Source organism: Scyliorhinus canicula, unplaced genomic scaffold, assembly GCF_902713615.1.
Source record: "Scyliorhinus canicula unplaced genomic scaffold, sScyCan1.1, whole genome shotgun sequence".
NCBI lineage: Eukaryota > Metazoa > Chordata > Chondrichthyes > Carcharhiniformes > Scyliorhinidae > Scyliorhinus > Scyliorhinus canicula.
The window spans coordinates 640,526-784,704 of NW_024056013.1; the positions used below are offsets into that span (position 1 = coordinate 640,526).

A 144,179-nucleotide genomic window follows, 5' to 3' on the forward strand; every position below is an offset into this window, starting at 1 on the left:
TCATTCTTTGATGGCCCGAGTTCGAATCCCGACATGGCAGATTAACGTGACCATGAAACCATTGTCAATTGTCGTAAAAACCTGTCTGATTCTCAAATGTCTTTTATGGGCGAAATCTGGTGTCCTTGCCTCGTCTGGCCTCCGTATGCCTCCAGACCCACAACAATGTCTTAAATGCCTCTTAAATGCCCTCAGGGGTGGGCAATTATTGCTGGCGCAGCCACTGGCTGCCACATCCCAAGAACGAATCAAAATAAACACTGGTTTAATTTTCACCATCCATTCTGTAAAGCGGACTTGTACCCCCTCAAATGCACTGGATTTCTGTCATCACTGGCAGACAGAGCGCCACCCCGCCGTTTCACTCTGCCATTGGGGACATCAGGAAGTGAGATTAGAGCAGCTGGAGGTAGGACAGCCTATAATTGGGGGCGGGGTTTTGGATAGAAGGCTTTAAACATCCAAATTCATTTTTACGGAGCTGACAGCGACAATGCGGCTACTCAGCATCTGGGTTGTGTGCGGAGCGCTTCTAACAGGTAATTGTGGACCAAACACATTTCATATTTTCTCTAATTTTTTACATATGGCTTAAAATGGATTTTTAACAGTCCTGTGTCCGATCTTTTCTTCGATTTGAACCTGTTTTATTTTTCAGATCTGAGTCATGGAGATTCTGTCACCCAGCCGCTGTCCTCAGATGTTAAGACAGAAGGGGAAGAGTTGACTCTTACCTGTAGATATGATACCACAGAGAACTATTACTCTTTATACTGGTACCGGCAGCGTGCAGACTCCCAACCTGAGTTTATATTGTGGAAATACTCGGAGGGTAATGAAGATAAAGCAGATTTTGCTAAAAGTCGTTTCTCTGCCGAGCTCCAGACATCGAATAAATTCACCAGTTTAACCATCTCGGCTCTGCAGCTGGCTGACGCTGCCGTTTATTACTGCGCTCTCACACTCACAGTGATGGGAAACAGGCTCTGCCCTGTACAAAAACTATCTTTCATTGCAGATAGCAGCTCCTTTCTGACGCGGTTGTTAGGCTGACGCAGCCACAAGGTTAAGCGAGAGGAAACCAAACTAACCGCCAATGAAACTGTTCCCAGGAGCGGCTGAAAACCCAAACTGCAGAATTGACGATGACAGACAGATCATCACACAATCACATTGGAAGGCACTCTGGCTTTAATCATATGCTGCCACGCATCCAGATTCTCCCGCCTTTCTTTCCCGTGTCTCTCTGGCTCTGTGGGGCCAGTTGATGGCGATCTGGGCAATGGATTGAAAAGAAAACTGCCGCAGCGCCGCTACAGTCAGTATCCTGATAATCCTGGTCTGTAAATTATCACCAGGAAACTCTGGATTGTTAGTGACAGCTGAAATCACCCCAGCGCTAAGGAACATTCTGAAGCTCAATGGTCACTGGGTACACACGACTTGGGATTTGTGTCAAAGATCACAGTCACTATCTTGTGGCTTCTGCTTATTTTGTGTACCTTGTCTCTGGCCCAGCATAACTCTCCGTTTAAATAAAAGCTGTGAACAGGCTGCGGTCAAAGGCTACAGGAGTGTTCGTGGCCTTTTCTTGTTGAGTGATGCATTTTGTTGAAAACATCGCTGTGACTTTTATTGACAGGCAGAGGTTTTCCTTCGTTTTAGGCGCGTGACCGGCTGTCTGGGACTTCCAATGTGCGGATTCCACTATCTGGATCTCTTTGTATCGGTCCAGATTTCTGCACATTCGGTAAATCAATCTGTCTTTCTGGTAAACATCCTTGCGTTGAAAAATGCATGGAAATAAAAACAAATTATTCAGCGAGTGACTGCAGATTTGGACAAGTTCAAATAACAAATTCGCTGAATGGAGCTGTGCTCGCTCTAACCCACCTCACCTGTTTTAATGGAGAGATTGTTGCCGTTTTGACTGCATGGCATTTGTTGTATCAGAAGTTCAATGGAGAGACGATCTATATTTCTCACCCGATAGAGCATGTCGCTGGATGGCAGAGTTCACAGAAAAATACAGTGCGGAAAAGACCATTCGGCCCATCGAGTCTGCACCGCCTCATGAAAGGCACTTCATCTACCAATCCTAATCCCATTTACCAGCACTTGGCCTATAGCCTTGAATGTTAAGACGTGTCAAGTGCTCATCCTGGTAGTTTTTAAAGGATGTCAGTCAACCCGCCTCTACCACCCCCCCCCCTCCCCATAGTGAGTTCCAGACGTCACCACCCTCTGGGAAAAAGGTATTCCTCAAATCCCTTCTGAACCTCTCACCCCTCACCTTGAACACGTGTCCCCTCGAACCGACCCTTCAACTAAGGGAAACAGCTTTTCTCTATCTACCCGCTCCGTGCACGTCATAATCTAGTACACCTCGATAAGGTCACCCCTCAGCCTTCTCTGCTCCAGCGAAAACAACCCAAGCCTAATCAACCTCTCTTCATAACTTAAATGTTCCATCCCAGGCATTCCATCCTGGTGAAACGCCTCTGCACCCGCCCCAGTGCTATCACAGCAAAGAACAAAAAACAAAGAACAATACAGCACTGGAACAGGCACTTCGGCCCTCCAAGCCTGTGCCGCTCATGATACCACCATTGGCCAAAACCCTCAGGACTTCCTGTGCCGTATCCGTCTATACCCATCCTATCCATGTATTTGTCAAGATGACTTTTGAACGGCGTTAACATATCTGATTCTACAACCTCCCCTGGCAACGCATTCCAGGCACTCACCACCCACTGCATAGAAATCCTGCCTCGCACATCTCCTCAAAACCTTGCCCCACGGACCTTAAACCTATGCCCCCTGGTGGCTGACCCATCCACCCTGGGAAAGAGTGCCTGCCCATCCACTCTATCCGTGCCCCTCAGGTCACCACTCGACCTCCGTCTTTCTAATGTAAACAGTCCGAGTCTATTCAGCCTCTCCGCATGGCTAACACCCTCCAGACCAGGCACCATCCTGGTAAACATCCTTTGCACCCTCCGGTACTTAAAGCGAGTGATTCCAAATAAACCTGTTCGACTTTAACCTGGCGTTGTAAGACTTCTTCACATAACATACATTATTGATAGCAAAATGCTAGTCATATTGATGTATCTGTAAACATTGGGGTTGTACATGTCAGATGGAGCCATTAAGATTCAGTGAAGCAGTCGGTAGCAGAATTGATGGTTCAGGACTCAAGTAATGTGAACATCAGCTGCACCAAGAAAACAACAGATTCCAGTCCTTACGTGTTCATCTACAGTCAGGGTATGAACATTGTCCACAGCATGTGTTCTATCTCTAGTGAGGTACAGCAAAGTCGGGAACCCCGACTTTACAGTGCGATTATTTCCCATGTTCGGTAATGCGAATAAACTACCGAGTAAATGATGAACACAATATCGATATCAGACTCCAGTGCCTATCTCTGTGCGATGGAGTCCCTCTATGCTGCAGGAATATAGCAGAGCCTGGACAAAAGTTCACAGAAAGAGTTCCAGTAAGTCTCACAAATAGATACTCCCAAACTAATAAAACAAAATCAGTAATTCTCCCACCACTGTGAGGTTCACAGTGATTATTTTTTAACTGATGAAACACAATATTCAACAAGATCAGAAGAGGTCCACTCTATAAATTAAACTTAGTTAATATATCTCAGTTAGAAAAATATAAACATTACCAACGCACCTCTGGGACTATAATTAAATTCTGCCTGTCCATATATTTTCCATGTCTGTTCCATCTCATCGCTTGTCTCCATTTTATAAACTCATCATCTTTTAACATTCCGTGTAATCTGTAAATTAGCGATGTCTTCTCCAAATATCAAGTCAGGGATGTTTAATCTGAACAGCCAATAACGAGCAACTGTCACACCTGATCATTGATGTACATATGACTCCAGAGATGCAGAAATCTCGTTGCCTCCCTGCTTCCCTCTGCAATAATCGAGCAAGCCATTCAGGTAAAGGGCTAATTAGAGATGGACAGGATGCTGGATTTCGGGGCGGACTACCTGCATTTGGACGTGATGGGCGGACATTTTGTGCCAAATATCAGCTTTGGTCATCCTGTGGTAGAATGTCTTCGTAAGGAACTTGGAAAAGAACTGTCCTTGCCATCAATTTCCAAATGAAGAATAAAAATTAAGCCATTTTAGTTCACAAAAAATTATATCTGATTTACAGGAGTTAAGAAGACAATATATATTTATAATTGGATGGGAATTCCTGACAAAGAATTATAAAGACATGGAAACATCAAAAATAGGGGCAGGAGGAGTATATTCTACACTTCCACCCTGCTCCTCCAATCATTATGATCATGGCTCATTGCCCAATTCAGTAACCTGTTCCCCCCAATATCGTTTGATCCCTTTCGCCCCAGTGCCATATCTAACTGCTTCTTGAAAACATGTTTTGACCTCAGCTCCTTTATGTGGTGAATAATTCCACAGGCTGACCACGCTCTGTGTGAAAAAAATTCCCATCATTTATGTCCTAAATGTTCTACCCCGTATCTGCAGACTGTGGCCCCTGGTTCTGGACTCCATCGAAAACATCCTTCTTGCATCTACCCTGTCTAGTCTTGTTCGGATTTTCTAGGCTTCTGTGATCCCCCACATTCTTCTGACTTCCTAAGAATACAGTCCGAGCCAACTCAATCCTTCCTCCTACATCAGACCCATCATCCCATGAATCAGTCTAGTACACGTTCTCTGCACTCCCTCTAGAGCAAGAACATCCTTTCTCAGAAAAATAAACCACAATTACATACAATATTGCAGGTGTGGCCTCACCAAGACCCTGTATAATTGCAAAAAGACATCCCTGCTCCAGCATTCCAATCTTCTCGCTATGAAGGTCGACGTACTATTTGCCTTCTTTACCGCATGATACACCTGCATGCTTACCTTCAGCGACTGGTGCACGAGGCCACCCAGGTCTCATTCCACATCCGCCTCTCCTAATTTAAGTCCATTCAGGTAATAATCTACTGTACCGTATTTGCTACCAAAGTGGTTAACCTCGCATTTATCCACATTATACTGCTTCTGTCATTTATTTGCCAACTCACTCAACTTGTCCAAATCGCACTAAAGTATCTCTACATCCTCCTGACAGTTCACCCTTCTACCCAGAATGTGCCATCTACAAATATGGAAATATCAAATTTCGTTCCCTTATCCAAATGATTAATATATATTGTGAATAGCTGAGATCCCTGCATCGACCCCTGCGGTACATATCTGCTAACCAGGTATCTATCCATATCAAAACACTACCTCTAATCCCTTTTGTTTGATAATGATATCATGATTTAAAGAGGTGAACTATGATCCGGCTTCATTCTCCATTAGGTGTTTGCTTTTCAGTTTAACGAATCCTCTACACGAGCAGGAATACAGATACCTGGTGAATATCTACAGTAACTCACCAAGGTTCCTTCGTTGGCACTTTCCAAACCCAGCCACTGCCACCTAGAAGTACAAGAACAGCAGATACCTGGGAATACCACGATCTGGATGTTCACCCCACCAAGTGGGGGCAGCATGGTAGCATTGTGGATAGCACAATCGCTTCACAGCTCCAGGGTCCCAAGTTTGATTCCGGCTTGGGTCACTGTCTGTGCGGAGTCTGCATATCCTCCACATATGTGCGTGGGTTTCCTCCGGGTGCTCCGGTTTCCTCCGACAGTCCAAAGATATGCAGGTAAGGTGGATTGGCCATGATAAATTGCCCTTAGTGTCCAAAAGTGCCCTTAGTGTTGGGTGGGGATACTGGGTTATGGGGATAGGGTGGAGTTGTTGACCTTGGGTAGGGTGCTCTTTCCAAGAGCCGGTGCAGACTCGATGGGCTGAATGGCCTCCTTCTGCACTGTAAATTCTATGATAACTAAGTCACCCATCAGACTGATTTGGAAATATATCAGATGTTCCTTCACTGTCGTTGGCTCAAAATACTGGACATGCCACGCCCCCTATCAGCATTTGGGGTGTAGAAACACCTCAGGGACTGCAGGAGTTCAAGAAGACAGTCCAGCACCACCTTCTTAAAATGGCCTCTTTGTACGGCCACATCTGGAGTATTGTGAACAGTTTTGGTCTCCTTTTCTGAGGAAGGATGCTCTTGCTTTGTAGGGAGTGGCGCGACGGTTTACCAGACTGATTCCTGAGATGGTGGATCTGTCATATGCGGAGAGACGAAATCAGTCAAGATTATATTCATTGTAGTTTAGAAAAGTGAGTAGATCTCATAGAAAGTTACACATTTCTAACAGGATTAGACAGGGTCGATTCAGAAAGAACTTTCCCGATGGTGGTGGACTCCAGAACTCGGGGTCATCGTTTTGGGATATGAGGCAAACCTTTTAGGACTAATCTTGGTGAATCTGTGGAATTCGGTACCACAGAAAGTAGTTGGCAAAATATAGGTTAATTTCAAGAAGGAATTAGATATAGCTCTTAGAGATAATGGGGTCAAGGGTATTGGGGGAAGGCGGGATCAGGGTATTGAACCTGATGATCAGCCATGATCATAATGAATGGCGGCACAGGCTCGTAAGGCCGAATGGTCTCTTGCTGTTTCTCTTATCTATGTATGCTTCTGTGGAACAGTATCTGCTTCATCACACATCGGCATAAAATCAATTCTCAGTAAATGGAACGTCTCAGTTACATGGAAAATGATCACAGTTAAGTTTTTTGCACAGCAGTCACTGCACTCCCTAGTTCCTCACTCTGATACTGTGTCTTATGATCGTCAGTATCTCTGATCCAAGCGCCTATCTAATGGCAGTTGCAGAGCGAAACACCGCAGTGACATTCTCCGCGGTCACCCTGCCCGCAGGTTCCGTTAGCTGTTCTCTATTGAACCTCCCGGCCTGTTCTGTGCTATTGGAGAGATTGCTGCAGCTATTCCGGAACAGTAACAAGCAGCGAGGTTTTTGTACAGTGAATGCCGGGATTTGTCTCAGTGTGCGGCTGAATCGCACAGTAATAAACAGCGCCATCAGCGTTCTCCGTGTTTTTAATGAGCAATTGTCCTCGTTTGTCGTCACTGTAAAGATTCAGTTTAAAACGACCGCTTCGGCCGTCGCTGGTCGATGTTTTCCTTATAATCCATTCCAGTCCCTGACCGGGTTTCTGTTTGTACCAATGCATGGCGTAAAAGCTCGATACCTCATAGCTACAGTCTAGCAGCACGGAATACCCTCTCTGGACACTTTTCCAAGCAGGAGATTGAAGCACCCGGTCCGAGAAACATCCACCTGCGAAAAAAATAAGAACAAAACACTGGAACAACAGTAAAATAAAATAAACAAACGACATGGGTAAGGTGGTGCAACTCCTGTACCTACAGGTTAGCATCGTCAGAATAAAGGATAATATATTTAATTGTACAATGCTGTACATCACTTCAATTAAAATGTCAAATCTCGGTGAGAAAGCGGGACACAGATCAGATTTGAAGAGAATGAATGGAGTGGGGGAAGTGTTGCAATGCCGGCTAATTGATGTCAGTGACGCGCACTTATTGTCTCAGTCACGTGCTTTCGCTGCGCTTGCGTTGCTTTGAACCGGATATTGACCTGATGGAGGAGGTGATTTATTGCTGTCCGCTGCTCTTTCACCGGGCGTTTCACATGTGAACATATCAGTTGTCTAAAGACCAGGATGTTCTTCTCCCTGTGGAGTGAAGAGAGGCGAACCGCATCCCTTTCTCAGCATCACTGAGTGAGGGAGAAATCTGATCGCCCGGAGCCGAACTCAGTCAAGCCCTTTCCAGACAGAGTGAATGAATGCTGGGGGAAAAGACAATAATTGACACGAGGACAGCTCGATGAGCCATTCCCTTACTGCATGTATGGAACCTGCGGTATATGCTTCACAAAGCAGTCAGCAAATAGAGTAAAATCTGATTGACCCCTTTCTCACAGGATGGATGAAAGCTGTGAAAAGCTCCTCTGTAAAAACGTCAACATATTCAAGAAAGAAGAGCAGCTATGTCCTGATTGGTTGTGTGGGATCTGCAGCAGTCACTGTATTGGTCCGGTCAGTTATTGTCTCACCCTATCTCACTGCTTATCAAACGCTTCAATGTCTGATGCATAGGTGTTCTCAATACTGTCATAACGTCCTCTTCGGTCAACAGGTTGTGAACGACCGGTCACTGTTGTTATGCTAACATGATAAACTTAGGGCCCCCTTTTTGTTTAGTTGACTGTACGTGTGCACGCATTCGGTACCGATGGTGTTTGCAATGTGGGATATCTCAATTGGGATAATTCTGATTGTAACTGTTTCTGTCACGTTTGAGTGTAATTTTATCTCATATTTCCCCAGAGTCAGGTCACATTGCAATGCTGATTGTCTATTGAGACTGACACGCAATCCCGTGTCGCTATTTCTCAACTCACGACTCAATACAGTTATGTTTTCTGAAAATGTGCACTAAATTGTAATGTTCTGCGTAAGATTCATATTATTCAACACTCTCGCACCCGGAGTCAGTTTCGCCTCAGGGAAGTGTGAAGATGGCCTCCTGTCGCGAATGGCAGCGGGGTAGCACAGTGGTTAGCACAGTTGCTTCGCAGCGCCATATCCCAGGTTGGATTCCCGGCTTGGGTCACTGTCTGTGCGGAGTCTACACGTTCTCCCCATGTCTGAGTGGGTTTCCTCCGGGTGCTCCGGTTTCCTCCCACAGTCCAAAGATCTGTAGGTTAGCTGGATTGGCCATGATATATTGCCCTTAGTCTCTAAAAAGGTTATGGTGGAGTAACGGGTATAGGGTGGTTTGGGGCTTAAGTGGGGTGCTCTTTCCAAAGGTCGGTGCAGACTCGATGGTCCGAATGGCCTCCTTCTGCACTGTAAATTCTATGTCCTAAATTCGACATTAGGGTAGCGAATGGATTTTTATCCTGTGGGATTTGCATTGAAATCCAGACGATTGTGAAGGATTAATGTTCTTCGCAAACTGAGCAAGCTGCATTTTCCTCAGAAGGGGAAGGTCCGGAAATTCAGGTTCGGGCGGGGGGATGCGGAGTGCCGTTATATTGATTTCTCTCATATTGTAAGTCGCCATAGTTCCAGATGACCAGAGGCGGTATTCCTCTTTTTGGGGGAGAGTTGACTGCTGCTGATTTTACCTGAGAAAAGCGGGGCATTCCTGATAAACCTCAGCCACAACGGGAATTGAACCCAAGCTGCTGCCCTTATCCTGAATCACCAACCAACTCTCCAGCAAACTGAGCTAAACTGGGCCTTACATTGTACAGTATTTACCATCAGCTAAATATGGAGAATCTCCAGTGGTTGACAAGGAAACACCAAAACCTCAATACGTCAGAGCACCAGCTGATTGCCATGGAGTATATATTGTTCTTTTAGTTTCATAGAATATCTGCTGCACAAGGATGCCATTCGGCAGACAGAGCCTGCACCACCGTCGGAAAGAGAACCTTACCGAGTCCCACTCCACCACCCTCTCCAATATAGGGCAATTTAGCACGTTCAATCCACCAAACCTGCACATCTTTCTGACTGTGGGAAGAAACAAAAACAGTCGGAGGAAACCTACATATAGAACATAGAACAGTACAGCACAGGCCCTTCGGCCCTCAATGTTGTGCCGAGCCATGATCACCCTACTCAAACCCACATATTAACCCTATACCCGTAACCCAACAACTCCCCCCTTTACCTTACTTTTTTTTTAGGACACTACGGGCAATTTAGCATGGCCAATCCACCTAACCCGCACATCTTTGGACTGTGGGAGGAAACCGGAGCACCCGGAGGAAACCCACGAACACAGGGGGAGGGCGTGCAGACTCCGCACAGACAGTGACCCAGCCGGGAATCGAACCTGGGACCCTGGAGCTGTGAAGCATTTATGCTAACCACCATGCTACCCTGCTGCCCCATATATACAGGGAGAACATGAAAACTACACACAGTCACCCAAGGGAGGAATTGAACCAGGTTCTCTGGTACATCCCAAAGCAAGGACTACGTGCTGAGGGATGCATTAAATATTGAGGCACACGTCCGAGAAATGCAAACAGGGAGGTCGCTGCGTCAGGTCTCTCAGCTTTAATGGACCGACCCAAGTACACACTGCTTGGGCTATAGGAATTACATTGAATGAATACGGTGAATATTAGACGTATTGCAATTGTACAATTATTTATTTAGTGATAGCCAAGTACCTAAACCAAACAGCTCATTTTGATCTTGCTATGTCGAGTGCGCATAGACCTACATTGAGTCTGTACATTGGACGTTCTTCTATCAAAGGCTCCAATATTGCATAGATTTGAAGCAACTCAGAGTTGAACCTGCTCTATTACACAATGAAATGCAATTGCACTTTTTGTAATGACCATTTTGAAATGACTGTAATGTTCGTTTGAATGTACAGAAGTACCTGAGAGTGCAACAACGAGCAGACTCCGCACAGACAGTGACCAAGTCGGGAATTGCATCCGAATGCCTGGAGTTGTGAAGCAATTGTGCTAACCAATGTGCTACCGTGCCGCCCATAATACACACACAAACTTTAAATACCAGGCACTAGCGTCTCGTCGGGATATCAATTGGAATGTAGTTTTTCAATGGATGCATCCTCCGAAAAACGTACAGGCACTCCAACCATAACCATCAGAATATTCTTCGGTTGTAATCGTGCCTCATTCTTTCGAAAGAAAAGGCACTGGCAAAAAAAACGCATTTTCTGTGTGAAGAATGTTCAGGAAAAACAGTTTTGGTGTTAGGAACTAACAACAATTGTTAAAAGTCACTAACTTAATAAAATGGGAATTGGACATTAAAGTAGAGAAAATGCAATAGATTGTCGAAGATATAACAGAAGTAATAAAGAAATGGACATGCTGAATTAATAAACTATCTAATTATACTTACTCGGTAACATCCTTGTAGATACCACAGATCACATCTGGATTGAAGACTATGGAGATGATAACAGCAACATCTGGACAACTGCTTCCACATTCATCACCCTGTTCTTCTTCAGCATGTCCGACAGCGCTGCGATCACTTTGATGAAGGTGAGATGATTCAATCCACTTATAGTTAAGTCCAACAGAAGTTGTTCAAAAATATCCCAATGTTTCATTCATTCCAAACGCTAAAATTAATTTCGCAGATCACAGACGTCTGTTTCATTATTTTATCCTCTTTTACAGATCAAGTGATGCACTGAATTGCGAATTGCAGACGCCGTAGATTTTCTTGACTTGTTTATTATGATTTCCGCATTCCGAACTATAAATTTGCACTCTTGATCATTCAAAAATTGAAATCTTTCAGTTTAATATTCCAAACTATAACTAGGCCATCATGGACAGCATTCCCGTTTTTCGATTTGTAATGTGAAGACGTTCATACTTAATGTGTACCAGGCAGCAAACAGAATACAGAAGCTCAATATAAATTGAAGGGAACAATATTGAATAATAAATTAGAAAAATTACTTATTTTTACTTTGATTGCAATCTACTGGAAAATTCGAAGCTATAATTACATTGCCGGCACACTGTTGAGTGTGTTAATGTCTCTGCTTCTGGCAGCTCAGCACGCATAAACTCTGTTTTCATTGTGGCGCTCAATCATTATATTCACGATTGTTAACTTTAAAATAAGCGTTTCTGCAAACTGTGCACTCAAATTATTAATTAATCTTAAATGAAAATGAACTATGACTTTGATCAATTGCTTTTTCGAAGATCCATTAACCACGTTGCGTTTTATCCATTAAAAATCCACGTCACCCAGGGATCGTCTCTCCCTGCTCCATTCCCTCTGATACCATTGCCCTGAACTCACTGAACCCCAGGGATCCTCGCTCCTTGCTCGATTTCCTCTGATACCATCCCCCTGAACTCACTAAACATCACCCCAGGGTTCCTCTCTCCCGGCTCCATTCCCTCTGATACCATTGCCCTGAACTCACTGAACACCACCCCAGGGATCCTCCCTCCTTGCTTGATTTCCTCTGATACCATCCCCCTGAACTCACTGAACATCACCCCAGGGATCCTCTCTCCTTGCTCGATTTCCTCTGATACCATCCCCCTGAACTCACTGAACATCACCCCAGGGAACCTCTCTCCCTGCTCCGTTTCCTCTGATACCATCCCCCTTAACTCATTGAACATCACTCCACGGACCCTCTCTCCCTGCTCCATTCCCTCTGATAACATCCCCTTTAACTTACTGAACATCACCCCAGGGATCCTCGCTTCCTGCTCCATTTCCTCTGATACCATAGAACATAGAACATAGAACAGTACAGCACAGAACAGGCCCTTTGGTCCTCGATGTTGTGCCGAGCAATGATCACCCTACTCAAACCCACGTATCCACCCTATACCCGTAACCGAACAACCCCCCCCCCCTTTAACCTTACTTTTTAGGACACTACGGGCAATTTAGCATGGCCAATACACCTAACCCGCACATCTTTGGACTGTGAGAGGAAACCGGAGCACCCGGAGGAAACCCACGCACACACGGGGAGGACGTGCAGACTCCGCACAGACAGTGACCCAGCCGGGAATCAAACCTGGGACCCTGGAGCTGTGACACATTTATGCTAACCACCATGCTACCGTGCTGCCCAGAAACCATCTCCCTTAACTCACTGAATATCACCCCAGGGATCCTCTCTCCCTGCTCCATTCCCTCTGATACCTTCCCCCTTAACTCACTGAACATCACCCCAGGGATCCTCTCTCCTTGCTCGATTTCCTCTGATACCATCCCCCTGAACTCACTGAACATCACCTCAGGGATCATCTCTCCCTGCTCCATTCCCTCTGATACCACCCCCCTTAACTCACTGAACATCGCACCAAGGATCCTCGCTTCCTGCTCCATTTCCTCTGATGACATCCCCTTTAACTCATTGAACATCACTCCAGGCATCCTCTCTCCCTGCTCCATTCCCTCTGATACCATTGTCCTTAACTCACTGAACATCACCCCAGGGATCCTCTCTCGTTGCTCCATTCCCTCTGTTACCATCGCCCTGAACTCAATGAACATCGCCCCAGGGATCCTTTCTCCCTGCTCCTTTCCCTTTGATATCATCCCCCTGAACTCACTAAACATTAATCCCAGGGATTACCTGTCCCTGCTCCATTCCCCCTTATTTCCGTACCTTTACTGGCCTTTAAGAAATTGGCCCTGATATTTGGGACAAAAACTGAGCCTATTTGATGACATATTTGCTTTCTGGGTGTTTGTCTCTCCTTGGGCTCTATGGCTCTCAAATATTATGTCTTATGTGTCTGCCAAGGCGATTAGATCCCAATTTATCTCAAATAAAATTTAATTCAAATCAGTTTTGTAGTTTCATATTCAAATCGTAGAAAGGATAAAGGTATAATTGATGTGCATAAACATTTCTTGCTTCATTTGTTTTTTAATACAGATTGATCACCAACGTGACATCCACATGGTGCAAAGTGAAGTGTGATATACATTTTCAGAAAGCAATGTTTATACAGACACCGAGTCGTCGTGCTTAAATTCTTAGCGTAATGGGACATCGAGAGAAATAATTTATAAATACTCCAAATTGAAACCCGCAGACATTAAAACTGTTTCTTCTGAGGCTGTATGTAACAGGAACAGTGAAATACAGGTTCAATCGCAAATGTACATGGATGGATAGTTTATCTGGTTAGCTCATGAATTTTAAACTCACCACTATTCTTAGAAATCCCTATGGAGGCTCCACTGGGTAGCAACCATCGGTTCATCCCGGGGAACAAGGATGGGGGATTTAGGGGGTGGCAAAGGCGGGCATCAGCAAATTGAGGGACATGTTTATTGGCGGGAGGTTTGCGGGCCTGGGGGAACTGGAAGATAAATTTGGCCTTTCCCAAGGGAACATGTTCAGATACTTGCAGGTAAAGGCGTTTGCTAGGCGACAGGTAGAGGGATTCCCTTTGCTGCCCTCGCAGGGGACGATGGACAGAGTGCTTTCGTGGGTGTGGGTCGGATAGGGGAAGGTGTCTGACATCTATATGGTAATGCAGGAGGTGGAGGAGTCGTCAGTGGAGGAGCTGAAGGCTAAATGGGAGGAGGAACTCGGGGAGCAGATAGAGGACGGGACTTGGGCGGATGCCTTGGAGGGAGTCAACTCTTCCTCCTCATGTGCGAGGCTTAGCCTCATCCAATTTAAGGTGCTGCACCGGGCCCACATGTCTGGGACTAGGATGAGTAGGTTCTTTGGGGGTGAGGATAGGTGCACCAGGTGTTCGGGGAGTCCAGCGAACCACGCCCATATGTTCTGGGCATGCCCAGCACTGGAAGAATTCTGGAAGGGGGTGGCGGGGACGGTGTCGAGGGTGGTTGGATCTAGGGTCAAACCAGGGTGGGGACTCGCGATTCTTGGAGTTGCGGTAGAGCCGGGAGTGCAGGAGGCGAAAGAGGCCGGTGTCCTGGCCTTTGCATCCCTAGTAGCCCGTCGAAGGATTCTGCTACAGTGGAAGGATGCAAGGCCCCCAAGTGTGGAGACCTGGATCAGTGACATGGCGGGATTTATAAAACTGGAAAGGGTCAAATTTGCCCTGAGAGGATCAATACAAGCGTTCTATAAACGATGGCAGCCTTTTCTGGACTTCCTGGGTCAAAGATAGATATCTTGGTCAATAGCAGCAGCAACGGGGGGGGGGGGGGGGGGGGGGGGGAGGGGTGTTCCTTATTGTAATGTCTATTCTGTAACTTTATATTGTGTTAATTTGCGTTGTTGTTAAAATGCTGTGTTGTTCATGGAGGTGGGGCCAATATTTATGATTGTTAATATTATTGTTATTTTTGGTATTTTACTAAGGTGCTTTATTGTTGTCTAAATTCAAAATTTTTCAATAAAAATTATTTTAAAAAAAGAAACATGTCTGGCTGAATCTCACTGAGTGGATGGGAATGGGATGAGGCAGAGATTGAGAAGCAGAGAGGGAATCCGGGCTCTGTTCAACTCATTGTTCCACCCACACACTGCTGGGGGGACAGACCCCTTGTGACCTCAGCAGTCAATGACGAACTGAGACTGTTCTTCGCTTATCAATCAGTTCAGCGAGATTCTTAATTGTAGTGGTAACGATTTTAAGACGTTTAATGAAACGGATCAGATGTAATTGTTTCAATCTGCAGAACATTCGATAATCCATGTACGCCAGGTTATGAGAGAGAAAAGCAGGGAAATATCACATTCACTTATTACACTGCCATGTGTTCAAATCTGGACATAATATTCAATAGCAACGTTCAAAATGAAATTATATGTATCTTGAACAAAAAAAATCAGGTATATATGCAAAATGCGTGAATGAAAAATGGTTTGGTTAATTATTCCAATTGTCTCAGTCGGTGCTCCAAGATTCAATGATTCTCGCTGCTTTATGTCCTTCCTGCTCTAGTTCTTCTCAGTCTCTTGAACATTGAGCAGGTGCAGGATGGTCACAGTCTTCTGCATATTCTCTATTTCCGCTCCGAGTACAGCTGAGAGTCACCGAGTGTGCGGTATCCCGTCCACAGCTTCCGGTTGCTGCTGTCGCTCTGACCCAATTGTGTTAATGGAGAAATTGTTGGCTCTGCCATTGGTCGATCAGCAGCGCAGTGTGACGGGGATCCGTATTTCTGTCTCTGACAGAGGATTCCTCTCACTGCAGAGTTCCAGACTCAGGAAGGATGATGGGAAACCGACTCGCTCAGATGCTCACCATTATCTCACTTCTCAGTAAGTATTTCCTTCCCAGTAAAATTCCATTCTCCTCCTGGCTGCTGTAACCCTGACGTAATTGTTGGTAAACATAATAGTGGTGGTGAAAATTAAGTTGATCTACTTGGGGCTCATATTGATTGTTGTTCTTAATATATTATTATGTCAGATTGGAGCCACCAGGACACAGTGGAGCAGCTGGATGCTGAAATAAAGATCGAAGAGGAAAGCAATGTCACACCAACCTGCAACTTGAAGGCAAGCGCTTCGAACCCGTACGTGTACTGGTACAGTCAGAGTCCCGGGAAGGCTCCACAATACATTCTTCATGTTCTGGGAAAGAACATTTACAGACACCCTGACATCACCGATCGCGATTCAGCTACCTTAAATCAAACTGCCAAGATTAGCGAGCTAATGATGGGCAACACACTGATGTCTGACAGTGCACTGTATCTTTGTGCCTTGCAGCCCACACTGCTACAGATATAGCGGGTCCCGTACAAAAGCCTAACAGTCAGGGTTCCAGTTAATGCTCAGCAAAGAAACAATAATCCGGCCTCCACGGTGACAGTCACAGTAGGAGACCATTAGAAAATTGCAAAAAATCGCGCCCTACTGCACAATATTCTAGATGTGATCCCATCCATACCCTGTATAACTGAAGCATAACCTCCATGTTTTTGTGATGAATTCACCTCACAATAAACAACAATATTCTCATTATTTGCTACACCTGTACACTGGAGTTTGTGATTCAAGCACTAGGAAACCCAGACAGAAAGAGGTGTCACTCTAACCTGCACCAATACCGACAATGCTTTATACTTATTCTGGTACCGTCAGTACCCAGACAAACAGTCCGCGTTTGCAGTCCGGAAGGACACGGACGGCCGTTCTGAATTGAAGGCGCATTTCGCTCAGGACCGGTTTTCAGATACAGTTCAGCAGTCAAACAAGTTGTACCGATTGACCATCTCGGAGATGCGGCTGTCTGACACCGCGGTCTATTATTGCGCACAGACTCTCACAGTGATGGGAACGAGGGAAAGCCTCGTCCAAAAGCTGCCGGAGGTTTGTGGATCACAGCTGCAGTCTGGTGCGAGCTGGTTTTCACAGCGGCTCAGACACTGAAACGTGAATGGTTTCCTGTGAGCACAGACCCCAGAGCACAATCCACATATACACCATCTAAAATGATTCACATCGAAGACAGATTCAGTCCCATTATCGCATTTACTGGGAGCAGAATTAGTTGATGCTGATGTGAGGAGATTTGTGAACTCGTCGCAACCATTGAGAAAACAAACTGTGAAGGTGGTCGAGAACTATTTATATCACTGACCGCGGTTCAGGAAATCTCTGAAGGACCAGTAATTTTGGGTTTGAAATATGAGTCTGTAGTGCAAACCAATGCCCACCGGGTGAGGAAAATCTTAATAATAATAATAACCCGATTTCTCAATGTTAATGTCACTGACATATATTAAAACTGAGAATGCTTAATATGGCTGAAAAAATACATTTTGAAATGAAAAATGCTTACTGTTACGAGTAGGCTTCAATGAAGTTACTGTGAAAAGCCCCTAGTCGCCATATTCCGGCGCCTGTCCGGGGAGGCTGGTTCGGGAATCGAACCGTGCTGTTGGCCTGCTTTAAAAGCCATCGATTTAGCTGAGTGAGCTAAATCAGCCCCTTTTCGATTGTTTCCCCTGACATTGCTGTTCTTACCATTGTCCTGACGAGTACAGGACGATAAACGTCGATATTTATTTTCAGCAATGCTCAGGTCTGTGCTCACAAACAATCAATCCTTAATTTAGAAAATGTACAGGAGTTATTTTCCGGACATGATTAGAAGTTGATGAATAATGCTAAATAAGTAAATTATCCTTAAGGTCAGATTTCGCGCGTTCTAGACACCTCGACTAATGGTAACTTCAAAAGTCAAATGGAAAAGAACATCAGAAAGCGCCAGGAGCGCGGTAGCGAATCTGAACACACCGGACAAGACTTTATGCACAAAGTTTTTGTACTTTTGTCCTGAGCTCCCCTCAGTGTTATATGCCTGCTACTGCATTTACGCCGTTTGTGTCACTGCTTTAAAGACTGGAATACAATATCAAATATTTTCATAGCATTTTTGTCGCAATATATTTAATTTGGAAACTGGAACAAATGCTCTAAAAACATATCATAACGTTATGCTCAGAATGTATTCGATGTAAAATGGAGCAGAGGAAACCTCCTCAGTGTGCCCGGACAGGCGCCAGAGTGTGACGACTAGGGGATTTTCACAGTAACTTCATTGCAGTGTTAATGAAAGCCTACTTGTGACAATAAAGATTATTATTATCTATTGCTTGTCAATCATTTGGATTTATTTCAAATCAGAAAAATCTGCTGATTGGTTCGCAAAGTCCAGCTTTTCGCCCTTAGCCCTCTGTTCTCTTTGTCACACTGCGGCAGTGTTTTTGTACGAGGCTCTCTCTAGTTGTTGTCACTGTGTCTCTCAGTCCGCAGAAATACACCGCGCTATCAGACAGCCGCAGCTCCCGGATGGTGAAATTCCCCTCACTTTTCGAAGTGTTTATTGATGCAGAAAATCGAGACTCCACACCCACTGCTCTGGGAACGTCTCCGTAGTTATAGATGTAGATCAATAATGTGGGGGCTTTGTTCCTGTCCTGACGATACAGCTGTAAATAATATGAAGCAGCTGTGATCAAATACCTGTAATTAATGGTCACCGAATCTCCTTCAAATTGTGTCACTGCAAGCGGCTCCTGAGAGACCGAATCTTCACTTCTGACCGCTGAAAACATTTAGAAATAGAAGACTTTATTTTTTAATTGTCACGATTGTTTCAAGTTAAGGCAATAGATTGCAAACGGAGGAGAGATGCATTTAAACGATGATTTATATGTCGATATCACGAGCAAAGTGAAAATGGTGCAACTTCGGAACTTACCAGTTAAGAGAACTGCGGCTGCGAGAAATGTGTAAAAGATAACAGCCAACATGTTCACAGAGCTGGTGGTGGATTTAAACAGAGTGAGTTGAAGCTGAATTGTTTCAGATAAGACTTGACAAGATGTTGAGTCATATCCCACCTCACGACTGATTGGTTCGTTCCTGACAGAGTCTAAAGACGGCACCCAATCATCCCTGAGCTCCTGTGCCCTAAATTTCATCCAATCAACTCAAAGTTTCTTTGTTCTCAACTCCATGACGTCAGAACAAGGGTCCTGGAACCACATGAAACTGTTCTCAGAACAATGAACTGAACTGAATAGCTTCAGAGAATAAGAAACAGGGGCTGCAGGGGACCATTTGCTCCTTCACTTGGGCCTGGTCTGTCATTCAATAAGATCATGGCTGTTCTACCTCACATCTACCCTCCTGCACTATCCACAACTGTCTATTTGCCTTAATATCCGCAGATCTTTGGAACCATCCTTGAAGAAACTCAGCGACTGAACAACTACGTTCTCTGTGCTACAGACTAATAATAAAACGAGCAGTAAAACAAATGTTGGTTCTTTATCGGGGTTAACATTCGAGATGGTGCACAGATTGTAACAGTTCATGTTGTTCTGATAACAGAATCAGAGCCTCCCATTTACAGAGCCGCTCGGAGTCCAGTAAATCGGAATGACAAACATTCAGCACCACAGAAAAAGATCATTCGGGCAAGCTGTCATTTATAATAATATTGTTTTATTAATATTAGCAGTTCACAATTCTACTGACAGATCTGATTCCGTGAAGAGGAGGTGAGAGTGCATTGCAGGTTTTTGTACGGGTTGACTGTGCCTCTGTAACAGTGTGGGGCTCAGAGCACAGAGATACACGGCAGAGTCAGAGACACGGACCCCGGTGATATTTAAAGGAACTGTTTTCCTATCCTGGTCCAAATCAGCAGAAAACCGGTCAGAGAACTCTGGTGACTTATCACCCTGTCCCTTGCTGAACATTTTCAGTAAATATCTCGGAGCTTTCCCCGGGTACTGGATATACCAGAAGAGAGTTGGCGAGGAGAATTGTGCTTTGTAACTGCAGTTCAACATTGCTGTCTGTTCTTCCTGAACCATTAATTCAGGCGGCTCCTGGGAAACTGAATCTTGGCCACTCGTTCCTGTAACAACATATAGAATGTGTCAGAAATCTGGGAGTAAATATAACCCATGAAACACAGACTGAGGATTTGAGTTCCGACTCACCGGGCAGCAAGACCATTATTATCAGTAAAGCACACAGCGAGCACATGGTTCCTGGTTGTAAAATGAACAGCAACACTGTTTCAAATATGTTGGTGCTTCTAGTCTCATATCACAGAGTAAACTCAGATCAGAGGCAGATTTCACTTACTGGGAATTTGAGGGGCGTTCCTCCGTGCTACGATTGGCTTGTCTCGCAGCTTTTATGTCAGCTGTGGACCAGCCTGTTAGTTGAGGACTAAACACAACTAATTCTGTCCAATCAGATTCCACCCCTGGTTGTGTTTTTCAGTTTGTTCCCTTTTCTCTGTCTCATATTATCCGTCATTTAGTCTTTTTCTGGGTGTAACTCGCTTTTCTTCGAAATTAATATTGATCTATTTGTTTCGGTAGATCTTTATCTCTAATCAAGCTGGAAGGTGAAAGAAATCATTTTAGATCAGCCTAGTGCACAATAATTAACGATTGATGCAACCCAGTGCATGAGCATTATTAATAGTTACTGTTTTGAGGAGACCAGGGATAAATAGTGAACCAACTTCACACCGAGATGCGGTAACACTCGGGTTACCTTTGTAAAGTACTGATTTCCGTCATTATTTTTACGACAGGATCTTTACAATATGATAACTCTGACTGTGCCATTAGCTCACATTTCGAAGATGCCAACTGACAAATAGGCACCAGACCCAGAACTTTTGCAAGTACAGCTTTGTGACGTTGTGCGCCAATTCACGTACCCTGAACATCTTTGGTTTATGGGAATGAGACCCACGCAAACATGGAGAGAATGTGCAAACTCCACACAGCCAGTAACCCGGGGCCGGATTGAACCCAGGTCTTCAATGCCATGCGACAGCAGTGCTAACCACTGCGCTACCCGGTGTTTATACCGAGTTGATACTATTTGCTATTATCTGCGAGTTTATGTGGAATCTCCCATCTAGACACTACATAGATATTACCGATCGTTAATTATATTTTGGCCCATGACTCCTAATAGTTAGTCCGGTTTGATGAGCATTACTCAATGTGCCACAGCGCCGCCAGTATTGCCAGAAACATTTCCAACTTAATCCCTCTCAGTGAATTAGACTGGACTCAGTCAAAGATTGGGCAGGAGAAAGCGAACCAGGGCTCTATTCAGCTCAGTGCAGTGCGCGAGTTGTGGAGGGGAAGTCTATTGTGATCTCATTCGCCTCCCATCCCACCGGAGTTTGTGAGTTTGTGAAGCCCGTGCATGAATTTGGCGCCCTCTGCTGCTGGATTCTGTTAACTCTGCGTCAGAATTCGGCTACTGAGTGGATTCAGAGTTTACTGCAATACACACCAGGGCGGGAAACCGAGCCAGAAATCTACATTTTAAGCTGTTTAGACACTGTTGTTGTTACTGTGGGTGTTTTAAATCAGACAATGATGCTTAATTTGTGCAAATGACCGTTGGAGTTCTCTGTTTAGCCCTGGGAGGACGAAGTCAAAAGAATGCCAAGAATTTGGAGGACAGGCGGAGGTTATAAATCAGAATGATAACAGGGCTGAACAGACTAGTTTTGTTCATTTTGATCATAACGAAGCTACAAAAGCGAGTAAACGGATGCTCTCAGAATTTTGTTTTTATCAGAGACTCGATTGTACAGAATTGTTTAATTAGCTGAAAGCACAACGTCCTAAAAAGAAGATAGGAAGGGGTGAATGACAGTTCATGTTTGTGGGCGATAATGAAGCATGACAGATAATTTTCAATGTATCAGTACAAAGTGTTGACGGGGTTAACGCAGCCGCACCGAGGCACAGGCAAGACTTAAACCCGCGACTTTTGGTTTACAAAACCAACGTTTTCCTTCTTGGCCACCGCACCATGCACAAGTGAACAGCATTTATTGTACTGTGATTTGATACAATTTGGCGTCTGGCGCCGAAATTGAAGAGGGAAGAAGAACCAATAGAACATGTCAACAGGTAGGAACTTGAGAACGGAAAACATCACGGGGTTGAAATGCAGGGTAAAAAGGGCAGTAGAAAAAGCTCTTTCAAATAGGCATATGTAGTATCAGTTGAATCTGGCCCCTTACGGCCCCTCCGACACAATATTGTTCTCAGTGAGTTGAGCCGTGAGCAGATGCAGGATGGTCAAAGGCGGTTGGATACTCAATTGTCGCTATTTCCGCTCCATCACTTGTGACTGCAGCTGATCATCGCCGCACACATTTTGAACTTTGAGTCTGCGGTGTCCCTGGTCACAGTTTCCGTTTGCTGGTCGCACTCCAACATCATTGTGATACTCGCTACTCTTGTGTCTGGTTGGATCAGCAGTGCAGTGGGACCTGAATCTCAGCTCTGACAGATAATTGCCTGCCCTGAAGAGCGATTGGATCAGGAACTATCGCGGGGAACAGCTTCGCCGCTCTCCTCGTTATGATCTCGCTACTCAGTGTTTTCTTCACGGCAAAACCCCCATTCTCCACTCACTGTGGAACCAGGTATTATTGTTCATTAAATTGTAATGATGCTGCTGCAGGTGAACGTGATGTTGGTCGACATGAGGCTGATTGTGAATTTTGCAAGTATTTTAATTTTCTGTTCGTTTCTATCAGACTGGAGCCACCAAGACCCAGTGGAGCAGTTGGATACTGAAATGTGAGTTGAAGAGGATATTAACGCCACACATCAAGTTTTGGTCTCCTTACTTGAGAAAGGACATACTGGCACTGGAGGGTGTGCAGAGGAGATTCACTAGGTTAATCCCAGAGTTGAAGGGGTTGGATTCTGAGGAGAGGTTGAGTAGACTGGGACTGTACTCGTTGGAATTTAGAAGGATGCGGGGGGGGGGGGGGGGGGATCTTATAGAAACATTTAAAATTATGAAGGGAATAGATAGGATAGATGCGGGCAGGTTGTTTCCACTGGCGGGTGAAAGCAGAACTAGGGGACATAGCCTCAAAATAAGGGGAAGTAGATTTAGGACTGAGTTTAGGAGGAACTTCTTCACCCAAAGGGTTGTGAATCTATGGAATTCCTTGTCCAGTGAAGCAGTTGAGGCTCCTTCTTTAAATGTTTTTAAGGTAAAGATAGATAGTTTTTTGAAGAATAAAGGGATTAAGGGTTATGGTGTTCGGGCCGGAAACTGGAACTGAGTCCAGAGAACATCATCCATGATCTCATTGAATGGCGGAGCAGGCTCGAGGGGCCAGATGGCCTACTCCTGCTCCTAGTTCTTATGTTCTTATGTAATCGATCCTGATCCTGATACAAAGTCAACATCCGGGCAGCCTGCACGGTTCATGTTCCATCTGATTGTAGAGAATCTGTGTCGCAGCAAATGCAGAAGTGATCTCTGACACACTGCCTACCTTTGTTCTGCCATTAACACATTCTGACCGCTTGATGCGCCATCAGCACCTTTCATCGCCTTGATTAGCCTCATTTACATTCCCTTTTTCTTTCTGCCCGAGACATTTTCGTCATTTCCCACCTATTGCTAGCCCTCTATCGAGGCCCAATACAGCACTCCACGACCCCCACCCCCCACCTACTGAATTGAACATTGAGGCCCAAGCACTGAATTTTCGGCAGGCAATGAGAGGTGAAGAATTTTCATACATTGGCACAGCTCGGATATTAGCAGCTAGTTCATCCACAACAGAACTTCAGCGATTTCCAAATGAACATATTTAATCACCATCTCAAACATGTCTAAATGTGTGACAAATGCAACTTACTGCGGATGCTTCAAACGGAAACAAAAACAGACAATACTGGACAATCTCAGCAGGTCTGACAGCCTCTGGGGAGCGAAATGGCAGCTGTCGTTTCCAGTCAAGTGGACTCTTTGTCAAAGCTGGAGAACTGGAATTGGAGATTCAGACGATTGTGGGTGGGGGGGGGGGGGGGGGGGGGTGGAGTGCTGTATTGGGCCTCGATAGAGGGCGAGCAATAGGTGGGAAAAGACGAAAATGTCTCGGGCAGAAAGAAAAAGGATAAGTTGATGGAAAAAAACATGTGGTGGAGGGGGAAGTGAGAGTTCACAGTCTGAAGTTGTTGAACTGATAAAATGAAAGGGACAGAGAGCTGTCTGAGACAACCAGAATTAGTCAATAGAAAAGTGAATGCCCACACACAGACAAACTTCTCGGGAACGTATTGGTTCCATGCAGTTTGAGCTCAGCTTCTCAAAGCAAACCCAATGTGAATGAAACCCGCCGTCTGCGCCGCAAAGAAATGAAGAAAACATGCGGTTTGACCAACGGAAAACCTCATCGAAGGGCTCGTCCGAGATTTGAACCCGGGACCTCTCGCAAATTCCGACAGCGGCATACCCAAAGCGAGAATCATACCCCTAGACCAACGAGCCCCGCAAAAAGAGTCAAAGCATACTGTCATTGCCATCGAAAATCAATCTAACATCTGCGGAGAACGCCAAAAGTACTGCAACATCTCAGGTAGTCAGACGGCATTTGTCGACAGGACAACAAAGTTCGTCTTTCACCATCACCTTTCATTAAAACCGGGACAGGTTAGAAACGTCTTAACCAAGTGAATTACCGCAGGAAGGAAACAGAACAACAGGAAAGGGCTCTAATGGGGGGCAAGTCAGGAGAGATTAAATGAAAAGAGTCCTTGGGACCCTGGCCACAGAGTTAGGTTAGCATCAAATCAGAGAATAATGACACCACAGTATGAGGCCATTCCGGCCGCCGTGTCTGTGCCAGCTCTCTGTTAGCGCAATGGAAGAAACAAAGAAACAAAAGATATGTCTGGAGGAGCTATCGATGGCAGATTGATCAACAACTACCGCCCGGACACAAAGAACAAGTGGAAACAAGATTGAAATCCAAATCTGCGATGGAAGGACACACAAAATGGGTGCAGCATTTACAGTGTGAAACTACTGAACACACTGAGTGTGAAAGCTGTATTGAGCCCAGTGGAAAGATGCGCTGCTGTTCCTCGAGTGGCTGTTGAGCTTCTTTGGAAAATTTCTCGACGCCGAGGTCCGGGAGGTCAGCGTTAAGATCCAGCTCTCCAGTCAGTTCAATTCTCCACTTTGGCTCTGTGGATTAGATGGGTCACGTCTCTGTGGTCAACACAGATCTGGAGCATCAATTTTATCCAAACGCACTCCAGCTCAGACACTGTCTCTCTCTCTCTCGAGCATCATCTGTGGGGAGAGAAACGACGTAAACATTCCGAGTCCTGAGAAATCCTTTTCAGAGTGGGCCAATGTAAATCAACCCCGCCGTCAGCATCGCAAACAATTCATAATCCCTGACCTGGAGTAAAGAGCCTGTCCTGGATTTAAACCCACGACCACTCCCATAGGCATTGATTGAAAATCCTTAAACGAGAACCAGACCTCGAGAACAAAGGGCACAAATTTAAGACCGACATTAAGCAAAATATAACTTATGTTAATTTCGATATAATTTCTACAGCTCACGGCTTTATATGTTCAGACATCTGTTAATTTAAGAAACAGCTGTCGCTTGCAACAAGGGACCTGGCCTCTCAAACAGACCATCAGAATCTGCAGCAACACAGTGAGGTTGTATATTCCGCACGTCCATTGATTGCCTGCGGTTTCTGTAGTGTAGTGGTTATCACATTCGCCTCACACGCGAAAAGTCCCCGGTTCGAAACCGGGCAGCAAACATTTAGCATTTCGTGTGAGAAAAGTTTGCACAATTATTGGGCACAAAATAATTCTTTTTCCTGAATGTTGCCGGAATCTCGTGTGTTCCAGGACAATGAGCCACTACACTGAATTGAACATTAAGGCCCAAGCACTGAATTTTCGGCAGGCAATGAGAGGTGAAGAACTTTCATATCTTGGCACACCTCGGATATTAGCAACTCGTTCATCCACAACATAGTTTCAGCGATTTACAAATGAACATATTTAATCACCATCTCAAACATGTCTAAATGTATGACAAATGCAATTTACTGCGGATGCTTCAAACGGAAACAAAAACAGAAAATACTGGATAATCTCGGCAGGTCTGACAGCCTCTGGGGAGCGAAATGGCAGCTGTCGTTTCCAGTCAAGTGGACTCTTTGTCAAAGCTGGAGAACTGGAACTGGATATTCAGACGATTGTGGGTGGAGGAAAGCAAACCCAATGTGAATGAATCCCGCAGTCGACGCCGCAAAGAAATCATGCTGCTTGACCAATGGAAAACCTTCTCGAAGGGCTCGTCCGGGATTTGAACCCGGGACCTCTCGCAAATTCCGGCAGCGATACACCCAAAGCGAGAATCATACCCTAGACCAACGAGTCGCGCGAAAAGAGTCAAAGCATACTGTCATTGCCATCGAAAATTAATCTAACATCTGCAGAGAACGCCAAAAGTACTGCACCATCTCAGGTAGTCAGGCGGCATTTGTCGACAGGACAACAAAGTTCGTCTTTCACCATCACCTTTCATAAAAACCGGGACAGGTTAGATATCAGAAGGGGGTTCAGTGCAGTTAGATTGCGAATATACAGACCGGACCATGTACCACATGCTATGGTATCAGCAAAAGCCGGCACAGCCGCCGAGATTGGTCATCATTAACATATTGACGATGAAGAAAGAGGAGATCTCAGGACGATATCTGGCGGCTGCCAACAAGTCTAAAAAGAATGGTTATCTCAATATAAACGCGCTCAGTGTGGAGGATGGGGCGGTCTATTACTGTGCAATGAGCACAGTGTCACAAAACAGCTGCAACCACGTACGAAAGCCTCAGAGAGTATTTTCAATTCCAGTAAATTTGCGTTCCTGCCCTTATACCGGAGGATGGTTTGATCTGGATTCAGAAAAATACTCAGGTCTATTTCTCCACAATTGCATTGCCGTCTCTGTCCTTGTATAGGTCAATAGAGGAGCCGTTTCGGATTCGTGAGATTAATCAGCATGTCGCGATGCACAGTAAATTTAAGCTTGGAATATCCACTTCCGAGCAGCAGTAATGAAAGTTCTCAGATGTGGGGATAATAAAATCTTCCAGGACCGTTAACTTAGGTCGACCTTATGCCAACGAGTCTGAGCCCCTAGTAGTCTTCAGCGGAACATCGACTTTCTGATCGAAAATACATCAAATCTATGTTGACACTTCCTGCTTTCTGTTATGGAGGTTCCCGGAAAAGGGGCGTGTTTCAAAGAAAGTGTGGTGCTGTCCAAGTGAGTTCTGTAAAATCCACGGGCCTGTGATGATTCCACGTCTCACAAATGTCCATGCCCGCGGGACCATGTGTACGGTCCTTCCAGATATTTTCCGCACTGCCTCAGGGGACCAATATTACCAGCATTCTCATTCGGTCCCTGGCAATCAGAGGATTGGCCGTCACTGTTGAAATGCACAGAGTTGTGATCCTGTTGTCGTCTCCGTGGCGCAATCGGTTAGCGCGTTCGGCTGTTAACCGAAAGGTTGGTGGTTCGATCCCACCCAGAGCCGAATTGTTGTTCCACTCCTGGATGATATGTTTTTAGGGGCTGTTTAGGACAGGGCTAAATCGCTGGCTTTGAAAGCAGACCAAGCAGGCCAGCAGCACGGTTCGATTCCCGTAACAGCCTCCCCGAACAGGTGCCGGAAGGTGACGACTCGGGGATTTTCACAGTAACTTAATTTGAAGCCGACTCGTGACAAGAAGCGATTTTCCTGTTCTGATGACACGTACCGTGCTCCGGCTGCGGCATGGAATTACCTCTGTCGCTGTAATATCCTTCATAGCGCCGAGCTGGGGAATAGCTCAACGATGCTGTGTCTCCCTCGATAACAAACACCAACTCAGGAGATTGTGACACCTCCTCACGGACCTGCTAACAGACGAATGTTGAGCAGGAGTTGGTTATTCATCCCCTTGAGCCTTCTCCAACATTCAATAAGTTCGTGACAGATGCGAACGTGACCTCAGATTCACATTTCACCGACCCCGGATAACCTTTGATTACCTTTTCAGTTGAGAATCCAACCACATCTGTCTTAAAATCTTCAACGGGCCTATCTCAGCGGTCTCTGGAGAAGAATCCCTCAGAAAAAAAGCCCAAAGATCTACATAACCGGGCCGGGTCGAGCAGTATCTCTGGCCATGATGTGGAGATGCCGGCGTTGGAATGGGGTGAGCACAGTAAGAAGTCTTACAACACCAGGTTAAATTATTCTGTTTTGTGATTCACCTGAGGAAGGAGCTGCGCTCCGAAAGCTCGTGTTTGAAACAAACCTGTTGTACTTTAACCTGATGTTGTAAGACTTCTTACTGTATCTCTGGCAGCAGCGCATCCCTTCCCGATGAACTTAATGCATTCTATGCTCGGTTTGAGCAGGTAACCAACAATCCGCTGTCAAGTGCCCCAGCAGCCCTTAATTCACCCATACCCACCATCACAGTTTCCGAAGTCAGATCGGCCTTCCGGAAAGTGAACCCACGGAAGGCGACTGGCCCGGACGGGATCCCTGGTCGTGCACTCAGAGCCTGCGCGGGCCAGCTGGCAGAGGCATTCACAGACATCTTTAACCTATCCCTACTCCACTCCGAGGTCCCCACCTGCTTCAAGAAGTCCACCATCATACCGGTACCAAAGAAGAACGAGGCAACATTCCTCAATGACTACCCTCCGGCGGCCCTGACATCAGTTGTAATGAAGTGCTTCGAGAGGCTGATCATGAAGCGCATCACCTCCATACTCCCGGAACGCCTTGACCTACTTCAATTCGCATACCGTCGCAACTGGTCCACATCAGACGGCATTTTCCTGGCCCTACACTCATCCCTAGAGCATCTCGAAAACAAGGACTCCTACATCAGACTCCTATTTATTGACTACAGCTCCGCCTTCAACACCATAATCCCAGCCAAGCTCATATCAAAGCTCCAAGACCTAGGACTTGGCTCTCCACTCTGCAACTGGATCCTTGACTTTCTGACCAACAGACCACAATCAGTAAGAATGAACACCAAAACCTCCTCCACAATAGTCCTCAACACCGGTGCCCCGCAAGGCTGCATACTTAGCCCCCTACTCTACTCCCTGTACACACACAACTGCGTGGCAAAACTTGGTTCCAACTCCATCTCCAAGTTGGCTGACGATACGACCATAGTGGGCCGGATCTCGAATAACTACGAGTCCGAATACAGGAGGGAGATAGAGAACCTAGTGGAGTGGTGTAACGACAACAATCTCTCCCTCAATGGCAGCAAAAGTAAAGAGCTGGTCATCGACTTCAGGAAGCAAAGTACTGTACACACCCCTGTCAGCATCAACGTGGACGAGGTGGAGATGGTTAGCAGTTTCAAATTCCTAGGGGTGCACATCACCAAAAATCTGTCCTGGTCCACTCACTTCGATGCTATCACCAAGAAAGCACAACAGCGCCTATACTTCCTCAGGAAACTAAGGAAATTCGGCATGTCCACATTAACCCGTACCAACTTTTACAGATGCACTATAGAGAGCATCCTATCAGGCTGCATCACAGCCTGGTATGGCAACTGCTCGGCCCAGGACCGCAGGGAACTTCAGAGAGTCGTGAATAGTGCCCAGTCCATCACACGAACCTGCCTCCCATCCATGGACTCCATCTACACCTCCCGCTGCCGGGGGAAAGCGGGCAGCATAATCAAGGATCCCTCCCACCCGCCTTACTCACTTTTCCAACTTCTTCCATCAGGCAGGAGATTCAGAAGTCTGAGAACAAGCACGAACAGACTCAAAAACAGCTTCTTCCCCACTGTCACCAGACTCCGAAATGACTCTCTTATTGACTGACCTCATTAACACTACACCCTGTATGCTTCAACCGATGCCAATGCATATGTAGTTACATTGTATATCTTGTGTTGCCCTATTATGTAGTCACATGTATTTTCTTGTATATTCTTGAAATTTGTTTAATTCCCTTTTCTTCCATGTACTGAGTGATCTGTTGAGCTGCTTGCAGAAAAATACTTTTCACTGTACCTCGGTAATAAACAAATCCAATCCAACAACCCGTCTTGCTCCATTTTCACATAATAATAAATGGCGATGGTCTTTCTGACCGCCCTCTCGCATCCACCTTGAGAGATGAATATCCCCCCCCCCCCCCACCACACACACACACACATATACCCCTACACCTCTTGGTGTCGGTTTGTTTCTGGGACCCACTGCCTTTCTGCTAGAATGTGTTTGACGGCACAGACACATATGGGGATCTCTATATTTGTGTGCTGGTATTTCTCTATATATGTGTCATATTGCGATCACTTCTACATTTGCTGCTACGCAGATTCTCTCCAATCAGACGGAATATGAACCGTGCAGGCTGTCCGGATGCTGACTGTGTATCAGGATCGTCAGTATCGATTGTACTGCTGTGTGGCGTCAGTATCCTCTTCAACCCTCATTTCAGCGTCCAGATGTTCCACTGGGTCTTCGTGGCTCCAGTCTGATAGAAACGAACAGAAAACAATAATAATCTCAAAATTCAGAATCAGCCTCATATTGACCAACGTAACGGTCACCTGCACCATACTCATTATTATTTAATTAACAATAATATCTGGTTACTCAGTCAGGGGAGAATGGGGGTTTTGCAGTGAAGGAAATACTGAGTAGCGAGATCGTAACGAAGAGGGTGACGAGGCAGTTCCCCGCGATCGTTCCTGAATCAATCGCTCTTTAGCGCAGGCAATTATCTGTCAGAGCAGCAATCCAGATTCAGGTCCCACTGCATTGCTGATCCAACCAATGACAGGAATCGAGCAGCGGCAGCAATGTCTAGAATATCCCAATGGTGTTGGAGCGAGGCCATCAAACGGAAACTGTGACCGGGTCACCGCAGACTCAAAGCTGAAAATTGTGGGGCGGTTATCAGCTGCAGTCACAAGTGATGGAGCGGAAATAGCGACAGTTGAGCATCCAGCAGCCCGTGACCATCCTGCACCTGCTCAACTCACTGAGAACAATATAGTGTCGGAGGGGTGGGGGCAGATTGAACTGACGCTACCTGCGCCTATTTGAAATAACTTTTTCTATTGCCCTTTTTACCCTGCATTTAAATCCCGCGGGGTTTTCCGTTCTCAAGTTCTGACAATGCTTTTTGAAATTTTCTATTGATTCTTCTTCTCTCATCAATTGTTGCGCCAGACTCCAAATGATAACAACTCACAGTGCAATCAACCTCACTTGCTTGCATAAGGTGCTGTGGCCAAGAGGAAAGGCGTTGGTTTCGTAAACCAAAAATCGCGGGTTCAAATCCCGCCCGTGCCTCGGTGCTGATCCATTCAAAGACGTTTCATTGTCTCGCAAACGCTTGCAGCATGAAATATCATTCACCTATCTTCTTTATAGGACATTTAACCTAATGAAAGTCAATCTGGTCTCTGAAAAAAGCGATATTCAGAGCAGTTCCCCTTTTGTACCTTCTTCGTCAGAACCAAAATAAACTGCTATTATTCTGAGTTCTAACCTCCGCATGTCCACCAAAATCTTGGCATTCTTTCGACTTCATCGCATCCATGGTGTGAACCGAGAACTACAGATTAAGCATCATTTTTTGATTAGAAATACCTATAGTGACAAAGATAGTGTATTAACAGCTGAAATTTAGATTTCTGTCCAGGTTTCTCGCCCTGATATGCATTGCAGTCAACAATGAATCCACTCAACAGCCGAATTCTAACACGGAGTAAACCGAATCCGGCAGCAGAGGGCGCCAAATTCAAGCACGGGCGTCAGAAACTCACCTGATGGTGTCGGCCAAACCGATAGGATGGGAGGCGAGTGATGTCACAATAGACCCTCTTCCTGCACTGCACTAAGTTCCCTCTCTCCTCCAATCCAGTTCAGTTCACTGGGAGAGATTCAGTCAGACATGTTAGTGATAATACTGGCGGCGCTTTGGCACAGTAAGTAGTTACAGTGTTAATTAAACCAGATTAGCACATTAATACACATAGGCTATGTGTAATTAACGATCGGGAATGTCTATGAAGTGCCTGCATCAGAGGTCCCAAAAAATGCCGCAGATAGAAGTAGATTTATATCAACTCTGTTTAAACTCAGGGCGGCACGGTGGTGCAATGGTTGGCACTGTGGACACGGGTTCGATCCCGGTCCCAGATCACTGCCCGTGTGGCGTTTGAACATTCTCACTCCCACAACCTAGATGTACAGGCTAAGTGGACTAGCCACGCTAAAAAGCACCTCTTAATTGAAAACAACTCTAACTTTATAAAGGAACAACAATCTGTTCATTTCATTCCTTCACTTTCGCAGGCCGGCTATATGTAATCCAGTAGCCCAGTCAGCAGTGACAATAACTGTCCCAGAAGTGGGTTCGGTGAAGTTAAATTGCCAATATAAAGGCCCCAACATGTACAAAATGCAATGATATCAGGAGAAACCGGCACAGCCACCGAGATTGATTATCACCAACACCTTAGTAATGAAGAAAGATGTTGGTTCAGGACGATATCTGGCGGTTGCTGACAAATCTAAACAGAACAGTTACATCAGTATAAGCGCATTCGATGCGCTTATACTGAGGACGGGGTGGTCTATTACTGCTCACTGAGGAACAGCGTTAGAGAAAACCTAAAGCCCCGTACACAACGCTGAGTGAGTGTTTACAGCATCACTGAGGTTCCTTTCCGAGAAGGAATTGATCCCAGGCTCAGGCAAGCAATCATGTCTATTTACCGGACATGTCTCTGTCCTTGCGTAGATCGACAGAGGAATAGTTTGGGAAATCCTGAGAGCTTTGGCTGAAAATATCAGCCATGATTGAATGGCGAAGCACACTCGATGGGCCAAGTGGCCTAATTCTGCTCCTGTGTCTAATGGCCTTATCATCTTATTATTGTCTATTATACTGCACATTTTATTGTAACTTTAAAACCGGGGGATCTAACTACCAGCAGAGGGAGGCACTCAAATGAGGAGTTGAGATGGACGAAAATCATGGCCTGCTCTCGCAGATGAGTCCAAGGACAAAGACGCCTCGTTACCCGTTCCTGTAACGAAATGCAGAATGGATCAATATCTGCTGCGGTACTAAATGTACAAGGTACTTAATGGGCGGCACTGTGGCTCAGTGGTTTGCATTGCTGCCTCACAGCTCCAGGAACCGGGGTTCGATTCCCAGCTTGAGTCACTGTCTGTGTGGAGTCTGCACATTCTCCTAGTGTCTGCATGGGTTTCCTCAGGGTGTTCCGGTTTCCTCCCACAATTCCCGAAAATACATGCTGTTAGGTAATTTGGACATTCTGAATTCTCCCTCTGTGTACTCGAACAGGCGTCGGAATGTGGTGACTAGGGGATTTTCAACGTAACTTCATTGCAGTCTTAATGTTAAGCCTAATTGTGACACTAATAAAGATTATTATTATGTACAATAACCGCTGAACAACATGAGAATTACTATCAGTCTGGGACATGGGAAGCACATGGTGCCAGGTTTAGACCTTAATAGATATCAAGTTGTCGATCGAAAATACCTGAAGTTTCTGTTGACACGACATGTTTTATGTTGGATTCCCACGCAGATCAGGGACAGACTTCGTCCAATTGAGACGAAGGGGCGCTAAAGGGCAATTTAGCAAGGCCAATCCAGATTTCCTCCACATCTTTGAACTGTGGGAGGAAATCGCTTCTCGGACTTTTTGCTAAGATGACCGTGAGGTCAGGTGGAATGCGTGGATCTGGTATGTCTCTCTTCTGGGGGCCATGAATTGGATTCAATTTGAATTGGTTTTTGGAGCAGGCATGGAGCTGCATTACGGATTTGCCCCTGTCCACACTCTGAGCTCTAGCTTTGTAACTCTGATAAGGTCTTAAAAAAAACTTGAGCAGCCGGAGGAAACCCTCGCAGACATGGGGAGAAAGTGCAAACTGCACACTCACGGCCGGAAGTGAACCCGGGTCCCTGGCGCTGTGAGGCAGCAGTGCCAACCACTGTACCACTCCTGTTCCACCGCACCATCCCTACTTGCAGGACAATAGAGGCATGGATTCTAAAAGCAGGGAGATCATGTTGGAGTTGTACAGAACTGTCGTGAGGCCACAGCTGGAGTACTGTGTGCAATTCTGGGCGCCACATTATAAGAGGATGTGATTGCACTGGAGGGGTTGCAGAAGAGATTCACCATTATGTTGCCTGGGATGGAACATTTATGTTATGAAGAGAAGTTGCATAGTGTTGTGTGTACAAGATTACGAGGGTCATGGCAGGGTGGATAGGGAGGCGCAGTTCCTCTTAGTTGAAGGGTCAGTTGCGAGGGGACACAAGTTCAAGGTGAGGGGCAGGAGGTTATGGGGATTTGAGGAAAATCTTATTTATTCAGAGGATAAAATCTATAGTAAATCCAGATTTACTATCTGGAGTAAACTACGTGGGAGGGTGGTAGAGGCTGTGTGCTTCACATCCATTAAATAGTACCTGGATGAGCACATTACACGTCTTCACATTCAAGGCTATGGAACACGTGCTGACAAATGAGGTCCTGTAGTTAGTCCTGTATTTTTCACGTGTTGGTGCAGACTCGACTGACCGGAAGGCCTCATCTCAACTGGTGGTTCTATGTATCTGTGATTCTGAGTGCTATAACATTCCTGGCACTATAATAATTCCGCGAGTGACAAACTTCCAGGATTTCCGCGTACATATTTATGTCCAGGTATTGGCTGCCCAATTTTATTGGCCTTGTCTTTCACTGGCGTGTCACTGGCAATCAGAGGAATGCATTTCTCTGCTGCAATAAAGCAAGATGTGATAATGTTAGAATAACCAGTACCGTGAGCCGGCTGCGGCATTGGGATCGCCACACCATTGAAGGATACGGCCTGCTGGTGTGGGGGCTCAGCTCAACGATTCTGTCTCGCTCAGTAACAAACACTGACTCGGGAAAATGCAGGGCCTTTTCATTGCCATATGAGCATCCGACTTGGGAGCAGGGAGTTGGTCAATCGGCCACTCGGGTCTACTCCACAATTCAATGAGATCAGGACTAAGGTGACCATGGCCTCAGCTCCACATTCCGTGTAACCCAAGGACGCTGGTAGAGGTATAATCAGTAAGTTCGCAGATTCCGAGAACATTGTTGATGTGGTTACTAATGAAGAGGAAAACCTTAGAATAGTGGCAAATGGCCTCTGAAAATTTGCGAGGTGATGCAATTTGGGAGAACTAGAAAGGCAAGGGAATATATAATGAACAGTAGGACGCTCGGAATTACAGTAACCAGAAGGACCTGGGATGCGTATCCATAGAGCCCTGAAAGCACCAGGACAGGTAAATACGGTGGTTAAGAAAGGCTTATGAAATATTTGCGTTTATTTTCCGTTGAACATAAGAGCAGGGAGGTTATGATGAAGCTGCAGAAACGCTGGTTAGGCAACGGCTGGATCCCTGTGTGCAGTTCTGGTCGCCGTAGTACAGGAAGGATTTGATTGCAGTAGAGCGGGTGCAGTGGAGATTCCCCAGGATGTTGCCGGGGATGGAGTGTTTCGGCTATGAAGACAGGCTGATTGGCTTAGGATGGTTTTCCTCAGAGCAGAGAACGCTGAAGGGGGGCCTGATTCAGGTTTATTAAATCTATCTAATCCACCTATTCTGCATATTTTTGGATTGTGGGAGGAAACCGCTGCACACGGAGGAAACCATCACAGTCCTGGGGACAACGTGCAAAGGCCACGGGCTCGTCCAAGGCCAGAGTAGAATCCGGGTTCCTGGCGCTGTGAGGCTGCAGTGCTAGCCATTGTATCGCCCCAAATAACCGAACTCTTTGAGCAGGTTTTTGACCATTTGACCTAAATGCTCCACTGAAACTCCTTTGGACATGTAATGATGTGAAAAGCTCAACATTAATTTAAATTGTTGCATTTGCTATTGTCCAGTGAGACCTGATAGTTTACTGAATGAGTGAGTCTGTACACCAAGATATGAACAAGAAGCAGGAGTTTTGGAATCACAGATCGATTCGTCAATCTTACATCTGTTATGAATGCAAGTTGCAATCGTAAACTGGTTTAACTGTGCAGGTGGACTTCACCTCTTGCTATTTTTGAGATGTTTTGTTACAATGTTTGTCACTCACTCTGTAAATTGAACTGCCCATGAGGACGCGCCCCCTGCTGAGCAGCAGCTGGAACTGCCAGTCTGGGGTTTTTGTACGGGATCCCCCATATCTCTGTAGCAGTGTGGGCTGCATGGCACAGAAATACACGGCTCTGTCGGAGATCATTGTGTTACTGATCGTTAGCTCGGTAGTCTTGTCTTTTTTATCAAACGTAGAAGAAAACCGATTATTGAGGTCGGTGTTCCTTTGCACCGTCTGTCCAATAAGAAGAAACATATACTTTGGAGCTTTCCCGGGCTGCTGACTGTACCAGTACACATAAGGGTTAGCAGCACCTGTTTTCAAGGTGCAGGTTAACGTGACTTCACTTTCCTCTGTAACCGTTATTTCAGATTCCTTTTGTTCCACGGTGTCCTGGTGGCTCCATTCTAACAGAAGTAACAACAATAATGACAATCAGAGTTAGCATCGCATTCAGCAATACGATCATCAGCAAAATAATCTCTGTCATTTTACCAACAATAAAATCAGGGTTACTGCATTCAGGAAGAGAATGGAGTGTTACTGGGAAGGAAATACTGACTGAGAAGTGAGATAATGACGAGCAGCGAAGCGAGATGGTTCCTCATGATCCTTCCTGAGTTTGTGATTCTGCAATGAGAGACATCCTCTGTCAGAGACAGAAATACAGATCCCCGTCACACTGCACTGCTGAACCGGCCAATGAGAGGAATGAACCAGCAGCAGCAATCTCTCCACAATTGGGTCAGAGTGAGAGCAGCAACCGGAAGCAGTGGGCGGGGGTACCGCAGTCTGAATATTGAGTGACGTGTGCGGTGACTCTCAGCTGTACTCGGAACTCATGGAGCGGAAATAGCGACGGTTGAATCTTCACTGCACCGTGACCATCCTGCACCTGCTCACTGTTCAAGGCACTGAGAAGAAATATATTGGAAAGGACATGACGGACTAGAATCTAGAATCTTCGAGTCAGGGATGAGGCTACACGATCTATATTGCCCGAGACACGTTGAAATGGTTACCTTATTCTTCTTTCAAAAATAGTCTTTTCTACATAGCCATGTAATTGCCTTTACATTTCCTTCTTAAAGTTATTGTTGAATTTTCTTCCTTTTTTAGACACCTCTTCTGTAGTTCAGCAAATCGCAGTGTAGATAATGAATGGAACTTTCCTGGGCTCTATTTCTCCCCGATCTTTGTACTATCCAAGGATCTGCTTGAAACAGCTCCGTTTCATCTTCATTGACAGATCCACTCACATTTCAGCAACTGAGTACAGTCTCTCCTTTACTTTCTTTGACCTAAGGAGAGGTGGCCTTGTGGCGTCATCGGCAGCTTCTGTGCCTCTAGCTCCTTAGTCGTAGAGCTTTACGGCAAAGAAGAGGCCCTTTGACACATCATGTTTGCCTTGGCCATTAAGTACCGATCTAGTCTAAACCAATTTCTGACACTTGACCCGGAGCCTTGCATGCAATGGCGTTTCAAATCATCATCTAAACGCTTCTTTATTGATGTGAGAGTTTCCGCCTGGACTAGCCTTATGGGCAATGAGTTCCAGGTTCTCACCGCGCTCAAATTCCCTCTAAACCTTCTGCTTCATACCTTGAATCTATGCCCCTTCATTGTTGACCCTTCTGCTAATGGAAAGGTTTTTTGTAACCCCTCGATTAGGTCCTCCTCAGTATTCTCTGCTTTAAGGACAATATCCCAGCTATCTAGCCTCTCCTCAGAGCTGAAACATTCCTGCCCAGAAAACCTCCTGATTAATCTCTTCTGCACCCTCTCTGCTATAATCACATCCTTTCCGTAAGGTGGCGAGCAGATGTGCACAAAATACTCCAGCTGAGGACTAACCAGCATTTTATACGGCTCCATAATTACCTCCCTGCTCTTATATTCCATGTCTCAGCTAATAAAGGCAAGTATCCTGTATGTCTTCTTCACCACCTTATCTACTTGTCCAGTTGTCTGCGGGGATATGTCGGCATGAACACCACGGTCCTGTACTTCTTGGCGTCCTGCCATTCATTGTGTGTTTTCTTGCAAACTTCGTCCTCCCAAAATGCATCAGTGTTAAATTCCGTTTGCCACTGTTCTGCCCATCTGGCCCTTCCGTCAATATCATCCTGCAATCTATACCATTCCTCCTCGCTATTTAGCACACCGACGATTTTCATGCTATGTGCGAACGACGGTTGGGTATAGCTCAGGAGATTGGAAAGCCAGAAGGGTCTGGATTCCTGTTCCAGCTCTGGAGTGGTTGCGGCCTGCCTCCCAGTGAAGTTGCAATGGATTGGACCTACCTTCCGACAGATAGCGCCAGAGAAAGAAGTAACGAGAAGAATCCAGATTTGGACAGTCAGTTCTCATTCCTGACATCGATGTTTTCCACATACAAATCAATGACCTTAAATCCATTCAGAAACCCCCATTGTGAACCGGATTGGACAGAATTCTCCAACAGATGGCGCAAAGTCCAGGCATGATAGTTAGAAAGTCACATGAGACCAAAGCCAGACGTATATTCAGTGATGTCACAGTGGGCCTGGCTACCGTGCTATGTCTGGGTGGGACATTGAGCTGAACAGAGCCCGAGTTCCTTTGCTTCTCTCAATCACTGAGAGATTCAGTCAGACATGTTTCTAATAATACTGGCGGGGCTCTTGCATATTAAGTACTGGATTATGCACTATGGGACCCGTGCTCTCTGGTTGTGACTTCTAAAGAAATAAAATGAATTTAAATGGGTTCTGACCCTTCTTTTCTGATATGAAAGAGTAAACGCAAATCACGAACAGGCCTCACTCATTGCAGCATATCCATGGAAGTGTTACTAAAATGCCTGCTCTCGGATAACTGCACAGGCTACACACTTTCAGAATCACCCGGCATGTTTTTGTACAGCGCTGAATGGCCTTGAGTTCACTGTGCCTCACTGCACAGAGATAGGTGGCGGTGTCTGTCACTCGAACGTCACTATCATTCAGAGAGCTGTGTTACTCTGCTGAAATGAACCGAGCTGTTATCCTGCCCTGATCGCTGCTCCCGCTCGCCAGGTGCTGCATGGTTCCATCCGGGTATTGTCTGTACCATTGGAGGATATTTCCTGCTACTGTGGTGGAACAGGCCAAGGATGCAATGTCTCCCTCGGGAACCACAATTGACTCTGGAGACTGCGACAACTCGTCACTGCCAGCGGCATCTGAGATGTAAAATAACATGAATAATTTAATATCACACAGACGGCGAGAATATGATATAGCACAATCAACTACAACATGACATAACAATATATACAATAAAGGAAACTGTACGTCCCTATAACATGACATGTCTGATGTGTGACATATTCCTGCCAGATATAGTGATTGCACTCACACGGAGAGAAGAGTAAGAAATTCAGGGAGATAATCACTAAAGTGAAGCTCAGCTTCATGTTGGATCCTATCGATCTGTGTTCAGTAGCTCTCGGTAGTGTTCAGGACCAGAGACAATACCGCGGAGGCAGCGCTGTTGTCCATCAAACTGAGTCTAACACCAATTGCACCGTGCCCGCCCGAGCCGGGTCTCAGGGGCTTGTGATCACAAAGTGAAGCTGTGAAGGAGATTCAGCATTGGATGGGGTGTGGGTCGAAGAATGCGCATGCGCAGAGCACCGCCTATGTGGAGTCAGACTGAGGACACGTGTGATGTTTTCCTGCAGATTGAGTTACGTAAGTCTGTAAACTGAGTGACGTCAGTGGGACTGGTTGAAGAGTCAAAAATATCTTTCCCGGAGCTGATCTGAACAGCCAGCCCTGAGTTTTAGAGAATTAACAGCTGATCAGAAATAGCAAGGCTGGATTACCCTGGAGACTGGTTTGATGACGGATCTGTCGGTCGGATCGGATTCTGCAGTGTATTTTTACTGCCGCTGCTGGTAACAGGTGGGTTAGTTTCATTCGAGGTTAATGTGGTCCCCTCCCCCGCCCGGTGTGGATTTGTGTGGCTGACATCGCCGCTGCTCGATGGCTCCACATCATGTCTGCATCTGCCCGAGATTCTGTCGAAACTCCAACAGACAGGAGCTCTAAGACACAGTGCAAAATACGGGACTGTTGTCCACCATGAACTCAGTCTGTGAGTCCTGCTCCTGAGTAACTATTCAGAGCCACTTTCTCTATCCAGAGATGGAGGGAGGTTTGGCTGCCTGAGCGGTGCTGTTGCTGTTTTGTTTTTTGCCTCACTGCTTGTCTGCTGACATGAGTAACATAGCACAAGTGAAAGACTGAAACTTTCTCCTGAACACCACACGGACTGCAGCGGTTCAAGAAGGCAGCGTCAAAGGTTAAACTAAAAGCAACTACATCTTCTGTCTTAACATCAGGCGGCAGTAGCCGAGAAACAGAATTCACATCACTCAGATCAGAAATACATGCTGAAACAGGAAATAATCATATGTTTAAAATTCCGATTGAAACCATGATTTCAAATGCGATGAAATGTGTTTGTTCCACAATTACTTTCCGAAATGCCCCGCCTGCACCAGCCCCATACAACCCAGATGGCCGCATTGTCGCCGTCTGATTTGTAAAGGTTGAAATTCGAAGCAACACCTTCTATTCCGCACCATCAAGAATCGGTTGTCTTTCTCAGCATTTTCTCACTTCACTTTCTTGCGTCTCCAATGATGGTTTAAGACCTGTAGGTGGGGAACTGCCCGTCAGTGAATGGGAACAATCCGAGCTGGGATACAATCAGTACCTTATAAGAAGAATCGCTGCATATTTCCAGACGGGGTTAGGGATGGGTTTGCTGGTCTGGTTATTGTAGGACGGGAACACATGTTTGTGAATTGTGTCAGAAAAACAATAAACAGACACTCGAAAGGAGAATTAATATTCGAGGGACTCTGACCTTGGCGTTTGTTATAAAGTCTGCAACCACTGCCTCATGAAATGTGCTAATTTTCTACAAATGTCTGTGAACCAATAAAATACACCAGTCATCCAGACTCTGTGTATCGACTTTGATCAAAGGGTCCTAGAAGGGGAGAACTGAGATGGAGAAAGGTTCACACAATAATTCAGACAGAAATGGAAAGATCATAAACAGACTAAATGTGAGTTAACGAACCATAAATTAACTTGTGAAATTCATTTCAGTACAAATGCAAGTTATAAAGTAACGAATATAAGTATTCAGTTCCTGCTCACTTGTTCGTATTGAGTGTTGTGTTTGATTTTGATGTTGTATTAATGAGCCTGTGACCCTGACAGGCTGAGTAGCTGTGTCCGTCTATCATTGTGACAGCGCCCTCTGCTGCGAAATAACTGGAACTCCCAGTGCGAGTTCATGTACGGGACCCGCTATAACTCTGCAGCAGTGTGGGCTCCATCGCGCAGAAATATACGGCACTGTCGGAGAGATCAGCTCCGGCGATATTTAAAGGAACCGTTTGGTTTTCTTTGTGTAAAACAGCCGAGAACCTGGCTGGGAAATCTGGAGACTTATCTGAACTGCCCGTGCTATATATTTTCATTACATTCCTCGGAGGATCCCCGCAACACTGAATGTACCAGAACAGAGTGTTAAAAACAGCTGTCGAGTATCTACAGTCCAGGTTAATGCTCTGTCCTTCCAGAACCGTTATCTCAGATCGATCCTGGGACACTGATTCTTCACCATTTGCTCCTGGAACAAAACACAAAATGTACTCAGTATCTGGGAGTAAAGATAACACACAGAACACATGGTGAACATTTAAACATCGACTCACCGGGAAGCATGGCCATTATTATCAGTAACCAACATGGGGAACACATGGTGTCTGGATTAGAGTTCGACAGAAATAAATCCGATTTGAAATATGTTCTGGTATTAAAGCAGAAATTCAGATCAGGAGAATCTTCACTGACTGGGAGACTGAGGGGCGTTTCCCAGCGACATGATTGGCTGGTCTGTCGACCCTGATGACAGTTGGGCGCCAATCAGTGTTAGTCCTGGACGAATAATATCTTCTGATTCTCTCCTTCTCCCTGTCTTTCTCTGTCCCTCCATCTCTGTCTTTGTCTCAAGGTCTGCCCCGCCCTATCGCTCGGTCTCTATATATCTGTTTCCCCTTCCTCTGTTTCTGACCCTCTCTCACACACTTCCTCTGCCTCTTTCTTCCCTTTTCCTTGAAGTTCAGACTGTAGAAAACCCAATTCGTCCAACTTCCTCATTTCAAGGAGTTCATCAAAGTGTTCAGTTAATAGGAGCAGCTGAAAAAGGTAAAATATAACAGCCACAGCTCAGGATTAGGATAAACATGGCATCAGTTACATTTAGATCCCAAAATAATACAGGATATTTGTGTGAATTATGGCCATATTAACATATTTTCGATGTATTGGTATTTTAGTGTCAGGATCTCATCGAGATCTCCGTGATTTCATATTGTTTAAAACCAGCTTCCTTAAACAATGTGACTGAGATATCACACTAAACAACGGTATTCGGCAGGATTTAAAGCAAATCTGGAATTAGCTCCATGTATAACTTTATAATCATTGAAATAAATTGCAATAATAAAAATATGAACCAAAAATAATGTTACGTCATTATACATCAACATCCTTCAGTAATTTGAGAATTCGATAATTTTCCAGGAAAGCGCCATATACCTCAGATCGCCACCAGATGGAGCTCGCTCACCATGTTTTTCTGTTCACTGCACTCGGTATAGGAGAGACAACATGGTGTTTGTGCGACGAGTCTCGTCATCCAAGGCGTCAAATGGATCCCGGAAATGATTGTTTCCTCATTGCTTCCACACTTTCTTAAGATTTACCTGAATATTTACCATTTGATCTCCTTCTGACTGTTTGAGGGTCTGTAATGCACTCCCAGTAGCATGAGAGCGCCTTTATTGGCCCTACACTCAATCGGTGTGTCGTCAATTGGTCATCTTCCAACATATCATCCCTTGTCATTTCTGTAATTGATTATCTAACCAATTTAGCCACCCCACCCTTTTTATACCCTGTCTATCTCTGTCTGAAAACTCTGACAGGAGGAATATTGAACTGCCATTCGGTCCCTCTCTATCTGTTTCTGCAGTAACTATTAATTCATACTCTTATCGGTGCCCTAAACTGGCCTATTTTGTTTACTGTGCTCACCATATTGAATTATATCCCCATTGCCACTGTCAAATCTTCCTTTTTATTTTCTATCAATGGATTCCTTTGTTGTCCAGACGCACCCAATGATTTTCCACCTTCCAGGCCCATTCTTGATTATTCCACATCTGAATTTACCAATCAGTTCCCACCCTCCTGCCAAAGCAGTTTACCCCTTCCCAGCAGCACTCGACAAACGCCCGACAGGAAACCACTTTACCGCCACCTCTGAGTCAGTTCTGCCAGTCGGGCAGTACATTCTCGGGGATGTTGACGGTGGACTCTGCAAAATGAGCGTATGTTTCAGTGAAAATTGTTATTTTGGAACTCGAGGCTGTCAGTGGGGAGGTGGTGACCTCGTGGCATTATCACTGGGTAAATAAATCAGAAATCCTTGTTTGAATCTCACCATGGCGGGTGTTGGAATTTAAATCATTCAGGTTTGTTATTGTAAAAAATACAGTTCTACAGGAGACTGCAGATCCACAGCAATGTGATTGACTCTTTTTCACAAATACTTTCATTGGGATTTTTAACATTTAGTAACAAGATGTATGCACAACATGAGACAGAGCCATTGGTAGGAATACAAAAGAAGAAACAAAGCAACAGCAACGTCATAAACATCTGTAAAACAGGTCGTCACTTTCACTGTGAACCAGGTTCTGTGCTCACATTCCCTTTTGTACATTTATATTTACAATCAAAGTCAGAACTTTTAACTTTATATTTACGCTCATTTTGAACGGCGAAGTGGGGAGCGGGTGGGGGTGGGGGGTGGGGGGGGGGGGGTGGTGGTGTAGAAGTCCTGTTCCCCCATTGAGTTTTCGAGGGAGGCTCGGATGGTCCATCTCCTCGGTTTTCCATGTGTGTGTGTTGGGAGGTCCTCAAAAGGACAGACACAAACGATACTGGCTTAGAGGAAATGCCAGAGACTTAACTGAACCAACTTTGAGATAGAAAAAACGGTCTTCCTGATGGATAAACAGGAAAAGCCAGTGTGGGAATCCAGGCTCAAAGTTGATTTACAATTACCCCTCCTTTCTTCTACATGAACGGTATTTAGGCTGCAGCATGTTACACACCAAAACACAAAGAGGTCAAATATAAGAAACACATAATTGTCAATTCTGAAACTCAACTCAAGCATTGAATAACGAAACAAATATTGTGTAAAGTCGGTTGCTTTGTTCTGTAGGATTTAAGAATGCTGCATTAATAATAGAAGAGAGCATTTCGCCGTTAGAGATTTGCTGAACAAATTCTTCAGTTCAATATAAGTTCTTCTTCTGGCTTGTAAGTTTAAACATCTGTTTTAAAGAAATAGACGTGTTCTTTTAAGAAGTGACATGGCCTCTCAGCAAAGCTGAACCATGCAAAGCTGTTTCTGTGGTGTAGTGGTTACCACATTCGCTTTACACGCGAATGGTCCCCAGTTCGGAACCGGGCAGAAACATCTGGTGTTTCCAGTTTAGTCTGTTGCTGAATATTACCTCAATCTCGTAACTGATCTTCATCATCGAGGAATAGCACGAGTTTGGAACTTCTGTGGGCCAGTGGCGCAATGCATAATGCATCTGACTACGAATTAGGAGATTCCAGGTTCGACTCCTGGCTGGTTCGCAGTTCCTAGTGTTGGAGTCCCCTTTAGTTCAGTGGGTTGGACAGCTGGTTCCCGATGCAGAGCAAAGTGAGCAGGGCATCATCAATTCTCGTTTCAGCTCTGGTTATTTATGAAAGCCCTGCCCTCTCAATTTAACTTCAAGCAAAACATAACTAATCTCCAGTTCAGCAAAGTTCAATATCTGATCCTTTGATAAGTTGAGACATCAGTTTTAAAGAAACGGGTTCTTGCAATAAGTTACATGGTATTTCAGCGGAACCATTAGCAGCTGCAGCAACACATTGAGGTTCAACATTGCACAGGGCCACTGATTGCAACACTCCCAGCAGTTTCTGTCGTGTAGTGGTTATCACATTCGTCTAACACGCGAAAGGTGAGTAGGAATGTCAGGATAGATAGGATGAATGCGTGGCTCGAGAGATGATGCAAGAGGGAGGGATTCAAATTCCTGGGGCATTGGGACCGGTTCTGGGGGAGGTGGGACCAGTACAAACCGGACGGTCTGCACCTGGGCAGGACTGGAACCGATGTCCTGGGGGTGGGGGGGGGGGGGTGTTTTCTAGAGCTGTTGGGGAGGGTTTAAACTAATGTGGCAGGGGGATGGGAACCAATGCAGGAAGTTGGAAGGTAGTAAAACAGGGACAGAAGCAAAAGGAAGTAAGGGGAAAAGTGCAAGGCAGAGAAGACATAGTCAAAAATCTAAAAGGGCGACAGTGACTGAGGGGAGCTCAGTGAATAGGCCCAGTAATAACAAAAGGAATAAAACTGGAGATGTAATTAGAACAGAGAACAGCACAGCACAGAACAGGCACTTCGGCCCTAGATGTTGTGCCGAGCAATGATCACCCTACTCAAACCCACGTATCCACCCCATACCTGCAACCCAACAACCCCCCCCCCCCTTAACCTTACTTTTTAGTACACTACGGGCAATTTAGCATGGCCAATCCACCTAACCCGCACATCTTTGGACTGTGGGAGGAAAACGGAGCGCCCGGAGGAAACCCATGCACACACGGGGAGGACGTGCAGACTCCGCACAGACAGTGACCCAGCCGGGAATCGAACCTGGGACCCTGGAGCTGTGAAGCATTTATGCTAACCACCATGCTGCCCCAAACATGCAGCTTGACCAACGGAAAACCTCATCGAAGGGCTCGTCCGAGATTTGAACCCGGCACCTCTCGCAAATTCCAACAGCGACACACCCAAAGCGAGAATCATACCCCTAGACCAACGAGCCCCAAAGATGTTAAGATTCAAAACAGAGGTAAAAAAAAACAACATAAGTGTACTTTACCTGAATGCTCGTAGTATTCGGAATAAAGTAAATGAGTTGATGGCACAAATCATCGTAAATGACTATGATTTAGTGCCCATTACTGAAACATGGTTAAAGGATGCTCACGACTGGGAGTTAAATATCCGAGGGTATCAAACTATTCGAATGACAGAGTGGATGGTAAGGGAGGTGGTGTTGCTCTATTATTTAAGGATGACATCCGGGCAATAGTATGGGATGACATCGGTGCTATGGAGGATATCCATTTGGGTGGAAATCAGGAATAATAAGGCGAAAAAGTCACTGATAGGAGTAGTCTATTGGCCACCAAATAGTAACGTTATGGTGGGGCAGGCAATAAACAAAGAAATAACTGATGCATGTAGAAATGGTACAGCAGTTATCATGGGGGATTTTAATCTACATGTCGATTGGTTTAACCAGGTCGGTCAAGGCAACCTTGAGGAGGAGTTTATAGAATGTATCCGCGATAGTTTCCTAGAACTGTATGTAATGGAACCTACGAGGGAACAAGCGGTCCTAGATCTTGTCCTATGTAATGAGACAGGATTGGTTCATGATCTCATAGTTAGGGATCCTCTCGGAAGGAGCGATCACAATATGGTGGAATTTAAAATACAGATGGAGGGTGAGAAAGTAAAATCAAATACTAGTGTTTTGTGTTTAAATAAAGGAGAGTACAAGGGGATGAGAGAAGAACTAGCTAAGGTAGACTGGGAGCTAAGACTTTATGGTGGAACAGTTGAGGAACAGTGGAGAACCTTTCAAGCGATTTTTCACAGTGCTCAGCAAAGGTTTATACCAACAAAAAGGAAGGACGGTAGAAAGAGGGAAAATCGACCGTGGATATCTTAGGAAATAAGGGAGAGTATCAAATTGAAGGAAAAAGCATATAAAGTGGCAAAGATTGCTGGCAGATTAGAGGACTGGGAAATCTTTAGGGGGCAACAGAAAGCTACTAAAAAAGCTATAAAGAAGAGTAAGGTAGAGTATGAGAGTAAACTTGCTCAGAATATAAAAACAGACAGTAAAAGTTTTTACAAATATATAAAACAAAAAAGAGTGGCTAAGGTAAATATTGGTCCTTTAGAGGATGAGAAGGGAGTTTTAATAATGGGAAATGAAGAAATGGCTGAGGAACTGAACAGGTCTTCACAGTGGAAGACACAAATAACATGCCAGCGACTGATAGAAATGAGGCTATGACAAGGCTATGACCTTGAGAGGATTGTTATCACTAAGGAGGTAGTGATGGGCAAGCTAATGGGGCTAAAGGTAGACAAGTCTCCTGGCCCTGATGGAATGCATCCCAGAGTGCTAAAAGAGATGGCTAGGGAAATTGCAGATGTACTAGTGATAATGTACCGAAATTTAATAGCTGCTGGGGTGTCTCTTGAGTAGCTCGCCGTGATCGTATAGTGGTTAGTACTCTGCGTTGTGGCCGCAGCAACCTCGGTTCGAATCCGAGTCACGGCATTGCGGGAATGGCAATGACACGGCATTGGGAGCGCCATTATTTTAGCTGGGGCTGGTTTAGCTCACTCGGCTAAATCGCTGGCTTTTAAAGCAGACCAAGCAGGCCAGCAGCACGGTTCGATTCCCGTACCAATAGGGGAATGGGGAGGGGAGACAATGGGAGAGGAAGACTTATCAATGGAAGCAATGAAAATAAGTTGTGGTGAAGCGAGAAGAGTGCGAAGTTGTTGAGCCTACTGTAAAATCCGCAAGGCTGCACCGTGCCGATTCGGAGGATGGGGGCTGTTCCTCGGCGTTGTGCTGAGCTACATGGGAACATTGCAGCAGGCCAAGATCGGACATGTGAGCAGGACAGTGAGTTCAAATAGCAAGCGACAGGAGAGTCTGCCACCTGTAACTGGCTTAGAGGAAATGCCAGAGACTTAACTGAACCAGCTTTGAGAAAGAAAAAACGGTGTTCCTGATGGAGAAACAGGAAAAGCCACTGAGGGAATCCAGGCTCAAAGTTGATTTGCAATTACCCCTCCTTTCTTCTACATGAACGGTATTTAAGCTGCAGCATGTTACACACCAAAACTGTGTGATGCTTCGATAAGTTGAGACATCAGTTTTAAAGAAACGGCTTCCTGCAATAAGTTAAATGGCCTCTCAGCTTAAAAAAATAGAAGCTGCAGCAACACATTGAGGTTGAACATTGCACACGTCAACTGTTTGCGATGCTCCCTGCAGTTTCTGTAGTGTAGTGGTTATCAGATTCGCCTAACACGCGAAAAGTCCACGGTTCGAAACCGGGCAGAAACGTCCCGTACTTCTCATTGTGTGTGACGAATGTTTGCACGAAATACGTTTGTTTCTCAATCTCGCGCGTTCGAAGAAGTTCCCAGTTGGTCTCGCATAAGGTATTAAAATTCCTGCAACAAAGTCGGAAATACTGAATTTTCAAGACGCGGGGGGAATAAAATCCTTTCCTATTTTGCCAAAATTCGGATATTAGCAGTTTGTTCCACCACCACAGAATCTATTGGGTTTACAGATGCAGATGAACATATTTAATCACCATTTCAAACATGTATAAATGTACGATTAAAACAACTTACTGCGGATGCGTCAATCGGAAACAAAATCAGAAAATTTATTTGCGCCGCAAAGAATTCATGTTGCTTGACCAAGGGAACACTCCATCGAAGGGCTCGCCCGGAGATTTGAACCCCCGACCTCTCGCAAATTCCGACAGCAAGACACCCAAAGCGAGAATCATACCCCTAGACCAACCAGCCACGCAGATGCAGGCAAAGCATACTGTCATTACCATTGAACGTCCATCTAACATTCAGCGGAGAACGCCGAAAGTACTGCAACAACTCAAGGACTCAGGCGGCATTTGTCAAGTGGAAACAAGATTGAAACCCAAATCTGCGATGTAAGGACACGCAAAATGGGTGCAGCATTTCCAGTGTGAAACTGCTGAACACGCACTGAGTGTGAAAGCTGTATTGAGCCCAGTGGAATGATGCGCTGCTGTTCCTCGAGTGTCTGTTGAGCTGTTTTGGAACATTTCACGACGCCGAGGTCCGGGAGGTCAGCGTTAAGATCCAGCTCTCCAGTCAGTTCAATTCTTCACTTTGGCTCTGTGGATTAGATGGGTCACGCCCCTGTGGTTAACACAGATCTGGAGCATCAATTTTATCCAAACGCACTCCAGCTCAGACACTGTCTCTCTCTCTCGAGCATCATCTGTGGGGAGAGAAACGACGTAAACATCCCGAGTCCTGAGAAATCTTTTTCAGAGTGGGCCAATGTAAATCAACCCCGCCGTCAGCATCGCAAACAATTCGTAATCTCTGACCTGGAGTAAAGAGCTTGTCCTGGATTGAAACCCACGACCACTCCCGTAGGCATTGATTGAAAATCTCTAAACGAGAACCAGACCTCGAGACCAAAGAGCACAAATTTAAGACCGACATTCAGCAAAATATAATTTATGTTAATTTCGATATAATTTCTACATCTCACGGCTTTATATGTTGAGACATCTGTTAATTTAAGAAACAGCTGTCGTTTGCAACAAGGGACCTGGCCTCTCAAACAGACCATCAGAATCTGCAGCAACACAGTGAGGTTGTACATTCCGCACGTCGATTGATTGCCAGCGGTTTCTGTAGTGTAGTGGTCATCACATTCGCCTCACACGCGAAAGGTTCCCGGTTGGAAACATCGAACATTTAGCATTTCGTGTGAGGAAAAGTTTGCACAATTATTGGGCACAAAATAATTCTGTTTCCTGATTGTTGCCGGAATCTCGTGTGTTCCAGGACTATGAAATTTCGTCTCACATGAGCCACTACACTGAATTGAACATTAAGGCCCAAGCACTGAATTTTCGGCAGGCAATGAGAGGTGAAGAAGAGGATGCTTCAAACGGAAACAAAAACAGAAAATACTGGATAATAGGTGGAAAATTACGAAAATGTCTCGGGCAGAAAGAAAAAGGGAATGTAAATGAGGCTATGAAAGGTGCTGATGGCGCATCAAGCGGTCAAAATGTGTTAATGGCAGAACAAAGGTAAGCAGTGCGTCAGAGAACAATTACAAACAGGGATCAGATTGCTGAAGTAGGATGGGATGGGGAGGGGGGCAATGCTGAGGGTAAAACATATCAATGGAAGGAATGATAAGTTGGGTCAAGGCGTTCCGGGAGTATGGAGGTGATGCGCTTCATGATCAGCCTCTCAAAGCACTTCATTACAATTGACGTCAGGGCCGCCTGCTCCAAAAACTAATTCAAATTGAATCCAATTCATGGCCCCCAGAAGAGAGACATACCAGATCCACGCATTCCACCTGACCTCACGCTCATCTTAGCAAAAAGGCGAGAAGCGATTTCCTCCCACAGTTCAAAGATGTGTAGGAAATCTGGATTGGCCTTGCTGAATTGGCCCTTAGCGCCCCTTCGTCTCAATTGGGCGAAGTCTGTTCCTGATCTGTGTGGGAATCCAACATAAAACATGTCGGGTCAACAGAAACTTCAGGGATTTTCCATCGAAAAATTGATTTCTATTAAAGTCTAAACCTGGCACCATGTGCTTCCCTTGTCCCAACTGATAGTAATTCTCATGTTGCTCGGCGGTTATTGTACATAATAATAATAATCTGACTTCGGAAACTGTGATGGTGGGTATGGGTGAATTAAGCGCTGCTGGGGCACTCGACAGCGGATTGTTGGTTACCTGCTCAAACCGAGCATAGAATGCATTAAGTTCATCGGGAAGGGGTGCGCTGCTGCCAGAGATACAGTAAGACGTTTTACAACACCAGGTTAAAGTCCAACAGGTTTGTTTCAAACACGAGCTTTCGGAGCGCAGCTCCTTCCTCAGGTGAATCACAAAACAGAATCATTTAACCTGGTGTTGTAAGACTTCTTACTGTGCTCACCCTAGTCCAACGCCGGCATCTCCACATCATGGCCAGAGATACTGCTCGACCCGGCCCGGTTATGTAGATCTTTGGGCTTTTTTTCTGAGGGATTCTTCTCCAGAAACCGCTGAGATAGGCCCATTGAAGATTTTAAGACCGATGTGGTTGGATTCTCAACTGAAAAGGTAATCAAAGGTTATCCGGGGTAAGTGAAATGTGATTCATGTTCGCATCTGTCACAAACTTATTGAATGTTGGAGAAGGCTCAAGGGGATGAATAGCCAACTCCTGCTCAACATTCGTCTGTTAGCAGGTCCGTGAGGAGGTGTCACAATCTCCTGAGTTATCGAGGGAGACACAGCATCGTTGAGCTATTCCCCAGCTCGGCGCCATGAAGGATATTACAGCGATAGAGGCAACTTCATGCCGTAGCAGGTGCACGGTATGTGTTATCAGAACAGGAAAATCTCTTATTGTCACGAGTCCGCTTCAAATGAAATTACTCTGAAAATCCCCTAGTCGTCACATTCCGGCGCCTGTTCGGGGAGGCTGTTACGGGAATCGAACCGTGCTGCTGGCCTGCTTGGTCTGCTTTCAAAGCCAGCGATTTAGCCCTGTCCGAAACAGCCCCTAAAAACATATCATTCAGGAGTGGAACAACAATCCGTCTCCGGGTGGGATCGAACCACCAACCTTTCGGTTAACAGCCGAACGCGCTAACCGATTGCGCCACGGAGACGACAACAGGATCACAACTCTGTGCATTTCAACAGTGACGGCCAATCCTCTGATTGCCAGGGACTGAATGAGAATGCTGCCAATATTGGTCCCCTGAGGCAGTGCGGAAAATATCTGGAAGGAGCGTACACATGGTCCCGCGGGCATGGACATTTGTGAGACGTGGAATCATCACAGGCCCGTGGATTTTACAGAACTCACTTGGACAGCACCACACTTTCGTTGAAACACGTCCCTGATCCGGGAACCTCCATAACAGAAAGCAGGAAGTGTAAACATAGATTTGATGTATTTTCGATCAGAAAGTCGATGTTCCGCTGAAGACTACTGGGGGCTCAGACTCATTGGCATAAGGTCGACCTAAGTTAACGGTCCTGGAAGATTTTATTATCCCCACATCTGAGAACTTTCATTACTGCTGCTCGGAAGTGGATATTCCAAGCTTAAATTTACTGTGCATCGCGACATGCTGATTAATCTCACGAATCCGAAACGGCTCCTCTATTGACCTATACAAGGACAGAGACGGCAATGCAATTGTGGAGAAATAGACCTGAGTATTTTTCTGAATCCAGATCAAACCATCCTCCGGTACACGGGCAGGAACGCAAATTTACTGGAAATCAAAATACTCTCTGAGGCTTTCGTACGTGGCTGTAGCTGCTTTGTGACACTGTGCTCATTGCACAGTAATAGACCGCCCCGTCCTCCACACTGAGCGCGTTTATATTGAGATAACCATTCTTTTTAGACTTGTTGGCAGCCGCCAGATATCGTCCTGAGATCTCCTCTTTCTTCATCGTCAATATGTTAATGATGACCAACCTCGGCGGCTGTGCCGGCTTTTGCTAATACCACAGCATGTGGTACATCGTCCAGTCTGTATATTCGCAATCTAACTGCACTGAACCCCCTTCTGATTTCTAACCTGCCCGGTTTTAATGAAAGGTGATGGTGAAAGACGAACTTTGTTGTCCTGTCGACAAATGCCGCCTGACTACCTGAGCTGTTGCAGTAATTTGGCGTTCTCCGCAGATGTTAGATTGATTTTCGATGGCAATGACAGTATGGTTTGGCTCTTCACGCGGGGCTCGTTGGTCTAGGGGTATGATTCTCGCTTTGGGTGCGTCGCTGTCGGAATTTGCAAGAGGTCCCGGGTGAGGTTTTCGATGAGGTTTTCCGTTGGTCAAACCGCATGTTTTCTTCATTTCTTTGCGGCGGAGACAGCGGGATTCATTCACATTGGGTTTGAGAAGCTGAGCTCAAACTTCATGGAACCAATACGTTCCCGAGAAGTTTGTCTATGGGTGGGCATTCACATTTCTATTGACTAATTCTGGTGGACTCAGACAGCTCTTTGTCCCTTTCATTTTATCAGTTCAACAACTTCAGACTGTGAACTCTCACTTCCCCCTCCACCACATGTTTTTTCCATCAACTTATCATTCCTTCCATTGATATGTTTTACCCTCAGCATGACCCACCTCCCCCCAGCCCATACCATCCTACTTCAGCAATCTGATCCCTGTTTGTAATTGTTCTCTGACGCACTGCTTACCTTTGTTCTGCCATTAACACATTCTGACCGCTTGATGCGCCATCAGCACCTTTCATAGCCTTGATTAGCCTCATTTACATTCCCTTTTTCTTTCTGCCCGAGACAGTTTCGTCATTTCCCACCTATTGCTAGCCGTCTATCGAGGCCCAATACAGCACTCCACGACCCCACCCCCCACCCACAATCGTCTGAATCTCCAATTCCAGTTCTCCAGCTTTGACAAAGAGTCCACTTGACTGGAAACGACAGCTGCCATTTCGCTCCCCAGAGGCTGTCAGACCTGCTGAGATTGTCCAGTATTTTCTGTTTTTGTTTCCGTTTGAAGCATCCGCAGTAAGTTGCATTTGTCACACATTTAGGCATGTTTGAGATGGTGATTAAATATGTTCATTTGTAAATCGGTGAAACTCTGTTGTGGATGAACTCGCTGCTAATATCCGAGCTGTGCCAAGATATGAAAATTCTTCACCTCTCATTGCCTGCCGAAAATTCAGTGCTTGGGCCTTAATGTTCAATTCAGTTTAGTGGCTCATGTGAGACGAAATTTCATAGTCCTGGAACACACGAGATTCCGGCAACATTCAGGAAACAGAATTATTTTGTGCCCAATAAACTTTTCTCACACGAAATGCTAAATGTTCGATGTTTCTGCCCGGTTTCGAACTGGGGACCTTTCGCGTGTAAGGCGAATGTGATAACCACTACACTACAGAAACCGCTGGCAAGCAAAGGACGTGCGGAATGTACAACCTCACTGTGTTGCTGCAGATTCTGATGGTATGTTTGAGAGGCCAGGTCCCTTGTTGCAAGCGACAGCGACAGCTGTTTCTTAAATTAACAGATGTCTCAACATATAAAGCCGTGAGATGTAGAAATTATATCGAAATTAACATAAGTTATATTTTGCTGAATGTCGGTCTCAAATTTGTGCTCTTTGGTCTCGAGGTCTGGTTCTCGTTTAAGGATTTTCAAGCAATGCCTATGGGAGTGGTCGTGGGTTTAAATCCAGGACAGGCTCTTTACTCCAGGTCAGGGATTACGAATTGTTTGCGATGCTGACGGCAGGGTTGATTTACATTGGCCCACTCTGAAAAAGATTTCTCAGGACTCGGAATGTTTACGTCGTTTCTCTCCCCACAGATGATGCTCGAGAGAGAGAGAGAGAGAGACAGTGTCTGAGCTGGAGTGCGTTTGGATAAAATTGATGCTCCAGATCTGTGTTAACCACAGGGACGTGACCCATCTAATCCACAGAGCCAAAGTGGAGAATTAAACTGACTGGAGAGCTGGGTCTTAACGCTGACCTCCCGGACCTCGGCGTCGTGAAATGTTCCAAAGAAGCTCAACAGCCACTCGAGGAACAGCAGCGCATCTTTCCACTGGGCTCAATACAGCTTTCACACTCAGTGTGTATTCAGTAGTTTCACACTGTAAATGCTGCACCCATTTTGTGTGTCGTTCCATCGCAGATTTGGATTTCAATCTTGTTTCCACTTGTTCTTTGTGTCCGGGCGGTAGTTGTTGATCAATCTGCCATCGATAGCTCCTCCAGACATATATTTTGTTTCATTGTTTCTTCCATTGCGCTGACAGAGAGCTGGCACAGACACGGCGGCCGGAATGGCCTCATACTGTGGTGTCATTATTCTCTGATTTGATGCTAACCTAACTCTGTGGCCAGGGTCCCAAGGCGTCTTCTCATTTAATCTCTCCTGACTTGCCCCCTATTAGATCCCTTTCCTGTTGTTCTGTTTCCTCCCTCCGGGAGTTCACTTGGTTAAGACGTACCACATTTCTGACCTGTCCCGGTTTTAATGAAAGGTGACGGTGAAAGACGAACTTTGCTGTCCTGTCGACAAATGCCGCCTGAGTCCCTGAGATGTTGCAGTACTTTTGGCGTTCTCCGCAGATGTTAGATTGATTTTCGATGGCAATGACAGTATGCTTTGACTATTTTTGCGGGGCTCGTTGGTCTAGGGGTATGATTCTCGCTTTGGGTGTGTCGCTGTCGGAATTTGCGAGAGGTCCCGGGTTCAAATCCCGGACGAGCCCTTCGATGAGGTTTTCCGTTGGTCAAACCGCATGTTTTCTTCATTTCTTTGCGGCGCAGGCGGCGGGATTCATTCACATTGTGTTTGCTTTGAGAAGCTGAGCTCAAACTGCATGGAACCAATACGTTCCCGAGAAGTTTGTCAATGTGTGGGCATTCACATTTCTATTGACTAATTCTGGTGGACTCAGACAGCTCTTTGTCCCTTTCATTTTATCAGTTCAACAACTTCAGACTGTGAACTCTCACTTCCCCCTCCACCACATGTTTTTTCCATCAACTTATCATTCCTTACATTGATATGTTTTACCCTAAGCATTGCCCACCTCCCCCCAGCCCATACCATCCTACTTCAGCAATCTGATCCCTGTTTGTAATTGTTCTCTGACGCACTGCTTACCTTTGTTCTGCCATTAACACATTCTGACCGCTTGATGCGCCATCAGCACCTTTCATAGCCTTGATTAGCCTCATTTACATTCCCTTTTTCTTTCTGCCCGAGACAGTTTCGTCATTTCCCACCTATTGCTAGCCGTCTATCGAGGCCCAATACAGCACTCCACCACCCCCACCCCCCACCCACAATCGTCTGAATCTCCAGTTACAGTTCTCCAGCTTTGACAAAGTGTTCACTTGACTGGAAACGACAGCTGCCATTTCGCTCCCCAGAGGCTGTCAGACCTGCTGAGATTGTCCAGTATTTTCTGTTTTTGTTTCCGTTTGAAGCATCCGCAGTAAGTTGCATTTGTCACACATTTAGGCATGTTTGAGATGGTGATTAAATATGTTCATTTGTAAATCGGTGAAACTCTGTTGTGGATGAACGAGCTGCTAATATCCGAGCTGTGCCAAGATATGAAAATTCTTCACCTCTCATTGCCTGCCGAAAATTCAGTGCTTGGGCCTTAATGTTCAATTCAGTTTAGTGGCTCATGTGAGACGAAATTTCATAGTCCTGGGACACACGAGATTCCGGCAACATTCAGGAAACAGAATTATTTTGTGCCCAATAATTGTGCAAACCTTTCTCACACAAAATGCTAAATTTACGATGTTTCTGCCCGGTTTCGATCCGGGGACCTTTCGCGTGTGAGGCGAATGTGATAACCACTACACTACAGAAACCGATGGCAATCGATCGACGTGTGGAATGTACAACCTCACTGTGTTGCTGCAGATTCTGATGGTCTGTTTGAGAGGCCAGGTCCCTTGTTGCAAGCGACAGCTGTTTCTTAAATTAACAGATGTCTCAACATATAAAGCCGTGAGATGTAGAAATTATATCGAAATTAACATAAGTTATATTTTGCTGAATGTCGGTCTCAAATTTGTGCTCTTTGGTCTCGAGGTCTGGTTCTCGTTTAAGGATTTTCAGGCAATGCCTATGGGAGTGGTCGTGGGTTTAAATCCAGGACAGGCTCTTTACTCCAGGTCAGGGATTACGAATTGTTTGCGATGCTGACGGCAGGGTTGATTTACATTGGCCCACTCTGAAAAAGATTTCTCAGGACTCGGAATGTTTACGTCGTTTCTCTCCCCACAGATGATGCTCGAGAGAGAGAGAGAGAGAGAGAGAGACAGTGTCTGAGCTGGAGTGCGTTTGGATAAAATTGATGCTCCAGATCTGTGTTAACCACAGGGACGTGACCCATCTAATCCACAGAGCCAAAGTGGAGAATTAAACTGACTGGAGAGCTGGGTCTTAACGCTGACCTCCCGCACCTCGGCGTCGTGAAATGTTCCAAAGAAGCTCAACAGCCACTCGAGGAACAGCAGCGCATCTTTCCACTGGGCTCAATACAGCTTTCACACTCAGTGTGTATTCAGTAGTTTCACACTGTAAATGCTGCACCCATTTTGTGTGTCGTTCCATCACAGATTTGGATTTCAATCTTGTTTCCACTTGTTCTTTGTGTCCGGGCGGTAGTTGTTGATCAATCTGCCATCGATAGCTCCTCCAGACATATATTTTGTTTCATTGTTTCTTCCATTGCGCTGACAGAGAGCTGGCACAGACACGGCGGCCGGAATGGCCTCATACTGTGGTGTCATTATTCTCTGATTTGATGCTAACCTAACTCTGTGGCCAGGGTCCCAAGGCGTCTTCTCATTTAATCTCTCCTGACTTGCCCCCTATTAGATCCCTTTCCTGTTGTTCTGTTTCCTCCCTCCGGGAGTTCACTTGGTTAAGACGTACCACATTTCTGACCTGTCCCGGTTTTAATGAAAGGTGACGGTGAAAGACGAACTTTGCTGTCCTGTCGACAAATGCCGCCTGAGTCCCTGAGATGTTGCAGTACTTTTGGCGTTCTCCGCAGATGTTAGATTGATTTTCGATGGCAATGACAGTATGCTTTGACTATTTTTGCGGGGCTCGTTGGTCTAGGGGTATGATTCTCGCTTTGGGTGTGTCGCTGTCGGAATTTGCGAGAGGTCCCGGGTTCAAATCCCGGACGAGCCCTTCGATGAGGTTTTCCGTTGGTCAAACCGCATGTTTTCTTCATTTCTTTGCGGCGCAGGCGGCGGGATTCATTCACATTGTGTTTGCTTTGAGAAGCTGAGCTCAAACTGCATGGAACCAATACGTTCCCGAGAAGTTTGTCAATGTGTGGGCATTCACATTTCTATTGACTAATTCTGGTGGACTCAGACAGCTTTGTCCCTTTCATTTTATCAGTTCAACAACTTCAGACTGTGAACTCTCACTTCCCCCTCCACCACATGTTTTTTCCATCAACTTATCATCCCTTCCATTGATATGTTTTACCCTCAGCATTGCCCCCCTCCCCCCAGCCCATACCATCCTACTTCAGCAATCTGATCCCTGTTTGTAATTGTTCTCTGACGCACTGCTTACCTTTGTTCTGCCATTAACACATTCTGACCGCTTGATGCACCATCAGCACCTTTCATAGCCTTGATTAGCCTCATTTACATTCCCTTTTTCTTTCTGCCCGAGACATTTTCGTCATTTCCCACCTATTGCTAGCCGTCTATCGAGGCCCAATACAGCACTCCACCACCCCCACCCCCCACCCACAATCGTCTGAATCTCCAATTCCAGTTCTCCAGCTTTGACAAAGTATCCACTTGACTGGAAACGACAGCTGCCATTTCGCTCCCCAGAGGCCGTCAGACCTGCTGAGATTGTCCAGTATTTTCTGTTTTTGTTTCCGTTTGGGGGGTGGGTGGGGGGGGGTGGGGGGGGGTGGGGGGGGGGTGGGGGGGGTGGGGGGGTGGGGTGGGGGGGTGGGGGGTGGGGGGTGGGGGGGGGGGGGTGGGGGGGGGTGGGAGGGGTCGGGGGGGGGGGGGGGTGGGGGGGGGGGGGGGGTGGGGGGGGGAAGAAAAACCTTTTCTATTTTGCCACAATTCGGATATGAGCAGTTTGTTCCACCACCACAGAATCTATTGGGTTTACAGATGCAGATGAACATATTTAATCACCATATCGTACATGTCTAAATGTACGATAAAAGCAACTTACTGCGGATGCGTCAATGGCAAACAAAAACAGAAAATTGCTTTGCGCCGCCAAGAAATCATGTTGCTTGACCAACAGAAAACCTCATCAAAGGGCTCATCCGGAATTTGAACCCGGGACCTCTCGCAAATTCCGACATCGAGACACCCAAAGCGAGAATCATACCCCGAGACCATCTCAGGTAATCAGGCGGCATTTGTCGACAGCTGAAAACCACAGCTGAAACGAGAATTGATGATGCCCTGCTCAATTTGCTCTGCATCGGGAACCAGCTGTCCAACCCACTGAACTAAAGGGGACGCCAAAACTAGGAACTGCGAGCCAGCCAGGAGTCGAACCTGGAATCTCCTGATTCGTAGCCATTGCGCCACTGGCCCACAGCAGTTATAGCCTTTTGCTATTCCTTGATGATGAAGACCAGTTACGAGATTGAGGTAATATTTAGCGACAGACTACACTGGAAACACCAGATGCTTCTGCCCGGTTTCGAACCGGGGACCATTCGCGTGTGAAGCGAATGTGATAATCACGACACTACAGAAACAGCTGGCAGCGCAGACTCCAACGGACTTGTGTCACCTTCAACTCAACTGCCTTGTTGCAGCTTCGCATAGTTCGGCTGAGAGGCCATGTCGCTTCTTCTAAGAATACGTCTGTTTCTTCAAACCAGATGTCTAAACTTACAAGCCAGTAGAAGAACCTATATTGAACTGAAGCATTTGTTCAGCAAATCTCTAACGGCGAAATGCTCTCTTCTATTATTAATGCAGCACTCTTAAATCCTACAGAAAATGCAACCGACTTTAAACAATATTTGTTTCCTTATTCAATGCGTTGGGCCGAAAGAAAAAGGGAATGTAAATGTTTCTAATCAAAGTTAAGAACTGTGCTGATAGAGGCGATTAGAAGATTAGAATGTGTTGATGGCAGAGGACAATGAGAAACAAGGGAGGGGGGATTTCGAAGAGGTATGCGATTGGCTAGGGTAATGGGGAGGGGGAGACAATGGGAGACGGAGACATATCAATGGAAGCAATTAAAATAAGTTGATGGAAATAACCATGTGGTGAAGTGGGAAGAGTGATTTCACGGTACGAAGTTGTTGAGCCTATTGTAAAATCCGCAAGGCTGTACCGTGCCTATTCGGAGGATGGGGTGCTCTTCCTCGGCGTTGTGCTGAGCTACATGGGAACATTGCAGCAGGCCAAGATAGGACATGTGGACATGAGAGCAGGACAGTGAGTTGAAATAGCAAGCGACAGGAGAGCCTGCCACCAGCTTGTCGATGGAGCGAAGTTGTTTTCCAAAGCGGTCACCCAGTCGGCATTTAGTCTCTCCAATGCAGAGTAGATGGCATTGGGATCAGCAAAGGCAACAGGCCAGATTGAAGGATGTCTTATAGTAATGTGTACTCAAAAGGACAGACACAAACGATACTGTAACTGACTTTGTGGAAATGCACCAGCTTTGGGAAAGAAGAAACGGTCTTCCTGACGGAGAAACAGGAAAAGCCACTGTGGGAATCCAGGCTCAGTGCGGATTTGCTGTCACCCCTCCTTTCTCATACATGAACGGTATTTAGGCTGCAGCATTTTACACACCAAAACACGACGAGGTCAAATATAAGAAAACCATAATTCTGAATTCTTAAACTCAACTTAAGCATTGAATAACGAAACAAATATTATGTAAAGTCGGTTGCTTTTTTCTGTAGGATTTAAGAATGCTGCGTTAATAATAGAAGCGAGCATTTCGCCGTTAGAGATTTGCTGAACAAATTCTTCTGGCTTGTAAGTTTAGACATCTGTTTGAAAGAAACAGACTTGTTCTTGTAAGAAGTGACATGGCCGCTCAGCCGAACCATGAGAAGCTGCAACAATACTGTATGAATTGTTTGCGATTCTGACGGCGGGGTTGATTTACATTGGCCCACTGTGAAAAAGATTTCCCAGCACTCGGGATGTTTCCGTCGTTTCTCTCCGCACAGATGATGATCGACTTTATTCAGCAGTTTCTGTTTTTATTTTTGTATGTCTTGCTTCGGCAGTATTTTGCTTTATATTCGATCCAGGTTGAATGAAACCAAATTGCTGGGCAGCGAGCATCTAAGTACCAGAGTCGTTGGTGAGTTGATGTCGGAGTGGAAATTTGTTCAGAGAGATAGTGTCTGAGCTGGAGTGCGTTTGGATAGAATTGATGCTCCAGATCTGCGTTAATTTAACAGGGACATGACCCATCTAATCCACAGAGCCAAAGTGGAGAATTGAACTGACTGGAGAGCTGGAGCTCTCTTCATTCACCTGAGGAAGGAGCGGTGCTCCGAAAGCTAGTGTTTGAAACAAACATGTTGGTGTTTAACCTGGTGTTGTAAGATATCTTAGAGGAAAAACAGCACCCTCGATTGAACATCTAATCCGAGAGCGATGCACCGCTACCTGAAAACTGCACAAAGGCACCAGCATAGATCATTGGGCTCACGTCTCTGTACAGGGAGCAGAAGCCTGCAGTTTTTAATTCAGAGACGAGGGGGCTAACAGCAGAGCGTCGCCTGACAAATGGGGTTTGCAGCTAAGCACTTGTGCTGATAATTCGTAGGTACCTTTATCTTTATGATGAGAAACATGAGATGTGCAGCGAGCTGATTACAAGATTTTATCGAGTCCGACTAATGTCTGATAGGTAGGTGGGCAGCCCCACCGGGCGTGCGGCCACTCGCTCTCCCTGAACACCAGTCAGGTTTCCATCAGGGGCTCCTCAGTATGATCCCGGACTCTTGTTTCTGACAGACTGCCGGGTTCCTGTTAAGCGGAATGAATCTTAAAACAGTGTTTGGAGGGAATTCGGGAAATCGCAGGAGCTGACCACAAACCATCAAAGCAATCCCGGAACCGGAGATTCAAGTAAAGGAATGGAAATTATGAAATACACTTTACTGATCACCGCAGAAACAGGTGGACAATGAATTTAACCACAAGAACCAAATATCGAATGAAAAGAGACAAAAGAAAATGTTATAGACTCCGGATGTCTGTAAAACCCTGCAACCACAGGAAGCACATTCCCAGTGTAATCACTGTTGCGATGTTCGAAATCATGCTGAACATAGAGGACGGTGGAAATGTTTAATTCTCTGTCAGTAAGAGTTGTCATTCCGATCCTTGAGTAAAGGGCCTTCCTTATTGCCAAAGTGAGCCCCAGATTTTCCGGATAATTTGAACTCGTGGCAAATAACAACCAGAACATGTTGTAATGGAACGATGGACGCCCTTTTTCTGTTTCTCGCTCTTTATCTCTCTCTTTACAATAAATTGAGGATCTATATTGGGCAGTAACATGTGCCGTCACATTCAGACTACCCAGTGACTTTGGACTACAATAATGGACAGAGTTCACTCCCAGTCTCCTGTGCCATCCTACGCATCTCCCAGGTACCAGACCTCAGATGGCGCTGGATGACCCTGGACTTCCCTCACATTGGCCCATGACTTTTCCTGACAAAGTGCTGCAGTAGTTTCTATTGCCTCTTGCAGCATGGCTGACCAGGAAACTCTCCAGCTCTTACCACCTATCATTAGTCATATTGGAAGAACTGGCAAGCTGATAATCATCGTGTGTGGCCAGGCAAGGAGCACAACCTCTGCAGCCATAAAGCCCTGGAGTGGTATTGAAACGCAGAACTTCCGGCCCAGAAGACGTGCTTCAGTGCCTCAGAATCCGTATTTCACATTTTTATTCTTGCCCGAAATGTGGTTGTGGTGAAGCGTCACAGTTATTTCCTGTAATCCCAGCTGCCACCTGTAACAGCGGTGAACTAACTGACAGCCCTACAGGCTTAAACCAAAGAGAAGATCTCGCAACGTTAACTGGTGGAATTATGATTGTGAAACAATGATTCTTAATGTATTCCCGAATATTGCTGCAGGATATTGGTGCATTATTATCATCAAAGTGTTATTATTGCTTTGGTGCTGTATCTGATGCCTTGTTCGTTGTTTTTCTTTTGCTATATTGTCTGTTTATTATTGACCGAGATCACTTGTCTCAGCTTTCTGACGTGCTTTCCTTATTGCCAAAGTCTGTGTTCATTTACATAAATAAATGAACTGAAAAAACTCATTAAACTGTTAAGTTTGGATGTTCATTTGGAAAGAATGGAAGTCTTGAAAGCTCCCTAATCATCAAAGATGTCAAAAAATGTAAATAAGCCACTGTATCAAAAAGTGATTGATATTGTTCTGTGGGTTAATCTGCAAGTCATATCATTGGAAATAACACATATTTTTAATTCCATTAAATCACACGGATGAAAAACATTTTGTTTGGATCACTCTCATTTCCACTGCACACGGGCTGGTTGTCTCCACGGTCCTCATGTCGAGTGCGTTCTTGTACAGGCTCCTCATCTCTTTATTTTACAGTGTCTCACTGCACTGTAATACACTGCAGCGTCTGACAGCTCAACCTTGTTAACACTGTTAACCTTGTTAAAACATTCTCACTGTCCACAGACATTTAAACCTTCCCTCAACTCTTCCATCTCTGAATGTGGAGACCAGATACTTGAGAGCCTGATTGGAGAACTGCCGGTACCAGAATACAAAGTAATTTGTAGTGAGAGTAACATTGTGATGAAGCGAGATGGTCGTTCCTTCTGTTACCCGATACATCGATATGTGAAATGTCTCCGAGGTGACAAGGAACAGCTGTTTAAACAAGAATAACATGAATGCTATGATACATACAGGATCATTAACTAAAGTACTTGAGTACATAGGCAGAATAAACTAATCTATCTGTTTATCTATATACCTATCCATCTATCTAACTACTATCAATCTGTTTAGCTGCATACTTGTTTATCTAACTTTCTCTCGCATGTCGGTCTACCTGGTATCTGAGAAAGTTCATTGTTCCGCATGCATTTGTGGAACAACCAAAAAATATGTTGAGACATTCTGCAACTGACATAGAAGCTATTGGATATTGTAACTCTATCCATATTGAGTTTAAATATGGGAAAGTAATCATTCTGATCATCACCGGCATCTCTAAAGGGTCTGGTTTGTGGAAATGTAAACGGGGCAGCAGAGACACGGCAGTGAACAAGATATTGTACAGCCGGATCCGCTCTGTGTCTCACTGTGTCTGCTTCGCACAGAGATACATTCCGGAGTCCTGGACCGCGCTGACATCTATACAGATGGTATTGGACTTCTTTGTTCTCTCCAAGGACAGGGTGTAGCGTCCTTTGGTCTCAGTCCCCTGGTAAATGGAGGCGATAAATGTGGGAGCCTCTGTCAGTGTCTGTCTGTACCAGGCTACGGAATCGCCTGTACCAATGGAGATCCGACAGTTCAGTTCAGCCCGATCCCCTTCCCGGGACACCACCTGCTCAGGGTGGGAGCTCTGATCCTCACTCCGAACGGCTGGGAACAAAATAAAATCCTCATAAGCACACGGTATTATGAGATTGTTAACAAAATGCATCAGATAAGAAAATAAACTCACCCAATATCAGCAGCATCAACGCTCCAGCTGGAAACAGCTCTTTCCTGGGGTTTCTGGTCATGTTGATGAAAGTGGACAAAACGCGGATCAATCCGGGTCTGATTTCCAGACTGGGACTTGCTGCCGAGTCCGGGACTCAATGCTGTGCGGGTGAGGAGTGGAGAGAGCTTTACATTCTCCCCCTGAATGTGAGACTGATCCTCGCCGATTGGACTATTATGGGATGTCTTTATTTGACGTTACACACGGTGGCACTGAGCGATTGGTTGTTTCTCAATTCATAGAGCGCGTGAACCGTCACTGATTGCGAACCTCTCTGCTTCCTGTGTGTAACACCAGGCTAACATGATTCATATAGTCAGTGCTCTGTTGTGTTTCTAACTGAACAGAGCCATTGATTATCTAAACGTCATAGTGTTTTACAGCCCAAAGAGAGGGAATTCGGTCCATTACTTACGTACTGTCTCGCTGAAAGAATTATCCACTGTTTGTTTCAATACATTTCATTATTTTTAAATTTCTATTTACTGGTCATATGTTTATCCACTTCTTCCTGAAGCTGACTGATAGATTCTGTTTTGGCACCGTTTCTCGTACACTTGCTCCAAGGATTATTGTCTCTCATCCCTGCTTCACTTTTCCCAATCCCTCCCACACTCTGTGAAGTTAATACCAAATGAAATAAGAGCCACGGAACCGATCCATATGTTTGAACAGCATTCCCAACAGTGATCTGCACATAGTTATACTGTCTGTATCTGCTCTAATATCTGCATCGCTGTTGATAGAAGCTGGATCCTTTAACTCTTTAATGTAATCAGTAACGTGTTGCCAAATTTCTGCATTTGAACACTTTAGAACATAGAACAGTACAGAACAGGCCCTTCATGTTGTGCCGAGCAACGATCACCCTACTTAAACCCACGTAACCCGTAACCTTACACTACGGGCAATTTAGCATGGCCAATCCACCTAACCCGCGTGCAGACTCCACACAGACAGTGACCCAGCCGGGACCCGAACGTGGGACCCTAGAGCTGTGAAGCATTGATGCTAACCACCATGCTACCGTGAGGCCCCTAACTTTCTACTCTTTGACTCATTATATTTACTTCTTAGTTCCTTCCTCATTCCATCTACTTTATGTATTTATATAATAAAAACAGACACAGCATTTACGGCTGTGCTTTAGATCATCAGTTCTGTTGTTCCGTGGTTATTCAATGCAGGAAATTATCTTCTGACGCAGACATACAGATTCCTGCACAACTGTATTGTTTACAGAACCAGTGATAGGAAGGGGCCAGAGGCAGCGATGTCTCCAACAGAACAATCGGTTCAGATCGAGGGCAGCAAACGGAAGCTGTGGCCGGGGACACCACAGACTCTAAACTGATCAAACTGCGGCTGTTACCAGCTGCCGTCACAAGTGCTGGAGCGGAAATAGCGACGGTTGAACCTGCAGAATCTGTGACCATCCTGCACCTGCTCACTGCTCAAGTGATTGAGAACAAACAGTGTGGGAGTGACGTTAACGGCCCAGAATCATAGAGATTTAGGGAACGGAATGAGGATTCAGTTTACCTGTGTTTATTTGGAAATTATGTCCCAATCGCCTTTTACACCCCACATTACCCATGCTGCTTTCCCTTCTCAAGTTATTACAATTCTCTTTTGAAAGTTGCCGTTGAATCTTCTTTCTTCGTCATTTCATGCGTGGAATTACGGATGTTAACATATCGTAACGTCATAAATAAAATTCACCTCTCACTATCCAATTTTCCATGAAATCGGGATGATTTTGTCTGCTGCTTTTGGAAACAATTAGTTGCCATCTATACTACCAAAAATACATCATTTAATCACATCAATTGAGGTCGCTTCCAATTTCTTTGTCAAAAACAAATGAAGGCAAGCTTCGCTAGCCTTGTGCAAAGATTTGCTATACCTGCTATTGTGATATATAACGTCCGCACTTTCTCCCACTTCTTAACAATGTTTATACTTCTTTATACTTTGTCCTGCACAGGATTTGGCCAGAGCCGGCCAACAAAGAATTCTACAGATTTGACATTCACTTGACATTTTGTATCATCTGACATAAACACCAACAGCACTAAAACCTGAGTCTAAAAAGCTCCAATTTGCGTTTCTGGGCACCAATGGGTGCATTCTAACAGCAATGAGATAAAGCCGGCAGCAGAGGGCGCCATGTTCAAGCAGGGGCGTGATGACGTCATGCGATGGCACTGTCAAAGCCGATAGGTTTAGGAGACTAGGTGATGTCATAATGGGTTTGGTAGCCTGGGTGATGTCACAATGGGCCTGGCCCCCTGCAATGTGTGGCTGGAACAATGAACTGAACAGAGCCCGGGTTCCCTCTCTCCTCTCAATCTCTGACTCATCCCATTCCCATTCACTCACAGAGATTCAGCCAGACATGTTTCTGCTAAGACTGGCGGCGCTGTTGGGCGGTAAGTACTGGGTAATTTTCACCATGCCAGATTAGCTGATAAAAGATTGCAATAATTAATGATCAGACATGTCAATCTGGTGGGTCGAGTGCAGGTTCCACAAACTGACACATTTACAAACAAATTTAGGCCATTTATGTTTAAACTCTTGATATTTAATTCCTCCACTATCGCACAGTAAGAAGTCTTACAACACCAGGTTAAAGTCCAACAGGTTTGTTTCAAACACGAGCTTTCGGAGCACGGCTCCTTCTTCAGGTGAATGGAAAGGCTTGTTCCAGAAATGTTTATATAGACACAGTCAGAGATGCCCCGGAATGCGAGCACCTGCAGGCAATCAAATCATCAAAGATGCAGAGAGAGAGGTAACTCCAGGTTAAAGAGGTGTGAATTGTCCCAAGCCAGTTCAGTCGGTAGGCCTCTGCAAGTCCAGGCTTGTTGGTGGGGGCCGAATGTAATGCGACATGAATCCCAGATCCCGGTTGAGTCCGCATTCATGCGTGCGGAACTTAGCTATAAGTTTTTGCTCAGCAATTTTGCGTTGTCGCGTCTCCTGAAGGCCTCCTTGTAGAATGCTGACCCGGAGATCAGAGGCTGAATGTCCTTGACTGCTGAAGTGTTCCCCAACTGGAAGGGAACAGTCCTGCCTGTTGATAGTCGCACGATGCCCGTTTATTCGTTGTCGCAGTGTCTGCATGGTCTCGCCAATGTACCACGCTTCGGGACATCCTTTCCTGCAGCGTATGAGGTAGACTACATTGGTCGAGTCGCACGAGTATGCGCCGCGTACCTGGTGGGTGATGTTTCCACGTGTAATGGTGGTGTCCATGTCGATGATCTGGCATGTCTTGCAGAGATTACCCTGGCAGGGTTTTGTGGTGTTGTGGTTGCTGTTCTGAAGGCTGGGTAATTTGCTGCAAACAATGGTTTGTTTGAGGTTGCGCGGTTGTTTGAAGGCCAGTAGTGGGGGTGTGGGGATGACCTTGGCAAGATGTCCATCCTCGCTGATGATGTGTTGGAGGCTGCGAAGAAGATGTCGTAGTTTCTCCGCCCCAGGAAAGTACTGGACGACGAAGGGTACTCTGTCAGTGGTGTCCCGTGTTTGTCTTCTGAGGAGGTCGGTGCGGTTTTTTGCTGTGGCGCGGTGGAACTGTCGATCAATGAGTCGAGCGCCATATCCCGTTCGTACGAGGGCATCTTTCAGCATCTGTAGGTGTCTGTTGCGCTCCTCCTTGTCTGAGCAGATCCTGTGTATACGGAGGGCTTGTCCATAGGGGATGGCTTCTTTAATGTGTTTCGGGTGAAAGCTGGAGAAGTGGAGCATCGTGAGATTATCTGTGGGCTTGCGGTAAAGCGAGGTGCTGAGGTGACCGTCCTTGATGGAGACGAGTGTGTCCAAGAATGGAACTGAATTTGGAGAATAGTCCATGGTGAGTTTGATGGTGGGATGGAACTTATTGATGTCATCGTGTAGTCGTTTCAGTGATGTCTCGCCGTGGGTCCAAAGGAAAAAAATGTCATCGATGTATCTGGTGTATAGCATCGGTTGAAAGTCCTGTGTGGTGAGGAAGTCCTGTTCAAACTTGTGCATGAAGATGTTGGCATATTGAGGTGCAAATTTGGTCCCCATGGCTGTTCCGTGCGTCTGGATGAAGAATTTGTTGTCGAAGGTGAAGACGTTGTGGTCTAGAATGAAACGGATGAGTTGCAGAATTGCGTCTGGAGATTGGCAGTTGTCGGTGTTGAGGACTGAGGCTGTTGCAGCAATGCCGTCGTCATGGGGGATGCTGGTGTAGAGTGCCGAGACATCCATTGTGACGAGGAATGTTCCTGGTTCAACTGGTCCATGGGTGCTGAGTTTCTGTAGGAAGTCCGTCGTGTCGCGACAGAAGCTGGGTGTACCTTGTACGATGGGTTTCAAGATGCCCTCGATGTGGCCAGAGAGGTTCTCACACAGGGTCCCATTGCCTGAAACGATAGGACGGCCTGGTGTGTTGGCCTTGTGTATTTTCGGGAGGCAGTAGAGATCTCCAATGCGGGGATTACGTGGGATGAGAGCACGTAGGGTGTTCTGAAGGTCTGGATCTAAGGTCTTGATCAGTCTGCTGAGTTGGCGGATGTGTTCCTTGGTTGGATCTGCGGGTAACTGCCTGTAGTGTTCCTGGTTGTCGAGTTGTCGGTATACTTCTTTGCAGTAGTCTGTTCTGTTCAGTATGACGGTGGCCCCTCCTTTGTCTGCTGGTTTGATGACGATGTTGCGGTTGGTCTTGAGAGTGCGGATGGCGTTGCGTTGTGCTTGGGTGACGTTTGAGGCTGCCTTGTGATTGCGAGTGATGAATCTGGCATTGACACGACTTCTGACGGCTTGAGCATACATGTCAAGTCTAGGGCAGCGGCCTTCCGGAGGGGTCCAATTTGACTCTTTCCTTTTCGGTTGCTGCACTGCAGATCTCGCGGTCTGCTGTTCCGGTTCATTGGTCGTGTCCCTGGGTTCGCTGTCGGCCTCTTGGGGTCTGTGGAAGAATTCCCGGAGCCTCATTCGCCTGATGAATTCCTCCGTATCTGCCGCGAGGCTGATGGGGTCCATTTTGGTGGTGGTGCAGAAATTGAGCCCTCTGCTGAGGACTTCGATTTCGTCTGGTTGAAGGGTGTAGTCTGACAAGTTGACAATGGATTTCCCTGTATTGTTTTCGACTGTTGTACCGGGAGAAGCTTGATTGCTGCTGGTGGTGATGCCAAGTTTCTCAAGCTTCCTGTTCTTGGTGTGCATGTAGGTGGCATAGTATTGCTGTCTCATCTGTTTGGCGGTGTTCCGCAGCTGGTCTGCTGTGTCCTGAGCGCAAGTTGAGAATATGGCCTCTCTCTTGGTTTCCAGGTTGCGTCGACTGCTGTAGAGTTGGTGTACGAGGTGTTTGAGGAGTGTGACAGAGGTGCGGTGGCAGAGTCTTTCAGCGTAGTCTGTGTTGTAAGTCGACTTGAGTGGGTTTTTGATCTGTAGTCCTTTCGGGATCTTGTCTGCTTTTTTGCATCTTTGTAGAAACTGAATGTCAGTGTCTATATGCGCGATCTTCCTGGAGATCCTCTCCACTTTGAGCCGGCAGTTTGCGGTGTCAATGGTAGCCATGATGTGGAGATGCCGGCGTTGGACTGGGGTGAGCACAGTAAGAAGTCTTACAACACCAGGTTAAAGTCCAACAGGTTTGTTTCAAACACGAGCTTTCGGAGCACGGCTCCTTCTTCAGGTGAATGGAAAGGCTTGTTCCAGAAATGTTTATATAGACACAGTCAGAGATGCCCCGGAATGCGAGCACCTGCAGGCAATCAAATCATCAAAGATGCAGAGAGAGAGGTAACTCCAGGTTAAAGAGGTGTGAATTGTCCCAAGTCAGTTCAGTCGGTAGGCCTCTGCAAGTCCAGGCTTGTTGGTGGGGGCCGAATGTAATGCGACATGAATCCCAGATCCCGGTTGAGTCCGCATTCATGCGTGCGGAACTTAGCTATAAGTTTTTGCTCAGCAATTTTGCGTTGTCGCGTCTCCTGAAGGCCTCCTTGTAGAATGCTGACCCGGAGATCAGAGGCTGAATGTCCTTGACTGCTGAAGTGTTCCCCAACTGGCGATGCAGAGCAAAGTGAGCAGGGCATCATCAATTCTCGTTTCAGCTGTGGTTACTTATGAAAGCCCTGCCCTCTCAATTTAACTTCAAGAAAAACATAACTTATCTCCAGTTCAGCAAAGTTCAATATCTGATCCTTTGATAAGTTGAGACGTCAGTTTTAAAGAAACGGCTTCTTCCAATAAGTGTAATGGGCTGGTTTAGCTCACAAGGCTAAATCGCTGGCTTATAAAGCAGACCAAGCAGGCCAGCAGCACGGTTCGATTCCCGTACCAGCCGCGCCGGAATGTGGCGACTAGGGGCTTTTCACAGTAACTTCATTGACGCCTACTCGTGACAATAAGCGATTTTAATTTTCATTTCATTTCATAATGGCCTCTCAGCTGAACCGTTAGAAGCTGCAACAGTACATTGAGGTTCAACATTGCACAGGGCCACTGATTGCGAGCCTCCCAGCAGTTTCTGTAGTGTAGTGGTTATCACATTCGCCTAACACGCGAAAGGTCCCCGGTTCGAGACCGGGCAGAAACATCCAGTGCGTTTGTGTGACGAATGTTTGCACAAAATACATTTCTTCCTCAATCTCGCACGTTCGAGGAACATGAGATTTGGTCTCGCATGAGATATTAAAATTCCTGCAACAAAGTCAGAAATACTGAATTTTCAATACGCTGGGGGAAGAAAAGCCTATTTTGCCACGATTCGGATATTAGCAGTTTGTTCATCCGCCACAGAATCTATTGGGTTTACAGATGCAGATGAACATATTTAATCACCATTTCAAACATGTCTAAATGTACGATAAAAGCAACTTACTGCGAATGTGTCAATGGGAAAGAAAAACAGAAAACACAGGACAATCTCATCAGGTCTGACAGCCTCTGTGGAGAGAGATGGCAAGTGTCGTTTCGAGTCTAGGTGACTCTTTGTTGAAGCTGGACAACTGGATCTTTGGTCAGGTGTGGACTGGCGGAGTGTGTGGGGGAAGGGGAAGGGGAAGGGGGAGGGGGGGGGGGTAGCGTGAAGCATTGGGCCTCGACAGACGGCCAACGATGGGTGGAGAATAACAAAAATATGTTGGGTTGAAAGAAAAAGGGAATGAAAATGTTTCTAATCAGTGTTAAGAACTGTGCTGACAGAGGCTGTTAGAAGATTAGAATGTGTTAATTGGAGATGACAATGAGGAACAATGGGCGGATTTCCCAAGAGGGATGCGATTGGCTAGGGGAATGGGAGGGGGAGACAATGGGAGAGGAAGACATATCAATGGAAGCAATGAAAATAAGTTGATGGAAATAAACATGTGGTGAATTGGGAAGAGTGATTTGACGGTGCGAATTTGTTGAACGTACTGTAAAATCCGCAAGGCTGTACCGTGTCTATTCGGAAGATGGGTGCTGTTCCTCGGCGTTGTGCTGAGCTACATGGGAACATTGCTGCAGGCCAAGATCGGACATGTGGACATGAGAGCAGGACAGTGAGTTCAAATAGCAAGCGACAGCAGAGTCGGCCACCAGCTTGTCGATGGAGCGAAGGTGTTTTGAAAAGCGGTCATCCAGTCGGCATTTAGTCTCTCCAATGCAGAGAAGATGGCATTGGGATCAGCAAATGCAACAGGCCAGATTGAAGGCTGTCTGAAAGTAATGTATACTCAAAAGGACAGACACAAACGATACTGTAACTGACTTAGAGGAAGTGCCAGAGACTTAACTGAACCAGCTTTGGGAAAGAAAAAACGGTCTTACTGATGGAGAAACAGGAAAAGCCACTGTGGGAATCCAGGCTCAAAGTTGATTTACAATTACCCCTCCTTTCTTCTACATGAACGGTATTGAGGCTGCAGCATTTTACACACCAAAACACAAAGAGGTCAAATATAGGAAACACATAATTGTCAATTCTTAAACTCAACTCAAGCATTGAATAACGGAACAAATATTGTGTAAAGTCGGTTGCTTTTTTCTGTAGGATTTCAGAATGCTGCATTAATAATAGAAGAGAGCATTTCGCCGTTAGAGATTTCCTGAACAAATTCTTCAGTTCAATATATGTTCTTCTACTGGCTTGTAAGTTTAGACATCTGTTTTAAAGAAATAGACGTGTTCTTGTCAGAAGTGACATGGCCTCTCAGCCGAACCATGCGAAGCTGCAACAAGGCAGTTGAGTTGAAGGTGGCAAAGGCCCGTTGGAGTGTGCGCTGCCAGCTGTTTCTGTAGTGTAGTGGTTATCACATTCGCTTTACACGCGAATGGTCCCCGGTTCGAAACCGGGCAGAAACATCTGGTGTTTCCAGTTTCGTCTGTCGCAAAATATTACCTCAATCTCGTAACTGTTCTTCATCATCGAGGAATAACAAAAGCCTATAACTGTCTGACTACGAATCAGGAGATTCCAGGTTCGACTCCTGGCCGGCTCGCAGTTCCTAGTTTTGGCGTCCCCTTTAGTTCAGTGGGTTGGACAGCTGGTTCCCGATGCAGAGCAAAGTGAGCAGGGCATCATCAATTCTCGTTTCAGCTGTGGTTACTTATGAAAGCCCTGCCCTCTCAATTTAACTTCAAGCAAAACATAACTTATCTCCAGTTCAGCAAAGTTCAATATATGATCCTTTGATAAGTTGAGACATCAGTTTCAAAGAAACGGCTTCTTCCAATAAGTTACATGGCCTCTCAGCGGAACCGTTGGAAGCTGCAACAATACATTGAAGTTCAACATTGCACAGGGCCACTGATTGTGATACTCTCAGCGGTTTCTGTAGTGTAGTGGTTATCACATTCGCCTAACACGCGAAAGGTCCCCGGTTCGAAACCGGGCAGAAACATAGCGTGCTTCTGATTTTGTGTGACGAATGTTTGCACTAAATACGTTTCTTCCTCAATCTTGCACGTTCGAGGAACATGAGATTTGGTCTCGCATGAGATATTAAAATTCCTGCAACAAAGTCAGAAATACTGAATTTTCAAGACGCCGGGGGAAGAAAAGCCTTTACTATTTTGCCACAATTCGGATATCAGCAGTTTGTTCATCCACCACAGAATCTATCGGATGCAGATGAACATATTTAATCACCATTTCAAACATGTCTAAATGTACGATAAAAGCAACTTACTGCGTATGCGTCAATGGGGAACAAAAACAGAAAACACAGGACAGTCTCAGCAGGTCTGACAGCCTCTGTGGAGAGAGATGGCAAGTATCGTATCGAGTCTGGGTGACTCTTTGTCGAAGCCGGACAACTGGATCTTTGGTTAGGTTTAGATTGGCGGTGCGTGGGGGGAGAGCGACAGACGGCCAGCGATGGGTGGAGAATAACAAGAATGTGTTGTGCTGAAAGAAAAAGGGAATGTAAATGTTTCTAATCAGTGTTAAGAACGGTGCTGATAGAGGCGATTAGAAGATTAGAATGTGTTCATGGCAGAGGACAATGAGGAACAAGGGGCGGATTTCCCAAGACGGATGCGATTGGCTAGGGGAATGGGGAGGGGGAGCCAATGGGAGAGGAAGACATATCAATGGAAGCAATGAAAATAGGTTGATGGAAATAAACATGTGGTGAAGTGGGAAGAGTGATTTCACGGTGCGAAGTTGTTGACCGTACTGTAAAATCAGCAAGGCTGTACCGTGCCTATTCGGAGGATGGGGGCTGTTCCTCGGCGTTGTGCTGAGCTACATGGGAACATTGCAGCAGGCCAAGATCGGACATGTGGACATGAGAGCAGGACAGTGAGTTGAAATAGCAAGCGACAGGAGAGTCTGCCACCAGTTTGTCGATGGAGCGAAGGTGTTTTGCAAAGCGGTAACCCAGTCGGCATTTAGTCTCTCCAATACAGAGTAATGGCATTGGGATCAGCAAATGCAGCGGGCCAAATTGAAGGATGTCTGAAAGTAATGTGTACTCAAAAGGACAGACACAAACGATACTGTAACTGACTTAGAGGAAATGCCAGAGACTTAACTGAACCAGCTTTGGGAAAGAAAAAACGGTCTTCCTGATGGAGAAACAGGAAAAGCCAGTGTGGGAATCCAGGCTCAAAGTTGATTTACAATTACCCCTCCTTTCTTCTACATGAACGGTATTTAGGCTGCAGCATTTTACACACCAAAACACAAAGCGGTCAAATATAAGAAACACATAATTGTCAATTCTTAAACTCAACTCAAGCATTGAATAACGGAACAAATATTGTGTAAAGTCGGTTGCTTTTTTCTGTAGGATTTCAGAATGCTGCATTAATAATAGAAGAGAGCATTTCGCCGTTAGAGATTTGCTGAACAAATTCTTCAGTTCAATATAGGTTCTTCTACTGGCTTGTAAGTTTAGACATCTGTTTTAAAGAAATAGACCTGTTCTTGTAAAAGTGACATGGCCTCTCAGCCGAACAATGCGAAGCTGCAACAAGGCAGTTGAGTTGAAGGTGACACAGGTCCGTTGGAGTGTGCGCTGCCAGCTGTTTCTGTAGTGTAGTGGTTATCACATTCGCTTTACACGCGAATGGTCCCCGGTTCGAAACCGGGTAGAAACATCTGGTGTTTCCAGTTTCGTCTGTCGCAAAATATTACCTCAATCTCGTAACTGGTCTTCATCATCGAGGAATAACAAAAGCCTGTAACTGCTGTGGGCCAGTGGCGCAATGGACAACGCGTCTGACTACGAATCAGGAGATTCCAGGTTCGACTCCTGGCTGGCTCGCAGTTCCTAGTTTTGGCGCCCCCTTCAGTTCAGTGGGTTGAACAGCTGGTTCCCGATGCAGAGCAAAGTGAGCAGGGGATCATCAATTCTCGTTTCAGCTGTGGTTACTTATGAAAGCCCTGGCCTCTCAATTTAACTTCAAGCAAAACATAACTTATCTCCAGTTCAGCAAAGTTCAATATATGATCCTTTGATGAGTTGAGACATCAGTTTCAAAGAAACGGCTTCTTCCAATAAGTTACATGGCCTCTCAGCGGAACCGTTGGAAGCTGCAACAATACATTGAAGTTCAACATTGCACAGGGCCACTGATTGTGATACTTTCAGCGGTTTCTGTAGTGTAGTGGTTATCACATTCGCCTAACACGCGAAAGGTCCCCGGTTCGAAACCGGGCAGAAACATGGCGTGCTTCTGATTTTGTGTGACGAATGTTTGCACTAAATACGTTTCTTCCTCAATCTTGCACGTTCGAGGAACATGAGATTTGGTCTCGCATGAGATATTAAAATTCCTGCAACAAAGTCAGAAATACTGAATTTTCAAGACGCCGGGGGAAGAAAAGCCTTTACTATTTTGCCACAATTCGGCTATCAGCAGTTTGTTCATCCACCACAGAATCTATCGGATGCAGATGAACATATTTAATCACCATTTCAAACATGTCTAAATGTACGATAAAAGCAACTTACTGCGTATGCGTCAATGGGGAACAAAAACAGAAAACACAGGACAGTCTCAGCAGGTCTGACAGCCTCTGTGGAGAGAGATGGCAAGTGTCGTTTCGAGTCTGGGTGACTCTTTGTCGAAGCCGGACAACTGGATCTTTGGTTAGGTTTAGATTAGCGGTGCGTGGGGGGAGAGCGACAGACGGCCAGCGATGGGTGGAGAATAACAAGAATGTGTTGTGCTGAAAGAAAAAGGGAATGTAAATGTTTCTAATCTGTGTTAAGAACTGTGCTGACAGAGGCGATTAGAAGATTAGAATGTGTTAATGGCAGAGGACAATGATGAACAAGGGGCGGATTTCCCAAGACGGATGCGATTGGCTAGGGGAATGGGGAGGGGGAGACAATGGGAGAGGAAGACATATCAATGGAAGCAATGAAAATAGGTTGATGGAAATAAACATGTGGTGAAGTGGGAAGAGTGATTTCACGGTGCGAAGTTGTTGACCGTACTGTAAAATCTACAAGGCTGTACCGTGCCTATTCGGAGGATGGGAGCTGTTCCTCGGCGTTGTGCTGAGCTACATGGGTACATTGCAGCAGGCCAAGATCGGACATGTGGACATGAGAGCAGGACAGTGAGTTGAAATAGCAAGCGACAGGAGTGTCTGCCACCAGTTTGTCGATGGAGCGAAGGTGTTTTGCAAAGCGGTAACCCAGTTGGCATTTAGTCTCTCCAATACAGAGTAAATGGCATTGGGATCAGCAAATGCAGCGGGCCAGATTGAAGGATGTCTGAAAGTAATGTGTACTCAAAAGGACAGACACAAACGATACTGTAACTGACTTAGAGGAACTGCCAGAGACTTAACTGAACCAGCTTTGGGAAAGAAAAAACGGTCTTTCTGATGGAGAAACAGGAAAAGCCAGTGTGGGAATCCAGGCTCAAAGTTGATTTACAATTACCCCTCCTTTCTTCTACATGAACGGTATTTAGGCTGCAGCATTTTACACACCAAAACACAAAGAGGTCAAATATAAGAGACACATAATTGTCAATTCTTAAACTCAACTGAAGCATTGAATAACGGAACAAATATTGTGTAAAGTCGGTTGCTTTTTTCTGTAGGATTTCAGAATGCTGCATTAATAATAGAAGAGAGCATTTCGCCGTTAGAGATTTGCTGAACAAATTCTTCAGTTCAATATGGGTTCTTCTACTGGCTTGTAAGTTTAGACATCTGTTTTAAAGAAATAGACCTGTTCTTGTAAGAAGTGACATGGCCTCTCAGCCGAACTATGCGAAACTGCAACAAGGCAGTTGGGTTGAAGGTGACACTCCGTTGGAGTGTGCGCTGCCAGCTGTTTCTGTAGTGTAGTGGTTATCACATTCGCTTTACACGCGAATGGTCCCCGGTTCGAAACCGGGCAGAAACATCTGGTGTTTCCAGTTTCGTCTGTCGCAAAATATTACCTCAATCTCGTAACTGGTCTTCATCATCGAGGAATAACAAAAACCTGTAACTCCTGTGGGCCAGTGGCGCAATGGACAACGCGTCTGTCTACGAATCAGGAGATTCCAGGTTCGACTCCTGGCTGGCTCGCAGTTCCTAGTTTTGGCGCCCCCTTCAGTTCAGTGGGTTGGACAGCTGGTTCCCGATGCAGAGCAAAGTGAGCAGGGCATCATCAATTCTCGTTTCAGCTGTGGTTACTTATGAAAGCCCTCCCCTCTCAATTTAACTTCAAGCAAAACATAACTTATCTCCAGTTCAGCAAAGTTCAATATATGATCCTTTGATGAGTTGAGACATCAGTTTCACAGAAACGGCTTCTTCCAATAAGTTACATGGCCTCTCAGCGGAATCGTTGGAAGCTGCAACAATACATTGAAGTTCAACATTGCACAGGGCCACTGATTGTGATACTGTTAGCGGTTTCTGTAGTGTAGTGGTTATCACATTCGCCTAACACGCGAAAGGTCCCCGGTTCGAAACCGGGCAGAAACATGGCGTGCTTCTGGTTTTGTGTGACGAATGTTTGCACTAAATACGTTTCTTCTTCAATCTTGCACGTTCGATGAACATGAGATTTGGTCTCTCATGAGAGATTAAAATTCCTGCAACAAAGTCAGAAATACGGAATATTCAAGACGCCAGGGGAAGAAATGCCTTCCCTATTTTGCCACGATTCGGATATTATCAGTTTGTTCATCCACCACAGAATCTTTTGGGATTACAGATGCAGATGAACATATTTAATCACCATTTCAAACATGTCTAAATGTCCGATAAACGCTACTTACTGCGGCGGCGTCATTGGGAAAGAAAAACAGAAAACACAGGACAGTCTCAGCAGATCTGACAGGCTCTGTGGAGAGAGATGGCAAGTGTCGTTTCGAGTCTGGGTGACTCTTTGTCGAAGGTGGACAACTGGATCTTTGGTTAGGTTTAGATTGGTGGAGGAAGTGGGGGTGGGGGAGCGTGAAGCATTGGGCCTCGACAGACGGCCAGCGATGGGTGGAGAATAACAAAAATGTGTTGGGTCGGAAGAAAAAGGCAATGTATATGTTTCTAATCAGTGTTAAGAGCTGTGCTGACAGAGGCGATTAGAAGATTAGAATGTGTTAATGGCAGATGACAATGAGGAACATGGGGCGGATTTCCCAAGAGGGATGCGATTGGCTAGGGGAATGGGGAGGGGGCGACAATGGGAGAGGAAGACATATTAATGGAAGCAATGAAAATAAGTTGATGGAAATAAACATGTGGTGAAGTGGGAAGAGTGATTTCACGGTGCGAAGTTGTTGAGCCTACTGTAAAATCCGCAAGGCTGTCCCGAGTCTATTCGGAGGTTGGGGTGCTGTTCCTCGGCGTGTGTTGAGCTACATAGGAACATTGCAGCAGGCCAAGATCGGACATGTGGACATGAGAGCAGGACAGTGAGTTGAAATAGCAAGCGACAGGAGAGTCTGCCACCAGCTTGTCGATGGAGCGAATGTGTTTTGCAAAGCGGCCACACAGTCGGCATTTAGTCTCTCCAATGCAGAGTAGATGGCATTGGGATCAGCAAATGCAACAGGCCAGATTGAAGGATGTCTGAAAGTAATGTGTACTCAAAAGGACAGACACAAACGATACTGTAACTGACTTAGAGGAAATGCCAGAGACTTAACTGAACCAGCTTTGGGAAAGAAAAAATGGTCTTCCTGATGGAGAAACAGGAAAAGCCAGTGTGGGAATCCTGGTTCAAAGTTGATTTGCAATTACCCCTCCTTTCTTCCACATGAACGGTATTGAGGCTGCAGCATTTTACACACCAAAACACAAAGAGGTCAAATATAAGAAACACATAGTTGTCAATTCTTAAACTCAACTCAAGCATTGAATAACGATACAAATATTGTGTAAAGTCGGTTGCTTTTTTCTGTAGGATTTCAGAATGCTGCATTAATAATAGAAGAGAGCATTTCGCCGTTAGAGATTTGCTGAACAAATTCTTCAGTTCAATATAGGTTCTTCTACAGGCTTGTAAGTTTAGACATCTGTTTTAAAGAAATAGACGTTTCTTGTAAGAAGTGACATGGCCTCTCAGCCGAACCATGCGAAGCTGCAACAAGGCAGTTGAGTTGAAGGTGACACAAGTCCATTGGCGTCTACGCTGCCAGCTGTTTCTGTAGTGTAGTGGTTATCACATTCGCTTTACATGCGAATGGTCCCCGGTTCGAAACCGGGCAGAAACATCTGGTGTTTCCAACTTTGTCCGTCGCTAAATATTACCTCAATCTCGTAACTGTTCTTCATCATCGAGAAATAGCAAAAGCCTACAACTGCTATGGGCCAGTGGCGCAATGGATAACGCGTCTGACTACGAATCTAGGAGATTCCAGGTTCGACTGCAGGCTCGCAGTTCCTAGTTTTGGCGTCCCCTTTAGTTCAGTGGGTTGGACAGCTGGTTCCCGATGCAGAGCAAAGTGAGCAGGGCATCATCAATTCTCGTTTCAGCTGTGGTTACTTATGAAAGCCCTGCCCTCTCAATTTAACTTCAACCAAAACATAACTTATCTCCAGTTCAGCAAAGTTCAATATCTGATCCTTTGATAAGTTGAGACATCAGTTTTAAAGAAACGGCTTCTTCCAATACGTTACATGGCCTCTCAGCGGAACCGTTAGAAACTGCAACAGTACATTGAGATTCAACATTGCACAGGGCCACTAATGGCGATGCTCCCAGCAGTTTCTGTGGTGTAGTGGTTATCACATTCGCCTAACACGCGAAAGGTCCCCTGTTCAAAACCGAGCAGAAACATTTTGCTTCTCATTTTGTGAGACAATTGTTTGCACAAAATACGTTTCTTCCTCAATCTCGCACGTTCGAGGAACATGAGATTTGGTCTCGCATGAGATATTAAAACTCCTGCAACAAAGTCAGAAATACTGAATTTTCAAGACGCCAGGGGAAGAAAAGCCTTCCCTATTTTGCCACGATTCGGATATCAGCAGTTTGTTCCACCACCACAGAATCTATTGGGTTTGAAGATGCAGATGAACATATTTAATCACCATTTCAAACATGTCTAAATGTACGATAAAAGCAACTTACTGCGGATGCGTCAATGGGAAACAAAAACAGAAAACAGGACAGTCTCAGCAGGTCTGACAGCCTCTGTGGAGAGAGATGGCAAGTGTCGTTTTGAGTCTGGGTGACTCTTTGTCGATGCTGGACAACTGGATCTTTGGTCAGGTGTAGACTGGCGGTGTGTGTGGGGGAAGTGGGGGTGGAGGGGAGCGTGAAGCATTGGGCCTCGACAGACGGCCAGCGATGGGTGGAGAATAACACAAATTTGTTGGGTCAAAAGAAAAAGGGAATGTAGATGTTTCTAATCAGTGTTATGAACGGTGCTGACAGAGGCGATTAGGAGATTAGAATGTGTTAATGGCAGAGTACAATGAGGAACAAGGGGCGGATTTCCCAAGAGGGATGTGATTGGCTTGGGGAATGGGGGGGGGGGGGGGAGACAATGGGAGAGGAAGACATATTAATGGAAGCAATGAAAATAAGTTGATGGAAATAAACATGTGGTGAAGTGGGAAGAGTGATTTCACGGTGCGAAGTTGTTGAGCCTACTGTAAAATCCGCAAGGCTGTACCGTGCCTATTCGGAGGATGGGGTGCTGTTCCTCGGCGTTGTGCTGAGCTACATGGGAACATTGCAGCAGGCCAAGATCGGACATGTGGCCATGAGAGCAGGACAGTGAGTTCAAACAGCAAGCGACAGTCTGCCGCCAGTTTGTCGATGGAGCGAAGGTGTTTTGCAAAGCGGTCACCCAGTCGGCATTTAGTCTCTCCAATGCAGAGTTGATGGCATTGGGATCAGCAAATGCAACAGGCCAGATTGAAGGGTGTCTTATAGTAATGTGTACTCAAAAGGACAGACACAAACGATACTGTAACTGACTTAGAGGAAATGCCAGAGACTTAACTGAACCAGCTTTGAGAAAGAAAAAACGGTCTTCCTGATGGAGAAACAGGAAAAGCCAGTGTGGGAATCCAGGCTCAAAGTTGATTTGCAATTACCCCTCCTTTCTTATACATGAACGGTATTTAGGCTGCAGCATTTTACACACCAAAACACAAAGAGGTCAAATATTTTTTTAAAACATAATTGTCAATTCTTCAACTCAACTCAAGCATTGATTAACGAAACAAATATTGAGTAAAGTCGGTTGATATTTTCTGTAGGATTTAAGAATGCTGCATTAATAATAGAAGAGAGCATTCCGCCGTTAGAGATTTGCTGAACAAATGCTTCAGTTTCAATATAGGTTCTTCTTCTGGCTTGTATGTTTAGACATCTATTTTAAAGAAACAGACGTGTTCTTGTAAGAAGTGACATGGCCTCTCAGCCGAACCATGCGAAGCTGCAACAAGGCAGTTGAGTTGAAGGTGACACAGGTCCGTTGGCGTTTGCGGTGCCAGCTGTTTCTGTAGTGTAGTGGTTATCACATTCGCTTTGCACGCGAATGGTCCCCGGTTCGAAACCGGGCCGAAACATTCCAGAGAGATTCCCGTGTAGTCTGTTTCTAAATATTACCTCGATCTCGCAACTGGTCTTCATCATCGAGGAATAGCAAAAGCTTGTAACTGCTGTGGGCCAGTGGCCCAATGGATAACGCGTCTGACTACGAGTCAGGAGAATCCAGGTTCTATTCCTGGCTGGCTCGCAGTTCTTAATTTTGGCGTACCCTTTAGTTCAGTGGGTTGGACAGCTGGTTCCCGATGCAGAGCAAAGTGAGCAGGGCATCATCAATTCTCGTATCAGCTGTGGTTACTTATGAAAGCCCTGTCCTCTCAATTTAACTTCAAGCAAAACATAACTTATCTCCAGTTCAATATCTGATCCTTTGATAAGTTGAGACATCAGTTTTAAAGAAACGGCTTCTTCCAATACGTTACATGGCCTCTCAGCGGAACCGTTGGAACCTGCAACAGTACATTGAGATTCAACATTGCACAGGGCCACTAATGGCGGTGTTCCCAGCGGTTTCTGTAGTGTAGTCACATTATCACATTCGCCTGACACTCGAAAGGTCCCCGGTTCGAAACCGGGCAGGAACATCGCGTGCTTCTCATTTTGTGCGACTAATGTTTGCACAAAATACCTTTCTTCCTCAATCTTGCACGTTCGAGGAACATGAGATTTGGTCTGTCATGAGATATTAAAATTCCTGCAACAAAGTCAGAAATACTGAATTTTCAAGACGCCAGAGGAAGAAAAGCCTTCCCTATTTTGCCACGATTCGGATATTCGCAGTTTGTTCATCCATCACAGAATCTTTTGGGTTTACAGATGCAGATGAACATAGTTAATCAACATTTCAAACATGTCTAAATGTACGATAAAAGCAACTTACTGCGGATGCGTCAATAGGAAACAAAAACAGAAAACACAGGACAGTCTCATCAGGTCTGACAGCCTCTGTGGAGAGAGATGGCAAGTATCGTTTCGAGCCTGGGTGACTCTTTGTCGAAGCTGGACAACTGGATCTTTGGTCAGGTGCAGACTGGCGGTGTGTGTGGCTTGTAAGTTTAGACATCTATTATAAAGAAACAGACGTGTCCTTGTAAGAAGTGACATGGCCTCTCTGCTGAACTCTGCGAAGCTGCAACAAGGCAGCTGTGTTGAAGGTGACACAGGTCCGTTGGCGTCGCCGTTGCCAGCTGTAGTGTAGTGGTTGTCACATTCGCTTTACACGCGAATGGTCCCTCGGTTCGAAACCGGGCAGAAACATTCCAGAGAGATTTCTGTTTAGTCTGTTTCTAAATGGTATCTCGATCTCGTAACTGGGTCTCGCATAATGTATAAAAATTCCTGCAGCAAAGTCAGAAATACTGGATTTTCAAGACGCCAGGGGAAGAAAAGCCCTATTTTTCCACGATTCGGATATTAGCAGTTTGTTCATCCACCACAGAATCTTTTGGGTTTACAGATGCAGATGAACATATTTAATCATAATTTCAAACATGTCTAAATGTACGATAAACGCTACTTACTGCGGATGCGTCAATGGGGAACAAAAAAAGAAAACACAGGACAGTCTCAGCTGGTCAGGCAGTCCCTGTGGAGAGAGATGGCAGCTGACGTTTCGAGTCTGGGTGACTCTTTGTCAAAGCTGGAGAACGGGCAATAGGGTCAGATTCAGGCTATTGTGGCTGGGGCGGGGCTGACGTGACGCATTGGTCCTCGGTAGAGTGTCAGCGACTGGTGGCAAATGACGAAAATGTGTTGGACAGAAAGGAAAAGGGAATATAATTGAGGCTAATCAGGGCTAAGAAAGGTGCTGATAGAGGCGCATTAAGAGGTCAGAATGTGTTTATGGTGGAACAAAAGTAAGCAGCGAGGCAGAGGAAAATGAGATTTAAATCGCTTATTGTCACTAGTGGGCTTCAAATAAAGTTACTGTCGCCACATTCCGGCGCCTGTTGGGGGAGGCTGGTACTGGCCTATCGTGGTCCGCTTTCAAAGCCAGCGATTTCGCACTGTGCTAATCCAGCCCCTGCAATAGAGATCAGATTGCTCAAGTGGGATCGGATGGGCTGGATGGAGGGGGCAATGGTGAGGGCAAAACATATCGTTGGAATTAATGTAAAAAAAATTTGATGGAAATAAACAGGTGGTTAACGGGGTAGAGAGAGTTGAGAGTCTGAGGTTGTTGCACTGAATGTTAAGTCGGGAAGGCTGGAACATGCCTTATCAGAGGATGAGGAGCTATTCCCCCAGTTTCTGCTGGGTTTCTGTGGAACATTGCAGCAGGCCAGGGTCGAAATGAAGACATACATAATAAATAAATACGTGAATGTAAATGGGGAATTGGGAATGTTTCACTGTCAAAATAAATATTGGTTAAAAATAGACTAGCGATTCAAGAAGGCAATTCACCATCACCATCCCAATAGCAAATAGCTGTGGGCAATAAATGCTGGAGCAGCCAGGGGTGGTCACATCCCCGAATGAATGAAATGGAACAGACTGAGAGCTGCCGGAATCCACCAGAATAGAGATAAGTGAATGTCCACTCATAGACAAGCTTTTCGAAAATGTTTCGATTTTCTCGGGAACGTATTGGTTCCATGCAGTTGGAGCTCAGCTTCTCAAAGCAAACCCAATGTGAATGAATCCCGCCGACTACGCCAGAGAGAAATGAAGAAAACATGTTGCTTGACCAACGGAAAACCTCATCAAAGGGCTCGTCCGGGATTAACCCGGGACCTCTCGCAAATTCCGACAGCGAGACACCCAAAGCGAGAATCATACCCCTAGATCAACGAACCCCTCGAAAGTGCCCGCCGCATACTGTCATTGACATCGAAAGTCGATCTAACATCTGCGGAGAAAGCGGAAAATACTGGAACAACTCAGGGAGTCAGGCGGCATTTCTCGACAGGGCAACAAAGTCCGTCTTTCACCATCACCTTTCATTAAAACCGGGACAGGTTAGAAATGTAGGACGTCTTAACCATGTGAACTCCCGGAGGGAGGAAACAGAACAACAGGAAAGGCCTCTAATGGGGGGCAAGTCAGGAGAGATTAAATGGGAAAAGGCCTTGGCTTCCCTGGCCACAGAGTGAGGTCCGCATCGAATCAGAGAATGATTAGAAGGGACACTCAATTGATGTGCTACAAAATATTGATTTTGGTGGTATATATCACTAGTTATTGTTTCTAAAAGCAGTAGGCAAAATCTTCCCGATTACATGAAAAATTAGATAGTGAGAGATGAATTTTATTTATTATGATGAATTTTATTTACTGTGTTGCGATATGTTAACATCCGTAATTCTACCATAAAATGACAAAGGAATAAGATTCAACGGAAACTTTCAAAGGAGAATTGTGAAGGGAAAGCACCATGGCTAATGTGGGGTGTGAAAGGCGATTGGGACAGCGTTTTCAAATAGACACAGGAAAACTGAATCCTCGTTCCGTTCCCTAAATCTCTATGGTTCAGGACCGTTCATGTCACTCCCACTGTTTGTTCTCAGTCACTTGAGCAGTGAGCAGGTGCAGGATGGTCACAGGCCTCTGGAGATCGAACCGTCGCTATTCCCGCTCCAGCGTTTGTTCCGCCGCACAGTTTGATCAGTTTCGAGTCTGCGGTGTCCACGACCACAGCTTCCGTTTGCTGCTCTCGATCTGAACCGATTGTGCTGGTGGATACATCGCTGCTTCTGGCCCCTTCCTATCACTACTTCTGTAAACAATGCAGATCTGTAGGAATCTGTATGGCTGCGTCAGCAGATCATTCCCTGCATTGAATAAACACGGAAAACATCAGTTGTTGATCTAAAGTGCAACCACAAATGCTGTGTCTGATTCTATCATATAAACACATAAAGTAGATGGAATGAGGCAGGAAGTCAGACGTAAATATAATTAACATGAGTCAAAGAGGACAAAGAATTCAGGGATCGAATGCGAAAATTTCGGAACACGATGCTGATGATGTTACAGAGTTAAAGGATCCAGGATTTATCAACAGCGACGCAGATATTAGAACAGATACAGCAAGTGTAAATATGGACATATCGCTGTTGGGAATGCTGTTCAAACATATGGATGGTTCTGTTACTCTTCTTTCGTTTGGTATTAACCTCACAGAGAGTGTGGGACGCTTTGGGAAAGATGAAGCAGGGATGAAAGACAATAATCCTGAGCAGAGACTTCAGCGACTGGAGCAAGTGTACGAGAAACGTTGCCGGGAACAGAATCCATCACTCAGCTTAAGGAAGAAGTGGATAAATATCGGACCAGTAAATAGAAATTTAAAAATGATGAAATCTATGGAACAAGCAGATAATTAATCAGTGGATAACTCCTTAAGCGAGACAGTACAAAATAATGGACCGAATTTCCTCTCTTTGGGCTGTAAAACACTATGATTGTAAGATAATCAATGGCTCTGCTCAGTCAGACAGGAAACAGAGCACTGACTATCTGAATCATTGTAACCTGGTGTTACACACAGGAAGCAGAGAGGTTTGGAATCAGTGACGGTTCAAGTGGTCTATGGATTGAGAAACAGACAGTCGCTCAGTGGCACCTTGAGTAATGCCAGGTAATGACATCCTATAATAGTACCATCGGTGACAATGTGGCCCCTCAGAGTCACATTGAGGGGGAGCAAGTCATGGTCTGGAAATCAGACCCGGATTGATCCGCCTTTTGCGCACTTTCATCATCATGACCAGGAATCCCAGGAAAGAGCTGTTTCCAGCTGGAACTCTGATGCTGCTGATATTACTGAGTTTAGTTTCCTATCTGATGCATTGTTTTAACAATCACATAATACCGCGTGGTTATGTGGATTTTATTTTGTTCCCAGCCGTTCATTGTGAGGATCAGAGCTCCCACCCTGAGCAGGTGGTGTCTCAGGAAGGGGATCGGGCTGAACTGAACTGTCAGATCTCCATTGGTTCTGGCTGTTCCGTAGCCTGGTACAGACAGACACTGACAGGGGCTCTCACATTTATCGCCTCCATTTACCAGGGGACTGAGACCAAAGGATGCTACACCCTGTCCTTGGAGAGAACAAAGAAGTCCAATGCCATCTGTATAGATGTCAGCGCGGTCCAGGACTACGGAATGTATCTCTGTGTGAAGCAGACACGGTGAGAGACAGAGCGGATCCGGCTCGACAATATCTACAGATGAGAGCGCGGTCCAGGACTCCGGAATGTATCTCTGTGTGAAGCAGACACAGTGAGACACAGAGCGGATCTGGCTGGACAATATCTTGTTCACTGTCGGGTCTCCGCTGCCCTGTTAACATTTGCCCAAACCAGAACATTTAGAGATGCCGGTGATGATCATAAATGTTACTTTCCCATGTTTAAACTTCTATCTGGACAATCTTCCAACACATTACAGCTGTTACAAGTAAAGTAAAGCCGCCATAGATTCAAATCAGCAGAGGCTGCTCTCCATTTTGAGTGGAATGCTGACTGGTGGTGATTTAATCGGATGATCACCACACCTTAGACAAGGGACAAGGTTGAGAACGCGGGGCTTATGAATAACCTCTGTTATAGCTGTTACAAGAGATATAGAGGAACAGGGCAGACTAAGTAAACGTCTCTATTTAATTGTCCCAACTACAAAGTTAAGAGGCAGGTAGAAAATCTGACTCTTCTTTCTCTTTTACATACTGAGATTGATGTGCAAGAGAAGGATAGATAATCAATGATTCAGATAGATAGAAAGATTGATAGTCGGTAGATAGATGGTTTGACAGACATAGGAACATAGGCAGACAAATAGAATGATAGATGGATTCAGTAAGAAATCTCGAAACAAACCTGTTGGTCTTTAAGCTCGTGTTGTAAGACTTCTTACTGTCCCACCCCAGTCCGGCATCTTCACATCATGGTAGATAGACTGTTCGATTAGCTTATTCTGCCTATATACTCAAGCACTTTTTCTATTTGTCCTTAGACATATCGTGATGTAAATTTTACTTCTGTTTTAACAGCTGTTCTTTATCATTCAGAGACATTTCAGATATCGAAATATCGGGTAACACAATGTCAGACTATCTCGCTTCAACACAATGCTACTTTCACTACAAATGACTTTGTATTCTGGTGCCGGCAGTTCTCCAATCAAGCTCCCGAGTATCTGGTCTCCACACTCTGAGGTTAAAGAGTTCAGGGAAGGTTTAAAGTATCCCTGGATCTTGAGAAAGGCTCCATCACTCTCAGTGTTAACACGGTTGAGCTGACAGACTGTGCGGTGCATTACAATGCAGTGAGACACTGTGTAACAAAGAGATGAGAACCCTGTACCCTGCTCACTCGATATGGGGACTGCAGAGACATGTAGCGAATGGGCTTTAGAAGTGAGTGTGATACAAGCAAAATCAATTAAAAGGTTCTTCCTTATGGACTTAAAACATATGCTTTATTGTTGCTAATAATCTAATTTGAAGATAATCCTCAGTAGAAACACATAAATCATTGGGTGATACATTGGCTTACTGGGATTTGGTTACCATCATTGTTTGATGTTTAGGGAACCTTCAGGCCTTCCATTGTTCCGAAATTAACATTCCAAATGTATCAGTTTGGGTATATCAGTTTATTTCGTTAAGCTATTTATGCAAATAACAAGTACCTTACAAATGATGTAGGCACGTTGAGGCAAATGAGCTCGCATCAATCCGAAATAGCAAGTGCAGCAAAAGCAGTGTAATGGAAAATGCATCAGATGCGGTAATAAAAACATCAAAGTAATTAACCCCGTAATAAGTTGCCACAATAAAATCTCCCCAATATTCGAGAATAAATCGAGAATCGCCGTTTCACAGAGAATATTCCACTAGATGGCGCGCTAGCACATTATCTGTGTCCAAAATCTACAATGCCGCCAGTTCACCGTCGTTACAGCTGACAGCCGAGGAGTACAGGAAATGTCTATGCTTCGTGTCATTTCCCGGTAAGCGATATGTATTTAGTGCAAGAGCCAATATATGAATTACAGAAGCTCTGACACAGAGCACGTTTCTGGGACTCAGCATCTGGAATCTAGTCCCACTCCAGGACTTTCTGGTCCGTAGCCTGGTTAAACGGATCGATGATCAGCTGTAAATTCTTCCATTATGCCCAATTACGGGTCGTAAGAGCTGTAGGGTTTTCTGGACAAACAAACTGCAGGAGGCGATTGAAACTACTGCAGTCAAGTATAATCATCGAATGTTAGAATTGAAAATTTGAGAGATCACCTCGATTTCAGGCTCCAATTCAGACTCGCCCCTAATCGCAATGTCTGCCTAACGCTATGTGATGTTTATCGCCGCTCTGACAGTTTTTGTACAGGTTCAACCCAGTTCTGTATCTCTGTGGGGCGCAGCGCGCAGTAATACACCGCGGAGTCTGTCAGCTCTGTATTAGTCACATTCAGCGGGACGGTGCGGATTGTATCATTTAGCTCCGCTGAGAAACGGCCCCCAGGGGATATCTCTGTGTTTTTGATGTATTTACTTCTCCGCAGCATATACTCCATGGACCCGCTTGGGTACTGACGGTACCAGAATAGATAAGGATCTGTGCTGCCTGTAGCTGGATAATTACAGAATAACTTCACATCTTCTCCTTCATTAACTGTGACAGCAGCCGGTGTCTGTGAAACGGAGTCTCCTCGACAATGTCCTGTAAGAACCCAGAGATATTAAATTACACAATGTGACTTCACCATGTTTCCCAGATTTTTTCCGTCATCCTGAATATTACGCCCAGAGAGAAATCAGACAACAGAACAGAAATATATTTTTCACAGCTCAGTGGCTGTGACGGGAAGCTGATTGTGTCCATTAAATAAATCTTGTATCATAAAGATTCAGTTCTTTCTAACGAGGTCCGGTCCTCGGCTTCAGTCACTGTAACTGGAAGCGGAAAGTACTAACGGCCAATCTGTTTGACAGTCTGCTGTTTGTCAAGGTCATTCACTGGGACGAGAGGAACTTCAATCTCAGCCCAACTCTACTGCTCTCATTCCCCCGGGGAAACGTGGCGACTTCCAGCAAACAGTGTTCCGTGTTCAGACCAGCGCGATCCGGATGACTTTTCCATGTTGGGGTCAATCACTTTGTCCGACCACCCACACCCTTGTATTGAGCGAACCGCCTGACAGAATGTAATGTGTAGAAAAGCTGTGACATAAAGAGTTGAGCAACTTGTGAACTTACCGCTTAAAAGAGCGGCCGCTGAGATGAATAAACACAAAATAACAGGCGACATGTTTGCAGAAAGTTTGCGGCGGTTTCAACAGAATGAGACAGCTGAACTTGAAATTGTTTCAGTCAAGAGTGGAGAAGATGTTGAGTCACTTCCGGGTTAATGTTAATTGGTAGATTACCGAAAACGTCATCGGGTGACATCCAATCAGCTTCAAGCTCCTTTGTTCTTCAGTTCAAACAATGATCTCACAGTTCCTTTGATCTCCAATTAATCCGATTGGCGCAGAGCGAAATGAACAAAGTGAATTGGTCATATGGCAACAGAGATTTGGACTGGAATCAAACCGAGTGTTGACCCAACTTTAACACATTCAACCCCTCATGCGGATTGAATGTAAACTGCGAGTGGTCCAGTAACAGTGCTGAAGGACCCAATTAAAATAGCTACTCTCTGACGATGAGAACTCGCCGCAGCTGATCGAGGCAGCCAGGGATTTGAATAGAACAATACGATAAATAGACACGGCACGTTTTAACTGAGTTAGATGGTGGAGAGGGGAGGATGGCTGTTTGTTGTATTCTATATAAATGTTTCTGGATCATACCTCTCCAGTCACCTGAAGAAGCTGCTGCGCTCCGAAAGCTCGTGTTTGAAACAAACCTGTTGGACTTTAACCTGGTGTTGTCAGACTTCTTACTGTGCTCACCCCAGTCCAACGCCGGCATCTCCACGTCATGTTGTATTTGTGAGCAATAGGAATGTGTGTTCGCAGGACGGGCTCAGTGAACTTGGGATGAGTTGATAATTAGAAATCTTTACAGATTACTGATTTTAAAAATAATTGTTTTTCCGGGAAATTAATAGTTAACCAACAGGACCACTGACATCCACTGGAAATGGATGGTTGCACTTAGAACAATGTCATTCAATAAACTGGTCAAGTCTCCTTTCACCGCATCTTCCGAACCCACAAACTCTTCCATGTAGAAGGACAGGGACAACAGACACATGGGACACCATCACCTGCAAGTTTTTCTCCAAGACACACACTCTCCTCACTTGGAAATATATCGCCCTTCCTTTAGTTTCGCGGGGCCGGCATCACTTCACAAATTGTCTCTTATGCTTTCCTGGAGCGGATTGAAAAATGGAAATGTCAGGAAGGAGAAATGCATAAAAGCGAGAAATAATGAATGTGAAATCTAAAACAAAAAGGGAGGCAAGGAACAGCTTAATTATAATCACCTATTGTCACAAGTAGGCTTCAATGAAGTTACTGTGGAAACCCCTAGTCGCCACATTCCGATGCCTGTTCGGGGAGGCCGGTACGGGAATTGAACTGCATTCACAAGCCAGTTAATTAGCCCACTGTGCTAAACCACTCTGCTAAACCAGAAATAAAGCAAAAATGCATTTCCTTCGAACTCACTGCTGTTTTATTTGCGCCTATTTAAAATGTCGAATTGTTTGGAACACGTCTCTCAATCAAAGGCCGCTGTAAACCACCTACCCCATTGATGAACTTGCGCTTTATTGGTGATCCGGACCGTGTATAGTTCCCGAATCGCCGTCAGACGGCGCTCTGGTCACATATGGTCCCAATTCCTAACTGGAAGTATTGAAATAAACATTGTGGTGCCCTCGCCATGGGCTGCCAGGCTGCAGCCTCATGTCGCTGTTCAGACTCTGAACCGCCTTACCTGGTCTGCATTATTGGAGATGTTGCTGCCGATGTTCCTTTTGGGTTTTGATTGTATCACTTTTTAAATTAATTTATGGGATGTGGGTTTCGCTGGCTAGACTAGAATTTATTGCCCATCCCCAGTTCTCTTTCAGAAGGTAGTGGTGAGTTACCTTCTTGACCCACTGCAGCCCTTCAGGTGTAGGTACAACCACAGTGCTGTTAGAGAGACATTCCAGGATGTTTCCCCAGCGACAGTGAAGGAATGGTGATATGTTTCCCAGTCAGGGTGGTAAGTCACTTGGAGGGGAGCCTCCAGGTGGTGGGGTTCCCAAATACCTGCTACTCGTGTTCTTCCAGATGGTAGTGGCCGTGGGTTTGGAAGATGCTGAGTAAGGGATATTGGTGAGTTCCTGCAGTGCATCTTGTAAATGGAAAGAAATGCAATGGCCGGGGATCGGTATTACTGTTGCAGTAGAAAATTCCCTAAACTCTGACTGGCGGAGAATGAACCATAGCTCACCACTTTACATCATTATATCATATTAGTCATCGGTTCATTCCTAGATTTGAATATCTGTTGACTTCCTAACTCATGTAACACAAATTTAATTGTTGGTTAACTAATAAGTAGTTAATTTTTATTCCTCATTTGGACGTTGGTGGCATGGACAGTATTTGATGTCCATCAGAATAGCTCTTTATCCGAGAGGCTGCTAGGTCACTACAGAGGGAAACTAAACGTCAAGGAGATTTGTGTGGATTTAGAGTTACATGTACATCACTGCCCTGATGTGACAGTTGCAAGTCGTGGGATGTTCAGTTTGAGCGGTCCTGACTTGATGTTCGGAGAAGAAACAAAGGATTTGCAACATCTTCCTATCTATTCTATCTATGTCCTTCATTTTTTAGTACACATCCATGAGGTCACAATCAGGCTGCTCTGCTTTAAGGAGAACAATCCCAACCTAACCGGCCTCGCTTCTTGGCTCAAACGTTTGTGTGAATCTCCTCTGCACCCTTTCGAGTGCAATCATGTTGTTCCTAGAGTGTGGCGACCAGAATGCCAGACAGCACTGGAGCTGCGGCTAAACCAACTTTCTTCGCAGCTCCCTTCTCTTATATTCTATGCCTCGGCTAATAAAGGCTTTCCCGAAAGACTTTTTACTACGTTATGGAATCATAGAATCTCTACAGTGTAGGAGGCCATTCGTTCCATACTGTGGGTCAGCAGTCTATCACCAACGGTGTTAGTGTTAGTAAATTATTCAGCACTGAGCGAAATCTTCATCAGTGATATGGATGGAAACGAGGACCGATTGGCTGATTGGGATGGTTCTGAATAGATGTCCAAGGTATCAGAGAAAAAGCTTCAAATGTTTATATTAAGGCATGAAAAAGGAAATGCACATGACTTCCAGAAATACATAAAGTAGGGACAAACGTCGGAGTGTTGCTTTTGTTGCAATTTGAAGAATCTCCCTGTCACTCTCACTGTGGAAACTGACTTTCCCGCGTCAGTGCGCGTGCCATCTGCCGAACACTAACATGAACTGTCAATGAGAGTTTTTGTACGGATCCGCTATATCTCTGCAGCAGTGTGGGCTTCATAGCACATAAATACACGGCGCTGTCCGAGATTAGTGTTTTACGGATTGTTAGCTCGGTAGTCTTGTTTTTTTTCTCAAACGAAGAAGAAAAGCGATCACTGAGGTCGGTGACCCTTTGCACAGTACCTCCAACAAGCTGAAACATGTACACTGGCGCTTTCCCGGAGTGTTGACTGTACCAGTACACATACGGGCTGAGATTGCTTGTTTTCAAGTTGCAGGTCAGTGTGACATTACTGTCCTCTTTAACCGTTGTTTCAGAATCCGGTTGCTCTACTGAATCTTGCTGGCTGGATTCTAACAGAAAGAATAGTAAAATCAACATTCAGTATCTGTCTCATATTAATCAACACACCCATCAGCTCCACCATCAATATTATTTTATCAGCAATAACATCAGGGTAACAGCAGTCGGAGAGGAGAATGGAGTTTTACTGGGACTTACTGAGAAGTGAGATAATGATGAGTAAATAAGCGAGACTGATCCCCATGATCCGTCCTGAGTCTGTAACTGTGTAGTGAGAGAAATCTTCTGTCAGAGACAGAAATACAGATCCCCGTCACACTGCACTGATGATCCAGCCAATGACAGAGGCAGTAGTCTCTCCAATTTGACAATCGGGTCAGAGCGAGAGCAGCGAACGGAAGCTGTGGGCGGGGAGACCGCGAACTCAATGTTGAGTGACGTGTGCGGTAGTTTCAGCTGCTCTCGGAGCGGAAACAGTGAGTGTTGAATCTCCAGAGGCCGCCACTATCCTGCACCTGCTCACTGTTCAAGAAATAGAGCGGGAGAGACAGAACGGGACCAGGGAAATGAAGACAGTGGATTCAGATTAGACTAGAGCAGGGGTTGAGGCAGCTCCGTTTCTGCTGCCTCGCCTCTGACAGAATTACTCGATTCGTCTTTCAAACCCCGCCTCTTCTAAACAGCACGCTTTTTCGTCAATTTTCAAATTTTCTCACATTCCATTCTAAAAGTTACTATTGAATTTACTTCTGCCCATCCCAGTGGACTCAGCCTTCCAGGGATTCACAAACCGCCGAGTTATAAATTATTCTAACTTCTTCATCGCCTTTACCCCTCCTGAGCTAGGCGCTTGTGTTTTCCAATGTGCCAGCGGAAACTGTAACGTGCGGCCCACTCTAATAAAACCCCACCGTTTTCAGCACCGCAGTTCAGGCTGTCCTTTTCCTTCTTTGATATCAGCAGATGAAGTTGGTGTCACAGTTCCCACCTCTGAGCCAGAAGCTGTGGTTTCAAGTCCCACGGCCGAACCTTGTGGCTACGTAAGGATGATTGAGGGATATTAGAGCCTTTACCATCACGATCCATAGCTCCAGGCAATAGCACGAATAGAAGTGAATGTTGCCACAGTAATTCGGACTGCTCAGTGGGTGGAGGGTTTGAACTGAGCTTGGGTTGTTGCCAGCAGCACAGTGCCAGTTTCCATTTCGGGCTGCAGTAGATTTGGGACTTGCCTCGTTTTGTCGTGGCGAGGCCTGTTTAGCTCAGTTGGCTGAACAGCGCGGGTTCAATTCCCCTACCGGCTGAGGTTATTTAGAAAGACCCCGCCTTCTCAACCACGCCTGGTGTGGTGATCCTCAGATTAAATCACCAATTAAAAAAGTGCAGATTTCATATCATTTGTGGCTGAACTTGTAAGGGCTTCAATTTAGATTTCTGGGAGACGTTGTCTGTTATTTGTGTCTGCCCGGATCACAGTGGTTAGCACTGTGGCTTCACAGCGCCAGGATCCCAGGTTCGATTCCCAGCTTGGGTCACTGTCTGCGCGGAGTCTGCACGTTCTCCCTGCCTCTGCGTGGGTTTCCTCCCGATGCTCCGGAATTCTGCCTCAGCGTGCCCGAACAGGAGCCGGAATGTGGCGACTAAGGAATTTTCACTGTAAATTTATTGCCGTGTTAATATAATACTACTTGTGACAATAATAAAAAATATTATTATTATATTTCTGCTCTGATATGTAAACCGGTATACCGGAAATGTACTCAGTCGTCCCATTCTTAACAAGATTGCACAGAAACCACCAGAAGAGGGCGCCACGATCAAGCATGCGCATCACAAAGTCACGTGAGACTAACGCCAATGCCAATAGGAATGGCGGCCTGACTGGGGTCACAATGGGCCTGCAGTGTGTGGGTGGAGATGATCTGAACAGAGTCTGGGTTCTCTCTCTGCTCCTCAATGCCGGCACATCATCCCAATTCACTGAGACTGAGTTAGTCAGACATGTTTCCCTAATACCGGCCCCCGCTGTTCATGGAGACAGTTTAGCAGACTGATGCCAAACATTCGGTTGGTAGTACGGAACTTGCACGAGGAAGCATAATACGAATTACGAGGACAATCACTGTATAATTGTCAGTCCGGCACGCAGGACGGCGGATCTGCTGTTTTGAACGCTACACATATTAATGCATAATGCCTTGTTCTGTTCAGACAGAGATGCCCAATACACACTTTGCTCCTTTTTGAGCTGAACAAATAACTTGCAGACATTCGTGGAAGCATTCCTCAGGGCAAAGTCTTGACCAATCTTGGTCATGCTGTCTGGTTTAAATTTTAAACAGTTCTTGGCATTTAACTGTCAGTCACTGATGCATTCTCCATGCCAACGCCTCGACTAATCAGAGTCTACTTGCCAAACAATCAGCATACTTGTCATGTGGTGTACATTGTTGTTTTCCATTTATAGCAGTGTTCTTGCGAAGTGTCCGGATGAGTGCAAGACGAGAGGTTCTATATGTATACTATATATATACCTACAGATCAGTCTAATTTGATCATGTTTAACATTGTGCTCATTTGCTGCTCTACATTCATCCACAGACTATTTACAGATCCAACACCTCATTCTCAGAAGGCAGTAACTTTGTCTGAAGGAGTAGATTGCGAACATATAGCTCAAGGTAATTACAACTTGCACTGATATTGACAGGAACCGGCAGACTCTCCAAAATGGATTAACTGAAATGCAAAAGGATTTAATGGAGAATTAATCTGCGGACAATGTTTGGCGACGGCTGACAAGTTAAAAACATCTGGTTGCCTCAATATTATTAGACAGAGTGCCTCATGACCATGCAGTGAGGCACAGCATCAGAGAAAAGCCAAGACTCTACAACAATTCAAGTGATTACTTACAGCTACACTCGGTAATATTTATCTGCGGAGTTGGTTTCATTCCAGACCCACGAAGGACAAATTCTGTCAGGTTTCTACACCAGGCAGACGTACTGCTTTCTTTTTTTTGTCCCAAAGAATAGGGAAGCGCCCTGGGAAATCTTGTGTCTGATTTCCATGTTCTGAGCTGTTTTGTCTTAGTCAATATCTCGGAGCTTCTCCAGGGGAATGATGGAGCAATGCATGTAGAGAAAGCTCTAGCTGAACACGATGGGCCGTCCTTCCATAAACAGTAACTCAGGCAGATTGGGGAAAATGGGTGCGCTGTAACAATAACATAGAATAGATAAAAATCCCTGATTCAACATGAGAGGTCCAATCACATTTTAAACACAGACTCACCGAGGAGCAGGACGATTGTTATTAACACGGAGAACATGCGGAGTATATGGTGTCTGCTTTAGAATGGGACAGACAACCAGACAATTCTCAAAGTAATGTTGAGCTTTCCTGTCTCTTATTTCAGAGAAAACTAAGATTCGAGGCAAGATTTACCAACTGGTGATGGAGAGACGTTTACCGTTGAATTTTACAAAATTCCTGATGCTCTGGTAATGGGATATGTTACAAATGGTCAGGATGACAGCGGACAGGTTTCTGCATGATCCAGACTGATCTTTGCTGCAATGTGTCTTTACTGCACAGAACTAGATGGCGGTGTCTTTCACTCGAGTGCCTCTAATATTCAGAGCGCTGGGTTTCTAAGCAGCAAGGAACTGAGCCGTATTCCTTTTCTGATCGCTGGACCCGAACTCCAGGTCTGGTCTGAGTATTGTCTGTACCAGTGTAGGATCAGTGTGGCTGTTGTGGTCGAACAGGTTAGTGAATACCGAGTGTTTCCCTCGGTAAAAACCACTGACTGAGGAGATTGTGATACCTCTCCATTTCTAGTTACATTTGAAAGTAATAGAGAACAGAATAGAATCATAGAATACCTACTGTGCAGCGGAGGCCATTTGGCCCATCGAGTGTGCACCGACCATCTGAAATAACATCCTGCTTAGTCCCACTCCCCCACCCTATTTCTGTAACGCCACCTAACCTTTGTACACTAAGGGGTAATTTAGAAAGGCCAATCCACCTAACCTGCGCATTTTCTAGATACTGTATATTATAATGACTGAATTATATAATAAAATACCACAAAATGTACTGCATTAAAACAACATAATAAATAAAATATTCTACTGTAAAATAAAATTTATGACTCTTATTGACTTTATAAGTTAGCTGCCGCTAGATCCAAGACCGAGATAGGTTTCTGGAGAAGGAAGCGCTGTTGAATATCAAACTCAGCCCAAGGCCAGGTTCCAGTGTCGCCGCCAAATACGGGATTCGTGTTCAGACTATGAGGCTGTGAGGGAGATTCAGCATTGAGGCTTGTGGGGGAGTGGGTGCCGGTGTGACGTCAGACTGCAGCCTCTGTGACATCAATCGTCCAATACTGTGACGTCAGCATGCAGTCTCCATAACTGCATAAACCATAGAAGGCGTAGTTCAAATAATGGCGGAAGAAGATTCAACAAAACCTTTAGTTCTCAGTGAGTTGCGCAGTGAGCAGATGCAGGATGGTCACAGGCTGCTGCCGGTTCAACCCTCACTACTTCCGCTCCCTCACCAGAGACTGCAGTTGATAACCGCCGCATATTTCTTATCATCTTTGAGTCTCCGGTGTCCCCGGTCACCAGTTTCCGTTTGTTGATCTCGATTGTGATATTCTAGAAATTGCTGTCGCTGGTCGATTCCTGTCATTGGTTTGATCAACCGTGCAGTGGCTCCTGAATTTTTTAATTTCTGCTCTGATATATAATTCCCTGAGAGCAACTGAAGCAGGAACTCGGGGAACCGCCTTTCAGGTCTCCTCATCATCATCTCACTTCTTGGTATTTTCCTCACGTAACACCCCCCCCCCCCCCCCCCCCCCCTCACTCTCCCCTCACTTTGTAACCTGATATCATCGTTATTAAATAATGACGGTGGTGAGCGTGGCCGCTCTGTTGGTCAATACGGGGCTGATGTTAAAGTTTATTTTATTTTTTCTATTGTTTTCTGCCAGACTGGAGCCACCAAAAATTCGGGGAACAGCGGGGAGGCTGAAATAAGGGTTGAAGAGGACAGTGACGTCACTCAACAGATCACAATCAATAAAATGGATCCTGACAGGTACAGTCAGCAATTAACAGCAGTTCCATTGACAAATCATCCCGATTTCGTGGAAAATATGATAGCGAATAATGTATTTATTCATAGTATTCCGATTAGTGAACATCTGGAACACGACGCGTAAAATGATGACAGAAGAAGATTCAATAGCAAATTTCAAAAGGGGATTGTCATAATCTGAAAATGGAATACGGAATATTAGGGTGCGAAAGCCGATTGGGACAGCATTTTCATATAGGCCGTGTACGGTAAGCCGAATGCTCATTCCGTTCCCTATTTGTTTATAACTCTGGGCGATTCATGCCAGTGTCCCGCTAATTATTCTCACTCAGTTCAGCAGTGAGCATGTGCAGGATGGTCACATAACTTTAGACATTGAACCGTCGCAATTTGCGCTCCATCAGTCGCGCCTGGTCCTGATAACAACCACATAGCTCGACTAGTTTAGAGTCTGTGGTGTCCCCGGTCACAGTTTCCGATTGTTGATCTCGCTCTAACACCGTTGTGATATTGTAGAAATTGCTGTCGCTGCTCGATTCCTGTCATTGGTTTGGTCAGCCGTGCAGTGGGACCTGAATCTGTTTTTCTGCTCGGACAGATAATTTCATGAGAGCAAATAATTCTGGAATTTGGGAAACCGCCTCTCAGCTCTCCTCATCACCGTGTCTCCTCACGGACCCCCCCCCCCCCCCCCCCCCCACCACTGTGTAACTTAATATTATTGTTAATTAAATAATAATGATGATGGCGAGGTGGCCGTTATGTTGGCCAATATGAGGCTGATGTTGATTTTTGATTTTATTTTTTCTGTTGGTTTCTGTCAGACACCAGGACCCAGGGGAACAGCGGGGAGGCTGAAATAAGGGTTGAAGAGGACAGTGACGTCACACAACAGTTCCCAGTCAATACAATAGATCCTGACCGATACAGTCAGCATCCGGGCACCCTGCACCGTTCATATTCCGTCAGATTGGAGAGGATCTGTGCAGCAGAAAGGTATAAATGATCGCAATATGACTTACATCCAGATAAATAACTGTATATAAGTATATACTGTAACCAACCCAGGCGCAGCACAGTTGAGCTTTCTGACCACAGGAAGAGGAAGGATCTATAATAGTGTACACAGTTCAATGTAGCAGCAGGAGCGCGGTACTGACGATCAGAACAGACTCTGTTCAGCTCAGCAGGGACCGTCAATCCTCTGACTGCCAGCGACACTCGGGTGAAAGGCAACGTCAGCAATACTGCCCCCGTGACAGTGCAGCAAAAATCTGCAAGGACGATACAAATACAAGGCTGTGGCGGTCCCGGGCGTTCATGACTTGTGGATTAATCCGAGGGACGGGAGCGTTGTAGCCCTGACCGTGAGCCGCACCCCTCTGAAGCAGGTCCCGTATCTGCAGCAGGCAAGGGATGAGTTTTCGATCGAAAAACCGATTTTCTACTGAAGCCTAAAGCAGGCACCATGGTCCAACATGATAATAATAATCGGGTTCCTCCGTGAGTCCTTTTTGAAATTCTTATTAAGAATTCCACGTGTTAAACACAACAGCAAAGTTTGACACTCTCTGTTTTCTTACAGGAACGTATGGGACAGAGACAACGGGCCTCGGCTCATCTGAGTTAACGGATCTGGAAGATCAAACTATAACTTCCAGCTACATTATCTCCAGATCTGAGAGCTGTTATTACCGCTGCTGGTACCCGGGTATTCCAAGTTTTAATTTACCATGTACATCGGGCCTGGGGATGGGTCTCGTTATTTCCCAAATTGTTCCTCTATAGACCTGAGGAAGGAGCTGCGCTCCGAAAGATAGTGATTCGAAACAAACATGTTGAAGTTGAACCTGGTGCTGTCAGACATCTTAATGTGCTCACCCCAGTTCAATGCCAACATCATGACCTGTAGAAGAACAGAGACACCAATAAAACTTTATGAAAAGCAGACGTGCTGTTCGTGAATCCCCGTTCGAAAAATTCCCGCAGACAGGAGACTGAAAGCAGGTTTAGTGGAGCTGAAAATACTCGCCGAGGTTTTTGTACGGGGCTCTAGCTGCTCTCTAACGCTGTGCCTCATTGCACAGTAATAGACCGCCCCGTCATCCACACTGAGGCCGCTTATAGTGAGGTAACCGTTCTGTTTGGACTTGTCAGCAGCCGCCAGATATCGTCCTGAAACTTCATCTTCCTTCTGAGCTACGAATTTTCTAATAATCCAGATTGGTGGGTGTGCCGCTTTCTGCTGATACCATTGCATGGAATTCATATTGGAGTCTGTATATTCACAATGCAGCCGCACCGAATCCCCTTCTGACACGGTTTTTGTCATCGGTGATTGAGTTACTCGATCTGCGCTCAGCCCGCCTGTGAAGGGAGAGAAATTAAACATCTCTTATGTTTAAAACATAATTGATCCAATTTGTTTGTCCATGCGTGAGTTTGTGGAAACTCAACTCTACTCATCATGTGGATATTTCTGGTCGTTAATTATATTAAATGTTATTGCAATCTATCATTATGGCGGCACGGTAGCACAGTGGTTAGCACAGTCGATTCACAGCTCCAGGGTCCCAGGTTCGATTCCCGGCTTGGGTCACTGTCTGTGGGGAGTCTGCACGTTCTCCCCATGTCTGGGTCGGTTTCCTCCTGGTGCTCTGGTTTCCCCCCACAGTCCAAAGATGTGACCATGCTAAATTGCCCTGAGTGTCCAAAAAGGTACGGTGCGGTTACTGGGTCACAGCGATAGGGTGCAGGTGTGTGTTTGGGTAGGGTACGCATTCCAAGGGCTGGTGCAGACTCGGTGGGTTGAATGGACTGTAAATTCTATGAAACAACCAGCTAATCTGTCATTATGAACATTATCCATTACTCACCGTCCAACAGCGCCGCCAGTATTAACAGAAACATGTCTGACTGCATCTGCATCTCTCTGAGTGAATGGGACTGGGATGAGACAAAGATTGCGAGGAGAGAGGGAACCCGCGCTCTGTTCAGCTCAATGTTCCACCCACACACTGCAGGAGGCCAGGCCCATTGTGACTACGACGCCTATTGGTGTTCACGGCGCCGTCACGGAACTTCATCATCCCCATGTTTGAAGGTGGCGCCCCCTGGTGCCGGAGTAGCTTAATTCCTGTTGGAATGCAGCCACTGAATGGATTGAGGGCGTATTGATATAAACAAGAAGACACGAATGTTTCCCAGAAATCCAAACTGGATCTGCTACGAAACAGTTTTTATTACTGTTGATGTTTATGTCAGAAAGGGATATTAATCGATTAAATATTTGCTGGCCGTTACTTTCCAAATCCTGCACAACAAATGTGTCAGGACGTTGACAAAGTGCGGATGTCATACATTTAAATGTTGCCAGGGACGTGGGCCGTTTATGCAAAAGACTCAGAGAACTTTCGCTTAATTTGCCTGTCACAAAGGAGGTAGAAGGAAGACTCATTATTTTCTGAAAATTTGTCCCCATTAGCAACAGTTCCAATGACAAATCATCCCGATTTCGTGGAAAATATTACAGAGAATAATGTATTTATTCGTAGTATTCCGATTTGTTAACATCTAGAACAGGACTTGTAAAATGATGACAGAAGATTCAATAGCAAATTTCAAAAGGGGATTGTCATAATGTGAAAGGGGAAAGCAATATGGAGATTAGGGTTAAAAGACGATTGGGACAGCATTTTTAAATAGGCACGTGTATGGTAAACCGAATGCTCATTCCGTTCCCTCATTGTCTATAACTCTGGGCGATTCATGCCAGTTCTCCACTAACTGTTCTCACTCACTTGAGCAGTGAGCAGGTGCAGGATGGTCACATAACTTTACAGATTCAACCGTCGCTGCTTCCGCTCCACCTGTCGCGTCTGCTCCTGTTAACAACCACTTAGCTCGACTAGTTTAGAGTCTGTGGTGTCCCCGGTCACAGTTTCCGATTGTTGATCGCGCTCTGACACCATTGTGATATTATTGAAATTGCTGTCGCTGCTCGATTCCTGTCATTGGTTTGGTCAACCGTACAGTGGGACCTGAATCTGTTTTTTCTGCTCGGACAGATAATTTCCTGAGAGCAACTAATTCAGGAACTATCGCGGCAACCGCCTCTCAGCTCTCCTCATCACCATCTCACTTCACGAAAACTCCCCCACTGTGCAACCTGATATTATTGTTAAATAATAATGATGATGATGGGGTGGCCGTTGTGTTGCTCAATATGAGGCTGATGAATTCTGATGTTATTTTTTCTGTTGGTTTCTGTAAGACTGGAGCCACCAGGACCCAGGGGAACATCGGGGAGGCTGAAATAAGGGTTGAAGAGGACAGTGACGTCACACAACAGTTCAGTCAATACAATAGATCCTGACCGATACAGTCAGCCTCCAGGCAGCCTGCATGGTTCATTTTTAATCTCACTAGAGAGAATCTGCGCAGCAGAATGGGATAGATGATCTTACTATGACTTACATACAGATACATCCCTGTACATAAGTATATATTGTTACCGACCGAGGCACAGCACGGTTGAGCTGCCTGACCACAGGAAGAGGAAGGATCTAGAATATTGTACACAGCTCAATGCAGCAGCAGGAGCGCGGTACTGACGATCAGAATAGGCTCTGCTTATTTCAGCAGAGACGGCCAATCCTCTGATTACCAGCGACATTCGGGTGAAAGGCAGCGTCAGTAATGTTGCCCCCCCCCCCCCCCCCCCTCCCGTGAGAGTGCAGCAAAAATCTGTGATGACGATACAACTACAAGGCTGTGGTGGTCCCGGGCGTTCATTACTTGCAGATTAATCCGAGCGCCGCGAGTTTTATCGCCCTCGTCGTGAACCGCACCCCTCTGAAGCAAGTCCCATATCTGGCCGACTCCCTCGCAGCAGGCAAGAGATGAGTTTTCGATCGAAAAAATCGATGTTCTCGTGAAGCCTAAAGCAGATCCAAAAGGTTCTAACATGATAAAAAGAATCGGGTTGCTCCGTGAGTCCTTGTTGAAATTCTTATTTCAGCAGAGTTTGACACTGTTTTGTTACAGGAACGTACGGGAGACTCAGGGGCCTTGGGCTCATCTGAGTTAACACGTCGGTAAAAGCAAACTAGAATTTCCGGCTACATTATTTCCACACCTGAGAGCTGTTATTACCCCTGCTGGTACGCGGGCATTCCAATATTTAATTTACCATCTCCATCGCGGCTGGAGATGAGTCTCGTGATTTCGCAAATTGCCCCTCTGTTCACCCCGCAGAAGAGCAGTGGCACCGATAAATAGACCTGACTGTGTTCGTGAATCCGGGATTAAACAATTCCCGCAGACAGGAGCAGGAAAGCAGATTCAGTGGAGCTGTGAATACTCGCTGAGGGTTTTGTACGGGGCACCAGCTGCTCTTTAACGCTGTGCCTCATTGCACAGTAACAGACCGCCCCGTCCTCCACACTGAGGCCGCTTATATTGAGGTAACCATTCTGTTTAGACTCGTCAGCAGCCGCAAGATATCGTCCTGAAACCACATCTTCCTTCAGAACTAATACCTTGGTAATAATCCAGATTGGTGGCTGTGCCGCTTTCTGCTGATACCATTGCATGTAATCCATGCTGGAGTCTGTATATTCACAATACAGCCGCACCGAACCCCCTTCTGACACTGTTTTTGTCACCGGTGATTGAGTTACTGGATTTGCGCTTAGCCCGCCTGCAAAGGGAGAGAAATTAAACATCAATAGTCGAAACATTTCTTTGTATATGTGTGAGTTTGTGGAAACTCAACTCTACTCATCATGTGGATATTTTAGATCGTTAATTATATTAAATGTAATTCCAATCTATAACCTGCTAATCTGATTTTATGAACATTATCCATTACTTACCGTCCAACAACGCCGCCATTATTAGCAGAAACATGTCTGAATGATTCTCTATGAGTGGATGGGAATGGAATGAGCCAGAGGTTGAGAAGCAGAGAGGGAACCCGGGCTCTGTTCAGCTGAATGTTCCACTCACACAAGCCCATTGTGACATCACTCTGACAGCAACGCCTATTGGTTTTGACGATATCGTCACTGATCTTCAGCATGCCCATGTTTGAAGGTGGTGCCCTCTGGTGCCGGAGTAGTTTCATTCCTGTTGGAATGCAGCCACTGAATGGATTCAGGGTGTATTGAAATACACAAGAAGACACGAATGTTTCCCAGAAATCTGAACTGGATCTGGTAGGAAACAGTTTTTACTGCTGTTGTTGTTTATGTCAGAAATGGATGCTTAATCGATGAAATCTTTGCTGGCCGTTTCTTTCCAAATCCGGTGGACGACAAATGAGAAGCAGTGTTAGGACGTTGGAGAAAGTGCGGATGTTATATATTTAAAGATTACCAGGGACGAGGGCCGTTTATGCAAAAGACCCAGTGAACTTTGGCTTCATTTACCTGTCATAAAGGAGGTAGAAGGAAGACGCAATCGTTTTGCTGAAAAATATGCCATTTCGAAGCGTAGATCGTCTGTAATCGTTCCCATTAGCAGCAGTTCCAATGACAAATCATCCCGATTTCATGGAAAAATATGCTAAAGAATGATGTATTTATTCATAACATTCCGATCTGTTACCATCTAGAACACGAGCCGTAAAATAATGAAAGAATATTCAATAGCAAATTTCAAAAGGTGATTGTCATAATGTGAAAAGGGAAAGCAATATGGAAGATTTGGGGTGCGAAAGACGATTGGGACAGCATTGTCAAATAGGCACGCGTACGGTAAGCCGAATGCTCATTCCGTTCCCTAATTTCCGATAATTCTGGGCGATTCATGCCAGCCCCCCACTAATTGTTCTCACTCACTTGAGCAGTGAGCAGGTGCAGGATGGTCACAGGACTCTCGAGATTGAACCGTCGCTATTTCCGCTCCGGCAACCCGCCTGCAGCTGATACCAGCCGCACAGTCTGACTAGTTTCGAGTCTGCGGTGTCCCGGGAGCAGCTTCCGTTTGCTGTTCCCATTTTCATTCTGAAACGATTGTGCTGTTGGGGACATTACTGCACATGACCCATTCGTGGCATCGGATAGGTCAGCAATGCAATGGCCAGGGAGTGCGTATTTCTGCTCCAGCTGATCACTTCCTCCACTGAAGAGGGATTAATTCAGGATCCTCCTGGTTCCACTCCTCGACATGATCTGACTTCTCCGAAACGCTTTCCCTCACTTTAAAACTCCAATATCCCCTGACTGATCTCTTTGCCCAAATATCACAGATTCTACTTGTTTGTCCAATAATCTCATTTCCCTCGAACCCGTGGGGCACTCCGTATTTCATTTCTATTTTTGTAATTTACCACAATTTCCTCTTCAGTTACCTCACTGCCTGCCTATTACCCCTCCTATTTAGACCGTAGACAGTTAGTATGGCCAGTGAGAAGCTCTTCCCCTCAGAAACTCCGGAATTAGCAACACAACAAAGTCGGCTTTTTTCATCACTCCTTCCCCGGGATAGACTAACCCATAAAGGGGAATGTATGCTCTTGACTTAAAAACACAATGACATTGATATTCCGCCTAAGAACGCTGAGATGCTTGTTTTTAAGCATCGTTTCGTCCTCTCTGCATTATATGAAACTAACCATATAAGAAATCGCATCGAGCGCAGATCAGTTGACCCTTCGATCCTTCAGTAAGATTACAGTTGATCAGATTGCGGCCGTCGGTCCAATTTCCTGCCTGCCCTTCAGAAACGGCAACTCGCTTGAAAATCAGAAGCTTCCGTCGAGATCAAAAGCAACCTCGTTTTTTTCAATCAGAGGCAGTTGAAAATATCCACCTTGAAAAAGTGTCCATGACGAAAAGTGAGAAAGCACAGTCCCTGAATTCAGTTTCTCGCTTTATCCTCAGGATCTTTTCGCCTGGTTTGGAACCATTTGCCAATGTTTCTGACAAGCTGCTGGATCCAATTAAAGAATTATCTGTATTCAGTCATGCCTTATTAAAAACTGTAATTTACAATGAAATGAGATATCGAAAGCTATCACTCGATTACAATAATGGTCTGTCTACCAATGTTTGCTTTGTGTGTGCCTGCAAGTGTGAATGTGTGTATATGTGTGCATGTGAGTTTATATTTGTGAGAGAGAATGTATGTGTCTGTTTGAGTATGTGGTGCATGTGTGTGTTGTATATGCGTGCGTGCATGTGTTCTTTATTGCCTTCCTTTTCGGTGTATGCGTCTGGAAGTGTTTATTTGTATGTCTCCACGGCTGTGCCCTGGCGTCTGCAGTTATGCTGCTTAACAAAACTTGATGCAAGACGGCGCTGCGAGATAATTTGGTGAAGGTTTTTCCAAGCAAACATTTTCAATGTATGTAAATTACTTCAACTAATCAAGCCATTGTGTGCACATTTTAAAATTCTGATCGTGCACATAATGTTTTTCACGTTATTAAGTTTGGAATTTTTAAAGGGCCATATCAAAACCAGGAATTGCTTCACTTTCAACCTCGTCAAATATTGCAAGAGATGGGATGAGAGAGGGGGAAAGAGTGAGCAAGGTAGAAGGTGAGACTGACAAAAATGAAAGGTTCAGGGTGAGTGACAGAGAGAAAAGCACACGAAAAGAGAGCATAGGGGGATAGTGTGAGAGAGAAAGATTTAAAGCAAAACTCTGAGCAGAAGGTCAAGAAAGAGAAAGATACCGAAATAGGTTTAGCCACACTGGGGTAACGGTTACATATGTTACAACTGTAAGTGTGTGCCTCTGCTTGAGTGTACGAAAGCGTTTCCATGTGCGTCTGCTGTGTGTGTAAGTGCATCGATGGAAGGCCAACCTCAAGCGGATTAGCACGGAAAGAGCTTTGAGTGTTCATGCAGGAATACCAGCATCAATGATTGGTTTATCGTTAGTCCCATTTCTGAGAGAGCAGCCAATCCTCGGCAGCTGTCCCTCAGATTCACAATAAACGAAACATTCCCCGTTCTGCGTTCACTGTTTAATGACAATCGCTTATTGTCACAAGTAGGCTTCAAATGAATTTACTGTGAAAAACCCCTAGTCGCCACATTCCGGCGCCTGTTCGGGGAGGCTGGTACGGGAATTGAACCGTGCTGCTGGCCTGCCTTGGTCTGCTTTCAAAGCCAGCGATTTAGCCCTGTGCTAAACAGCCCGAATGTCAGTCTATAACATTCAGAATATTAAAAACATTCTGATTTGTTAGTTGAAATCTAACCCATCCACCATATTTCTCCTATCTCCATCCCCTCTCACTCAATCGGATCACGAAAGTGAAGCTCAGATTCATATCGCAGATCAAACCCAATTTGTAAAATAGCTGTCAGCAGAACCCAAACTGACTGGCGTTGCCTGAGAAGGCAACGCTGTTGAGCATCAAACTGAGTCCTACACCAGATACACTGTAGAGGCCAGAAGGTGTCCCTGGGAATGTGGATAACAGGGTGAGGTATGAGGGAGCTTCAGCATTGCTGTTCCGCCACAAGCAGGGAAGTGCGCATGCGTCAGTTTCTTCCGTCTGAGGAAGTCAGACAACAGTCTATGTGACGTCAGTCTGTACTATCTGTGACGTCAGTCCGTCGATTCTATGTGACGTCAGAGGTACCCTGTTCCATGGAGCTGTTCCTAACATTAAACTCTGTTTTTAAAAAGAATAAAGAAAGAAAAGGTGTAGGAAAGAATAATTAACCGATACGTTTATTTCGAAACTGCATTACCTGTCATTTTTAAAGATTCTATTTTGTTTGTTTTTTTCAAGCCGCTTCTGGAACCGGTATCCTGACGTTTTCATTCAAAATGAGATTGGTTTGTTGGCCAGTATTTGGTTTTTGAGAGGCTGACAGCGCTGCTCATATTATTGCCCGAGATTCTGTAGAACCCCCTAACAGACAGGAGTACTGAGCTACTGCCCAAGGTAAACGTACAGGGGTAAGACTGCTTTCCATCACATTTCCCACAGACAAAATGCAGTAATAGATAATAGACGGCACAGTCAGTCAGCTGCCGCCCCTTGAAGCTTAAACTGGTGAATTTAGTAGAGGTCTCGAATTCTATTTCGAAATTCTCGAAATTGGGGCTGTTTAGCTCACAGGGCTAATCGCTGGCTTTGACAGCAGACCAAGGCAAGCCAGCAGCACGGTTCGATTCCCCTTCCAGACTCCCCGAACAGGCGCCGGAATGTGGCGACTAGGGGCTTTTCACAGTAACTTCATTTGAAGCCTACTCGTGACAATAAGCGATTTTCATTTCATTTTCATTTCTACCGTGAAATATAGTTTGGCCAAACTTTAATTTACCCACCCAGAATTCCTGCAGTGCAACTTCGCGCGCTGTGTATCTGGTGCTCTTGGTGCCAGAATAAATAATGAAGCTGATGTTGTATCTACCTTTTTCAGTTTCCCCTTCTGCAACTGTCTTTAGATCTAAGGACAGCTGCTGACAAACAGAGCCTCCATGACCGAGATCTAAATCCATATTCAAACAAGGAATTATCAGACCGGCGGGTGTTTAATATTCTGATTCATACCCTATTTTGGAAACTGGAGAAAATGCGGAAGGTGTTTAGCCTGTCAGAAATATTCCCACAATATCCTGATGCTACGTCACATTCTGCTCGCCATCCGCTCTGTCAAAGGAGTGTTGAGTATTTGAAGACACCGATCCTGATCCTACCATCAATAATCACTGTGAGCGACTACTTTAATTCCCTAGGTGACACTTGCCTGGTTTTGTTGGGTGCCCCGTCTTGCTCAGAAATTATGAAAAGTCTCGTTGGCTTTCACTGTGGTGGTTGAATGTTTATCGGCCAGAGAACGCCCTCTGGTGGGCACTAACTGGAACTCTCAGTGTGGGGTTATTGTACGGCATCTGCTATATCTCTGTGCAGTGTGGGCAACATGGCACAGAATACACAGCCCAGTCGGAAGAGAAGGGCCCCGGTGATAGTTAAAGGAACCGTTGTGTTTTCTTTATGCAAAACCGCCAATAACCTCGCTGGTAAATTTGGCGAAACATTTACATCCCCCGTGCTATATATTGCCATTAAATATTTTGGAGCTTTCCCGGGATACTGGATGTACCAGAACAGAGTTTGAAGAGCAGCTGTCGAGTATCTACAATCCAGTGTTACGTTCTGTCCTTCCAGAACCTTTAATTCAGATCGATCCTGGAACACTGCGTCTTCGCCATTTGTTCCTGTAACAAGACAAACAATGTTTCAAACGTCTGGGAGTGAACATAGCATATGGAACATGTGCATGTGTGATATTGAATATTATAGGAAATATTTACTCACTGGGCAGGGGGATGAGAATCACCATAAAGCAATATGAGGAGAACATGGTGCCTGGTTTGAAGTTGGAAAGAAATAAAATCATGTTTGAAATAAGTTGCAGTTCTAGTCTGATATTAAAGAGTAATCTCCAATCAGCTGCAGATTTCACGCAATGTGATTCTGATGGGCGTTTCCCAAGGTCAGGATTGGCTAGTCCCTCAGTTCTCGTGAGAGTCGGGCACCAATCGTTCTTGCTCCTGGGCTAATGAACTCCTTTAGCATTTTAGCTGCCTTGGTGTCTCTCAGCTTTCTCTTCGTGTCTGTCTCTCTCTGCTGTTCGGCTTCTCTGTCGGTATCTCGCCTCTCTTTCTCTCTCTCTCTGTCAGAGACACTTTCACTGTCTCGTTTTCGTTCCTTCACGTGGCATTCAAGTTCAGAGGGTAGAAATCAAATTCATCTCAAATTCCCGTTTCAAACCAATTCACGAACACGGTACAGTGAAGGGACCCGTGCCGTGATATGGAGACAATAAGGTCGGAGAAACGAAGAGAGACAAACGAACAGATAGCAACAAAGAAACAGAGAGAGAGACAAGGAACATAGTGAGAAAAAAGCATGTAAGTGGATGCAGGAATTCAAAATGGGAAGAAAATCAGACATAAATAATAATCTATTAAATATTAAATAATGAGAAAATGATATAATCCATTGAATATAACACAACACATCAAAATAAGTTACTTCACTGCGATTTAAAGATAATTTAAAATTAATTCCTGTGTATATTAACCTGCATTAATAATATTAATAAAAAGGAACCGGTAACCGCTCCCGCCGCAGTCAACAGACAAATAGGATGCTGGAGCTCTTTGGTGGGAGGAACTTTAAATTACACAAGATGATAACTACAGTTCAGGCGCCAGAATAAAATGGAGGCAGCAAACTTCGAAGGTATGTCCTGGGCAGCAGGGTAGCATGGTGGTTAGCATAAATGCTTCACAGCTCCAGGGTCCCAGGTTCGATTCCCGGCTGGGTCACTGTCTGTGTGGAGTCTGCACGTCCTCCCCCTGTGTGCGTGGGTTTCCTCGGGTGCTCCGGTTTCCTCCCACAGTTCAAAGATGTGCGGGTTAGGTGGATTGGCCAATGCTAAATTGCCCGTAGTGTCCTAATAAAAGTAAGGTTTGGGGGGGGGTTGTTGGTTACGGGTATAGGGGGATACGTGGGTTGAGTAGGGTGATCATGGCTCGGCGCAACATTTGAGGGCGAAGGGGCCTGTTTCTGTGCTGTACTGTTCTATGTTCTATGTAGTTAAATGCATGTATGTTCAATTAAATATTTCGGATACTAAACTAATAGCGCATATCCCCGTTCTGTGCATATGCCCGAACAACACAGAGACCATTCCCTGAGTGCCACAGTAGAATCTTAATAAAACTCGACTCCCTTCACTACCCCCCCCCCCCCCTCTCCTTATACCCTTCCGGGCATCCAGTTCAGTTTTCATTAATGACAGAGACTGAATCAATTAGAACATCTTCATCTGCATCCAGCACTTTTTTATTCTTCCAGGGAACAGTTTGATTAAACAGTCGCTGAGGTCAATTAGAGATCAAATTTACCGTTCTGATTTTTACCGTTCTGTTAGTGATCAGCGAAATGTACGGTTAGATTTTCAGCCTCTGCAATAAACACAAACTTGTGATTACAGAAATAATATCAGGCCAATCAGACACAGCTCTCGAGGCGATGTTCCTGTCACGTGTTCCGCAGGAAGTGACATCAGTCAAGCTTTGACACAGAGTCATCGGACTAGAACGTTAACTCTTTTCTCTCCAGACAGATGCTGCCAGACTGCTGAGATTTTCCAGCATTTTCCCTTTCGTTACTGGCACATCAATGATGTTTTTGACGTCCTTCCCTTCCACCCCCCCCCCCCCCCCCCCGCCGCCGCCCCCACTCCGGCACTTGTAAAATAACAAACATATTTTCTCCTTGGATTTGCGAAGTGATTTACAACTGCCGCACCGGTATGATAGTCACAGAGACCGGCTCCAGTATGTCAATAACAGAGACTGCCGGGCCCGGGGTCAGACTGGGGTCTGGTATAATAATAATCACCGAGACCGGCTCCAGTGATCACAACAAGACTGCCGGGCCCGGGTCAGACTGGGGTCTGGTATAATAATAATCACAGAGACCGGCTCCAGTGTATCAATAACAGAGACGGGTGATAATCTTCGATTAAGGGAGGCAGTGGGTCTCATGAACAGTTGATTTTAAGAGGAAGTGAAACTATCAGAAAGCAAGGATTCTTAGGGCCCTAGCCCAGGCTTCAGTATCATGCTGAGTGACAGGGATATGTGTGGGAAAAGCGGATTGGAAACTTCATTGAGTGAGGTGCGTGTGATTGACTCCACCTAGGATCGTTTATACCCAATGGGAGGACAATTATGGCAGACCCTATAATGGCGCCTCTGTCGGGGAAACAAAAACATCTGTTTCTTCTCATTCTTACCAACAGTTCTCCATTTACACAGACACGCAAGTGCCCGTTCCGGCAGCTTATGAACCCAATATTTCTTTTGTAAATTTAGAGTATCCATTTATTTATATTTAGCACGGCCAATCCACCTAACCTTCACAGATTTGGGTTGTGGGGGTGAAACCCACACAGTCACGGGAAGAAGGTGCAAAACTCCACACGGACAGCGACCCAGGGCCGGGATCGAACTCGGGTTTTCAGAGGCGTAGGTAGTCGTGCTAACCACTGCACCACCGCACCGTCCCAGTGTGTGGGCACTTATGTTTAAATCATCAGATTGGGGCACAAAAACTAAAAGCCAAAGTCTCATCACAGGAAGAATTAGTGCCAAAAATGTTAACGATAATTGTTCCTTTCGTAAACAAGTGCTATTCGAAAATGAAAACTGAAAATCACTTATTGTCACAAGGAGGCTTCAATGAGGTTACTGTGGAAAGCCCCTAGTCGCCACATTCCGGCGCCTGCCCGGGGATTGTACCGTGCTGCTGGTCTGCTTGGTAAGCCAGCGATTTAGCCCAGTGAGCTAAACCAGCCCCTATCCACTGTTACTTTGTCCAAAGTAGTGGATTGTAAACAGCAACGAACCTCTGAAAGTTTTGTGGCAAATATCTACACACACCCAGGTTCTGCCTAAAGACAGGATCAGCACAAGAGCAAAGCTGTGTAATGATTGCATTTTATTCGGCCTCAATGAAGGACAGAGGGAGATACAGAAAAGGTGCTGGGACAATGATTAGAGATGAACCATCTAACTTTTCCCTTCCCTCTCATCCTTCAGATCTTAATACTTTCAAATATTTATCCATCATTTCCTAAAGTTACTGTTAACTCTGATTCCATCATAATTTCCCGATGTGTGTTCCAGTTTATAACAACTCACTGTGTAAAAACGATCCTCCTGTTCAATACGGTACATCTGTGTCCTCTGGTTACAGAGACCCCTGCCTGTTGTAATAGTCTCTCTTTAATTACTAGATTTAAACCTTGATGGTTTTGTTTTGGCAGTTTAATTAAATAGACACACATAAAGATGGAGAAGATACAGAGAGAGGAAGTGAAACTGAGCGAAGAAATTAGAAAGAGAGACAAAACTGAGAAACAGTAAAAAACAAATTACACCCAGAGAGGGAGAATGATAAAATAGTGAAATGGAACAAGATATCATTTCCTGGCTTCAGAGAACCGGGAAACTCAGTGGCTGATCCACTGACCATCCAGTTATGCCTGGAATGGAAGCTTTGAACAGATCACAACAGGTTCATTTGTAAATGTCACCGCAATGTGATCTGTGTGAGTCTGCACTGACTCTGTGGGCAGCGATAAGCCGCATTAACAGATGTTCTCACCAGATTGTGGTCCCTGGATTTAGTTTCTGCCCAGAAGTGAGATGTGCGGTTTGCAACCGGCAACAGAGAAACAGGAAGTTGTGTTTCCTGAGAATGAAACAGCAGGCGTCAGTTTCATGTTATCACCGTGAACAGGCTTCCTGCCTGTGAGGGTGAACTCACTCTGACAGCATCAAAAACACCCACACAGATTGCTGTCGGTCTCAGCATTACATTCACCTCACTTCTCATTCTCTTGAAAAAGTTAGATTATTTGTTTGGAAACACAGTAACCGATCGGGAGATGCACAGATGATCTTCACTGGTCATAATACTAATAATAATCTGGAGAGATGAAGAAAATTAAAACAACAATCTGTTAACAGAGGTTATACTAATGTAGAAAGTTTGAAGTCACTTGGTGTCTGAGAACGAGAGGGGGGGGGGAGAGAGAGAGAGGGGGGGGGGGGGGGAGCGGTTAAGTGAATGAGCTGGTGCCTTTCTGGCACAGAATTTTCCTCTGATGACGTTTTGATGCTTAATTGTTGTCAGAAGTGCCTTCAGAAAAAAAGATTTAAACACGAGGTGCCATTTAAACACTAGATACCAGACTCAGCCAGCGTGTGTCTGTGTGAGTGAGTTAAGTCTGAGCGAAAGAAACGGGATCAACTGATTTAGGTGGAGCCTGAGTAAGAGAAAGCCAGGTGAACCGATATGTAAGTAACGTGAAAGATATATTTGCCTTTTCAATGGAATGGACAGCTTGATATTACTGTCTAGATCAGTCAAGACAGTACATTACAAGTACATGTTGAGTGCAGCTCAGGATGTGGAAGGTAACCTCAATAAATGTCGTCCTGTGCTGAAAAATAATTGCAATTATTGGCAACACCATTTTGCAAACAATGAATAATGATGTGTTCCAGACTAACCGGCCCATATAGACATCCAGGCGCGTACATAGACACACATATCCACATACAGACACACACACACACACACACACACACACACATGCATACACATAGGGCTGGTTTAGCTCAATTAGCTAAATCGCTGGCTTTTAAAGCAGGCCGCAACACGGTTCGATTCACGTACCAGCCTCCCTGGACAGGCGCCGGAATGTGGCGACTAGGGGATTTTCGCAGTAACTTCATTGAAGCCTACTCGTGACAATAAGCCATTTTCATTTTTCATTTCATTCCATACACACACCGTTTCAGACTCTGTCTCTCACAATCAGTGGCCATACAAAAGCAAAGAGAATTCAATCAGCAAAAGGTGAAAGACAATTCGGACCATGAAAGTGAACAGTGGGTAAATGCCACAGATGAACACAAGTCTGAATTAGTCATATCTAAAACAATGGAGTTTGTGACTGTGTTGTGCAATGTGACGTTCAATATGGCTCCTGTGTTTCTGTTCCTCCGCCTGGTGATGAAGTGAATGGCACAAGATTTGCTTCAACTTTCAGCAAAATATTACACACCCATTACCAGACCAATCACACAACATCAAATAGTTATTCATTATGCTTTTGTAAGTGAATTAAGTATGAGAGAGAACATAGACATTAATCAATCTAGGTGTAGTCTGAAACAAAGATATGAAAACAGATCGTCAGGATGTTTCAAGATGTATTTGCCTTTGCAACGAACTTCCATAACAGCTAATACTTATTGACTCGACAAAATGTATTCTTCCAAACACAAGTGAGTTCCCCTTTCCACGCACAAGGCAGTGGTGCTCGGTATTGTCGCTGGACTAGTAATCCAGAGACCCAGAGTCAAGCTCTGGGGACCCGGGCTCCCCACCACGGCAGGTGGTGAAATTTTCAATCAAAAATGATCTGGAAATAAAAGTATAATGATGGCCATGAAACCAATGTTCAATGTAATCAAAACCCACCTGGTTCACTGATGTCCTTCAGGGAAGGATATCTGTCGCACTCAACGCGTATGGTCTACATATGACTCCAGATGACTCCACAGCAATGTCGTTTAATCTAAATGCTCTCAGGGATGGGTAAGAACTGCAGGATCAGCCAGCGTCATCCACATCCCAGGAACGAATAAAAGTATTTAGTATATTGAAATAAAATTCCATCTTTCTTTTGTTCTTTCGCTCATTCTTCTTCTTCTTTCTTTCTTTCTTTCTTTCTTTCTTTCTTCTTCTTTCTGTCTTCTTTCTTTCTTTCTTTCTTCTTTCTTTCTTTCTTTCTTTCTTTCTTTCTTTTCTTTCTTTCTTTCTTTCTTTCCTTTCTTTCTTCTTTCTTTCTTCTTCTTCTTCTTTCTTTCTTTCTCTTCTTTCTCTTTCCTCTATTATCTATCTATCTATCTATCTATCTATCTATCTATCTATCTATCTATCTATCTATCTATCCATCTATCTATCTATCTATCTATCTATCTATCTATCTATCTATCTATCTATCTATCTATCTATCTATCTATCTATCTATCTATCTATCTATCTATCTATCTATCTATCTATCTCTCTATCTCTCTATCTCTCTATCTCTCTATCTCTATCTATCTCTCCATCTCTCTATCTATCTCTCTATCTCTCTATCTCTCTATCTATCTTTCAGACGACTTTTATTTCTTTCATTCAGTTGCGCGATATGGCGCCACTGATTGGTCAGGAATTATGGTCCATTCCAAGTTGCCATTCAGAAGGTGGTGGTGAGCTGCCACCTTGGATCGCTGCAGCCCCTGATGTGCAGTTACACCCATATAGTATTAGCGAGAGACATCCAGTATTTTCACCCAGCCACGGTGAAGGAACGGCGATATATTTCCAAGTCAAAGTGTTGAGTGACTTGGAGAGGAATCTCCAGGTGTTGGTGTTCCAAAGTATCTGCTGCTCTTGTCCGTGTTGATGGTTGTAGCCGTGGGTCTGGTAGGTGCTAAATATGAAACCTTCATTAGTTCCAACAGTAAATCTTGTGGATGGCAACAATCAAGCGACTGATTTGTCCTGGATGGTGTAAAGCTTCTTGAGATTTGTTGAAGCTGCACTCCAGACAAGTGGAGAGTATTCCATTACACTTCAGACTTTTGCCTCGCTGATGATGGACAGGCTTTGGACAATCGGGATGTGAGTTACTCGCCACAGGATCTCTACCCTTTGAATTGCTCTGGCAGTCACAGCATTCGTCTGGCTTGTCCAATTCAGTTTCCGGTCAATTACAGCCCCCAGGATTTCAGAGGCTGAATGCCCTTGATTGTAATCAATGAAAATAAATCTGGCGCATTATTCTGTGGGGTAAGACTTCAGCCGTGAATGAAACAGAGTCTAACAAAATAATATCAGAGAGGAGGCTTAACATAATATAAATGGAGACTTGGTGCAGTTGAACAACTGCTCCGAAATGGCGAATTCTAACATGTATAGCAGCATGGATTCATGCATCAATTAATTAATCCGCACATAATGTAATATTAACAGATATAAGGTCTAATGCAATGATTAAAAAGAGTCAATTGCAGTAGAGAGCAGTGTTGCTCAGTGCATTTCTGAATTAGACTGCAACTATTTGCTAAAGCAGTAAACACAGTCTCGTGCAGTCATAACTGAGAAAGGGTGTATTGTAGTATGTACGGAAACATAGTCCTACTTCTTTAAATGTTTAACTGTCGAAAGCATTCTCTACAAAGGTACAATGCTGAGGGAAAGATAAAACTAAACATCGTCCTGTTCAATCATTCCAGAGACAAGACCCAGGGTAATAATACTTGTTGTACGGTTAAGTACAGTGATAACTGAAGCAGGGATTAATGTAATACTACGAAACACAATGTGCAGTAAAACAAAAATTAATACATCGTCTAACTACAAGTAAAAACTCAACTAGAGTAAATTAGAGAGGCCACAGAAGTATGATCTAATGCATTAATAACTGGAATAATATTGAAAGATGCATTAATAACTGGAATAATATCGAAAGCTATCGCGCATCCTGAAGGCCGCCTTGGAGAACGCTTACCCGGAGATCAGAGGCTGAATGCCCTTGACTGCTGAAGTGTTCCCCGACTGGAAGGGAACATTCCTGCCTGGTGATTGACGCGCGATACCTGTTCATCCGTTGTCACAGCGTCTGCATGTTCTCGCCAATGTACCACGCTTTGGGACATCCTTTCCTGCAGCGTATGAGGTAGACTACATGGCCGAGTCGCACGAGTATGTGCCGCATACCTGGTGGGTGGTGTTACCACGTGTAATCGTGGTCTCCATGTCGATGATCTGGCATGTCTTGCAGAGATTGCCCTTGCAGGGTTGTGTGGTGTCGTGGTCGCTGTTCTGAAGACTGGATAGTTTGCTGCAAGCAATGGTTGTTTGAGGTTGCGTGGTTGTTTGAAGGCAAGTAGTGGGGGTGTTGGGATGACCTTGGCAAGATGTTCATCTTCATTGATGACGTGTTGAAGGCTGCGAAGAAGATGTTGTAGTTTCTCCGCTCTGGGAAAGTACTGGACGATGACGGTTGCGTCCCGTGTTTGCTGTGGCATGTTAGAACTGTCGATCGATGAGTCAGCGCCATATCCGGTTCGTACGAGGGCATCTTTCACCATCTGTAGATGTCGGTTACGCTCCTCCTCGTCTGAGCAAATCCTGTGTATATGGAGGGCTTGTCCATAGGGGATGGCTTCTTTAATGTGTTTAGGGTGGAAGCTTGAGAAGTAGAGCATTGTGAGGTGACCTGCAACAACGCAGAATCGCCGAGCAGCAAATTATAGTCAAGTTCCTCACACATGTGTGTGGCCTCAACCGGGGCATGGGATGCATGTCACATTGCATTCATCCCCCACCATCTGGCCTGGGCTTGCGAAATCCGACCAACTGTCCTGGCTTGAGACAATTCACACCTCTCTAACCTGGATTTACCCCAATCTCTGGATCTGTAAAAAGTAATTACCTACAAATGCTCGCATTCTAAACATTGTCTTGCATCTTTTGAATTTGTCAATATATATGTTTCTGGAACATACCTCTTCATTCACCTGAGGAAGGAGCAGTGCTCCGAAAGCTAGTGTTTGAAGGAACCTGTTGGACTTTAACCTGGTGTTGTAAGACTTCTTACTGTGCTCACCCCAGTCCAACACCGGCATCTCCACGTCACGATTAATATTGGTATTGTCTCGCACAGTAATAACTAAAACAGAGAGAAGCGCATCATTTACAGGTACAGAAACTGGTATTAAATAAACAGAGCCAGCGGTGAACCGGAATTACTAAAACAGAGCCTTGATTAATACAAGTGGAGACAGTGCAGTGCCATGGAAACCGAGAATTTCCTCCCACAGTCCAAAGATGCGCAGGTTAGGTGGATTGGCCATTCTAAAGATTTCCCTGAGTGCTGCAAAGGTTAAGTGGGGTTATGGGGATAGCGTGGAGAATTGGTCCTCAGTGGGGTGCCGTTTTGGAGGGCCGGTGCAGACTCGATAGGCCGTCTGGCCTCCTTCTGCACTGTCGGGATTCTATGATTCTATGAAAAGACCGGGATTTACAATAACTGGGGCACGGTTCTAATGCAGGGGTTACTGTTACAGAGTAAATATTCATAATAACGGAGACAGGGTGTGCAGCAATGATTCATGGAGGGGTGTCCAGAATCAGGGACACAGTCTGAGGATATAGATGAGGAGAAATTTATTGACGCAGAGTGGTGAGCCTGTGGAATTCTCTACCATACAAAACAGTTGAGGCCAAAACATTGTATATTTGCTGGAAGGAATTATATATAGTTATTGTGGATATAGGGATCAAAGGATATGGAGGGAAAGCGAGAATAGTTACTGAGTTGGATGATCAGCCACGATCAGAATGAATGGAAGAGCAAGGTCAAGGGGCCGAACGGCCTACTCATTCACCTATTGTCTCTGCTTCTATACTTCTGTGGTTCTATGTAATGCAACAAAGCCTAAATTATATGTAAACTGAAACAGGGTCTCGTACAGTAATTCCTGATACAGGGTCTACGTTAATATAAACGGAGACAAGGTCGAGTGCAGTGATTTCTGATGGGCGGGGGGGGGGGGGGGCTGTCTTCAGTAATGTAAATGTAGACAGGCTTCTAGAGCACTAATTGCTGATAGAGCGTCGAGATTAATATAAAGTGAGACAGATTCTAGTGCCGTAATTATTGATGCAGGGTCACTCTAGATTAACGAAAACTGAGATAATATCTAATGCAGTGATTACTGATTCAGGGTATACATTCGTACAAAGCGAGGCAGGGTCGATTGCAGGGTCGGCCCAAGATTAATGTTTATCAATGTAGGGCCGAGTGTGGTGTTCACCGTTACGCGGTTGAGATTATATACATTAAGACATATATCCTTTTTTTCCTGAGCCTTTGTGTGTGTGGACATTTTCACACCAAACTCCTGCACAAATAATTGCTTTGTTTTATACGCCAACTAATTGGATGGAGTATGGGGAACTTTACTCTCCACATACCCTGCGTTTCTCCTGCTCTGCAAGTATCTGATAGTCCGCCAAAAAGGAAGCTTTACTCTGTTCCTCACATGCGCTTTACCTGTCCTTCACATGGTAGATGGCGGATGTTGTGGAGGGGCTTTGATCTGTACTGTATCTGTCCTTTGAGTATTTGAGGGGAGATTATTAAGGGAGGTTTACTCAGTAACTAAATGTTTACTGTTGGGGCCCTGGGAATATATAACGGGACAGGTTTTAGGAAGTTTTATTCTTTATCGAAACCTGTGATGCATTTGGCCTGAGAGTGTTTGCTGGTTCAGAGTGCAGGACGCTTTGCTCTGTATGCAACCCCGTACTGTACTTGGCCTGCGAAAATTCGACGGAATAGTTTAGACAAGTAGAGTGTTACTAAAGCTGTCCTTGGAATTCTGATGGGACACGGGGAATGGAAAGGTCTGGGACAAATATCTTAACGTCTGTGTCATATATGAAAAGTGAGGAAATTTGATGCTCAGGCGAATAAAGGAGCAGAATGTGTACAACAGTGACTAAGGGACAGAATACAGTGTACCTGTTAACAATTGTTTCAGATTGGGTGGGATACAGAGTGTTATTCTCCAGTGGGTAATATTAGCAGCACTGATTTTCTGTTATATATTAATAGACAGGGCTCGGGACTCGGGTTCACAGGATATCAATTGAAAAGTTGCATTTGTCTCCCAAATTGACAATGTAGTAAACAGGGAAGAGGATTACATACATAGATACATAGAAGTTAGGATCAGGAGGAGGCCTTTTGGCCCTTCGAGCCTGCTCCACCATTTATCACGATCATGGTTGATCATCCAACTCAATAGCCTAATCCAGCTTTCTCCCCACAGCCTTTGATCCCATTCTCCCCAAGTGATATATCTAGCCGCCTCTTGAACATTTTCAATGTTTTAGAATCAACTATTTCCTGTGCTAATAATTTCCACAGGCTCACCACTCTTTGGGTGAAGAAATGTCTCCTCATCTCTGTCCGAAATGAATCCTAAATACTCAGACTATGGCCCCTAGTTCTGGACACACCCATCATTGGGAACATCTCCCTGCATCTACACTGTCTTGTCCTGCTGGAATTTTATACGTCTCTATGAGATCCCCATTCATTCTTCTGAACTCCAGCGAGAACAATCCTTACGTAGTCAATCTCTCCTCAGATGACAATACCGCCGTCCTTGGTGTTGTAACAAGGATGCGTCCAGCCTAGCTGCAACAGGTCACTGGCTTTTTCATGTACACAGGCAGATAGATGACAGATAAAATTCAATGCTGAGAAATGATGCATTAAAACGAAATATTGGGGGGAGGGCGGTCGGTTGTATGAAAAATTAGAAAACCAAAGTTAAAAGAGAAGGTGAGAGTGCAGGCTAATGATCAGGATTATAACCGAGTAAAATGGGCCGAGGGCTCAAGGAAGGTTAGTAAAATTTCCAGAACACGTGCTAGAGTATGGATAGTGGCATGTATGCAACTTCAGGCACAGCAGAAAAAGGGACAACGATGAGAAGGGATGGTCAACGCAGAACTGAGGGTGTTGTACCTAAATGTGGGCAGTATACGGAACAAGATAAATGAACTCATTGCGCACATTGAAATTGGCATGCATGGACAAAGGGGCATTGCGAGTAAGGAATGAAATTAACTCAATAGCAAGAAGCAATTTAGTGTCCGAAAGTGTAGAATCCCTGAGGGCAGAGTTGACGAATCTCAAAGGAAAAAAGACCCTGATGAGAGGTACGTACAGCCCCCTAGCCGTAGTCAGAATGTGGGGCACAATATCAATCAGCAGATAGAAAATGCACATAATGGAGGAAATATTACAATCATCATGGGGGACTTCAATATGGAGGAGGACAGGGAAGTCAATTTGGTAGCAGATCCCAAGAAAAGGAATTTGTGAAATATCGACGAGATGTTTTTTTGGAGCAACTTGTGATATATCCCAGTCGGGAACTGGCAATTCTGCATTTGGTGATATGGAATGAGGTAGACTTGAGTAGGGAACTTAAGATGAAGGAACACTCACGGGGCAGTGACCACAATATGATAGAATTCACCCTGCAGTTTGGGAGGTAGAAGCTGGAATCAAATGTAACGGTATTCCAATTGAATAAAGGTAACTACAAAGATAAAGGGAGGAGCTGGCCAGGTTTGATTGGAAAGGGAGCCCAGCAGGGAAGACAGTGGAACAGCGGTAGCAGGACGTTTTGGGGATTATTCGCGAGGTACTACAATAATTAATCCCAAAGAGGAGGAACCATGCTAAGGGGAGGACATGGCATCCATGGTTGACAAAGGAAGCCAAGGACAGCATAAAAGCAAAGGAATAAGCAAACAATGTGGCGAAGATTAATGGGATGCCGGAGGATACGGAAGCCTTTAAAAGCTGATGTAATGTAAAAGCTGATAAAGATTTTTATTATTATTTTTGAACTAAGGGCATTAATGCTACGTTTTCAGATGATGCTCAGATACGTAGAGGGACAGATTGTGCTGAGGAAGCAGAGAGGCTGTAGAAAGACCTGGTCACGCTATGAGAGTGGGCAAAGCAGTGGCAGATGGAATACAATGTAGAAAAGTGTGAGGTTCTGAACTTTGGAGGCAACAGAGAGTATTTTCTAATTGGGGTAAGGCTGAGGAAATCAGAAGCTCAAATGCACTTAGGAATTCTAGTTGACGATTCTCTTAAGGTTAACATGCAGGTTCAGTTGGCAGCTGGGAAGACAAATGCAATGTTAGCATCCATGTTGCGAGGGCTAGATTACAAGAGCAGGGATGTAACTGCTGAGGCTCTATAAGGCTCTGGTCAGACCCCATTTGGAATATTGTGAGCAGTTTTGGTCGCCTTATCTAAGAAACGATGTGCTGGCCTTGGAGAAGCTCCAGAGGAGATTCACAAGACTGATCCTCGGAATGACGGACTTGTCATATGAGGAGCGGTTGAGGACTCTGGGCCTGTACTTAATAGAGATTAGAAGGATGAGGTGCTGTGAGGGGAGTGGGGCGCGGGGCGGGGGTGGGGGGTGGGGATGGGGTCACATTGAAACTTACAGAATAGCGAGAGGCCTAGTAGGTGAAACTAGAACCCGAGGGCACAGCCTCAGATTTAAGGGACGATCCTTCAAAACTGAGAAGAGGATAAATTTATTCAGCCAGGGGGTCTTGAATCTGTGGAACTCATTCCCGCAGAAGGCTGCGGAGGCCAAGTCACTGAGGGTCTATAAGATAGAGGCAGGCAGGTTATTGATTAATAAGGGGACCAGGGATTATGGGGAGAAGGCGTGAGAATGAGGATTAGAAACATAACAGTCATGATTGAATGCGGAGCAGACTCGATGGACTGAAAGGCCGGGTTCTGCTCCTATGTTTTATGGTTTTATGGTAGGAAGACAATCTATGGACGATATTAGAACAGATAGGTGCTTGATTGCCGTCGGAGAGATGATGGATGGAAGGGCATATTTCTGTACTGTACAACTCTCAGACTCCATGACCCTATGACAGAGTCTAAAGCAATGATCACTAATACAAAGAACAAAGAAAATTACAGCACAGGAACAGGCCCTTCGGCCCTCCCAGCCTGCACCGATCCAGATCCTTTATCTAAACCTGTCGCCTATTTTCCAAGGATCAACTTCCCTCTGTTTCCCGCCCGTTCATATATCTGTCCAGAGTCATCTTAAACGATGCTCTCGTACCGGCCTCGACCACCTCCGCTGGCAAAGCATTCCAGGCACCCACCACCCTCTGCGTAAAATACTTTCGACGCACATCTCCCTTAAACCTTCCCCCTCTCACCTTGAAATCGTGACCTCTTGTAATTGACACCCCAACTCTTGGAAAAAACTTGTTGCGATCCACCCTGTCCATACCTCTCATAATTTTGTAGACCTCAAGCAGGTCCCCCCTCAACCTCCGACTTTCCAACGAAAACAATCCTAATCTACTCAACCTTTCTTCATAGCTAGCACCCTCCATACCAGGCAACATCCTGGTGAAACTCCTCTGCACCCTCTCTAAAGCATCCACATCCTTCTGGTAATGTGGCGACCAGAACTGCACGCAGTATTCCAAATGTGGCCTCACCAAAGTCCTATACAACTGTAACATGACCTGCCGACTCTTGTACTCAATACCCCGTCGGATGAAGGCAAGCATGCTGTATGCCTTCTTGACCACTCTATCGACCTGCGTTGCCACCTTCAGGGTACAATGGACCTGAACTCCCAGATCTCTCTGTACATCAATTTTCCCCAGGACTCTTCCATTGACCATATAATCCGCTCTTGAATTAGACCTTCCAAAATGCATCACCTCGCATTTGCCTGGATTGAACTCCATCTGCCATTTATCTGCCCAACTCGCCAATCTAACAGTATTTTGCAGTATTCTCTGACAGTCCTCCTCGCTATCTGCAACTCCACCAATCTTAGTATCATCTGCAACATGCTCATCAGACCACATATACCTTCGTCCAGATCATTTATGTATATCAAAAACAACAGTGGTCCGAGCACGGATCCCTGTGGAACACCACAAGTCACCATTCTCCATTTTGAGACACTCCCTTCCACCACTACTCTCTGTCTCCTGTTGCCCAGCCAGTTCTTTATCCATCTAGCTAATACACCCTGAACACCATACTTCACTTTTTCCATCAATCTGCCATGGGAAACTTTATCAAACGCCTTACTGAGGTCCCTGTATATGACATCTACAGCCCTTCCCTCATCAATTAACTTTGTCACTTCCTCAAGGAATTCTATTAGGTTTGTAAGACATGACCTTCCCTGAACAAAACCATGCTGCCTATCATTGATAAGTCTATTTTCTTCCAAATGTGAATAGATCCTATCCCTCAGGGGTACATGGTGTAGATTAACCTAAATTGAGATTGAAATGAAATTAAATGAAAATGGCTTATTATCACGGGTAGGCTTCAATGAAGTTACTGAGAGAAGGCCCTAGTCGCCACATTCCGGCGCCTGTCCAGGGAAGTGAACCGCGCTGCTGGCCGACTTGGTCTGCTTCAAAAGCCAGCGATTTAGCCCAGTGAGCTAAACCAGCCCCTGGAAATCGTGCGGTGATTACTGATACAGGGTCTAGATGAACATAAACTGAGACAGGTTCTAGTGCAGCGATTACTGATACAAAGTTTCATTAACTTAAATGAGATAGGATCTAAAGCAGTGATTATTCATACAGTATCTAGAATATTATAAACTGAGGTAGGGTCAATTGCAGTCATTCCTGGTCAAGGTCTGAATTAATATACGTGTAAAGGGCCAGATTATTAAAAACCTGGTTGACGAGGCAGGTTATGGGATGATTTTAATAAGGGAATTGAGGTAATGAGGAGTAGGGAATGAATACCAGAGCTGAGGACCGAGACATATGAAGATATCGCAAAATCAACCAAATAATTCTGAAGATAACAATACGTCTTGATCGATTGGAGTTGCAAAAATTAAGAAAATGTTTCACATACACACCTACACGAATGGCCAATACCCTTTTGTAGCGATTTTAGTTGCTCTTCTTAACGAGATGAGTGTTGTATGATTGGGTGGACATTTCTCCTATGGGTGCCCACCATTACCATCGTGGCGATACTGTGAGAACACGGTTCTGTCTAACTCTGCCAGTGCACAGGTGATCGGTTAATATAAATCGATGCAGGAAAATAATCATCATCGTGAAAAAAAACTTTCCAATCGATAGAGTATAACACAAGAGTAAATTCATAATTTTGAACAAAACAGAGATTTCCACGAAATTTTGGAAATTGAATGCACCGGTGTTCACATGTAGACATGTCTCACAAGACCAATTCATTACAGGGATGTTGGTAAAGTATTCAACTCAATATTGCCCACATGATAGCAGAGGAAATACACATTTAATAGAACTACTTATAGATATTAACATGAATTAACATAATCTGAAAATCAACGATGATTGTACTTGGAGAAACAAGCAAACATGTCCAATAATTTATAATATCCAGACAGGTAACAGGAACATGGTCTGGTGTAATATCAACAGAGACAGGCCTTGGCGTGATGTGAAGATGTAAATTCCTGTGGAATATCATAGAGGCGGAACTTAGTGTGATCTAATCCTATGTATGTTCTAGCATATTATTAATTGAGTGCAGCACAAACAGTACAGTGTAGTGTAGACAGGGACAGGGGTTACTTTAATAGAAATAAAGACAGGGTCTCATTTAACATGAGAATAAACATGATGTAATACAGTGACAGAGAAAATAGAGCAGGGGTAGACCATTCTGTCCTTCGAGCCTGCTCCGCTATTCATTCTGATCATGGCTGCTCATCCACTTCAGTAACCTGTTCCCACTTTCCCCTGTTTCATTTGGTCCCTTCAGAGATTTCATCCCCAAGAGCTTTATCTAACTCCTCCTTGAAAACATACAATACTTTGGAGTCAACTTTGTTCTATGGTATAGAATTCCACAGGGTCACAACTCCCAGGGTGAAGATATTACTTCTCGTCTCAGTATTAAATGGTTTACCCCGTATCCTTAGATTGTGACCCCTGGTTCTACCTTCCCCGCCATCGGACACATCCTTTCTGCATCTTCCCTGTCCAGTCCTTTTACAATTTGATAGGTTTATAATGAGGGGGAAATTAATATTTCATGAATTAGTGTCTTCTGATTTCTGACCCTCCTGCCAGTGAATCAACTTTCTTCCTAATTAATCAAACAAAGCCATTCATAATTTTGACCATTTTTACCACGCCTCCCAAAAACTGCTTGGTTCGAAGGAAAACATTCCGAGCTTCCAACCGCTGTGACCGTGCAGCTCATGCAGTGTGAAGACCCAGTTGTATATATGTTTCTCCCTTGCTTGTGCTCAGATGCTATTTTTGGAATTACTGACATTTTATATGGAGCCAGTGGAATTCCCGTTCACCATTACCATCGTGTCCGAATTAGACACAAGACGGTGGTGCAGTGGTTCGCACTGCTGCCTTACAGTGCAGAGGTACCAAGTTCGATCCCGACTCTCGGTCCCTGATCGTGTGAAGTTTGCACATTCTCATTGTGTCTGCGTGGGTTTCACCCCCAAAACCCGAAGATGTACAGGGTAGGTGGATTAGCTGCGCTAAATTGCCCCTTGATTTGGAAAACAATAATTGGGTACTCTAAATTTATAACAAGAATAAGACACAAGACTAATAAAAGACTAGCCCCTGGAAATTAAATTGACCCATATCAGGCGGGACCCAGAATTAGAACTTTAGATACACTGACCAATATTTGAGAATATAATGTCAACATGCAAACCATGATAGGTTAACAGTCTTGTCTCAGTGGAATCAATGTCACCTCTCACAACAGATACCTGAGCCCATGATCCAGATGTGATCCAATGCAGGAGTATTTTATGTTTCAGTTGCTCCATCTTTTAGATGTGATGATATTAGTCTTAGGGCTGGTTCGCAACATTATTACTGGACTGGTAATCTGGAGGCCTGAACTATTACTCCAGAGACTCGAGTACAAATTCCACCAGGGCATATTGCAATGATGTGAACAGTTTTGGTCTACTTACCTCAGGATAGATATTTTTGAGGCAGTCCAGAGAAGGTTCATTAGGTTAATCTCGGGTATGGATGGATTTTCATCGGTAGCTGGAATTTCACAGCACAGAAAGAGGTTCTTCGGCCCATCGTTACTGCGCCTGTCATCAAATAGAAAAGAATCCGGCCCTGGATAGTCTTGAAACACAGACCTCTCGGTTTGCAGCGAAAAACGTTGACCAATTGCACCACAGAGACTGACATGTGGAGAGTTTTAGTAGGGAAGACCGACACGCATTGGAGTTTAGAAGAATGAGAGGCGAACTGACTGAGATATGTAGTATTTTCAAGGAGCTTGACAGTGTGGATGCTAGAGGTTGTTTCTGCTTGTAGGAGAGTCTGGGACCGTAGGGCACCATCTCAGAGTGAGGTGTCGTTCATTTCAGACGTGGATGAAGAGGAATTTCGTCTCCCAGAGGGGAGTAATTCTATGGTGCAGAGAATTGGAGAGGCCGGGTCAATAAATATGTCCAAGACTGAGACAGACAGATTTTTCATTAGTAAGGGAAGCAAGGGTTATGGGGATAAGGCGGAAAAGTGGAGTTGAGGATTTATTAGATCAGCCACGATCTCATTGAATGGCAGATCATATTCCATGGGCCGAATTGCCACCTTCTGCTCCTACATCTTATGGTTTGAAAATGAAAATCGCTTATTGTCACGAGTAGGCTTCAATGAAGTTAATGTGAAAAGCCCCTAGTCACCACACTCCGACACCTGGCCGGGGAGGCTGGTACGGGAATCGAACCGTGGTGCTGGCCTGCTTAGTCTGCTTTAAAAAGCAGCGAATTAGCCCAGTGAGCTAAATCAGCCCCTGGTTTTATGGCAGCTGGGGGACTTTCAGTTGAATGAATTAATAAATCAGAAATAAAATTGTTGCGTCATTCATAATACTCATGAAGCTCTTGAAATTTCCCAAAGCCCAGCAGGTTCACCAATATCCTTCAGGAGAAGAAATCTTCCCTCCTTACCCTGTCTGGCCTCTATGTGTCTAGTTCAGTTGTGATGTGGTTGACGCTTAACTATCTCTGATATTGCCGAGCAAGCCAATCAGTTCAAGGTTTGCTGCCACAGAAAGTCAGATGTGAATTCAACCGTATGAAGTGCACCTTATCTAAAAGGTGGTTCACATCCGGCTTCTCAGGATGGGCAGTTAATGCTGACTTTGCCAGTGACCCGGGATTGAATGTTAAAAACTGTGCAAAGTGCTGCAGATTCCAGAAATCTAAAACAAAAACAAAAAAAGGCTGCTCAGCAGGTCAGTGAGCATCAACAGAGGGAGAAACAGATTCGCATTTCAGGTGGATTACCTCATTGACATAATTCTAAAGGGCAGAGCTGCTTTTCCCAGTATCTTCGACCAATGTCCGTTCTTGAACTAAAATCACAGATTAGTCGGTCACTTAACACATCTCCATTTGTGGGAGCTTGCTGCGCACAAATTCCCTGCTCTGTTTCCAACATAAGAGCAGTGACTAAATTCAGTAAAAATACATCAGTGAGTTTTAAGGGCGTTGGGATGATCTGAGTTCGGGTAAAGCGGTTTACAAAAGCAAGCTCTTTCCAAATGTTAACATTTTAAAATGCAGGTTGTAATATGTTGAAAGATCTGAGATTAATGTGACGATCGGTCACTCCTCTGCTTGATGTTTTAATTTATCTCCTTTAAATCGGTTAATGTTTCAATTAAATTAATATTCAGTGGAATAACAGCCTGGTTAAAGATGATTTATTAATTGAGGCATCAGAACTTTCAGAATTAATACTTAATTTAACTTTATTTTTTCATTTCAATAAAGTAACATCTGTTCTAATGGATGTTTCTATACGTTTCAACCAACTGTCAATATTCTTAAAATAAACCGCTATTTTAAGTTGAACTTAATCAATAAATGACTGTTCGTTTTGTTGATACGAACACTTCATTGTAACCAGTGAGGTGTTTATGTAAATAAAAACAGAAATAGAAGTCTCAGATTAGATTATACACTGACAAAAGCACAACAACTATTTCCCCACCGATACAGCACTGAAATAGAGGCAAAGACGCAAATAGATCAACGGATTCCAGTAATGATTGTTTTTGACATTTGATTCTTCGTCAGTTATATGAGAAAAAGATCATCATGATATCCATGTTCAGAATTAGGAAAGATTCCCTCTAATCTCGAAATATAATGACACGCCAAATGTGTTAGTAGAGTTTTCCAGTTCTCCTGTATCTGATATCTGTCCCTTTTTCCTAACTGGTTCTGTCTCATGTCTCTCCACGATGGGTCATTGCCTTTAATCGACAACATGAAGCCAACATGTGCCGAATATAATCTCTCAGCCCAATCTCACCCCATTGGCTTCCAACTAAATGGATCGAATCAGGTTAATTGGAATACATAGAGGGAGTTTTACTCTAAAATGTGGTTGGAGCATTCAATTACCTTGCAGTGTTTAATGAGAACTGTAGAGAAAAATTTACCCTGTATCTAACCTGAGCTGAACAGGGTGGTGAGGATTTGATGTGGCAGTGCCGAAGGATCTTTCCCTCTTTCTAAACAGGCTAACAGAGATAGATAGTTTCTAGATTAATAAGGGGATCAGGGGTTCTGGCGAGAAGGCAGGAGATAGGCTATTAGAAACATAACAGTCATGATTGAATGCGGAGCGCACTCGATTGGCCTAATCGTCGAATTCTGCTCCTGTGCCTTATGGTTTTATGGTAGGAAGACCATCTATGGACTATCTTACAATAGACAGGTACCTGATTGCCATCGTAGATATGGTGGGTGACGGGCATCTTTCTCTATTGTAAACCTCTAACTCTCCATGACTCCATGCCAAGGTCTAAAACGATTATTACTCATATGGGGTGGAGATTAACCTAACTAATCTAATAATATTTGTTTCACAAGTAAGCTGACATTAGCCCTGCAATGAAGTCACTGTGAAAAGATCCCAGTCGCCACATTCCGCCACCTGTTTGGGTACACAGACGGAGAATTCAGAATGTCCAAATTACAGAACTGCACATCTTTCGGGACTTGTGGGAGGAAACCGGAGCACCCGATGGAAACCCCCACAGACACGGGGAGAACGTGACAACTCCGCACTGACTGGGACTCTGGCGCTGTGAAGCAACAGTGCTACTGAGATTGGATATAGTGCAGTGATTACTGATGCAAGGTCTCAACTAGCATAAACCGAAACAGGTTCTAGTGCAGAAATTACTGATACAAAGGTTGATTGCCCTTAAATGATATAGAGCACTGATTATTGATTCAGGGTCTGGAATATTATAAACTGAGGTAGGGTCTCTTGCAGTCATTCCTGCTGCAGGGTCTGGATTAATATATGTGTAAAGACTTATTAGGACAGATGATTAAAAACTTGGTCGACGAGGCAGGTTATATGGGATGATTTTATTAAGGGAATTGAGGTAAAGAGGAGTGGGGAATGAATACCAGAGCTTAGGGCCGAGACGCATGAAGACATCGCAAAGCAAAACAATTAATTCTGAACATAACATAACGTCTTGATAAATTACAGTTGCAAAACTCCAGAACAATATTTTATATGCACAACTGCGTGAACGGCCAATCCCTTTTTGAAGTGAATTCACTTGCTGTTCTTAACCAGATGAGAGTTCTATGATTGTGTGGACATTTATCCTGTGGGAGCCATTCTAGTGATTCTGTGAGAGCACTGATCTGCCTCACACTGCCAGTATATTAGGCGTTTAGTGAATATAAAACGAGGCAGAAAAAAAATCCTCACCATGAAAACCAGTTTCCAATGGATAGAGTGTAATACAAGAGTAAATTCATCATTTTGAACATAACAGAGATTTCCATTAACTTTTGGAAAGTGCTGTGCAGCGATATTCACATGTAGACCTGTCCCTCAAGTCCAGTACATTACTGGGACGTTGGTAAAATATTAAACTCAATATTACCCACATGATAGCAGAGCAAATACAAATTTCATAGAACTACTTATAAGCATCAACAAGAATTAATATAATCTCCAAATCAACAATGATTGTACTCGTACAAACAAGCAAATATATACAATCATTTAGAATATCGTGACAGGCAACAGGAATATGGTCCGGTGTAATATAAACAGAGACTGACCCTGGTGTGCTATTTTTGGAATAACTGATATTTTATATAGAGCCAGTGGAATTCCCTATCACCATTGCCATCGTGTCAGAATAGGACCTAAGACTAGTAAAAGACCAGCCTCTGAAAATTAAATTGACCCATGTAAGACTGGACCCATAGTTTGAACTTTAGATTCACCGAGCAATATTTCAGAATGTCAAAATGCAAACCATGATCATTCTCTCTGTGGAATCACTATCACCTCCCACAACAGATACCTCCGCACATGATCCAATTGTTCCATCTTTTCGATGGGGGGATATTACAGTCTTCGGGATAGTCTCGCAATATTATTACAAAACTGGTAATCTGGAGGCCTGAACTAATACTCCAGACACAGGAGTACAAATTCCACCAGGTCATATTGTAATGTTGTGAACAGTTTTGGTCTCCTTATGTAAGGAAAGATATTTTGGAGGCAGTCCAGAGAAGGTTCTTTAGGTAAATCCAGAGTGTGGAGGGATTTTCAAAGGTAGGTAGCATTTCACAGCACAGAAGGAGTCTCCTCGGCCCATCGTTACTCTACCTGTCAGCAAATAAAGAAGAATCCGGCCTTGAAACGCAGACCTTGCGATAAACAGCCAAACACGCTGACCAATTGCACCACAGAGACTGTGGCAATGATGTGGAAATGCCGGCGTTGGACTGGGGTGAGCACAGTAAGAAGTCTTACAACACCAGGTTAAAGTCCAACAGATTTGTTTCAAACACTAGCTTTCGGAAGCTAGTGTTTGAAACAAACCTGTTGGACTTTAACCTGGTGTTGTAAGACTTCTTACTGTGACCACAGAGACTGAAATGGGGAGAGCTTAAGTCGGTTAGTCCTACACGAATTGGAGTTTAGAAGAATGAGAGGCGAAGTTACTGAGATATATAGTATTGTCAGGGGGCTTGACAATGTAGATGTTCGAGGTTGTTTCCGCTTTTGGGAGAATCTAGCACCATAGGGCACAATCTCAGTGTAAGGTGCCACTCATTTCAGACGAGGATGAAGAGGAATTTCTTCTCTCAGAGCGTAGTGCTTCTATAAAATTATTTGCCGTAGAGCGTTCGCCTGGTCAATAAACATGTTCAAGGCTGAGACAGATATTTTTCATCAGTAAGGGAATCAAGGGTTATGGGAATAAAGTGGAACTGTGGAGTTGAGGATTTTACCAGATTTGCCACCATCTCATTGAATGGCAGATCAGATTCCATGGGCCGAATGGCCAAGTTCTGCTCCAAATCCTATGGGTTTTTTGCAGCTGTAGAGACTTTCAATTGAATGGCTTAATCAATCAACCAAAAATCGTCGCGTTGTTTATACTTCCGAAGAAATGGAAATTTTGCGCGAAGCCCAGCAGGTTCACCAGCGTCCTTCAGAAGAAAGCTTCCCTCCTTACTCTCTCTGGCCAATATGTGTCTCTATTTCAATAATGATGTGGTTGACTATTAACTATCTCTGATATTGCCGAGCAAGCAAGTCAGTTGAAGGGAAGATGCTACAGAAAGTCAAATGTGAATAAAATCGCTCAAAGTGCACCTCATCAAAAAGATGGTTCACATCCGGCTTCTCAGGATGGATAGTTAATGCTGACTTTGTCACTGATGGCTACATGGCGAGAATGAATCCAAAACTATGCAAAGTGCTGCAGATTCTGGAAATCTAAAACAAAAACAACAAAAAAGACTGCGGAGCAGGACAGTGGGCATCAACACAGAGAGAAACAGATTCACATTTCAGATGGATTACCTCACTGATATAATTCTAAAGGGCAGAGCTGCTTTTCCCAGTATGTTGGACCAATGTCCGTTCTTCATCTAAAATCACAAATTAGCTGGTCACTTATCACATCTCAGTTTGTGGGAGCTTGCTGTGCGCAAATTCCCTGCTCTGTTTCCAACATTACAGCAGAGACTAAATTCAGAAAAATACATCAGTGAGTTTTAAGGGCGTTGAGGTGACCTGAGGTCGCGTAAAATGTTTTACAAAAGCAAGCTCTTTCCAAATGTTAACATTTTTAAAATGCTGGTTGTAATATGTTGAAAGATCTGAGATTGATGTGACTATAGATCACTCCTCTGCTTGATGTTTTAATCTATCTACTTTAAATAGGTTAATATTTCAATGAAATTAACGTTCAGTGGAAAAGCAGCTGGTTAAAGATGCTTTATTAATTGAGGCATCAGAGCTTCCAGAATGAATACTTAATTTAAAGTATTTTTATTTCAATTAAGTAACATCTGTTCTAATGGAAGTTTCTATTTATTTTAACCAACTGTCAATATTCTTAAAATAACTCGCTATTTTGAGTTAAAACTAATCAATAAGTGACTGTGTTTGTCTAATTTTGCTGACATGAACACTTCATTGTGACCAGTGAGGTGTTTATGTAAATAAACACAGAAATAGAAGATCTAGATTAGATTGCGGACTGAGAAAAGCAAAACAAATGTTTCCCCACCAACACCGCACAGAAATAGAGCAAATGATGCAAATAGATCAACGGATTCCAGTAGTGTTTGTTTTGCGACATTTTTTTATTCATCAGTTATATTAGAAAAATGTCACGATGATATCCATGTTCATAATTAGGAAATATTCCCTTTAATCTCTAAATATAAGGGCATGCCAAGTGTGTTAGTAGAAATGTCCTGTATCCTATCTCTCTTTGTGTCTTTCTCATAACTGGTTCTATCTCATGTCTCTCCACGATGGGTCATTGTCTTTAATCGACATGTGGCCAACACTAATAATTTTACTGTGAAAAGCCCCGAGTCGCCACATTCCGGCGCCTGTTCAGGTGAGCTGGAACGGGAATTGAACCCGGGCTGCTGGGCATGTTCTGCATCACAAACCAGCTGTCTAGCCCACTGAGCTAAACCAGCCCTCTCAGCCCGAACTCACCCCGTTGGCTTCCAACTAAATGCATTGAATCCAATGTATTGGAATCCGTCGAGGGAGTTTTCAGCTAAAATAAGGTTGGAGCATTCAATGATCTTGGAGTGTTTAATGAGAACTGTAGAGACAAGTTTCCTCTATATCTGATCTGGGCTGCACATAGTGGTTGAGGATTTGATGTGGCAGGGTCGAAGAATCTTTCCTTGCACTTAATCCAGCTGCCGAGGCCTTGGAGCATTTGACTGAAGAGTGTAGAGCAAGTTTACTTGCATGTTACCTGCACTGAACCTGCCCTGTGAGTGTTTGATATGACTGTGCACAGGGATATTTACTACGTATCTGAACTGTGCTGCACCTGACCTGGGTGGGTTTGATGGGAAAATGCAGAGGTTTCTTTACCCAGTAACTAACCCCACTGTCAACCTGTCTTGGGGATCTCTGAAGGAAGAGTGCAGAAGAGGTTTTGCCTGGTATAGAACTCTTGGTTTCTAGGCCTTTAATGTGTTTGAGCGAGAGGGAATTTAATTCTATATCTAAACAATCTGCAGCTGCTCTGAGAATGTTTGATGGGGACAGTGTAAGGGAGTTTCTCTATGTCTCCAACCTGTGATGCACCTGGGCTGCGAGTGTTTGAAGGGACAGTCGTCGCTGGCTCTGTATTGCACTAGGCCGTGAGCCCGTCTCTGTTTATATTATACTACCTTGTACCTGTGTCAGTTTATATTAAATAAGGACCTATTTCTCTTTGTTCATATTAAACTAGGCCACCAATTAGAGGACATGTCTTGATCAATAAGGCGTTCAGGAGTTATTGGGAGAAGGGAGGAGAATGGGAATTGGGAACATATTGGCAATGATTGAATGGGGGAGCAATCGCGATGAGTAAAATGGCCTAATTCCGCTCCTGCATCTTTTGGACTTAGGGACCCTGTTTGTCTCTCTTTACATTAACCTACAACCTGACTCTGTTTCTATTAATTTAAACCTGTCTCTGTTTGTATTACATTAGATACAGCCTCACTTCTGCACTGGGCATGTCTCTTCATATTTCATTGGACCCAGCCTCGGTAATTGCTGCGGTAGACCATGTACAATGTTTTGGAAAATGGCTGAAGTGGAAATTGTGAAGATTAAAAAAACTGAGGGAACAGTGACAGTCTAAAATTCATTAGCGAGCAATGCTGATCTGTGCCCCGATAAACGTCATAATCTGTCTTGTCACCACCCTAGATGTGTGGAGATCCAAGCGCAGACCTCCCTGATCTTCTTGCAGCCCCTTCAACTTGTACAACTGAACTACTATTGCCTGCGCCTAGTGCAATAAACTAAGGGAATGCACTAGTTGTAATTGCGTCACATAAACATAGGACAATTAGATAAATAACTGAGACAGAACCTAATGTTACAGCAACATTCATTCTCTTCACAGCAGGCACGCAGTAGCTGCATTGTGTAACATCGCCGGGATGCACTGCAGAAACTCGCCAAGATTTCTTCAACAGCATCTTCCATACCCGAGACCTCCGAGAATCACAAGGGCAACAAGCACATGGGAACACAATACTCTGCATCCTCCTACTCATACAGCTCTCTGGGGTAGGAATTGGTCTTGGGCACTGGCAATGAAGAAGTGCCAACTGAAATCTAATTCTGTTGACTGCACTGAAAATGAATATCAAATGTTGCATAGCATACACTGTATACACTACACGCCCCGTTTCAGGCTGTTGCCATATACTGATTTCTTGTTCAAAATATCTATTTATTATATTATCTTTCCATCTCAAAGACATGTGGAATAATGCGCCCACAATTCAAAACAGAGGCATCATCCGGTGCATTAATAAAAGGGAGCAGGTCTCGAAAAACAATAGGCAGATTCAAGATCAAATATAGAATCCCTACAGGGCAGAACGTCACTCGGCCCATAGCATCTGCCCCGACCTTTAAAAGAACACCTTCCCCAATCTCCTGCCCTTGTAACATGACCTGCGCATCCCTGGACACTAAGGGGCAATTTAGAATGGCCAATAAACCTAACCTACATATTTTTGGATTATGGGAGGAAACAGGAGCATCCGGAGGAAAGCCACTCAGACACAGGGAGAAAGTGCAAACTCCACACGGATCGTCAAGAATTGAATCCTGGAGCTATGAGGCAGAAGTGCTAACCACTATGCCTCCGTGCCGCCGATAACATAATAAAAAACTGGGTTTAGTGCAATATAAACTGAGCTCTGGTCTAGCGGAGTGTCGATTGATACAAATTGAGACATGATCAATGCAGCAATAAGAGGGATATCGTACAACACAAGAATAACAGGCGCATGGATTAGTGTTATATAAACAGGGACATGGACAGGTGTAGAATTAACTAAAGCAGCATTGAGTTTATTAGAATCTAACTATCTTGTCGAGTAATAACTGAGACCGAACCACGTGATGCAAACAGAATGTTGTTCCAGTTTACGATGCACAGATAAACGTTCTGATGCTGTCACCATTGTGACGTGTTTCGTGCCAGACTAACCGAGACATAATTCAGTGCAGTTATTATTAATGATTTGTAATATAAACAGGGCGTGGGCCTGTATATTAACACCTGATATTCAGCCGAGTGCAGGGAAACTGAGACAGGACCTGCTGCAATGTGATAGAGACATGGCCGAGTGTAATGTAAACAGAGGCGGGGATTAGGTGAATGTAAGCTGACAGATATTTTAAAAATGATTTAATGGCATCTTGGTGTCACCAGTAACGTCAGCATTTGATGCCAATTCCTAATTGCCCTCGAGAATGTGGTGTTGAACCCGCTTATTGAACCATTGCATTCCATGCTGAGCAAGTCCACTCACAGAGGTGACAGGAAGGGAGTTCCAGGATTTTGACCAGTGACAGTGAAGGAACAGAGATATAGTTCCCATCTTCTGCACTGTAAATTCTATGAAATCTATGAAGATGGTGTGTGGCTTGTCGGGGAACTTGCAGGTCCTGCTGTTACAATGCGTCTTTCGGGTCTGGTCCTTTTAATTGTCAGAGTTCGTGGGTTTGGAAGGTGGTATAGAAGGAGGCAATTGCTGCAGTACATCCATGTATATCGCTCACGCTGCTTGAATTGTCCATACGTACTGCAGGGAGTGAATGTTTCAGCTGGTGGATGGGGTGTTCCTCGAGTCGGCCGCTTTGTCCTGAATGGAGTTGAGATTCTCGAGTGTTGCTTGAGTTGGCACTTCAGAAAAAAGGAGAATATTCAGTTAAACTCCTGACTTCTGCCTTCTAGATGATGAGTAGGGGTTGGGAAGTCAGGAGATGAGAAACTCACCACAAAATTTACAGCCACTGACCTGCTCTTGTAGCCACATTATTTAAATGGTTCTTCCAGTTCAGTTTTTCATCAATGCTAATGATGGTGGGGATTCAATCAAGGTAGTGTCATTTAAAACCAAGGGGAGATGGTTAGCATCTCTATTTTTGGGGTGGTCATTGCCTGACACTTGTCAGCCCAAGCCTGAATGTTGTCCAAGTCTTACTGTATATGAAGACAGACTGCTTCAGTATTTGAGGAATCGAATATGGTGCACAACATTGTGTAATCATGAGCGAACATCCCCAATTCTGACCTTATGATGAAGGGTGAAGCTAGGGACGGGGACACAATGCTGGGACACTATATGTAACAGGATGCTCCTTGACACTTTTCATGAAGTTGCTGATGATCGAATGCGGACCGATGGGCCAATAATTGGCCGGGTTGGATTTTTCCTGCCTTTTGTGGACGGGTCATGTTTGGCAATGTTACACATTGTTGGGTACATGTCAGTGCTATACCTGCACTGGAGCAACTTGTCGGGGGCGCAGCCAGTTCCAGGCCACACATCTTCAGTATTGCTGCTAGAATGTTGCCAGGGATAATGCATTAGCAGCGCCGTCAGCCGTTTCTTGATATCGTGTGGAGTGAATCAAATTTGCTGAAGACTGACATCCATGATGATGCAGACCACCGGAGGAGGCCGAGATGGATCATCCTCGGCACCTCTGGCAGAAACTTTCAGTCTTGTTTTTTGCACTGACGTGCTGGGCTCCCCCATCATTGAAGTGGGGAATTTTATTGAGGCTCCTATTCCGGCCTTTTGTTTATTTAGTCATTACTATTCAGGACTGGATATGGCAAAACTGCAGAGACAGATCCTGCATATTGAAAATAGGAACACATTGATTGTGTGATATAAACATTGACAAGTACTGGCGCAGTATTAATTGAAACAGAGTGTCGTGTATAAAAACAAAGACAGTGTCTAGCCTAACAAAAATACAGATGGTGTCCAATTTAAAATTAGCAGAGGCAGCAGTAATTATTGAGGCAATGTCTGCTTCATGTAATGCAAGACATCTCGATTTAAATTCCATCTGCTGGCCAAACTTTGCAATTGCAGTGACTGTGAAAATGTCGCTGTCGGGTATAATCCATGATGTTGATGCATCCATAATCCATTTGCACAAATGTAATATCACACCGCCTCCTACGGGAGGTGCCAAATTTTAAGGTGTAACTAATTGCAGGTGTCGGTGGCTGATTCTCCCACATTGAGCTCAGCACAAGAGCAAAGTGGCTCAATTCCTGGTCACGCGTTTTTGTTCATCTTTGTTAAATAGAGGAATGCTTACCTGGAGGTTGTGTGGAGTCCATGGGAAATGTAACATTCATCTAACAAACATAGTGTTGGGGAGAAATTATTGATTCATTATGCCACCTGCAAAATGGTTGGGGCCATTGTGTCCGAAGCTTCAGGAAGGTCACATGGGATTTTAGTTTTAAAGGGGAAATATGGATGTGCGTGTAAGACAGAGAGAATGCGTGTGTGAGAGACTCTGTGTGTGTGTGTCTGTGTTTATGTGAAGCACATGTTGCGTACAATTAAATTTCACAAAGGCCACGGCATCCTTCTATTTCCAATAGATACACAGCAAATATTTCCACAAATGTAGCACATGAAGCTCCCAATTGTCGTTCTGGGTTGTCATTTTCTCGGTTTGTGTCCATTTCAAAGCTGCTAAATCCACTGGTTCTGGTGGCTCACACCAGCCCACCGAAGGTGTCGCCATTGTTTTCAGTTTGCAGATGGTGACACCCAATTGTGATGATCAATGTTTAGGTTTCGGGACATTATATCACACTTGGAAGAATCCTTGAAGTGGAATATCGGCCTACCACTGGGTGCGTGGCTCCGGCTACTTCGCAAAGTGGAAATTCCTTGGTCGTGTGACTATGTCCCATTTAGGGACCAGACTGGAAATGTGCAAACCACCTATTTTTAATTGTCTTGAAGAGAATTGCAAGCTCTGTCTTTGAGAAAACTGCCGCATTTCTGATTGTGTCCAGCCAGTAAATATCCATAATGCATTGCAGACAACAAAGATGACATTGGCTGAGTTATTTTTCTTCACAGGTGCAGGTGTTCCTTGTTTCACAGACATACAAGAAGTTTCTGGGCGTTCAGGCCTTATAAACCACCTGCTTGTTCCAAAGGGTCAGCTTGATGTTATTCCATGAACATTCAATGAGTAAAGCAAAGGTCGTATCTGCTTTCTCAATGACAGCATCACATTCTACATCCAGGCAGTCTCTCACAGTGGAAACTCGACAGCAGAATCTGCGCACCGGCTCTTATTTAGTGTGACCATGGCGAGAGTGCAACACCTTGTCCCACTCCCACAGTTTCCTCATGCGTATGGGAAGGAAGAACACGATACAAGGCACCGAGGACAGAGTCCATGAGTCTCTGTCGGTGATGGTTTGTGTGGATTATCCAACTTTCAGCATAGAGGAATTCTCTGATGAGGATGTATTGTGATTATGTCTCCGTTTTCATGACTGAAAGGTTGCCGAGGTTGCAGCCTTACCGACTGTGCAAGTGGAGTCATCCATATCTTCAGGGAATGCGAAGATCAGCAGCATGGAGAGGAAGCTGCTGAATAGAGTTGGGTCAATGACACGGTCCTCTTTCGCTCAATTATTCACTTAGAATCATTCGGAAGTGGAATCATCAATCTGCACAGCGCAATGCATTTTGCGATGGAAGGAGTGAATGCGACAGGGGAGCTTCAGCAGTCAGCCAATTTTCCCCAAATCATATAGTCCCTACTCCGCTGACAGTGTGAAATTTGTATTGAGATTGACGAACGTAAGGCGAAGAGGTAGGCATGTGGCAGAGGGAGCAGATCTTGTCCAGAGTAAATATTGCGACGCAAACACAGCCCCTTTCTTCCAGCAACATTCGACCTGCAAGCAAATGAAGTATTTAAAGTGTGACCATTGGAAAGGCCTTCCCAGTGCTGCTATGAGTGAGATATGTCAATAGTTGCTGCAGTCTCCTCTGTCCACTTTATTTTCAGATATTGGTTATGATTTTGCATCACGAACCTCCTCCGGGATGGGTTATGTCTTCCAGCAGAGATGTCATAGGTCATAAATGATCAGAAACATAGCAATTATATTCACTAATTTTCATTAATTTAGGAATATAAATAATCAGATTCACAAATTGCCACCGTTCCACAAAGTACAGTTTTAAATTAAGTTATCCGGTGCCGGTGTCGAGGGCTAGGCCATGATTTATTGTCCATCGCTAATTGCCTTTCACAAAGAGGCGGTGAACTGCCTGTTTGAACCTCTACAGTCATTCTAGTGCAGGTACACTGACGATGCTGTTAGGGAGGCAGTTGTAGGTTTTTGCACCAGTGACAGCAAAGATTCGGTGATATATCGAATGGTCGAATATATCGATCGGTCGATGGTGGATGGAATGAGTGTTAGCGCATCGGGTGACAATCATGCAGGGCTGCTTTGGCCTGGATGGTGTCGAGCGTTTTGAATTTTGTTGGAGCTGCACGCAGCCAGGCCACTGGAGAGTATTCAATTACAGTCCTGACTTGTGCCTTGCAGATGGTGAACAGGCTTTGGGAGTCAGGAGGTGAGTTGCTCGCCACAGGCGTCCAAGACGTTGATCGGATCTTGTAGCCTCAGCATTTAAATGGCCAGTCCAGGACAGTTTCTGGTCAATGGTAACCCCAGTGTATTGATAATGGGGGATTAAGCAATGGCAATATCAGTCAATATCAAGTGGCGATGGTTCAATTCTATTTTCCTGGAGTTGGTCATTGTTTAGCAATTCCATGGCGAATATTACCAATTGTCACAACGCACAAAGTTAAATAATGATATTAATCAATTAACATCAACTCACAACATTAAAAAGTTACATTCACCAATTATGATCCGCACTTTCTTTCACAAAATGCAAATGCAATTCATTTAAGGGAGGTGGATTTGAGACCAGGAAGAGATCAGCCATGATGATTGAATGACGGAGTGGGCTCGAAGGTCTGAATTGCCTATTCCCCCTCCTAATTTCTATATTCGTATGTTTAACATAATTTATTGAGATTAAATTTAATTGAGTTAGCATTGACCATTCTGCCACCAAGAAGTCACATCTGCACCGGAATTCAATGTGAAATGGAATTAAATCAGACCGAGGATTATGTGCAGCTACCCAGCAGCCTCTGCGCTGTATTGGTCAGTAATCACCTCATCGTCACACAGAATCTGCAGACTGGGGTATGAGATGCTTTTTAAAGTGTCGGTAGAAATGAAAATACCTGTACCGAATGTAACGTTAATGAATCTTTACTTCCCAATTTGTTATTACACTGTTTTGGAAAGTAATTCAACGTCTGCAGCTGTCCACAGAGTTTCACAGGATTTCTGTTCCAGGTCTGGTGTCTCCATTGATTTGGGCGAGGATATCTTGAATGACTTATTGCACATGAAATGACATGTTCCAAAAAATACAGCTGTCCCTTCTCAATGTAATCATGTTCCCACTTTCTGTGTTTGAGATGAAGATTCACCATCAGCAGAGAAGAATCACCAGAACCGTAGGAATATCTCCAGTTTCCTCTCAGTGACGTCCATTTCGTCAGTTCCCGATAGTCAGGGGATGGAATTCACCCAGAACAGCTTCAGCCACCGAATGTATTAGACTGACACATATTATAACGGACCTGCTTTAATTTGTGAAACCATCAAGTGCAGAATTGAGAATGTAGAACAGTACCCTTCAGGACCATCTAGCCATCCATCCATCAATCCCATTCACTAATTCCACAATCAAAATATTCACGCATCAAACCAACATCCATCACTACATCAAAGCAGTAACCCATTATCTTTTGGGTGAATAGTGGGGGTGTATTAATGTCATTGAACCAATAATCCAAAGGCCTGGGCTAATTCTGTGGGGATTTGGGTACACATCCTCCCGTAGTCTGTGGGGGGATTTGAGTTCAATTAATAAATCGAAAAAACATACTACTGGTCACCACGAACTCCCCTCTGCTTGGCCAATGAAATAAATCTGACATCCTTCCCTGGTCTCACCTACATTTGGCTCCAATCGGATGGCAACATGTCTGACTTCTGAGCTGGCCCAGCTCAAGAGCAATTAGGGATAGGGGATACCCGGTGGTCTTGACAGTGAGTCCCAAATTCCACGGAAGAATAAAAGGAAAAACACATAAATCTACATGTTTATCTATTACAAAATGTACCCTCTGTCTGATACTCTGTCTGATAGTCTGCTTGCATGTCTACCCATCATCACAATGTTATTAGATGTGGGATAGATCCTCCAGCGGGATATTGCTGCGAAGAGGGGACAGAGAAGCTGGATAACTCTCCTTTCCTTAGAGATTGGAGCAGTTCAAATAGGTTCACAATTTAAAACATAAAATGATCTCCAGTGCTGTTGCTGGGTAGATTTGTTTATAAATAGTCCTCATTGACAATGTTAAGAGTTTGAAGTTGGCTTGCAGCCAAGCGGTCAGTACTGAGCAAACAGATCTCTGAAAAACAAATCCAGATGCTTCCTGTAAACAACATTGAATTCGAGCCTCCCTGACTGCAGGCGGCTGGATTGCTGCCAAATACTGTGTGGGGCAGATTAGCCTGAATATGAATGGACACAATGGGATTTATCCATTCAAACAATAAATGTTTCAGTCGCACATGAAGTAAACGTTTTAAATGGTGTTCCAGGCAAATAAATATATTCACTGAATGTTTTGTTCCCTATGAGATTAAACACAATCTGAAAATAGTAACCTGACCAGATGCTATTTAATTTATATTAGTTCTGAGTAAAGGTCACTCTAGTTATTAAAGTCCGTTTGTTAAAAACCTAATGAAGTGG

At 44.8% G+C, this 144,179-nt stretch overlaps 21 non-coding genes and 3 gene segments (V, D, J or C); 18 read left to right on the forward strand and 6 right to left on the reverse strand.

Moving 5' to 3' along the window:
* Positions 1 to 493: 493 nt before the first annotated feature.
* LOC119961532 lies at positions 494 to 1,053 on the forward strand. The segment is given in 2 exon segments: positions 494 to 539; positions 659 to 1,053. Coding segments are annotated over 2 exon segments (441 nt in total).
* A 17,137-nt stretch (positions 1,054 to 18,190) lies between these two features.
* LOC119961533 lies at positions 18,191 to 18,778 on the reverse strand. The segment is given in 2 exon segments: positions 18,191 to 18,570; positions 18,727 to 18,778. Coding segments are annotated over 2 exon segments (432 nt in total).
* A 714-nt stretch (positions 18,779 to 19,492) lies between these two features.
* LOC119961534 lies at positions 19,493 to 20,024 on the reverse strand. The segment is given in 2 exon segments: positions 19,493 to 19,893; positions 19,979 to 20,024. Coding segments are annotated over 2 exon segments (447 nt in total).
* Positions 20,025 to 24,236: 4,212 nt separating this feature from the next.
* Positions 24,237 to 24,326, reverse strand: trnap-ugg. Its single transcript is given in 2 exon segments — positions 24,237 to 24,272; positions 24,291 to 24,326. It is a non-coding gene; the product is annotated as a tRNA-Pro (tRNA).
* A 1,225-nt stretch (positions 24,327 to 25,551) lies between these two features.
* Positions 25,552 to 25,625, forward strand: trnav-cac. The gene has a single exon. It is a non-coding gene; the product is annotated as a tRNA-Val (tRNA).
* Positions 25,626 to 27,341: 1,716 nt separating this feature from the next.
* Positions 27,342 to 27,415, forward strand: trnan-guu. Its single transcript has one exon. It is a non-coding gene; the product is annotated as a tRNA-Asn (tRNA).
* Positions 27,416 to 47,517: 20,102 nt separating this feature from the next.
* Positions 47,518 to 47,589, forward strand: trnah-gug. Its single transcript has one exon. It is a non-coding gene; the product is annotated as a tRNA-His (tRNA).
* Positions 47,590 to 51,668: 4,079 nt separating this feature from the next.
* Positions 51,669 to 51,742, reverse strand: trnan-guu. Its single transcript has one exon. It is a non-coding gene; the product is annotated as a tRNA-Asn (tRNA).
* Positions 51,743 to 53,942: 2,200 nt separating this feature from the next.
* On the reverse strand, positions 53,943 to 54,015 carry trnav-uac. The gene has a single exon. It is a non-coding gene; the product is annotated as a tRNA-Val (tRNA).
* Positions 54,016 to 55,261: 1,246 nt separating this feature from the next.
* On the forward strand, positions 55,262 to 55,351 carry trnap-ugg. The gene is given in 2 exon segments: positions 55,262 to 55,297; positions 55,316 to 55,351. It is a non-coding gene; the product is annotated as a tRNA-Pro (tRNA).
* A 1,050-nt stretch (positions 55,352 to 56,401) lies between these two features.
* On the reverse strand, positions 56,402 to 56,474 carry trnav-cac. Its single transcript has one exon. It is a non-coding gene; the product is annotated as a tRNA-Val (tRNA).
* A 1,246-nt stretch (positions 56,475 to 57,720) lies between these two features.
* On the forward strand, positions 57,721 to 57,810 carry trnap-ugg. The gene is given in 2 exon segments: positions 57,721 to 57,756; positions 57,775 to 57,810. It is a non-coding gene; the product is annotated as a tRNA-Pro (tRNA).
* A 13,074-nt stretch (positions 57,811 to 70,884) lies between these two features.
* trnav-aac lies at positions 70,885 to 70,957 on the forward strand. The gene has a single exon. It is a non-coding gene; the product is annotated as a tRNA-Val (tRNA).
* A 1,675-nt stretch (positions 70,958 to 72,632) lies between these two features.
* On the forward strand, positions 72,633 to 72,705 carry trnav-uac. Its single transcript has one exon. It is a non-coding gene; the product is annotated as a tRNA-Val (tRNA).
* A 466-nt stretch (positions 72,706 to 73,171) lies between these two features.
* Positions 73,172 to 73,244, forward strand: trnav-aac. Its single transcript has one exon. It is a non-coding gene; the product is annotated as a tRNA-Val (tRNA).
* A 1,629-nt stretch (positions 73,245 to 74,873) lies between these two features.
* On the forward strand, positions 74,874 to 74,946 carry trnav-uac. The gene has a single exon. It is a non-coding gene; the product is annotated as a tRNA-Val (tRNA).
* Positions 74,947 to 75,040: 94 nt separating this feature from the next.
* Positions 75,041 to 75,113, forward strand: trnar-acg. The gene has a single exon. It is a non-coding gene; the product is annotated as a tRNA-Arg (tRNA).
* Positions 75,114 to 75,442: 329 nt separating this feature from the next.
* Positions 75,443 to 75,515, forward strand: trnav-aac. The gene has a single exon. It is a non-coding gene; the product is annotated as a tRNA-Val (tRNA).
* Positions 75,516 to 77,143: 1,628 nt separating this feature from the next.
* trnav-uac lies at positions 77,144 to 77,216 on the forward strand. Its single transcript has one exon. It is a non-coding gene; the product is annotated as a tRNA-Val (tRNA).
* A 94-nt stretch (positions 77,217 to 77,310) lies between these two features.
* On the forward strand, positions 77,311 to 77,383 carry trnar-acg. The gene has a single exon. It is a non-coding gene; the product is annotated as a tRNA-Arg (tRNA).
* Positions 77,384 to 77,712: 329 nt separating this feature from the next.
* On the forward strand, positions 77,713 to 77,785 carry trnav-aac. Its single transcript has one exon. It is a non-coding gene; the product is annotated as a tRNA-Val (tRNA).
* Positions 77,786 to 79,445: 1,660 nt separating this feature from the next.
* Positions 79,446 to 79,518, forward strand: trnav-uac. Its single transcript has one exon. It is a non-coding gene; the product is annotated as a tRNA-Val (tRNA).
* A 493-nt stretch (positions 79,519 to 80,011) lies between these two features.
* trnav-aac lies at positions 80,012 to 80,084 on the forward strand. The gene has a single exon. It is a non-coding gene; the product is annotated as a tRNA-Val (tRNA).
* A 1,672-nt stretch (positions 80,085 to 81,756) lies between these two features.
* On the forward strand, positions 81,757 to 81,829 carry trnaa-ugc. Its single transcript has one exon. It is a non-coding gene; the product is annotated as a tRNA-Ala (tRNA).
* The last annotated feature ends 62,350 nt before the right edge of the window (positions 81,830 to 144,179 follow it).